General features: G+C 43.0%; 1 protein-coding gene across 2 annotated transcripts; it reads left to right on the top strand.

The window, feature by feature from the left end:
* The first annotated feature begins 12,129 nt into the window (after window positions 1-12,129).
* il17rel (interleukin 17 receptor E-like) lies at window positions 12,130-59,523 on the top strand. Of its 2 annotated transcripts, none has more exons than XM_029742845.1 (18): window positions 12,130-12,450; window positions 20,847-20,874; window positions 21,388-21,472; window positions 31,775-31,884; window positions 32,169-32,283; window positions 32,882-32,926; window positions 33,177-33,319; window positions 35,459-35,530; window positions 37,459-37,513; window positions 37,631-37,794; window positions 37,978-38,022; window positions 38,160-38,217; window positions 39,335-39,465; window positions 52,386-52,445; window positions 52,539-52,596; window positions 55,842-55,994; window positions 56,194-56,253; window positions 57,782-59,523. In XM_029742845.1, exons 4-18 carry the CDS (start codon window positions 31,816-31,818, stop codon window positions 57,910-57,912), a joined length of 1,359 nt encoding a protein of 452 aa, XP_029598705.1. In that variant the 5' UTR covers window positions 12,130-12,450; window positions 20,847-20,874; window positions 21,388-21,472; window positions 31,775-31,815; the 3' UTR covers window positions 57,913-59,523. The 2 variants fall into 2 exon arrangements, with proteins under 2 accessions (XP_029598705.1, XP_029598703.1); XM_029742843.1 differs by having other exon boundaries at window positions 21,388-21,534.
* The last annotated feature ends 66,217 nt before the right edge of the window (window positions 59,524-125,740 follow it).

Here is a 125,740-nt window from a genome sequence, read left to right as displayed (position 1 = left end):
GGAAAAATCGTTTTCAATGGTCATCCAACTTAGAAACTCTGGTATCTTTCTAGAGCTCCGACTTTCCGACCTGAAGATCACTAACGTCATGATTTTACCTCAGTTCCCAGTTGTCTTGAAAGCACCAATAGTGCTCACTAGATTAGTATCATAGGTGTAACAGTGCATGACAATTATTTTTACAATCTATAGTGAGGATGGCTGAGAAATCGCTGATTAAAACCCCATCCAAATATTGTTTAGAGTATGTCGATTTTGTGTATAAATCACACTTCTGACAAAACACAATTAAGTTTTTCCTCCAGGTTTTCCATTTTCTGCAATGTTGCAAACCAGCATATGGAACAACTCTCTGCAAAATGTGTCCTTCCTGGTCTGAAAACAGTGACGAACATAGAACCAACAGGCATGGGGGGGGGGGGGGTTCTTGAAATGTAACATCCAAACAAAATCTTGGCCCATATTTAAACTGTTTTTACAATACAAAATTCTCCAGACCTCCAAGGTCTGATTACCGAGTCAAAAAAAAGAAAGGGGAATGGAAAAACAGAAAACGGATCGTTTTCTTTTGTTTCTGAATTTGAAAAATGAAAATCGGATAGGACTTGTTTTCTCATTTATATTGTCGAAATTGGTTGAACATGGAATAATGAAAAACAAATAACAACAAAATGAATTCCATTTTTGAATTTTGTTTTTCGTTTTGTTCACACCTGGAAGTACACACCCCCTCATAGAATATTCACGGGGCTTAGGGGGGGTGTTTACAATCTGGGTTGGCAGCACAAAGAAAGGATTAGACTGTGTGAGTGTGACAGGAAGATAAAAATACTCATGTTAGCTAAGATGCAGAAATTAATATTAAGTTAGCATGCCAATATAACAATCTCAATCACAGCTGAACAAAGTTGGTGTCATGGATCCCTCTGGAACTTTCATTGTGCACACCTGGCCCCTATTCCCACTGATTAGTACGTTATATATGTGCCCTCTGTTCCCTCTGTCTTTGTTGGTTATTGTTCCCATGTCTGTTGGTGGTGTGAGTACCTATACGTCGGTGCAGCTGTTATGCTGCATGCTATATATATTGTGTATTCCGGGTATCGTCCTGTGGCATTCAACAAGGTTTGAATCGGTGCAGCTGTTATATATGTGCCCTCTGTTCCCTCTGTCTTTGTTGGTTATTGTTCCCATGTCTGTTGGTGGTGTGAGTACCTATACGTCGGTGCAGCTGTTATGCTGCATGCTATATATATTGTGTATTCCGGGTATCGTCCTGTGGCATTCAACAAGGTTTTCCCAAGCTCTTTTGTTTGGGTACAGCCCAGTGTTTTTGTATACGTGTTTGTTTTGGGTGTATTAACCTTTCTAGGGGAGGTGGGATGAAATTGTCCCACACTATTCAACAGCCAGTGAAAAATCTGAGCGCCAAATTTAAAACCACAAAATGTCATAATTCAAAGTTCTCAAACATAGGACTATTTTACACCATTTTATAGATTCACTTCTCCTAAATCGAACCACGTTGTCCGATTTCCAAAAGGCTTCACAGCGAAAGCAAAACATTAGATTATGTTAGGAGAGTACATAGACACAAAAAACCACACAGCCATTTCCAAGCAACTAGCATGCATCACAAATACCCAAAACACAGCTAAATGCAGCACTAACCTTTGATGATCTTCATCAGATGACACTCCTAGGACATTATGTTATACAATACATGCATGTTTTGTTCAATCAAGTTCATATTTATATAAAAAAAACAGCTTTTTACATTAGCATGTGATGTTCAGAACTAGCATACCCACCGAAAACTTCCAGTGAATATACTAAATTACTCATGATAAACGTTGACAAAATACATAACAATTATTTTAAGAATTATAGATACAGAACTTCTTTATGCAATCGCTATGTCTGATTTTAAAATAGCTTTTCGGCGAAAGCACATTTTGCAATATTCTGAGTACATAGCTCGGCCATCACGGCTAGCTATTTTGACATCCGCCAACTTCGGGGTCACCTAAACTCAGAATTACTATTAGAAAAATTGGATTACCTTTGCTGTTCTTCGTCAGAATGCACTCCCAGGACTTCTACTTCAACAACAAATGTTGTTTTGGTTCCAAATAATCCATAGTTATATCCAAATACCTCCGTTTTGTTCGTGCGTTCAGGTCACTATCCGAAGGGTAATGCGCGAGTGCATTTCGTGACAAAGAATTTCTAAATATTCCATTACTGTACTTAGAAGCATGTCAAATGCTGTTTAAAATAAATTTTTATGCTACTTTTCTCGTAAAATAGCAATAATATTCCAACCGGGCAACGTTGTATTCATTCAAAGACTGAAAGAAAAAAATGGAGAAGTCTCGTGAACGCGCATCTCCAGTCTCACTGTCCCCAGGCTGACCACTTACAAACTTTGCTCCTATACTTTGCCCAGAGACAGCAGACACCCCATTCCACTTTCTGGCGGCTTTAGAGAGCCAATGGAAGCCTTAGAAAGTGTCACGTTACAGCACAGATGCTGTAATGTTGATAGAGATGCAACAGATGGACAACAAATTGTCAGACAGGGCACTTCCTGTATGGAATCTTTTCAGGTTTTGGCCTGCCATATGAGTTCTGTTATACTCACAGACACCATTCAAACAGTTTAAGAAACTTTAGAGTGTTTTCTATCCAAATCTACTAATTATATGCATATTCTAGTTTCTGGGCAGAAGTAGTAACCAGATTAAATCGGGTACGTTTTTTATCCGGCCGTGAAAATACTGCCCCCTATACCACATTTTTTACATTTTACATTTTAGTCATTTAGCAGACGCTCTTATCCAGAGCGACTTACAGTAGTGAATGCATACATTTCATTTCATGCATTTAAAAAAAAAATATATATATATATATATGTTTTTTTTGTACTGGCCCACCGTGGGAATCGAACCCACAACTCTGGCGTTGCACACACCATGCTGGCGTTGCAAACACCATGCTCTACCAACTGAGCCACAGGTTAAAAACCCCTATTGTGTATTCCTGCGCCTGTCTCCAAAATCCTTTATACCAGTGTGACATAATAATCAACCATTGAGAGAGACAGTGGGAATGGCCCATACGACGACGCTGCGACTGGTCCGTCCGGTGCTGCAGCTTCAGCAGCAGCAACGGGTCCGTTCGAAGACGCTGCGTCAGCAGCTACAACTGGCCCGTCCGAATGCCACCACAACCGGTCCGTCCGACGCCGCCGCAACTTTGGCAGCGGTAACTGGCCCGTCCAAAGACGACGCAACTTCGGCAGCTGCATCAGGTCCTGATTGACCGGTGTCATTGCGCATCGGGGGTACTGTCACGGATCCCTCTGGAACATTCACTGCTCACACCTGGCCCCTATTCTCACTGATTAGCATGTTCCCTCTGTCTTTGTTGGTTGTTGTTCCCATGTCTGTTGGTGGTGTGAGTACCTATGCGTTGATGCAGCTGTTATGCTGCATGCTATATATATTGTGTGTTATGGGTATCGTCCCATGGCGTTCAACGAGGTTTACCCTCGCTATTTTGTTTGGGTAAAGCCCAGTGTTTTTGTATATGTGTTTGTTTTGGGTGTATTAAAAACCCCTATTGTGTATTCCTGCGTCTGTCTCCAAAATTCTTTATACCAGCGTGACAGTTGGCTTGCACTAGCTAGCAGGCTGCTAGCTAGCCCCACCTGGTTACTGACTATATACATGCTAGCTAGTAATAGCTAGTTGAAGTAAGTTAGTCCCTCAACCTGCTACAAGATGAAGCTGCCCGGCCAGAGCTACCTGCTGCAGAAAGGCCAGATTTCTCCATTACTTTCTGAAGCCAATTTAGCTAGATCTTCTGTCAGCTGACAGTGTTTATTGACTGAATAATAATGAACAGCAGATATTGTAAATGGTTACCTATCTGGCACTTTTCATAGCTAACTTAGCTATTGCTTACACATACAACAATATCCAATCAAGCAATAGTCAGAGCTGACGTGTGCATGTGTTTGTGTTTCCCACAGTTGTGTCTAGTTGGCTGGATGTCCTTTGGGTGGTGGACCATTCTTGATACACATGGGAAACTTAAGCATAAGAATCCTAGCAGCATTGCTGTTCTTGACACAAACAGGTGTCCCTGGCACCTACTACCATACCCCGTTCAAAGGCACTTAAATGTTTTTTCTTGCCCATTCACCCTCTGGATGGCACACATACATAACCCATGTCTCAAGGTTTAAAAATCGTTAACAATGAGAGTTTCTTCAACCAATCCCATCTACACCCATCTATCCACTCTTATGGGTGTTTTCTGTTAAGAGAATGTGTTTCTTGTTAAAAGGATAAATCGCACTTAAGGAAGTAAGCCAAGACACTATGTGTAATCCTGGGATTAAGTGTGCTTATTGGTATAATTCTATAATGGCCTATAGTTATCTGTACTTAATCCTATAATGGCCCGTAGTAATATTATAGTCCGATAATGGCATGTAGCAATCTTATAATTACTTATAGTAATCTGCCCTTATTACTTTCTGGAAATAATGTACAGACGCGCCACTATAATTGATCCTAGGAAATAGACGGGAGGGGAAACCCCGCCTAGAGGAAAGAACTTAGATTTGGAAACAATAGTGGAGTAAAGCCGAGGGGATATGGTTATTAGCATAAAGTGGAGGGACTATGAAACTTGTATAAGCATGAAACTGTATAAAAGGAGTGGACTGAGACTGAGTCCGGCAGTTGGTTTATGGGCCAGCTCGGCTTGATACTTTGTAATAAAGTCTATTTGAATTCACAAGTTCTGGTATCTGAGAAATATGATTGAGCGAATATTTCCACGACACTCTCTCCCCCCACACCCACATCCCTCCATCTGTCAACGGTCAGTAAAAATCACACTTGAACATTGAATTAAACTGATTTAATCAAAGGGCAGTTGAACAAGAGTGAGCAAAGTTTAGTATGAGGGGGATAAAGTAGTTGACTTGGCAGCCTGTCAGCATGGGATTGGTGCCAACAGAAAAACAACTTCCCCTAATGTATCCTGGAGAGAAAGAGGAGAGTGAGCTAATACCCCACGACATGAGAGAAATGGAGAGACACACTTTGAAAGCATCATGCTTAACAGGAAGTGTAAATTAGAGTCTTTCTTTGAAGGATGGGGAAGGAGAGGAGGGACTCAGGTGAAGTCCAAGAATACTAATATAATTAAAGTGGAAATTTCAGCCTTTTTAAACCTTGAATACACTACAAGTTTGCATTTCCTGCTGTGCAGGACATTTCCTGCAACAACAGGGTGATCCTACACCTGTATACATTCAGAGAAGTAGGCCAATTATCACAGCAATAGTCGTGTTCACAACTGAAGAGTATAGCCTACATCTGCCTTTAGTAGGAAAATATGTTGGTTTAGTATACCCATACCAATTAAAAGGGTTATTTTAACTTACTGTATTGGCTGATGTAACTACATGAAGTTCATGATGATCAGCTCAGATGCCATACTGTGCTTTTCTCCTGCGGGAACATTCAGAACACACACACTATAGCATGTGTCAAAGTCATACCATGGAGGGCCGAGTGTCTGCAAGTTCTCTCCTCCCTTGTACTTGATTGATGAATTAAGGTCACTAATTATTAAAGAACTCCCCTCACCTGGTTGTCTAGGTCTTAATTTAAAGGAAAGAAACTAAAACTGCAGACACTAGGCCCTCCACGGTATGAGTTGGACACCCCTGGTCTATAGCTTGATTGGATATTGTTGTATGTGTAAGCAATTGATAAGTTAGCTATGCAAACTTCCAGATATGTAACCATTTACAGTAACTGTGGTTCATTATTTCTCAGTCAATTAACACCATCAGCTGACAGAAGATCTAGCTAAGTATTCTACATAAAGTAATGGAGAAATCTTACCTTTCGGCAGCAGGTAGCTCTAGTCGGGCAGCTTCATCAAGTTGATATGATATGGATTTGACGTTTAAAATTAAGAAGCTAAGATTTAAAGTTGTCTTTTTCTACAGAAACAGATCGTGCCTTTCTCTAAGCAGTAGGAAGCAGATTATTCAGTGAACCTTTATCTGTTCTTGATTATTGTGATATTATTTATTAAAGTGCATCTGATGCTACTCTTAAACCTTTGGATGCCATCTACCATCGTGCCCTTTGTTTTGTTACAGGTGACACTTTTGATATTCATCACTGCATCTTGTATCGAAAGGTTGGCTGGACTTCGCTAAAGACCCGTAGAGCTCTATATTACTCCCTTTTTGTTTACAAGGCCCTACTTCATAAACTTCCATCTTCTCTAACTTTGCTGTTGAAGTATAGACACCTGAGTTGCCTAACCCGTTCACAGGATTGGTAGGAAACTCTTGAGTTTCCTATGGTCTCCACCGAGCTAGTCCGCTTTTAGTTTTAATCCACCGTATTGCTGGAACAAAATTCTAAATATATTTCATCTTGATATTCTGGCGCCCTTCGGGCAATTTAAAGTATTAATGGGGGACTTATTTGTGGAAGAATGTAACTGTTTTTCTGGGTGATTTGGGATGTTTTATTTGTGCTTCCCATGACTGTGTTTTTGTATTTTAATGTGTGTTTACTGTAGGTCACAGGAGGTTGGTGGCACCTTAATTGGAGAGAATGGGCTCGTGGTAACGCCTGGAGCGGAATTGGTGGAATGTTTTCAAATACTTCAAACACATGGTTCCATGTGTTTGATGTCATTCCATTATTATGAGCTGTCCTCCCCTCAGCAGCCTTCACTTTTGTACAACATTTACAACATTAACAATGTCTACACTGTATTTCTGATCAATTTGATGTTTTTTTAAATGGGCAAAAGAGGTGCTTTTCTTTCAAAAACAAGGACATTTCTAAGTGACCCCAAACTTTAGAACGGTAGTGTATATTTTGTACATTGATGGCAAACTGATATCTGCCACTTATTAATGCCAAAATAACATGCAAAATGGTGAGGCTTTTTTCCTAAACAGGTGGGGCTCAAAACAACGCCGTCCAACATACTGTACCTCTTACTGTACCTTTCTTGAAACACAATGTAATACACAGTCCTATCCAGTAGATGGAGTCATTACACAGAGAGATAAGACTTTGGGTCACTAGCTTTTCAATATGTTTACAAAATATTTGCTTTCAGGAAATACTTACATCACTACAAATAATTTTGTGTACCCTGGGGGATGATATTGCGCCAAGCACCATAACCAAACATGCTTAAATCTATCAAAAATATGTGCTACTTCCAGTAAGACAGAGAGACATCAGGGATTGTAACATACATGGCTCCGGGATTGTAACAAACATGGCTCTCTGGGGACATGCTGTTGGAGTCGATACAGCCACCGGGATTCTTTATTCGTCGCGCCGACAGGAATGAACCTCTCTCTGGGAAGAAGAAGGGCGGGGGTGTATGTTTCATGATGAATGGCTCATGGTGTAATTGTAACAACATAGAACTCAATTCCTTCTCAATTCCTTCTGTTCACCTGACCTAGAATTCCTTACAATCAAATGCTGACCGTATTATCTCCCAAGATAATTATTGTCGGTTATTGTCTTGCATACAAGGCCCTCCACTGCCCTCCGTTCGGCAAATCTGACCACTACTCCATTTTGCTTCTCCCCTCCTATAGGCAGAAACTCAAACACGATGTACCCGTGACAATGACCATTCAACGCTGGTCTGACCAACTGGAATCCATGCTTCAAGATTGTTTGATCATTCGGACTGGGACATGTTCAGGGTAGCCTCAGAGAATAATATAGATTTATATGCTGAGTCGGTGAGTGAGTTGATAAGGATGTGCATAGGAAATGTTGGACCCACTGTGACTATTAAAACCTACCCTAACCAGAAACCGTGGATAGATGGCAGCATTCGCGCAAAACTGAAAGTGCGAACCACCATGAGGTAGGAAACAACATCCCCACTTTGCCGATCCTCAACATTGGAGCCCCACAAGGGTGCATGCTCAGCCCCCTCCTGTACTAGCCGTTCACCTGTGACTGCGTGGCCATGCACGCTTCCAACTCGATCATCAAGTTTGCAGATGACACAACAGTAGTAGGCTTGATCACCATCAATGACGAGACAACCTATTGGGAGGAGGTGAGGGCACTCAGAGGTGGTGTCAGGAAAACAACCTCTCATTGTCAACAAAACAAAGGAGATGATCGTGGATTTCAGGAAACAGGAGAGGGAGCACCCCCCTATCCACATCGACGGGACAGCAGTGGAGAAGGTGGAAAGATTTAAATTCCTCGGCGTACACATCATGGACACACTGAAATGGTCCACCCACACAGACAGTGTGGTGAAGAATGCGCAACAGCGCCTCTTCAATCTCAGGAGGCTGTTCAACCTCAGGAGGCTGAAGATGTTTGTCACTTAATACCCTCACAAACTTTTACAGATGCACAATCGAGAGCATCCTGTCGGGCTGTATCACCGCCTGGTATGGCAACTGCACTGCCCACAACCGCAGGGCCCTCCAGAGAGTAGTGCGGTCTGCACAACACATCACCGGGGGCAAACTACCTGCCCTACAGGACAGCTACAGCACTCGATGTCACAGGAAGGCTAAAAATATCATCAAGGACAAAACCCACCTCAGCCACTGCCTGTTCACCCCGCTAGAATCCAGAAGGCGAGGTCAGTACAGGCGCATCAAAGCTGGGACAGAGGGACTGAATAATAGCTTCTATCTCAAGGCCATCAGACTGTTAAACAGCCATCACTAACACAGAGAGGCTGCTGCCTACTTACAGACTTGAAATCATTGCCCACTCCAACAAATTGATCACTTGTCACTTTATTGATGCCACTTTAATAATGATGTCAGAGGAAGGCACTAAAAATTGTCAAAAACTCTAGCCACCCTAGTCATAGACTGTTCTCTCTGCTACCACACGGCAAGCGGTACCGGAGTGCCAAGTCGAGGTCCAAAAGGCTTCTTAACAGCTTCTACCCACAAACCCTAAGACTCCTGAAGAGCTAATCAAAGGGCTACCCAGACCCTTCTTTTACGCTGCTGCTATTCTCTGTTTATAATCTATACATAGTCACTCTAACTCTACCTACATGTACAAATTAACTCAATTACCTCGACCTACCGGTGCCCCCACACATTGACACATTGACGCTTGTTATTTTACTGCTTCGGTTTAATTATTTGTTACTTTTATTTTCTTCTTATTTTTTACTTAACACTTATTTATTTTCTTTTTTTTTCGGAACATCTTAAAGCATTGTTGGTTAAGGGCTTGTAAGTGAGCATTTGACTGTAAGGTTGTATTCGGCGCAGGTGACAAATAAAATTTGATTTGATTTGTATTTTATACCATCTATTGCATCTTGCCTGTGCCTCTCTGTCATTGCTCATCCATATATTTATATGTACATATTCTTATTCCATCCCTTTACTTAGATTTGTGTGTATTAGGTAGTTGTTGTGGAATTGTTAGATTACTTGTTGATATTGCTGCACTGTCGGAACTAGAAGCACAAGCATTTCGCTACCCTCGCAATAACACCTGCTAACCATGTGTATGTGACCAATACAATTTTATTTGATTTTAAGGCTAGAGAAGAACATCAACTTCCAGTAATATATTGCTCCTGGGTACATGGGGATAGCGCATACAACTACACCTGTGTCACGTCCTGACCAGCAGAGGGAGTAGTGGTGTAGTATTTTGGTCAGGATGTGGCAGAAGAAGTCTGTATGGGTTGTCTAGTATGTCTGTTTCTGGGTTAGTCTTGTGACTCCGGATCAGGAACAGCTGGGGATCGTTGTTCCTGATTGGGAGTCATATATTTAGGAGTATGTTTGTCACTTGGGTGTGGGTGGTTGTGCTAACACTGCTAGTCTTTTGGTTGTAGTAAGCATGTTAGCCTGTCGTGAGTTTCGTGTTATTGGTTTCCTGTGTATACTTTGCTTTGATTTATTCTTCCTTACATTAAAAGATGAGTATCCTCATTCTGCCTGCAGTTTGGTCCATTCAACACGGCTTCAACAATTATGACAACATGTGAGGACATGTCAACATCTTATCTCTTACTCCAGCATCAGAAACATGGGATTTTCTTCAGAAGTTCAAAGAGGGTCCCTTCTTTCTTTTTCTCTTTCTCTTTCTGTTTTTTCCTTCTTTCTTCCATTTTTAGCTGTATGGCTGCACTAAAACTATGCTACAGATGTTTGAATATTGCCCGGGTGCATCTTCTGCAGGTACTTTGAGATGTTTTCATTTCTGTCAGCAGCTGCCATGGGGGCTTTATGGTTGAATAAAGAAAATGCATAATTCTCACCGTGGCTACAGGCACACATCGACATGTTGTTTATTGAGAAATGTTCCTTTTTTAAATGGTTTGATTGTGAATGCGTTATGAGAACATTTGTATGACTGCAATCACTGTCTGAGATAAATAAGGGAACATGTCTGTGTTTCCTTTTCCAGTTTATCTCATCAAAGCCTTCAATGACAATGAAACTTCAGGTGTAATGCCAGAGCCATTATATATCTCTGTATATGGTTCTGATTGGTGGTGGCATTTCAGTAATGGAAGATAATTGGTTTGCTCTTTACAAACTTCACAGTTTTTCAGTGGTCTTTCCTGTCAAGTTGCACACAGCAAACAATACAGTCCTGTGTACTAGGACCATCTTTTGCTCTCTTTTCTTTCATACATTTAAACATTTTATTTACCCCTTTTTCTCCCCAATTGGTAGTTACGGTCTTGTCCCATCGCTGCAACTCCCGTATGGACTCGGGAGATGAAGGTCGAGAGCCATGCATCCTCCAAAACACAACCCTGCCAAGCCACACTGCTTCTTGACACACTGCTCGCTTAACCCGGAAGTCAGCTGCACCAATGTGTCAGAGGAAACACTGCACCACTGGTGACCATGTCTGCATGCGCCCGGCCCACCACAGGAGTCGCTAGAGCACGATGGGACAAGGACATCCCAGCTGGCCAAACCCTCCCCTAACCCGGACGACGCTGGGCCAATTTTGCGCCGCTTCATGGATCTCCCGGTCTCGGACAGCTACGACACAGCCCAGGATCAAACCAGGTTCTGTAGTGACGCCTCAAGCACTGCAATGCAGTGTGTTAGACAGCTGCGCCACTCGGGAGGACCTTTTCATGCTCTTTTCTATAAATGTGGTCTATACTAAACCTACAGTAAAAACAGATGTCTCAGGATGTAACAGGCATTTTCCTCTATGATACAAACATTTGTTGTGAAATGGAAAAATGGCACTGCAGACATAATCTCTCGTGGACAGAATACGTAAACATAAATGGTACAAATGACGCAAAATTTTAGTTCTGGGTTAACTGAGATTACTGTGGACATAGCAACATTGATACAGTGCAGTGTAGGTACTGTATGTGTACTGTGTGGAATGTTTCCACACTCCTCAGATCACTTCCTTCACAAACATTACAAATTCCTCACGTGCAGATTATGTCACCTGTCTATTCATAATGGCAATGCACAAACATTACATTTCATGGACAAATTACAATCTATAGTTTTGTTGTATGATGAATTACTGTATGTTTGATTTTCTTACAATAGCAATACTGTAACATATTTTGGACTAAGTACACATAGCAGTACTAATACTAGGTACTGCATGTAGCCCATAAAATATTTGACTCTGAAGGCAATACTTTCTTTAGGACCACGAAGGCAATAATTCTGTTGACAGAAAAAAATACTCAAAGCTGCCCCACCTTGATACATTGCACAATATTGTCTTAAGCTCTCACCAATATACCTGGGCATTGCCTAGAGTGTCTTGAAATGTTTCCAAGAAATCAGATTTCAAACAATTAAGTGGTTGAGAGTACCAGTGCGAACGAGAGAGAGAGAGAGAGAGAGAGAGAGAGAGAGAGAGAGAGAGAGAGAGAGAGAGAGAGAGAGAGAGAGAGAGAGAGAGAGAGAGAGAGAGAGAGAGAGAGAGAGAGAGAGAGAGAGAGAGAGAGAGAGAGAGAGAGAGAGAGAGAGAGAGAGAACCTTGTGGGCAGGCTCTAGGTTTCCCTCTATTTAAAATGCAATCATCACCCTACTTGTCATCTGTGGGGCTTCTGTCTCTCTTGTCTGTGAACCATCTACTACACTACAACCATCACTTACTGGAACAGGCACAGTGACAGACAGGGTTAGCTACAGACCAGCCACCTGCCTCACACAGCTAGAGTACAAAACCAAACCAGCATACCTGAAAGAGGACATCTCCCAACCAAACTTTGAACAGACTTCAGAACTACAGTGAGGTCGCAGGACTAGGAGTGAAGAAGATGATTTCAACTATTATATTGATGGTGTCTCTCTATGGGCTCTCTCTGGCCCAAGGGGAAGGAATGGAGAGGATCCAAGAATGTAAAACCAGATGCTCCAAGGTAGGAAATCACTCTTCCTGTATCTTTCTGAGGAAACACTGTTTCTGTTTCAAACACTTCTCAAGTGTCTATGAGCAGCATAGCTGCTATCACTTTGAATACTACTGCTAATATTATTACTATTATTACTATTGCTTCTAAAAACTGACTATAGTTTAACTACAAACAGAGGATACTCTACTGTTAACAATAGTCAGAAGTTAGAGTAGTGTTTGTCATATCATGACCAATAGGTTGTAGTATCAGTGTATCATATTTACTCTCTTGCATATAATAGAACCTTGATATCACATTCCCCATATATTCTGAGCAACCATGGCAACCAAACAAAGTAAAGGATTATAATGATTCTGTAGAGTTGTTACACCATTAGAGTTTATCACTTCATTTAGCAGTGGCTCTGACTATACTCTGACTGAACTTTTACATTTAATACAGTGAAACACAGTGGCTGAGTGTAGAACATGAAGAGTTATCACTTAGGTGTGTTGACCATTTGAAACTTTAATATTGTGATGTAGTGTAAATATTACAAAACAACCCTATATCACCCACTGGATAGATTCTCAACTGGAGGTTGGAGACCCAAATTGGGTCGCGGGAGGCTTTGAAAGGGTAGCTGGGTTTAAAAAAAATCTTTATATAATATATTTATATGAAATAAATACTTAAGGGTAGCTGGGTTTAAAAAAAATCTTTATATAATATATTTATATGAAATAAATAATTTCCACTTTAAAATGTCAGACTTGTTTTGCCCAAACAAAAAATGTATCAACCGCTAAAAAAAATGTCCATGAATTATAATCCATCTAATAATTAAAATTTCCTGTTGCTGCAGGACTATTTTCCTGCTGTACTGTAGCAAACTGGGTCAAATTAAGATCTTACATCTGTATTAGCACCGCTAACAAATTTGGTTGATTTTGTGATCCCAACATTCATCATCAAGAATATGAGCTATAAAATAGTTATTTATGGTTGCTTGTCAATGTTATCTGGCTAACTCATTGATCCTGCTTTGAGTATACTCCTCTGTTAGCCTTGATACTTTCTGTCTATGTTTGCATCAGATGCTGATGGGAGGAGCTATAGGAGGACAGGCTCATTGCAATGGCTGGAATGGAATAAATGGAACACTATCAAACACATCAAACATATGGAAACCACATTTGACTCCGTTCCATTAATTCCATTCCATCCGATACAATGAGCCCATCCTCCTATATCAGACAAGTCCCGTGATGCTTGTGGGGGTTGTAGACCAAAACGAAGAACACCATCATGTTCATGAGAGTCTCATCATTCCATAGAGGGGTATTTCCATTCAGATGCTACACACGTTTTTGTGAGAATGACCGAGTTTCGGGATGTCTCATGGTCTGAAAAACACCACATAAGCACTGCCAACTTTCACAGCAGATGCTGGTCTCAGAAAATGTCGTATTATTATATTATGTAAATCTGTGCGACCTCCTTTAGTATGATATGTTACATTTCAAATGTTATGTATTAATTAGCAAATGTCCATCGACCATTTTGTATGATATGTTACGAATTACAATTTGCAAAATGTAAAATACTTTAGGAATTAGCAAAAAGTTCTATACGTTACTAATTTGCAAAACGTATGATATGTTACGAATTCTAGCTAGATGGCTAAAGTTAGCTAGTTGGCTCACGTTAGCTAGGCTAGGGTTGAGGGTTAGGGGTTAGAGTTTAGAAGTTAGGTTAAAGGGTTAGGGGAAGTGTTAGCTAACATGCTAAGTAAATTCAGCAAAAAAACAAACGTCTACACTTTAGCAGACGCTCTTATCCAGAGCAACTTACAGTAGTAAACGCATACATTTCATACATTTTTTTCTCCATACTGGTCCCCCGTGGGAATCGAACCCATAACCATGGTGTTGCAAACACCATGCTCTACCAACTGAGCCACACGAGACCAGTTGGTAGACATCCTCTCACTGTCAACTGTGTTTATTTTCAGCAAACTTAACATGTGTAAATATTTGTATGAGCATAAGACTCAACAACTGAGACATAAACTGAACAAGTTCCACAGACATGTGACTAACAGAAATTGAATAATGTGTCCCTGAAAAAAGGAGGGGTCAAAATCAAAAGTAACAGTCAGTATCTGGTGTGGCCACCAGCTGCATTAAGTACTGCAGTGCGTCTCCTCCTCATGGACTGCACCAGATTTGCCAGTTCTTGCTGTGAGATGTTACCCCACTCTTCCACCAAGGCACCTGCAAGTTCCCGGACATTTCTGTGGGGAATGGCCCTAGCCCTCACCCTCCGATCCAACAGGTCCCAGACGTGCTCAATGGGATTGAGATCCGGGCACTTCGCTGGCCATGGCAGAACACTGACATTCCTGTCTGCAAGTAATCACACACAGAACGAGCAGTATGGCTGGTGGCATTGTCATGCTGGAGGGTCATGTCAGGATGAGCCTGCAGGAAGGGTACCACATGAGGGAGGAGGATGTCTTAACCTGTAACGCACAGCGTTGAGATTGCCTGCAATGACAACACGCTCACTCAGATGCTGTGACACACCGCCCCAGACCATGACGGCCACTCCACCTCCAAATCAATCCCGCTCCAGAGTACAGGCCTCAGTGTAACGCTCATTCCTTCGACGATAAACGCGAATCCGAGACAAAACCTCGACTCGTCAGTGAAGAGCACTTTTTGCCAGTCCAGTCTTGTCCAGCGATGGTGGGTTTGTGCCCATAGGCATCGTTGTTGCCGGTGATGTCTGGTGAGGACCTGCCTTACAACAGGCCTACAAGCCCTCAGTCCAGCCTCTCTCAGCCTATTGCGGACAGTCTGAGCACTGATGGAGAGATTGTGCGTTACTGGTGTAACTCGGGCAGTTGTTGTTGCCATCCTGTACCTGTCCCACAGGTGTGATGTTCAGATGTACAGATCCTGTCCAGGTGTTGTTACACGTGGTCTGCCACTGCGAGGACAATCAGCTGTCCGTCCTGTCTCCCTGTAGTGCTGTCTTAGGCATCTCACAGTACGGACATTGCAATTTATTGCCCTGGCCACATCTGCAGTCCTCATGCCTCCTTCCATAATGCCTAAGGCACGTTCACGCAGATAAGCAGGGACCCAGGGCATCTTTCTTTTGGTGTTCTTCAGAGTCAGTAGAAAGGCCTCTTTAGTGTCTTAAGTTTTCATAACTGTGACCATAATTCCCTACCGTCTGTAAGCTGTTAGTGTCTTAACGACCATTTCACAGGTGCATGTTCATTAATTTTAATTCATTAATTAATGTTTATGGTTCATTGAACAAGCATGGGAAACAGTGTTTAAACCCTTTACAATGAAGATCTTTGAAGTTATTTTGATTTTTACAAATTATCTTTGAAAAACAGGGTCCTGAAAAAGGGACATTTCTTTTTTTGCTGAGTTTAGTTGCAAAGTTGCTAATGACCTAAAATGCAAAAGTTATCTGTGATCAGATTTGAACTCACAACCTTTGGGTTGCTAGACGTTCGCTGTTATACACACACACACCCATCCATCCTTCTCTTGTTTTTGCCTTAAGGAACCATCTGTCTTATTTAACCATACCAAATGTAACGTATCATACTAATTTGAGAGTCCCAGATTTCAGTTTACTATGTTACGTCTAGTTTATGAGACCAGGCTATCGGCAGGGGCTATAGATTGAGATGCAGTCCATGCAAAAAAACATATCTGTAGTTTAAACTGACCGATTTTGATGGGGATTTTTATTATTATGCTAATTGGATTTACATAAGTATTCAGACCCTTTGCTATGAGACTCAAAATTGAGCTCAGGTGCATCCTGTTTCCATTGATCATCCTTGAGACGTTTCTACAACTTGATTGGAGTACACCTGTGGCAAATTCAATTGATTGGACATGATTTGGAAAGGCACACACCTATCTATATAAGGTCCAACAGTTGACAGTCCATGCCAGAGCAAAAATCAAGCCATAAGGTCGAAGGAATTTTCTGTAGAGCTCCAACACAGGACTGTCTCGAGGCACAGATCTGGGGAAGGGTACCAAAACATTTCTGCAGCATTGAAGGTCCCCAACAACACAGTGGCCTCCATCATTCTTAAATGGAAGACGTTTAGAACCATCAAGACTCTTCCTAGAGCTGGCTGCCCGCCCAGCCAAACTGAGCAATCGGAGGAGAAGGGCTTCGGTCAGAGAGGTGACCAAAAACCTGATGGTCACTCTCACAGAGCTCCAGAGTTCCTCTGTGGAGATGGGAGAACCTTCCAGAGGGACAACCATTTCTGCAACACTCCACCAATCAGGCCTTTATGGTAGAATGGCCAGACGGAAGCCACTCCTCAGTAAAAAGGCATATGCCAGCCTGCTCAGAGTTTGCCAAAAGGCACCTAAAGTCTCTCTGGTCAGATCAAACCAAAATTGAACTCCTTGGCCTGAATGCCAAGCGTCACGTCTGGTGTAAACCTGGCACAATCCCTACGGTGATGCATAGTGGTGGCAGCATCATGCTGTGGGGATGTTTTTCAGCAACAGGGACTGAGAGACTAGTCATGATCGAGGGAAAGATGAACGGAGCAAAGTACAGCGAGATCCTTGATGAAAACTTGCTCCAGAGCACTCAGGACCTCAGACTGTGGGCGAAGGTTCACCTTCCAACAGGACAACGACCCTAAGCACACAGTGCCCTGGTGGAGTGGCTTAGGGACAAGTTTCTGAGTGTCCTTGAGTGGCCCCACCAGAGCACAAACTTGAACCCGATCGAACATCTCTGGAGAGACCTGAAAATAGCTGTGCAGCAACGCTCCCCATCCAGCCTGAAAGGAGCTTGAGATTATCTGCAGAGAAGAATGGGAGAAACTCCCCAAATACAGGTGTGTCAAGCTTGTAGAGTCATACCTAAGACTCGAGGCTGTAATCGCAGCCAAAGATGCTTCAAACGAAGTAGTGGGTAAAGGGTCTGAATACTTATGTAAATGTAAATTTATTTTTGCCCAAAAATCTAAACCTTTTTTTGCTTTGTCATTATGGAGTATTAGGTGTAGATTGATGAGGGTAAAAAAAACTATTTAATACATTTTTGAATAAGGATGTAACGTAACAAAATGTGGAAAAAGTCAAGGGTCTGAATACTTTCCGAATGCACTGTATGTGTCCCCCCCAAAAATGCACTGGGGTCTCACAGCGGTGCCGGTCTGTGTTCTCTTTTTAACGCAGCACGGCCCGCTGAAGGTGAACACGGACAACTTCCCATGTCTCCTCCGCACGCCTGAACCAGTAATCCACCGCAGGAGCCTCGGTCTGACTCTGATGCCAAGGCGCTAGCACCGGCTGGTATGCACTGGAAAGGAGAGAGGTTAGTGGAGGAGTGGCGAAGCGAGTTCTGTGCCATCTCGGCTAAGGGCACGAACGCCGCCCGTTCCCCCGGCCGGTCCTGGCAATAGGACCGCAGAAACCTGCCCACATCCTGGTTTACTCTCTCCACCTGCCCATTACTCTCGGGGTGAAACCCTGAAGTAAGGCTGATCGAGACCCCCAGACGTTCCACGAACGCCTTCCAGACCCTCGGCGTGAATTGTGGACCTCGATCAGACACTATATCCTCAGGCACCCCGTAGTGCCAGAAGACGTGCGTAAACAAGGCCTCAGCAGTCTGTAGGGCCTTAGGGACACCGGGCAGAGGGAGGAGACGACAGGACTTCGCGAACCGATCCACAAGGACCAGGATCGCGGTGTTAACCTGTGAGGGGGGAGATCAGTTAGAAAATCCACCGACAGGTGCAACCAAGGCCGTTGTGGAACGGGTAAGGGATGTCGCTTCCCTCTGGGCAGGTGCCTAGGAGCCTTACACTGGGCGCACACCGAGCAGGAGGAAGCATAAACCCTCACGTCCTTAGCCAAGGTAGGCCACCAGTACCTCCAGCTCAGACTGCGCACTGTCTGACCGATCCCAGGACGACCAGAGGAGGGTGATGTGTGGACCCAATAGATCAACCGGTCACGAACAGCAGAGGGGACGTACAGATGCCCAGCGGGACACTGGACGGGAGCGGGCTCTGCACGTAACGCCTGCTCAATGTCTGCGTCCAGCTCCCACACTACTGGCGCCACCAGGCAAGAGGCGGGGAGTATGGGAGTGGAATCCATGGGCCGCTCCTCTGCGTCATACAGCCGGGACAATTGCATAAAGGAGTTCTGTATCTATAATTCTTAAAATAATTGTTATGTTTTTTGTGAACGTTTATCCTGAGTACGAAAAAATAAAAATTTATGAAATGTATGCATTCACTACTGTAAGTCGCTCTGGATAAGAGCGTCTGCTAAATGACTAAAATGTAAATGTAAAAATGTAAATTCACCGGAAGTTTGCGGTGGGTATGCTAGTTCTGAACGTCACATGCTAATGTAAAAAGCTGGTTTTTGATATAAATATGAACTTGATTGAACAAAACATGCATGTATTGTATAACATAATGTCCTAGGAGTGTCATCTGATGAAGATCATCAAAGGTTAGTGCTGCATTTAGCTGTGTTTTTTTTTTTTTTGTGACATTATATGCTAGCTTGAAAAATGGGTGTCTGATTATTTCTGGCTGGGTACTCTGCTGACAATCTAATGTTTTGCTTTCGTTGAAAAGCCTTTTTGAAATCGGACAGTGTGGTTAGATTAACGAGAGTCTTGTCTTTAAAATGGTGTAAAATAGTCATATGTTTGAGAAATTGAAGTAATAGCATTTCTAAGGTATTTGAATATCGTGCCACATACCCTAGAGAGGATAAACAATTCCGAACAAGGACATGTGGGGGAACAGAAGCTTAAGTACACAACGTGTAATGATGAAATTGAAACCAGGTGTGTGGGAAGACAAGACAAACAAATGGAAAATTAAAGGTGGATCGGCGATGGCTAGAAGACCGGTGACGTCGACCACCGAACATGGAGAGGGACCGACTTCGGAGGAAGTCGTGACAATAACTGGCATCATCATTGCTTAAATGGCAAATGTGAGAAAGCACAGACATGCTACCTACATGTAAATAAACATTTCTGAGAGTATGGCAACCATGTTCTGGGTTCGTTTCTGTTAGAAGCAACACTACCACCTAGGCCATGTTTCGGCAACAAATTAGGAATGCTACAGCTAGAAATGCAATGATGAAAGCTGATGTGATTCCTAATCAGACACGTTTGTCCTACATGTGGTGTGGATTTCAAAAAGACAAGAGTTTTCTTTTAGATGCTCATCTATCTAGAATGAGAAACCCATTTTAATTCGATCAGATAGGTGTGTTGTAACTGTTGCCAAATAATGACATTAACATATATTGCTAAGAATGAGAGTAGGATGACTCCCCTGACTTCAAAGTATTTTTCTTTCCAGGCAGACCGCAATTTCTGATACCATGATGTATTCTGATCAACTGGCTTGTTCTTGTGTCAGGAAACTAAATACCACATTTATCAGATAATATACTGTACCTGGCCAATACAACAGATCAAAGATTTTTAACCAAATTCCAAGTTACTGCATTTTGCTTTTGTAGGGCAGAATAGAGAAAGCCCTTAAATTGTTGGAAATAAGTAAAAGATGAGAGAATAGTCAAATTAACTGATAACTGACAGGCAGGGTAACATAAAAAAGATCTGAATGGTGTGAACTGTTATGAGTTCAAATCTCAGGTGAGAACATGTTGAATAATAATGACTGTATAAATGAACATGCACAATGTAATCGTGTTTGTCAAATATGTAAGTGAAAAGCATTGTGTGTGTCAGTATCCATAACCTTGCCAACAGACAAAAAGAGCTGTGAATGGATCATTGGTTCACCAATCAGGGCCTTGATGGGCTTGGCAACAGCAACAATGTGTAATTACATTTTTGGGGGGGAGAACTTTTCTTTGGGACAATCAGGCGATGTCCTGACAACTGATACACAAATGTTCCTGCAATATTCTCCTAACCCTTAGAAAACTGGACGCAAATGTTCTTGAAACTTCCATGAAACGCGTCTAGAACATTGTTGTATATTCTGAGCATATTCTGAACATTGTAACCACATTCTAGATAAGTTCTGTTTGACATTGAGGGAATGTTCTAACACAAACATGCTAAAAAGTTTCTCAGAAGGTTTTTGCTTACATAATGCACCCCTAACTAATGGAAAACTGGACACTCAAACATTAGGGCAACATTACGGTAACGTTACAAAAACTTACTCTTTCCCTAGAATTGTTAGCTGGAATAGTGGCCAGCTGGGCTTTTTTGTTTGTACTGCACAGCTGGGGTTGTGAGTACTCTGTTAAGTGTATAATGTGTATAAGTAGTATAAAGTGTATATCAAGTGCATAAATAAACATCTTACAGTGTCTTTCATCTTCTCTCTGCAGGGCCTCCAATGCAAAAGTAAAACCCACTGTGAGTGCATTACAATATACCCATTACAAACAATGTTGTTATACTCTGTGTGTGTGCTTGATTGTGTTGACAATGACACTATGGTAAATCTCTGATGGTCCTGTGATCAGATATAAATTGATGTCTGAAATACATTTACAATACAAGGATCCAGTTCCAATGTTTGTGGTATGGGTGGTCTGAGTGATACAACTTTTGCAGGTTTGTTCATTGAAGCATGGACCCCCCATACAGTACAGTAGTCATAGTCCAAGTATACTAAAATTTGATTTGATATCTATCATCTGATAAAGTAGTAGTCAGGGCTTTGGCATGAAGTATGAGTAAAGTTGACTCCTTTCTTGTCATTACATTGCTGGCTATTGGATATTGCTGGTTGTTGTATATTTGTATACATTTGTCCTGAAAGGTTTGCTATTTTGAATGTGAGTAAGATTTCCAATGAATCTTTTATGGAAAAAAGATTGAACTTGAATACATCCACTGACTTTAACCTCCTGTTTCCCCATACAGATTCCTTTGCCCCGTGCAGGACCCAGAAAGCAGGCCTCAACACCAGTGTTGTCTTCCACAACGTCAGCCTGTCCACAGTGATGAGGTGTGAGGGGAAACAGAAGTGCTCTCTTCACTTTCGAGTTCACACTGCTCTTCAGCTCAGTGGTAGGTTGGGCTCTCTATTTTGAGATTTTATGTAGAATTATTTTCTGCCTTGTGAACATCAAGGATTTAAGGGAAGTCCAGAGAGGACATATTAAAAAAATTGGTCCATTGTTATGTCAAGATAATAACTAATTTATCTCATTATCACTATATACTCATTATCACTACATGTCAAGATCACGAGACAATCAAAAGTATCATTATCCATGAATTTGTTCAGGTGCACGACAACCACTTCATCAAGGAGCCCTATGGCTGCATTGATCGCAATGCGGGGCATGTAAGCCCTGAACAATGCCTGAGCCAGCACTGTCTCCCGGGCTGCATGCTGCCTCAAAGACCAGAGCCATTGCATGCAAAGAACCACACAGCTAACTTGGCTAGTCTTGTGAGTTAGCTAGGTAGTCTTGTTAGCTAGTAAGCTAGCTTGTTATCTATGCTGGTTGTTAGCTTGCATAACAGATATGTGTATTTTAAGGGACACCGTGTTTTGTGGATAATTTGCATTTACAGTGGGTGAGCTCCATTCCTGATAGGCTGATCAGATTACATTTTAGCCTTAGAGGCTGATAAATCAGGATGCTGCCTCATAGGCTGTTTCATAGGTAATGCTCCTTGCAGGCATATTAGCTGTCAAAGTAATTTATAGGCAGATGCACATCTAATCCAGGGGGTGAGCTCTATTCCTTGCAGGGTGATCAGATTCAATAGTAGCCTCAGAGGCTGATTTCAGAATGTTGCATTGAAGGCTATCTGCAGAGCCTTACATATGAAACAGCCTACAAGGCAGTATCCTGATTGGTAGGTTGACTGATTGACTGAATACCTAAACCAGGTTACAGTTTGAAGCTTTCTCTTGAGTGGGCAGACTGATGAAAGCCAGTCAACATGTAAATCGCCCAGAAAATATACCTCTCTGTTGATATCACATACATTATCAAGCATTACACAAGTTATCCAGATACTGACTGTTAGCACTTGGTGGTCTATAGCAGCTTCCCACCAGAATAGGCTTTAGGTGAGGCAGATGAACCTGTAGCCATATTACTTCAACAGTATTTAACATGAGATCCTCTCTAAGCTTGATAGGAATGTTGCTCTGAAGATAAACCGCCACAACTCCACCTTTGGCATTTCTGTCTTTTCTGTAGATCTCATAACCATGTATTGCTACCACTGTAACATTAAAGGTATTATCTTAGTGAGTTTCAGAGGGTGTCAGAATATGAAAATCATCTGTTGCTAGTAAATTATTGATTTCATGAACCTTGTTTGCATTTACATTTACATTTACGTCATTTAGCAGACGCTCTTATCCAGAGTGACTTACAAATTGGTGCATTCACCTTATGATATCCAGTGGAACAACCACTTTACAATAGTACATCTATATATATATTTTTTTTTTTGGGGGGGGGGTGGGTTAGAAGGATTCATTTATCCTTTCCCAGGTATTCCTTAAAGAGGTGGGGTTTCAGGTGTCTCCGGAAGGTGGTGATTGACTCCGCTGTCCTGGCGTCGTGAGGGAGCTTGTTCCACCATTGGGGTGCCAGAGCAGCGAACAGTTTTGACGGGGCTGAGCGGGAACTGTGCTTCCGCAGAGGTAGGGGGGCCAGCAGGCCAGAAGTGATGAACGCAGTGCCCTTGTTTGGATGTAGGGACTGATCAGAGCCTGAAGGTACGGAGGTGCCGTTCCCCTCACAGCTCCGTATGCAAGCACCATGGTCTTATAGCAGATGCGAGCTTCAACTGGAAGCCAGTGGAGTGTGCGGAGGAGCGGGGTGATGTGAGAGAACTCGGGAAGGTTGAACACCAGACGGGCTGCGGCGTTCTGGATGAGTTGTAGGGGTTTAATGGCACAGGCAGGGAGCCCCACCAACAGCGAGTTGCAGTAATCCAGACAGGAGATGACAAGTGCCTGGATTAGGACCTGTGCTGCTTCCTGTGTGAGGCAGGGTCGTACTCTACGAATGTTGTAGAGCATGTACCTACAGGATCGGGTCACCGCCTTGATGTTAGCGGAGAACGAACGGGTGTTGTCCAGGGTCACGCCAAGGCTCTTAGCACTCTGGGAGGAGGACACAATGGAGTTGTCAACCGTGATGGCGAGATCATGGAACGGGCAGTCCTTCCCCGGGAGGAAGAGCAGCTCCGTCTTGCCGAGGTTCAGCTTGAGGTGGTGATCCGTCATCCACACTGATATGTCTTCCAGACATGCAGAGATGCGATTCGCCACCTGGTTATCAGAAGGGGGAAAGGAGAAGATGAATTGTGTGTCGTCTGCGTAGCAATGATAGGGGAGACCATGTGAGGATATGACAGAGCCAAGTGACTTGGTGTATAGCGAGAATAGGAGAGGGCCTAGAACTGAGCCCTGGGGGACACCAGTGGTGAGAGCACGTGGTGCGGAGACGGATTCTCGCCATGCCACCTGGTAGGTGCGACCTGTCAGGTAGGACGCAATCCAAGAGTGAGCCGCGCCGGAGATGCCCAACTCGGAGAGGGTGGAGAGGAGGATCTGATGGTTCACAGTATCAAAGGCAGCAGATAGGTCTAGAAGGATGAGAGCAGAGGAGAGAGAGTTAGCTTTAGCAGTGTGGAGAGCCTCCGTGACACAGAGAAGAGCAGTCTCAATTGAATGACCAGTCTTGAAACCTGACTGATTTGGATCAAGAAGGTCATTCTGAGAGAGATAGCAAGAGAGGTGGCCAAGGACGGCACGCTCAAGAGTTTTGGAGAGAAAAGAAAGAAGGGATACCGGTCTGTAGTTGATGACATCGGAGGGATCGAGTGTAGGTTTTTTGAGAAGGGGTGCAACTCTCGCTCTCTTGAAGACGGAAGGGACGTAGCCAGCGGTCAAGGATGAGTTGATGAGCGAGGTGAGGTAAGGGAGAAGGTCTCCGGAAATGGTCTGGAGAAGAGAGGAGGGGATAGTGTCAAGCGGGCAGGTTGTTGGGCGTCCGGCTGTCACAAGTCGCAAGATTTCATCTGGAGAGAGGGGAGAAAGAGGTCAAAGCATAGGGTAGGGCAACATGAGCAGGACCAGCGGTGTCATTTGACTTAACAAACGAGGATCGAATGTCGTCAACCTTCTTTTCAAAATGGTTGACAAAGTCATCCGCAGAGAGGTGGGGGGAGGAGGATTCAGGAGGGAGGAGAAGGTGACAAAGAGCTTCCTAGGGTTAGAGGCAGATGCTTGGAATTTAGAGTGGTAGAAAGTGGCTTTAGCAGCAGAAACAGAGGAAGAAAATGTAGAGAGGAGGGAGTGAAAAGATGCCAGGTCCGCAGGGAGGCTAGTTTTCCTCCATTTCCGCTCGGCTGCCCGGAGCCCTGTTCTGTGAGCTCGCAATGAGTCATCAAGCCACGGAGCAGGGGGGAGGACTGAGCCGGCCGGGAGGATAGGGGACATAGAGAGTCAAAGGATGCAGAAAGGGAGGAGAGGAGGGTTGAGGAAGCAGAATCAGGAGATTGGTTGGAGAAGGATTGAGCAGAGGGAGGAGATGATGGGATGGAAGAGGAAAGAGTAGCAGGAGAGAGAGATAAGGTTGCGACGGCGCAATACCATCTGAGTAGGGGCAGAGTGAGTAGTGTTGGAGGAGAGCAAGAGGGAAAAGGATACAAGGTAGTGGTCGGAGACTTGGAGGGGAGTTGCAGTGAGATTAGTAGAAGAACAGCATCTACTAAAGATGAGGTCAAGCGTGTTGCCTGCCTTGTGAGTAGGGGGGACGGTGAGAGGGTGAGGTCAAAAGAGGAGAGGAGTGGAAAGAAGGAGGCAGAGAGAAATGAGTCAAAGGTAGACGTGGGGAGGTTAAAGTCACCCAGGACTGTGAGGGGTGAGCCATCCTCAGGAAAGGAACTTATCAAGGCGTCAAGCTCATTGATGAACTCTCCAAGGGAACCTGGAGGGCGATAAATGATAAGGATGTTAAGCTTGAATGGGCTAGTGACTGTGACAGCATGGAATTCAGAGGAGATAGACAGATGGGTCAGGGGAGAAAGAGAGAATGTCCACTTGGGAGAGATGAGGATTCCAGTGCCACCACCCCGCTGAGCAGATGCTCTCTGGGTATGCGAGAACACGTGGTCAGACGAGGAGAGAGCATTAGGAGTAGCAGTTTTTTCTGTGGTAATCCATGTTTCCGTCAGCGCCAAGAAGTCGAGGGACTGGAGGGTAGCATAGGCTGAGATGAACTCTGCCTTGTTGGCCGCAGACCGGCAGTTCCAGAGGCTGCCGGAGACCTGGAACTCCACGTGGGTCGTGCGCGCTGGGACCACCAGGTTAGAGTGGCAGCTGCCACGCGGTGTGAAGCGTTTATATGGCCTGTGCAGAGAGGAGAGAACAGGGATAGACAGACAGATAGTTGACAGGCTACAGGAGAGGCTACGCTAATGCAAAGGAGATTGGAATGAAAATTAACTAAACAACTGGGGAAGCGAGAGAGCAAGGCCTCCCTCACTAACCATTCACTGAAACACTCAAATATAACTTTCCCAACTTCCACTTTAGACATTATAATTAATGTAAACTACAGTGGTTCAATGCTTCCAGGAATAGGCTCAAACTTAGTTTTTTCAGCTAGGTAACTTGGTACAGTATTCTTCCGTGAAACCCACCCAGTGCACCGTATCCTAGGACGCCGTAGCTAACTAGCATGCTAGCATCCAATAACACACGGTTAGCACCAATACTTGCTTACAACAAACTACCAATGGATCATTCGTGTCCGTGTCTAGTTCCTTTCATAACGCAGAAGTAATTAAACGTTGGCTAGCTAACACAAAGTCAGTCCTGCTAGCTACACAAGTGCACTACACATCTCGAATGTTCAGAAAGTTAAGCTTACGTTGCAAAAATCTTATTGACTAAAAATGATACAGTACTGCTAGCTGGTAGAGTTGGCTAGCTAGCAGTGGCTGCGGTGTTGACTTTGTTTGAAAATGAAGCTGGGTAGCTAACCTCGATAGTTACTCTGTACTACGCCTTTATCTTTGATACAAAGACAACTATGTAGCTAGCTAACATTACACTAATCAAATGTTTCTTAACCTCTTCGCTATAGGGGGCAGTATTTTCATGGCCGGATGAAAAACGTACCCAAATTACTGGCCTACTTCTCGGGCCCAGTGTCAAATATTTGCATATTATTAGTAGAGTTGGATAGAAAACACTCTGAAGTTTCTAAAACTGTTTGAATGGTGTCTGTGAGTATAACAGAACTCTTATGGCAGGCAAAAACCTGAGAAAAAGTCAACCAGGAAGTGAATGATCTGAGAAATTTAGTTCTTCTTTCTAGTCCCTTTCGAAACTACAGTATCTGTGCTGTCACGTTGCACTTTCTAAGGCTTCCATTGGCTGTCTAAAGCCTTCAGAAAGTGGATTGAGCCTTCTCCTGTCTCTGGGCAGATAATAGGAGCTCAGTTTCTGAGTGGTCTGTCTGAGGACAAAGAGATTGGATATGCGGGTTCCCGCGAGCACGCTGTTTTTTCTTTTCCTCCTTGAATGAATACACTATTGTCTGGTTGGAATATTATCGCAATTTTACGTTAAAAATACCATAAAAATGTATTTTAAACAGTGTTTGACATGCTTCTAAGTACGGTAATGGAACATTTTGACTTTTTGTGTCTTGATTTGCACTTGCGCGTTACCCTTTGGATAGTGACCTGAACGCACGAACAAAATGGAGGTATTTGGACATAAATATGGATTATTTCGAAAAAAAACAACATTTTTTTGTGGAAGTAGCAGTCCTGGGAGTGCATTCTGATGAAGATCAGCAAAGGTAATACAATATTTCTAATACTAATTCTGAGTTTAGGTGACCCCGAGTTGGCGGGTGTCTGAATAGCTAGCCGTGATGGCTGAGCTATGTACTCAGAATATTAAAAAATGTGTTTTCTCCGTAAAGCTATTTTAAAATCTGACACAGCGGTTGCATAAAGGAGTAGTCTATCTATAATTCTTAAAATAATTGTTTTGTATTTTGTCAACGTTTATGATGAGTATTTTTCTAAATTCACCGGAAGTTTTTGGTGGGAAATACATTTTCTGAACATCAAGCGCCAATGTAAAATGCTGTTTTTGGATATAAATATGAACTTTATCGAACAAAACATACATGTATTGTGTAACATAATGTCCTAGGAGTGTCATCTGATGAAGATCGTCAAAGGTTAGTGCATAATTTTGCTGTGTTTTCGGTTTCTGTTTTCGTGCTTCTACACCTGCATTGCTTGCTGTTTGGGGTTTTAGGCTGGGTTTCTGTACAGCACTTTGAGATATCAGCTGATGTAAGAAGGGCTATATAAATAAATTTGATTTGATTTGATATACCCTTGCTTGGAAAATGGCTGTGTGATTATTTGTGTCTATGTACTCTCCTACCATAATCTAATGTTTTGCTTTCGCTGTAAAGCCTTTTTGAAATCGGACAATGTGGTTAGATTAACGAGAGTCTTATCTTTAAAATGGTGTAAAATAGTTGATTGTTTGAGAAAATTGAATTGTGGTATTTTAGTTGTTTTTGTATTTCGCGCCATGCGATCCCATTGGCTGTTGGCTAGGGGTCCCGCTGGCGGAACGGGGTTCCGCTAGCGGAATGCCTAGATGTTAGAAGTTTTAAGCTACATGTTCTAACATTGGCTATTTTTAGCACTTTTCTGGGATGCTTGATTGCTTTTATTGCTTACTGGGAAGCTTAGCAGAGGTAAACATGCTCATGTTATTTATGTCAGTGCTGCACACAGTGGACTTCCTACTTGGGCACACCACCTCAGTGCTAACAGTATCACTCTGGTTCATAGGCACAAGATTACTGCATACAATAGCTGTGGGATCAGCAGAGGCATTCAGGGCAGTAAGAGGGACGTCAATTAGGTTACTTACATTGTGTCTTCCAACACCGCTGGGATAATGTACATTTGCTGAAGCATTATGACAACTCAGCGGCACAATGGTAGGAATTAAATGAGCTGGGCTTGGATCATTGATAAGTAATTGTCTCAATGCAGCCTTAAAATGCTGTGGAAGGATTCGGGATCTGAATGATTTGGGTGGATCCCATCCTATTTACAACATGAGCTTTGTTTCCAGAAGGTATCAAAATTGTCAATAAATGTTACACCCACAGAGCTGCAGTAGTCTTGTAGTCAATTATGGAGGGTTAAAAGTCTGCTGAACTGTTCAATGCCACAATTTGGGGAGGGCAGAGGGACAGATATTATGGGGCGTTTGTTGGTGTCAAGTAGTGACCCAATCAGTTCTTTAAAATCCATCTTCAGCTGTTCTGAATTGCCCTTCATAATGTCAGTGAATCCCACATGAACTATGATATTCTACATTTCCTGATGATGACTTAAAATGTTTGGGATCAGCTTATTGATGTCCTGTACTGGTGCTCCTTGATAGCACACAGTTTTTTCTCCAGGGATTGAGACATTTCTCACCATTGAACTGCCCAATACAATGGCCGGAGAAGGGAATGGTGAAATACGCCCATTCCCACCCCTCACACAATTCGTTGAGTCTTTCATGGGCCCATGATAAGCAGGATAGCGTACCCCAAACTTGACGACAAAGCCACTGCTGGAGTCAGCGTAGTCGGAGTCACTGCCGTCACAGACAATCCCAGCAATGATTGCGCAGGTAGGTCAGGCACCAGTGCAGCGAAGCTATTCCTTATGTCAGTCTGCTCCGAACCTCTCGCAGTCACCCCCATCCTCTTAGCAGCATGCCACTGCTATCAGTTTCCATGACTTGTGACATGGGACCAGCGTTGATTGGAACATTCTACTTGCTACAGGATGGATTCTACTTCACTACAGGATGGAGGAGGAGAAGCAGATGGAGATGATTTCCTTGGCAGGCAAGTTCCAGGTAGCACAGGCCATTTGGATAGGGACAGATGGCAAGGCAGGGAAACATCCATCAGGCCTGAGCGGCGTCCAGTCATAGGAGTTGAGAAAAAGAAAGTTCCAATTTGCGCTTTCCCCATAAACTCGCGCAGAATTGAGATTTGTTTGCTAAGCATAGCCACCTCATTCCTGTAATCCTCCACTAGCAAACAATTGCCTCATTGGAACCCCGGATTGTCAATATTGTCCCGGACAAGAGCGTAATAAACTGGAAATGTTTGCTAGCTATTCCAGGCGAAGCGGGCTCCATTGCAACCTAGCTAGCTAGCTAGCTGCCTAGTTGGTAGCAGGTGTTGACACAGGTATCCGAGTTCAAAAGTTCAAAAGTTTTCGGCGTCGAGTTGGTCCCCCCCCCGACAACAGCCTGTTTCCGGTTATTGACAACAGCCATGCGAATACGACAACAGGTTGTTAACAAGTTCATTTTGCGTTATTGACACAGATATAAGGTGTGTTTGCTCTCGGAGCGTTCAGAGCGCACACTGGACGCTCTGGCCAGGGGTTGATCCGAGCATTCTGTTAATTTGGATCGGGGGGATTTATGCCCTTCAATCTAATTTGAGTGTTAGAACTTGTAACGCAGCTGCATGAATTTCTAACATGGCGACATGGGATTATTCGGATTACAGTTGGTGTGGTGATGTTGCATCCAACGGCAGTGTCCGCAAAGGTAACGCAACGATCTGCTTGTGGATTTGACAGCTCTAACGTAGTTACACCACCAAAATAACATTATGCGGATGTCAATGTGATTGACTCTGACCCTTAATCTCTGTTTGCTTATCAAATGACACCCTATTTTCCATGAAATAGTGCGCTATATGGGGAATAGGGTGTCATTTGAAGCTACCCTCTACAGTGAAACTTGGGTGTTTTCCTGGCAATTCTTTGATTTATAAGATTGGGGTGCTCACATGCACCGAATACAACAGGTGTAGACCTTACAGTGAAATGGTAACTTACGAGCCCTTAACCAACAATGCAGTTTAAAAAAATTAAATAAGAAATAAAAGTAACAAATAATTAAGGAGCAGCAGTAAAATAACAATCGTGAGGCTATATACAGGGGGTACCGGTAGTCTGGGAGGCCATTTGATTAGATGTTCAGGAGTCTTTTGGCTAGGGGGTAGAAGCTGTTTAGAAGCCTCTTGGACCTAGACTTGGCGCTCTGGTACCGCTTGTCATGTGGTAGCAGAGAGAACAGTCAATCAACCTTCGTTTTTAATGGAGTTTGTGAGTGTATAATTATGTACACTTTGGGGCCTGACACGCCCCATAATTCAAACCGCGATGTTTGTACATCCACTAATTAAAGTCAGCCAAAACGTAAAACCTCAATGTCAATGTTGAGTCAACATTCAAGTGTAAGTAAAAACAAATGTAAATAAGTTAGAAATTGTGCTACTAATGCACAAACACTTCTCGTAAAAGTAATCATGTTTTTGTTTGGTTAGCCTTTGGAAATAGTAGAAATAAAACATTTTCCTTCTTCAGAAGTTCCAGCTAGGCAGGCTAACGTTAGTCAGCTAATTCATTTTCTAGCTATCATACAGTAGGCGTATATTAATAATGATATATTTAATATAAGTAGACATGCAATCATTATTGACTGTAGCGCATAAAAAGCACCCACAAGCTACCGGTGGCTGGAAACACAATCGTCGCGGGACGAACGAGTGACGAATTTCCGGGCGAAGGTGGTCCATTTTAAAAATGATTCCTTCCTCCCTCGCCCTGCAAGTGTAAACTCGTCAGACGTCATGGCACGTCATCAGAAGTGTCCACTTAATTTGAGGGCTGAGGGGAAAGGGTGTGTCTGTTAAGTTTTTGGAATGCAACCTATGTTGTGAAAACAGCATACCACTGAAACCAGATAGACCACTATGAACGGAGCCACAGTATGTACTTCCATAGTCAGTTCTGTACAGGTGAGAGCGAGATGGGGGCCTGAGTGGGGAAACCCCTGCAATAATATCTTATCTGGCCCTTTGATTCAGGGTCACACTGCTTCCTGTAGCGCATGTGACACGCACGTACGCTCACACACACACACACAGGTTGAAGGCAGCCAATTCAGGAATTGATAAAATTTAAACATAAAACATTTCTGACATTTAAATAGTTTTGAAATAAATAGCTTCTACTTTTCAATTTATTGAGAAGCACTTTTTTTGATTATTGAATTGTCATTTTTGTTAACTTCCTAAATTGACTGCATTCTATTTGAATTGAGCCCAACCCTGACACACACACACTGTAATTATGGTACTTGTACTGACCCTGTATAGCTTGCATTCTAGTGATTTTTAATACTACTTTTCCTCAGAGCACATCCATGGTGTCTCCATATGCACTGTTACCGCAGGGATGATGTTGGAAATCTGTAGGCTCGTCAGCTTCCCCAGAGTAGCCAGAGAGAGACTGGAGGGACAGCAGGTACAGTAGCACACTACCACACCATGCACCCTACCATACTACAAACTACTACACTACACACTACTACAGAGAGACTGGAGGGACAACAGGTACAGTCAGATAAATATTTTTTTTGTGAACATTACACTTAGTTAATCAAAGACAAGCAAAAACATTTCTGTACATTATGTGTGCTTGTGGCAGCAAGAACACTTCTCTATTGATAGGAACAGATATGGACCTGGCTTAAGAACACTTGTAATGGCTGGTATGTTTATTTGTTTCTTTTCCTTCTCTCTCTCAAGTTGGAGGTTCAGAATGACTGCTCTGAGGTGTGGCCAGGTCAATACGTTCACGTCACTCTAAAGACAAATCCAAGCTACTGTGGAGTCACCTGGACAAGCACTTACCAAGTCCCAGGTGAGGATGAGGACCGTGATCAATGGTGCATAATAATAATACTAATAATGGATTGGATTTATATAGAGCCTTTCTACTAACTGAGGTACTCAAAGCGCTTTACATAATACGGGGGAAACTCACCTCTTCCAGCAACAATGTGTGGCACGCTCACTACACATCAGCTAGCATGGTGTAGAGGTGAGGATATAGGAATGAGGGAGATGATTAGGTGGCCATAATATCAACCGATTGATTGAAATCGCCCTTTCAGCATCTTGCACACACAGATTCCCAGTGGATCATGTTGGTTAAACCTAACTGTACTTGACTTTGATTATTTAAGAGCTATTGAGTTGAGTGAGTAAACTGACACTGCAGGTGTTCATAAGCAAAACTATTGAGTCAGCAAATGTCTAATGCTGAAACACTTAAATATCATAAAACCCTCATTTCCTAACCGAAAGTCACGCTACCCTGCTGAACAAAACAGCATAGACCAGCTTGATCAGCAGGGTAGTCATGCTCTTACTCAATGTGCATACCCAATGATCATATGTCGAAGCATTGTTTGTTTTACAGAGAACAAACCTTAACTTGGTCTTAAACTATATTTCAGAATGTAGCAGCAGAGATCTTCGGAGTAACATTCCAGAATGCATCAGTAAGTTTGATAGATTGTATTTCTCTATTGTTCTATAGTTCACAACAATTAAATCACTCTAGATATCCCTTAGCATGGGTTACAATGACAGACTATTTCTGCGTTCAACAAGGCTACATTTTTGCCTTGCATAACCCGACAACAATATACTCATTCTGTATTTCCTTGTGTACAAATCGGCCTAAAGATATTGGCAGTGCATCCATTTCCCTTGACTGTCTGATTACTGACTGACTGTGTCCTATGACAGCTGGGAGGCTAGCGTACACTGTGGACTCAGACAGAAAGGAGCTGGCTGTGTCTGTCTCAGATATGTTGGAGGATAAAGACTATCACCTGAGACTGTGTCACAGAAAAGCCTACACCTGTAGAGACACAGGGGCCAACACACTGGTAAGATTACAGGAGATGGAGACCTTAAAGAGTAAATGTTAATTTTCAAATTGTGAGACCCTGGTTAGCCTGGAATCCATAATGTATATTTCACTATTGTTTCACTCAGTGAAATGAAAGCAGTGTGTGGATTCCAGGCTAGGCACTGATAATGTTGAGGCACTCCCCTCACTTTCCTAGCATAATAACACCTCCCAGAGACAAGTGTGTTTACAACTACTGCTTGCCAGTAAGTGTTGTAAAATGGTGAGAGTCAATACTATACTTTGTGCATACCCTGATAGTAACACAGGGAAGAGGAAGGTCATAGAAATGCCTCAACCAGATGGTATGAGACAGGCATCATAAATCAGTTGTGCTATACTCGATCAGACCCTGGATTCAAATGCCATTTGAAATTATTTCAAGTACTTTATCTGGTCTAGATTGAGCTTGCCTAGCACAATGGAACCAATGTACAGTTGAAATCAGAAGTTTACATACACCTTAGCCAAATACATTTAAACTCAGTTTTTCACAATTCATGACATTTAATCCTAGTAAAAATTCCCTGTCTTAGGTCAGTTAGGATCACCACCTTATTTTAAGAATGTGAAAATGTCAGAATAATAGCAGAGAGAATGATTTATTTCAGCTTTTATTTCTTTCATCACATTTCCAGTGGGTCAGAAGTTACACACTCAATTGGTATTTGGTAGCGTTGCCTTTAAATTGTTTAACTTGGGTCAAACGTTTCGGGTAGCCTTCCACAAGCTTCCCACAATAAGTTGGGTGAATTTTGGCCCATTCCTCCTGACAGAGATGGTGTAACTGAGTCAGGTTTTTAGGCCTCCTTGCTCGCACACGCTTTTTCAGTTCTGCCCACACATTTTCTATTGGATTGAGGTCAGGGCTTTGTGATGGTCACTCCAATACCTTGACTTTGTTGTCTTTAAGCCATTTTGCCACAACTTTGGAAGTATGCTTGGGGTCATTGTCCATTTGGAAGACCCATTTGCGACCAAGATTTATCATCCTGACTAATGTCTTGAGATGTTGCTTCAATATATCCACATAATTTTCATTCCTCATGATGCCATCTATTTTGTGAAGTGCACCAGTCCCTCCTGCAGCAAAGCACCCCCACAACATGATGCTGCCACCCCCGTGCTTCACGGTTGGGATGGTGTTCTTTGGCTTGCAAGCCTACCCATTTTCCCTCCTTGGTAATTATGACCAAACAGTTCTATTTTTGTTTCATCAGACCAGAGGACATTTCTCCAAAAATTACAATATTTGTCCCCATGTGCAGTTGCAAACCGTAGTCTGGCTTTTTTATGGTGGTTTTGGAGCAGTGGCTTCTTACTTGCTGAGAGGCCTTTCAGGTTATGTCGATATAGGACTCGTTTTACTGTGGATATAGATCCTTTTGTACCTGTTTCCTCCAGCATCTTCACAAGGTCCTTTGCTGTTGTTCTGGGATTGATTTGCACTTTCCGCACCAAAGTATGTTCATCGATTGGAGACAGAACGCGTCTCCTTCCTGAGCGGTATGGCGGCTGTGTGGTCCCATGGTGTTTATACTTGCATACTATTGCTTCTACAGATGAACGTGGTACCTTCAGGCGTTCTGAAATTGCCCCTAAGGATGAACAAGACTTGTGGAGGTCTACATGTTTTTTTCTGAGGTCTTGGCTGATTTCTTTTGATTTTCCCATGATGTCAAGCAATGAGGCACTGAGTTTGAAGGTAGGCCTTGAAATATATCCACAGGTACACCTCCAATTGACTCAAATGATGTCAATTAGCCTATCAGAAGCTTCTAAAGCCATGACATAATTTTCTGCAATTTTCCAAGCTGTTTAAAGGCACAGTCAACTTAGTGTATGTAAACTTCTGACCCACTTGTGATACAGTGAATTATAAGTGAAATAATCTGTCTGTAAACAATTGTTTGAAAAATGACCTGTGTTATGCACAAAGTAGATGTCCTAACCGACTTGCCAAAACTATAGTTTGTTAACAATAAAGTGTATGTAAACTTCCGACTTCATTTGTAATAGTGGCAAATTTGCAAACCAGGCCCATCTGGCACTCCAGGTAGACTAGTATGTCAAATAATGTTTGAACCCAGGTCTGACCCTTGTTCCCTCTCCGCAGATCAAAAAGGAGGATGTGCTGAAGAATACTACTCTGCAGTATTCTACACCTTTGCCCTGTCTCTGTATCGAGGTAAAGATTCTTAACTGATCATTATCTAGTTAGGTCAATCTTTATCTACCATTTTATCTTCTTGTTGGATAATTTTGTTTGACCTTTATGTAATCAAATGTCTATGACGATCTGGACTGTCTTGTGGAAATTGTGATGTTACAGTGCATTCGAAAGACCCCTGAACTTTTTTCACATTTTGTTACGTTACAGCCTTATTCTAAAATTGATTACATGGATGTTTTCCCTCATCCATCTAGACACAGTACCCCATAATGACAAAGCAAAAAAAGGTTTTTAGAAATTGTTGCAAATTTATTTTAAAAACTACAAAAATATTACATTTAAACAAGTATTCAGACCCTTTAATCAGTACTTTGTTGAATAACCTTTGGCAGCGATTACAGCCTCGAGTGTTCTTGGGCATGATGCTACAAGCTTGGCACACCTGTATTTGGGGAGTTTCTCCCATTCTTCTCTGCAGACAATCTCAAGCTCTGTCAGGTTGGATGGGGAGCGTTGCTTAACAGCTATTTTCAGGTCTCTCAAGAGATGTTAGATCAGCTTCAAGTCCGGGCTCTGGCTGGGCCACTCAAGGACATTCAGAGACTTGTCCCAAAGCCTCTCCTGCATTGCCTTGGCTTTGTGCTTAGGGTCTTTGTCCTGTTGGAAGGTGAACCTTTGCCCCCATCTGAGGTCCTGAGCGCTCTGGAGCAAGTTTTCATCAAGGATCTTGCTCTGCTCATCTTTCCCTCGATCCTGACTAGTCTCAAAGTCCTTTTTTGCTGAAAAACATCCCCACAGCATGATGCTGCAACCACCATGCTTCACCGTAGGGATGGTGAAGACGTGACCCTTGGCATTCAGGCCAAAGAGTTCAATCTTGGTTTCATCAGACCAGAGAATCTTATTTCTCATGGTGATGAGAGTCTTTTGGTGCCTTTTGGAAAACTCCAAGTGGGCCCTTCATGTGTTTTTTCTTCAGGCCACTCTACCATAAAGGCCTGATTGGTGGAGTGCTGCAGAGATTGTTGTCCTTCTGGAAGTTTTTCCCATCTCCACAGAGGCTCTGTCAGAGTGACCATCAGGTTCTTGGTCACCTCCCTGACCAAGGCCCTTCTCCCCCGATTGCTCAATTTAGCTGGGCAGCCAGCTCCAGGAAGAGTCTTGGTGGTTCCAAACATCTTCCATTTAAGAATGATGGAGGCCACTGTGTTCTCGGGTACCTTCAATGCTGCAGAATTTTTTTTATACCTTTCCCCAGATCTGTGCCTCAATACAATCCTGTCTCGGAGCTCTACAGACAACTCCTTCAACCTCATGGCTTGGTTTTTGCTCTGACATGGACTGTCAACTGTGGGACCCTATATAGACAGGTGTGTGCCTTTCCAAATCATGTCAAATCAATTGAATTTACCACAGGTGGACTCCAATCAAGTTGTAGAAAAACCTCAAGGATGATTTTTTAAATTAAACCTTTGTTTAACTAGACAAGTCAGTTAAGAACCAATTCTTATTTACATTGACAGCCAAACCCACACAACACTGGGCCAATTGTGCGCCGCCCTTTGGGACTCCCAATCACGGCCGGATGTGATGCAGCCTGGATTCGAACCAGGGACTGCTGTAACGCCTCTTGCACTGAGATGCAGTGCCTTAGAGCGCTGCACCACTCAGGAGCATGATCAATGGAAACAGGATGCGCCTGAGCTCAATTTCGAGTCTCATAGCAAAGGTTCTGAATACTTATAGAAATAAGTTTATATTTTTTATACATTTGCAAACATTTCTAAAAACCTGTTTTCGCTTTGTCATTATGGAGTATTGTGTGTAGATTGAGGATGTTTTATTTAATCCATTTTATAATAAGGCTGTAACGTAACAAAAAGTTGGAAAAAGTCAAGGGGTCTGAATACTTTCTGAATGCACTGTATATATTTATCCCACAGGGCTGGTCTGCCACCTCGGATGCACCCAGAGTTCAAGTCTTTCCCTTCAGAGACCGTGAGTGTCCTTCAACTTCTGTTACACTGCATGTTTTATTAATTGGTTGGTTGGTTGATTGTGAAATTTGCAAGATTGTCAGTGCATTGCTTTTGACCGCGTCTCTTTTCTCCAAAGATCTGGAGGAGTTGTGGTCCGGCATTAACTTTGACCCGGTGGAGGAGTTGTTGTCATGGGAACCGGTGTGTCCTGTTTCTGCGGTGATCTCACTGTGCCAGAAACCAGGGAACAATGAGTGTGACGATCTGGCTGGTTCATCACAGACCCTCAACAGGGAAAAGGTTAGGTGCCTCTATCAATCAGCCTCACATCTGTACCTCTGAACTCCTTCACAGTTAAAAGGCTGTTTCAAAGACAAAAGACTGATATGACATAGAAACAGTCAGGCACCAAGGCTATATAACCAGATGACTCTTTTACAAGAACTAATATAGATTCAAGCCCTCATTTAACGTTCCTTTCAGATAACATTCTCCACAGTGGATCCACACCCACAGCTTTGCATAAAGGTAAAACACCAACTTTGCCTGCGGTGTCTTCAACGACTGAATGCACTTACTATCTGAACTTTCCGGTACATATCCCCTTTGAGTGTGCAGAACAAATTCATCTAACAAATGCATGCTCCTGGCTGTTTTATGTACAGTTTACCACAGATTCTGGATCCTGGATCCGGTGTCCCTTTGCAGATGGGAATTTCCAAGGTAATAGCTCTCTGTAAATAGTGTGCATATATTTATCATAAGTGATTCGTCTGAAGTTGTGAATGACGGACTTTTAAGTGGAAAAGGGTACCACAGTTTGTACATCAGCCAAACCCATAAACCCAAGGATAAGAAACCACCCACACTCTAGTATTACACTAATGCAATATTATGGCACACCTGGATTCAAATAGCATTTTTTAAAACTTGACACAATGGACCAACGGAATAGTACCAGAAGTGCAAACCCCATCCATTTGGCACTCCAGGCATGCTGAATCAAACTCTCAAACGTTTTTGAACGAAAACAAATACTATTTGAACCCAGGTCCGTTATCTAGTATTACCAATATAGAGTCGTTTTAACACAATAATTTTTTCCCATAGGGATTTTAGAAACTTAAAATAAGAGCTGCGTTTCATATAGGCTTACCCTGGTGTGATGTTTTGATAACCGTGTAAATCTCTCTAGGACAAGGTGACTTTTTTCAGCATATTTGCCTGTATTGACCATTTACCCCCCCCCCCCCAAAATGAAATGCTCATTTGCTATCATAATGAACTACAATTGCCATGATAATCTGGATGAGACTGCCGAATTGAGGCAAAGGTAAGAATCTCTCGATTAACTATTTAATGTTAGCTAAATGTAGTAATGAATAAATAGGGTACATTTATTTAAATGGACAATTCTGTGAACGGTCTTGTGCAAGTTTTAAATTGACACAATACCTGTTAGCAAAGGTATCGACCAGAGATGACATGCAGGAGCTTGCAGGGATTTGTAGTTTTGAATGATGTCTACTTTGACGCTAATTACCATTTTCAGGTCTGAGAAAATCGAGCCGAAAATATTGATAAAAGTCACCTTGTCCGATAGAGATTTACATGGTTATCAATACGCCATGCCAGGGTAAGCCTACATAAAACACAGGCCTTATTTTAAGTGTTTCTAAAATCCCCTGTGGGGGAAAATGAATGGTGGAAAAACTATTGAAAGTTTCCCTGTTTGACCGCTAGGTTTTATGGGTATTATGACACCTCCACTATGGGGCTCTATACTGCAGGTGATCATACAGTAAGTAATGTTGAATGATGCTATTGCCTTACTCTCCAGCTTGGGACCTGGGTGTCGACCAGCAGCGGCTGGTTTTAACGTCACGGGTCAGAGCACCCCTCTCTCTTCATGTGTGTGTGAAGACGGGGACCTCTGGATGCCACCCAGAACACACACTCCCTGTACAAGTGGTAAATACATGTCTATCTGCACCTAATTCTTATCATAGGCAACAGTACTAATTATTATTTTTTTAAATAAGGGTGTTTGCTTACTATGAAGTCTGCTGTATCAAGGAGCTGTGTTGACTGTACGACTTACTTCCCCAATAACCAACCAAAAATCATCACTCAACATAAAAAGGGAACTAACAAATGAGTCACTGACAACCAAAACTAAACCAGGTGGGGCTTTAAAATAGGTTCTGAAAGGCATCAATGGGCGTGCCTACTGAGTGCTGGCCAAGCTCGAGTAGGGTCTTAAAACCTGTTAGGGCTAGGGGGCAGTTTTTGCACGGCCGGATAAAAAACGTACCCGATTTAATCTGGTTACTACTCCTACCCAGTAACTAGAATATGCATATAATTAGTAGATGTGGATAGAAAACACTCTAAAGTTTCTAAAACTGTTTGAATGGTGTCTGTGAGTATAACATAACTCATATGGCAGGCCAAAACCTGAGAAGATTCCATGCAGGAAGTGGAAATCTGATTTGTGGAATCACCTTCAACACTTTGCCTATGAAACACACCGTGAGTTTAGCACTTCCTAAGGCTTCCACTAGATGTCAACAGTCTTTACAAAGTGGTTTGAGTCTTCTCCGGTAAAAACTGACCGAATGAGAGGCCTGGAAAGTTGGTCATAGGGGGATGGCCATTACTACTATGACGCGGGCGCCCGTGGGTACCCTTTCGTTCCGAAACGTTTAGTAAGACAATGCAATCGTCCGCCTTGAATATTATTGAAGCTCTGATTGAAAAAGGCCCTAAAGATTTATGTTATACAACGTTTGACATGTTTGAACGAACGTAAATATATATTTTTTGCACATTCATGATGACAAGTCCCGCGCGCTTCAGTACATTATGAGTAGCCTTCGGAACGCGCTAACAAGAAGGAGCTATTGGGACATAAATTATTAACTTTTTCGAACAAAACTACATTTGTTGTGGACCTGGGATTCCTGGAAGTGCCTTCTGATGAAGATAATCAAAGGTAAGGGAATATTTACAATAGTATATTTGATTTTAGATGGTTCCAAGATGGCGCTAACCTGTATCGCCTTTTCTGAGCATAGCACCTCGTTTATTGCAAAGTGTGATTTCCCAGTAAAGTTATTTCTAAATTTGGCAATGCGGTTGCATTCACGAGATGTTAACCTATAACTTTTTTTATGACAATATTATATTTGACCAATGTTTTCGAATAGTAATTTTGTAAATTGTAGCTCTGATTCACCGGAAGCATTTGAGGGAAAATGTTTTCTGAACGTCGCGCGCCGATGTAAAATGCTGTTTTTATATATAAATATGAACTTTATCGAACAAAAAATGCATGTATTGTGTAACATGATGTCCTAGGAGTGTCATCTGATGAAGATTGTCAAAGGTTAGTGCTGCATTTAGCTGTGTTTTGGGTATTTGTGATGCATGCTAGTCGCTTTGAAAATGGCAGTGTGATTATTTTGGGCTGGGTACTCTCCTAACATAATCTAATGTTTTGCTTTTGCTGTAAAGCCTTTTTGAAATCGGACAACGTGGTTCGATTCAGGAGAGGTGTATCTATAAAATGGTGTAAAATAGTCATATGTTTGAGAAATTGAAGTTATAGCATTTATGAGCTATTTGTATTTCGCGCGACAGCGATTCCACTGGCTGTTGACTAGGGTGGGGTTCCCAGACAGGTTAACACCCACCATGGATGCCCATTAGAGTTGCCTGATACAGTCAAACTAAAAGAAAAGAACCCCCACCAACTTAAGTTGAGAGGGAGGGGTAGGAAAGAGAAGGAGAGAGACCGGGGGAGTGGGAGGGATAAGGGAGAGGGTGAGGGTTTAGGAAAGAGGAGGGAGGCAGGGAAGTTTCTCTACCATTAACCTTCTTCTGAACACCTCCAAAACAAAGGTCATGTGGTTTGGTAAGAAGAATGCCCCTCTTCCCACAGGTGTTATTACTACCTCTGAGGGTTTAGAGCTTGAGGTAATCACCGCATACAAGTACTTGGGAGTATGGCTAGACGGCACACTGTCCTTCTCTCAGCACATATCAAAGCTGCAGGCTAAAGTTAAATCTAGACTTGGTTTCCTCTATCGTAATAGCTCCTCTTTCACCCCAGCTGCCAAACTAACCCTGATTCAGATGACTATCCTACTCATGCTAGGTTATGGAGACATCATTTATAGATCGGAAGAAAGGGTGCTCTCGAGTGGCTAGATGTTCTTTACCATTCGGCCATCCGATTTGCCACCAATGCTCCTTATAGGACACATCACTGCACTCTATACTCCTCTGTAAACTGGTAATCTCTGTACACCCATCGCAAGACCCACTGGTTGATGCTTATTTATAAAACCCTCTTAGGCCTCCCTCCCCCCTATCTGAGATATCTACTGCAGCCCTCATCCTCCACATACAACACCCATTCTGCCAGTCACATTCTATTAAAGGTCCCCAAAGCACACACATCCCTGGGTCGCTCCTCTTTTCTGTTCGCTGCAGCTAGCGACTGGAATGAGCTGCAACAAACACTCAAAATTGACAGTTTTTTATTTCAATCTCTTCATTCAAAGACTCAATCATGGACACTCTTACTGACAGTTGTGGCTGCTTTGTATGATGTATTGTTGTCTCTAGCTTCTTGACCTTTGCTGTTGACTTTTCCCAATAATGTTTGTACCATGTTTTTGTGCTGCTACCATGTTGTATTGCTACCCTGTTGTTGTTACCATGCTGTGTTGTAATGTGTTGCTGCCTTATGTTGTTGTCTTATGTCTCTCTTTATGTAGGGTTGTGTCTTTCTTGTTGTCATGTGTGTTTTGTCCTATATTTATGTTGTATTTATTTTTTATATATTTTTTATCCCAGGCCCCATCCCCGCAGGAGGCCATTTGCCTTTTGGTAGGCAGTCGTTGTAAATAAGAATTTGTTCTTAACTGCCTTGTTAAATAAAAGGTTAAATAAAATAAAAGTTAGAGAGTGAAAGTAAACATGGAGCAAATCAAACAGGTAGATACAAAATAAAAGTCTTTCTAGTCATTATCACGTCCTGACCATAGAAAGCTGTTATTTTCCATGGTAGAGTAGGTCAAGGCAAGACAGGGGGGTTTTCTAGTTTAGTTTTTCTATGTTGTTATGTTCTAGTTTTGTATTTCTATGTTGGGTTTTGTTTGGGATGATCTCCAATTAGAGGCAGCTGGTCATCATTGTCTCTAATTGGAGATCATACTTAAGTAGGTGTTTTTTCCACCTGGGTTTGTGGGAGATTGGTTTTGAGTTAGTGTATGTTTCTACTCTGCGTCACGGTTTGTTGTTTTTGTTCATTCAGTTTATTGTGTATGTATTGCATAGTTTCACAGTGAAAATAAAATGTGGAATGACACACACTCTGCACTTTGGTCCGCTCCTTCCTACGACAGCCGTGACAGAATCTCCCACCACCAAAGGACCAAGCAGCGTGCCCAGGAGAAACAGGAATAGACCTGGGAGGAAATTCTGGACGGGAAAGGAGCCTGGAGTCCGACTGGGGAGTATCGCTGTCCGAAAGAGGAGATTGAGGCAGCGAAAGTGGAGCGGCGATATTACGAGGCACTATACCAACCACGAGGCAAGTGCGAGAGGCAGCCCCAAAATACATTTTGGAGGGGGCACATGGGGAGATTGGCAGAGTCAGGGTGGCGAACTGAGCCAACTCCCCGTGCTTACTGTGGGGAGCAAGTGACGAAGCAAGCACTGTGTTATGTGGTGATGCGCACTGTGTCGCCAGTGCGTATTCACAGCCCGGTGTGATCTGTGCCCGCGCCCCGCATTTGTCGAGCTAGGTTGAGCATTCAGCCAGGAAGGGTGGTGCCAGCTCAGCACTACTGGTCTCCAGTTCGCCTTCTCGGTCCAGGATATCTTGCGCCGGCTCTGCGCACTGTGTCGCCAGTGCGTATTCACAGCCCAGTGCGTCCTGTGCCAGCGCCCCGCGTTTGCCGGGCGAAAGTAAGTTAGCATCCAGCCAGGATAGGTTGTGCCAGCTCTACGCTCGACACCTCCAGTGCGCCTCCACGGCCCAGTATATCCTGTACCTGCCCCACGTACCCGGCCTCCAGTGAGTCTATCCAGCCTGGTACGCCCTGTGCCTGCTCCTCGCACTCGCCCTGAGATGCGTGTCACCAGTCTGGCGCCACCTGTGTCAGCCCCACGCATCAGGCCTCCAGTGCGCCTGCCCAGTCCTGGGTGTCCTGTTCCTGCTTCCCGCACTCACCCTGAGGTGCGTGTTACTAGTCTGGCGCCACCTGTGCCAGCCCCACGCATCAGGCCTCCAGTGCGTATTCCCAGTCCAGAGCTTCCGGCGACAGTTCCCAGTCCGGAGCTTCCGGCGACAGTTCCCAGTCCGGAGCTTCCGGTTACAGTTCCCAGTCCGGAGCTTCCGGCGACAGTTCCCAGTCCGCAGCCTCCGGCGACGGCCCGCAGTCCGGAACCTCCTGAGACGGCCCGCAGTCCGGAACCTCCTGAGACGGCCCGCAGTCCGGAGTCTCCAGCGGCGGTCCGCAGTCCGGAGTCTCCAGCGGCGGTCCGGAGTCTCCAGCGGCGGTCCGGAGTCTCCAGCGGCGGTCTGCAGTTCAGAACCTCCAGCGGCGGTCCGCAGTCCAGAACCTCCAGTGGCGGTCCGCAGTCCAGAACCTCCAGCGGCGGTCGGCAGTCCATAACCTCTGGTGATGATCCACGGTCCGGTGACACAAAAGCGGGGGGATCAGCGGGCGGAGCGGGGGTTACGCCCCGAACCGGAGCCGCCTCCTCTGCTGGAGGATCCGCGGGATAAGAAGGTTCTACATACTGCACCGCCATAGACATTTGTCTCCCTCCCTAACCCTCCCTTTGTTTTTTAGTTTTTTTTGTTTAGGTGCGTTCGGAGTCCGCACCTTTGGGGGGGGGGGGGTACTGTCACATCCTGACCATAGAAAGCTGTTATTTTCTATGGTAGAGTAGGTCAGGGCGTGACAGGGGTTTTTCTAATTTAGTTTTTCTATGTTGTTATGTTCTAGTTTTGTATTTCTATGTTGGGTTTTGTTTGGGATGATCTCCAATTAGAGGCAGCTGGTCATCGTTGTCTCTAATTGGAGATCATACTTAAGTAGGTGTTTTTTCCACCTGGGTTTGTGGGAGATTGGTTTTGAGTTAGTGTATGTTTCTACTTTGCGTCACGGTTTGCTGTTTTTGTTCGTTCAGTTTATTGTGTACGTATTGCATAGTTTCACAGTAAAAATAAAATGTGGAACGACACACACGCTGCACTTTGGTCCGCTCCTTCCTACGACAGCCGTGACAGTCATAAACTTTTGAGAGTTAAACTGCAGCCTAGCTCTTCCAACATCTCTCATGCCAACTGGAGCATTGGCTCTGCAGCTCTTAAATATCACCTGTGCCAGCACAGGTGAAACTTAACGAGGCGACAGGTGCAACACATCCTGACCACCGAGGACGACTCCAATCAGCGTGCATGATCAACTTAAAGGGGAACTACACCCGCTGATTTGGCCCTGTTTTTTGGCTTGCTCCTCAAGAAATACTGGCGGCCATGACAGGCCATGCAAAAGTAATTTGCTCCTTACCACCACCAAGACACACCCATCTGTCAGAACCTTGCCCACAGCTGTTTCCCCCCACTCAATCACAACAAAGAAACCTCCTGCAGGTTGAGTTCAATAACTACAGGCAGATGTACAGTATGGTGAGATTCTGGAGGAAACTTGAATAGGTCAGTAGCCTACAGAACAATATGAGAAGAATGAAATTGCTGAATTTGTGTAGATATTCTAAACTACATGTTTTGACAACATTCAGGTCCATGTAGAATAAACAACCCTTTCCATAATACAATAGAAGCAGTGTTCTGCTAATGTAACAATGTGCACCTTTCATGTCATTCCCAGCTGGTACAGATACTGTGCCTATCAGCATTTTGTCTGGTGGTAATGGGGCTACCTTGGCAAACATGTCAGAGTGGTCATATCTTCCTGTGTGGTGTACCATATACACCAGGAGTTCACTGATCCTGGTGGAGAATACAAAGGGTTTCTGCCTCCCCATATTGACTGATACATTCAAATCAATAATAAAAAAAGACAATACAGGTAAAAGTTGTCTTGTAAAATGTTCATGCCGAGTGCCAGTTCTCTCTCCATTCAGATACATCAGTATCAAGCCCGTTTGTCAGTCTGGACTTCATCTTAAATGTCTCCATAGTCACTCTTCTATTACCAATGGCAGTGAGGATAGGTAATATCTGACACACAAACAGGTACAATGTTGAAGTTTGAATAGGTCAAGTGACTGAGGCTGCCATCTGGCAAAAGCATATCCAGTTCATCTGTAGAAATAGGCAGAGTTGAGGCAGAGTTGACACATGGAATGAAAAGGGTGTTGCTATTACAAGACATTTGTGCTGTACTGTATTATCAGTAATCACCTCATGGTGGATGTTTTGAGTGTCAGGTTTCTCTGAATCTCAAGCATCTGTCAACACATACACACAGTCACTGTTCTGATAAGACCTATCTCTAACTATGGCAGTTAGAGATAGGTCATATCTGACAAAAACATATACTATGTTGAAGTCAGACTAAACCTACCAAATTCTGATTTCCCGATCGATGACCGTTGGTGAGCAGGCAAGAGGTGAGGTCTTTGCCAGAGCCCCACTGATGGGCATAGCAACGTAGATCAGCTCCTGACCCTTCATCAAAGATACTGGTCGGTCACACACACACACACAAACACACACACATGGTGGGTTATGATTAGCCTGGTGAAACCAACCTGATCGCTCCATTCCACCTTTCTATTACACTTCAGATACAATAAAAAGCTAAATTGAATGCTGGACACAGGCTAGGTTATGCCCTGGACATTATATGGACATTCTAAGAAGTAGAAAATAAGCAACAAATAATGTCAGTTTACATAAATTATGTTTCACAATAGGTTATCAAATGTATCAAAGTAATGAAGTGGGTCATTTTGTAAAAATAATGAGCCTGTGAAAACTGGGCGTCTCTCGAACAACTGCAGCAGTCAATCGTATGAGGTGGTGTTGACTGGGAGGGCCTGTGACAGTGTGATGTAATAGACAGCCAAGTGGTCAATTGCATTTAGTTCTAAAGAAAGGACAAAGGTTTTTGCTATTGCACTTGAAAATCAAAATTAGTTTTATTCTGAGGTCTGGAACGCCGTTTGGATCTTTCCGCGTCAAAAAAGTTACACATCAAATAAGCTTGTTGACCAATCAGGACCTGAATATGACTGCATGTCACATAATTTAACACGTTCATAATGTTTTTACATAGTTATTACACATTGATTACACTATCACTCGTATTTCATATGTCACAACGATTCACCGATACGTATGCCATGATGCTGGTAAAGTTTTGTCTCGCGCAGCTTCCGAAGGAGCAAGGACACACTTCCCCAAGCTCTGGACAGTGCTGGTCATAAAAAAGCTAGCTAGCTGAAGGATGCAAACAATGTTATTTCCCAAAAACATAGCAAAACGACAATCTGTTTCAGTAGCTATAGTTAGCTAACTAACTACCTAGCTAGGTGTCATCATCTAAATTACTTGTAATTTATAAGACATTTCTTATTTCATTATTGGGGGTCGGACCCACCTATGTGAAGCTAGCCACAATAAGGAATAGCCACTAAAATGGAATTTTCAGTTTGCGTGTCATTGACAGTGATGCAAATGAATACAAATAGTGGAATTATGCCATAATTGAATAGATCATGCAAAATGAGGTTGGAATGTTGTTATATAAATTCAACAAAAGACAATAATTGTTAATTTGAGAAAAATCTGTTGAAATCACACTGAACGTATTAGATTTTAGAATTGCATTGGGGTCATACTTATTTCACTGTACAGCCTTCACTATGGATTGTGGATCAATGAGATATCAGTCTACTCAGGGACACCCAGGGAACATTATTGTCGTAGCTCTTATTGCGGGACTCTAAAACCACTGAATTGAGCCACATTTATTGTACCAGTCAACATACTATGTATTGAATACTATTCCAGAGGAAAAATAATACAAGGTGGATGTTTTGGAGTCTGATAACTCTGAAGACGACGTTGGGAAAAAAGATAGCTAGTTATTTTTATGAACTAAAGTTCAACAACAAGTGGCTACCTAGCTAATACTTACTCACATGGATTCCTAAATCATTGCTAAGAATATTGAAAATGACTGCAGTTTCTACTGGTCATTGTTTTCAGGCTGGTTGCATTGGTTCTTGTTAGGTACCAAGCTAAAGATTGCTAGCTACCGCAGAAGTTGCTAATAACATCTGTATCAAAGATATTTGCAAACATTTTTGATCCTGCTCAATTGATCCTGATCTTATTTCAAATGCTCACACAGACTTTTTCCCATTCGGTCGAACAAATAATGCCTTATTACCAATGCGGTATTGTAAACACATTTTTCGTGGTCGGTTGTGCTTGTTTCCAGACTTTTCTTTTTTGTACAGCTTTGACAGTGCTACTGATCATGGTGGTGGAGCTTGGCTTGCACGGAAAAATTCAGCACACACAACATTCTATAATAGAATTGTGTTATTTGACCTGACAAATTAAAAGCTTATTTGACACGTCAGATAGTGTTATTTGACGTGTATAATTTTTTTGACACGCAAAGACCCAAACTGCGTTCCATAGAAAAGCTGTGAAAATAGCAAGTGAACAGTAAATGGGACACTGCTGGACATCTTATGATACATTTGCTCTTTCTGGTAGGTCCCAGCATCCGTTCATAACCAGGGGATCAGTCTGGCACCCAACTGTGCACATTGTCTAACAGAAAAACAGTGTCAACAATTGTCATCATGCCTCAATTATAAAACATACTGTAGCTCGAGAAATAACGTAATCTTGTTAGGCAGCTAATTCTATGCTTTACAGATGTAAAAGTACAGACTGCATTTGAGGAACAATGGGAGAGTAATTCTGAAAGTTGATAAACTTGTAAATTCAAATGGTGACTTGCATAGTAACAATATTATAAATTGTGTAAATATAAATAAGATATACAGTATGTACAAGAACAATAACAATATCAGTGATAGAGGAGGTAGTTATATGCATACAATCAGGGGTAAAGTGACTGAGCTGCAGGATAAATAAAACAAATAGTTGGAGCAATAAATGGCATTTGTGTTAGGAGAGAATCATTTGATTAGAGGCACCGCAGATAGTGCTGATGACTGGTCTGTCCAAACCATGCATGAACAAGGGAATCTATATTCGGAGAGCCTGTTTCTGTCCTGCCCTTGACTTTGGTGCAGGGCATGTGACGTCCATAGCCTCTTCGTCGCAAAACTCCCTGATCATCTCAAAAACATACATTTGTCTAGCTGTGTCCAGTCCAGGTGGTGGTTGTACAGGCAGACCATCTATGGGAGGAAGGATGTAAGCGTTGCGCAGCAGCTGAAACCTGGCCCCGATAGTCCGAACGCTCCTTGGCGACAACACCAGGCTCAAGAGCATCGAAGCTGTAAAACAGGAAATCAAAAAATGAAGACATTACAACCCGGCACTACATCAATTCACCTCCCAAGTTTAGATAAGAACAATAACCCCATACAATGCAATGAAAATGATATTCACCTGAAGTGCTGGTACTGCTTGAACTGTGGCCACGGCCTGAAGTACAGAGTCAGGTGTTGTTGCCAGTCATCCTCAAGTCCAACCAGCTGTGGGATGTTGACCCCGATCACAGTGCTGTCCTTCACAACACCAGCAATCTCAGACAAAGTGTTCACTCTGGTCTTTCTGAAGCGCTGCTCGATGAGGCCGAAGCACCAGTCGGGGGCAAACTCGGTGTTGCCTGCGATCAGGAAGTGAAGGTCCAGACTGTGGGGGAGCTTGTGCATGGTCCGCCAGGCACAATACCAGAGCACAACCTTGTTCTTGTTTTGGCCACTGCAGTTATCACAATTCAGGTCCACATGTGTTTCCCCAACTCCGTAGTTGGTGAAGAAATGGTGCATGTAGTTGATGACTGCGCTGCTGCCTTTGTTGGATGACATGCCTTCATCAATCAAGTAGTTGACTTGTTGTGGTATTCCTTCACAGCAGACACCAAACAAGCCACACTTACGAGGAGTTAAAAAGTAGATGGGACCTGGCTGCATAGGGTCAGAAGGATAGTGTACCTGCAAACAACAAAGTAACATTAAGATGAGTTAATGAAAGGAAAATGTAACGTAAAACGTAATTTTTTTAATGCATCATTATCAGGTAAGTTTCACTTACCTACAAATGTGCAGAGTAGCAGCAATGCATACAGAAACATAATCTTGGAAACTGGAAGTTAAAATGATAACACACAGCCCGACTACACATACCTCTGGAAAATACAGAAATAATGTGAGATCAATAAAAGTAGTGCCAATCATGTTGGAGGTCAATTAAATAATCAAAATGTGTTGTTTATGCTTCACATACCAAGTGTTGCCATCGATTCCTAAACAATGAAACATCATCCCAGTCCATTGAGTATTAGCAATACAAACCGATTGTCATAGCTAGCTAAAGTTAACCAAATTGTGGGAGATTGGTTGAGAGTTAGTGTATGTTTCTACTCTGCGTCACGGTTTGCTGTTTTTGTTCGTTCAGTTTATTGTGTATGTATTGCATAGTTTCACAGTGAAAATAAAATGTGGAACGACACACGCTGCACTTTGGTCCGCTCCTTCCTACGACAGCCGTGACATCTGTCCAGTTAGCATAAATACCACCACATTGTCCAAATATGCCTCAGCATTTTCCAGACCATGTAGCCCGATGTGCATGAGCCTTTTAAATGTGGCTCCGGCATTTCGTAACCCGAAAAGAAGATGAAGGTAGGAAAACAAACCATCAGGAGTGAGAAAAGTAGACAGCTCTTTTGCACGCTCAGTTAGAGGGAACTGCCATTATCCCTTCAGCAGATCGAACTTGCTAACGTACTTAGTAGCACCAACACGGTCCACACAATCATCAACCCTGGGAAAAGGGTACAAGTCTGACTTAGTAACAGCAATGAGTTTGAGAAAATTGGAACAAAAGCGTGGAGACCCATCCAGCTGATGTACCAATATGCAGGGTGAACTCCACGGACTGTTGCCATGTTGTACAATGCTGTGCTCAAGCATGAATTCTACCTCACTACAGAGTTTCTCTCTCTTTTCAGGATTGATTCGAGTCCCCAACGTGTCATGCTCTAGTACATTTGACTGAGTTGGCACATCTGAAACTAAACCCTGATATTCTAAAAGCAGTACAACAATTTCATCTTTCAAATCAAAATGTATTGGTCACATACACATGTTTAGCAGATGTTATTGCAGGTATAGTGCAATGGGCTCACTTCGCTACACATCCGGAGACAAGTGTGCCAAAAAAACCCCAGGTTTTCCAGAATCTCTGCTTTACTCAACCGTCCCACAGGCACAGGGTGTATTAGGCTTTCCTCGTGCTCTCAAGGAAATACTGGGCTTTCTTCATGCTCTTGAGGAAGACTATAGTCCACGTTGACTACAGGTTTTCACCGACTTCTCCGCCCGATCACAGTGGGAGAAGTATGGTTTCAACATGTTGACATGACACAGTAAGTTTTTTCCCCCTATGCTCGGGTGTGGCGATGAAGTAATCCAGGTATTTTAAAAAATATATCTTTATAGGGGTAAGGGCCTGAAAAGTGAGCTTACAACAGTGACCCCAGATTCTTGAACAACCTCCCGTGCTACAAATAGCACTAGAGGGACCCTTTCATCCCAGTCTTTCTCGAACTCAAAGCCGTAAACTCTCAACATAGACTTCAAAGTCTGATGAAATCTCTCGAGCATCTTGAGACTCTGGGCGGTAGGCACAAAAGGGGCAATGGGTAACACCCAACTGCTGTAGTACTTGCTGGAAGACCTTTGACATGAAATTAGAACCTTGGCCCGATTGGACTACACGCAGAAGTCCAAACGCTGACAAGAACACCCTCCAAAATGAAGGATGGGCTACCCAAGTGTCTCGCAGTATCTTCACAGGCTGTTTACCAGCATCACCTTTGTTTCAGACATGAACCTATCTGAAACAAAGGGTTCATACACATCTAATCCAAGACTTAACGGGCATGAGTGCTCCCACAAAAATAAAGCTTTTTCTGTGTAATTTTTCTGTTTCAATTTAGGACACAGGGACAGTGGCTGTGTCCGAATACCCATACCAGCGTACTAATACTTAAACTGCATACTCTTTACTCATCGTTGCATTCTATTTAGCATGTATCGTTTAGTAAAAAGTATGTAGTATGCCACAGCCGCAATACAGTAGCGGCTCCTGATTGGCTGAGTAGATGGGGTGGGGCCGATTTTTTCCAAATTCAACAGACATGCATCGCATTAACCAGCCTGATAATAGCTCATTTCCAATTTGATGAATGTGTACGAATACATTGGTGTAATCATTCTAATCTGGTCCCTGCAGCGTAGGCTCAAACCGGTGTGATTAAAACACTTCATTAGAAAGTCTAGTTATGATTGTCAGCGTTTGAATAGGCCACACTTTTTTCACAGTAACATTTAGCACAAACAGTCTTTATAATGTTATGTCCTCAATGTGACCTTTCGGTTACTGGCCCAATGTTCTTAACCGCTAGTCTAATACTGTGAAGAACTGACAAACACAATACTAGGTAGTACATGAAAGATACTATAGAGAGAGGGAGGGGACACACCTGAACAGAAGTACAACAGAAGCCGTAAGAGAATCTGTTTCTTCTTCTAAAGCTAACTGACATGTTTTTGTATTCTGTTTCCTTTTACAGGAGAGTGTTTTGAAGTATACTAAAATGTTTTATGTCTTCCTTTTGCAGGAGAAATCTGCTCATCTCAACCTGACTGTGGATGTATGCCTACCAAACACCTGTGTCCAGGTAAGATGAATACGGTTCATGTAAATGTTTGTACATGTATAGATTTCACAGGGATTTGATATTGATTGATAGATGCATATTCTATTCCGACAGGTGAAGAGGCTTAACGTAAAGTATGCTGTCACCATCCTTCATTGCCATATACGATGCTGTGAGTGTTGTGACTTTTTGACCTATTGTACAGGGGTTTATTAAGAAGATGTGAGCTCATTCAAAACTCTCTTCAGTTCAGCCTTGTGTGACCATTCAGCTTTGAGTGACCGACTGGGTTCTTACAGGGTCTCCGACAAGACCGTGTTAGCCCACAAAACCGTGTTAGCCCAATGAGCTAAACCCAAGGTATTGGCAACTAACACAAGTCTTCAGGAAATCTAGCAAGCCCCAGGCAAGGTTACTCATCACGCTTGTGTGGTTCACCTTACCTCTTTCATTACATTAACTCATTCAGAATTCTCAAGGAGGCAGGCATTCTCTTATTCAGCTGCACTCCACCTTCTTTAAACTGGAATCCTGGCATGCACACCTTGCCTTGGCCCCTATCTGATACAAACAACGTTGACTTCACAGCCTAAGTATCTTTTGTTTGAGGCTGTGTGTGTGTGTGTGTGTTGAACGAGACTGAACACGCCAAATGTACAGTGCCTTCAGAAAGTATTCATACCCTTTGACTTATTCCCCATTTTGTTGTTACAGCTGGAATTCAAAATGGATTACAAAAAAAATTCTCACTAATCTACACACACAATACCCCATCATGGGAAGTGAAAACCTGTTTTTAGACATTTTTTAAAAGTTATTGAAAATGAAATACATAAAAATATAATTTACACAAGAATCCACACCCCTGAGCCAATACATGTTAGAATCACCTTTGGCAGTGATTAGAGCTGTGAGGGTTTCTGGGTATTTCACGCCCTGACCATAGAGAGCCCTTGGTTCTCTATGGTATAGTAGGTCAGGGCGTGACTGGGGGGTGTTCTATGTTGTTTATTTCTATGTTGGTGTGCTTGGTATGGTTCCCAATCAGAGGCAGCTGTTTAGCGTTGTCTCTGATTGGGGATCATATTTAGGCAGCCATTTCCCCACTGTGTTTTGTGGGATCTTGTTTTTGTGTAGGTGCCTGTTTGCATTTCACTGTCTTCACGGTTCGTTTGATTCATTTATTTTTTTTGTATTTTGCTGAAGTTTCACGTTATAATAAAGCTGTGGAACGCAACTCACGCTGCGCCTTGGTCCACTCATTACGACGATCGTGACAGAAGATCCCACCACAACAGGACCAAGCAGCGTGCCCAGGAGGAGATGGCATCCTGGACTTACGAGGAGATCGAGGAGAGAATATCCTGGACTTGGGAGGAAATCTTGGCAAGACACGAAAGCCTGCCGTGGAAGCAGACGCAAGGAGAGAAGGGAGGACACGGTCAACGGTCCGGAACCTCCGGCAACGGTCCGGAACCTCCGGCGATGGTCAACGGTCCAGAGCTCCCAAACACGGCGTCCAGTCCAGCTCCATGGCAGGAGCCCTCCTCGGCGCCGATGCCCAGTCCAGACACGGCGTCCAGTCCCGCTCCATGACAGGAGTCTTCCTTTGCACCGATGTCCAGGCCAGGGCCGGTGTCCAGTCCCGCTCCATGGCAGGAGCCTTCCTCGGCATCAAGATCCAGTCCAGGCACAGTGTTCAGCCTGGGTCCATGGCTGGATGAGCGGTTTCTTTGGCCCGCACCAGAGCCACCACCAAAGATGGTGGATCCGCGAGCTGAGCGGGTTCTTCGTTCCACACCAGAGCCGCCCCCGATGCTGGCGGATGAGTGGGTACTTCGTTCCGCACCAGAGCCGACACTAATCACCCCTCCTACCCTCTCTATTTGGTTTCAGGTTTTGCGGCCGGAGTCCGCACCTTTGGGGGGGGGGGTACTGTCACGCCCTGACCATAGAGAGCCCTTGGTTCTCTATGGTATAGTAGGTCAGGGCGTGACTGGGGGTGTTCTATGTTGGTGTGCTTGGTATGGTTCCCAATCAGAGGCAGCTGTTTAGCGTTGTCTCTGATTGGGGATCATATTTAGGCAGCTATTTCCACACTGTGCTTTGTGGGATCTTGTTTTTGTATAGGTGCCTGTTTGCATTTCACTGTCTTCACGTTTCGTTTGATTCATTTATTTATTGTTTTTGTATTTCGCTGAAGTTTCACGTTATAATAAAGATGTGGAACGCTACTCACGCTGCGCCTTGGTCCAATCATTACGACGATCGTGACATGGTAAGTCTCTAAGAGTTTTGAACACCTGGATTGTACATTATCTGCAGACTGAACCAAGTTTTTATCTAGGATGTTGTCTGCGGTTAGCTCTATTCCATTTCTTTTTAGCGTCAAAATCTCCCTAGTCCATGCTGATGACAAGCATACGCGTAACATGAAAGAGCCACCACCATGCTTGAAAATATGAAGAGTGGTACTCAGTAATGTGTGGATTGGATTTGCTCCTAACATAATTATTTGTATTCAGGGCATAAAGTTTATTTCTTTACCACATTTTTTGCAGTTTAACTTCAGTGTTATTGCAAACAGGATGCATGTTTTGGATTATTTGTATGCTGTACAAGCTTCCTTATTTTCACTGCCATTTCAGTTTGTATTGTGGCGTAACTACAACATCCTCAGTTTTCTCCTATCACAGCCATTAAACTGTTTTAAAGTCACCATTGGCCTCATGGTGAAATCCCTGAGTGGTTTCCTTCCTCTCTGTCCAAAGTGTAATGAATAACTTCACCATGTTCATGTTTAACACTATGCAAGTTATTATCTGACTTGTTAAGCACATTTTTGCTTGCCATAACAAAGGTGTTGAATACTTATTGACTCAAAACATTTCACCTTTTAATTAGTAATTCATTTGTAAAAAAGTTGAAAAACATAATTCCACTGACATTATGGGGTATTATTGTGTGTAGGCCAGTGACACACATCTAAATGTAATCAATTTTAAATTCAGGCTGTAACAACAAAATGTGGAAAAAGTCAAAGGGTGTGAATACTTTCTGAAGGCACTGTAGCTAAATGCTTCCACTCTATTTAACTGGCTTTATGGCAAGGGTTCAGAAAACACTGCTAACATGATGGAATTCCTCATACCAACAAATTATTTATTTTCAACACATTCACGAACCACTTCAGGTTTCAAACGGAAAATAGGTTGTATTAGGAAATATTACACAGAAAGCTATAAAGATACGAACATCCTATGGCTTTGAAAAGGTGCTTGAAGTCAAAGTGTATGACCACTGTTTATATAAAACACACTGAAGTATACATTGAAGAGTCCTCCTTTTCTTTTGTCTGAAATCCACCATGGAAAGAGCTTTGATTCTGACTGCTGCTTCTCTCTTTGCTTTTCAAAGTGGACCAAGCTGATGCCCGTGCCCCTGCCATGGTTAGGCAAATCCCGGCCTTGCAAGGCTACTTGGAGCTGACCTGGGTAGTAGTGCCAGCTGTGGCCTGTCTCACTGCTGCTGTCATAGTGGCAGCTCTAGTCGTCAAAGCCCTACTAACTGGTATGTATCCACCTCTCCCTAACTGAGTGAATGATAACTACCCCTTTCACAGTCATCTAAAGCTGAGATGCTCTGCGCTGGCCTGGTTAGGCAGCATCAATCGTAGTTGCTGAAAATAATACATTCGAGCTAGCACAGTACACTAATGTCCCAGGTTTAAATGGGGTGCTGACTGATTGTGTCCTCTGTCTGTCTACAGTTCACCAAAGGAGGCACAGAAAGGGACGGGATGGGGTATGTACATTGAAACAACAAACAGGTAAGACCATTCTACCATGCATCCACTAACCATAGCACCAACTTTTTTTAGACTTTACTGTAGTATTCACTGCAGTATTTACTGTAGTATTTACTGTTAACTATTGTATAAATACTGTAGTAAAAAAAATGGTATTATATACTATAGTAATGTAGTGTTTTTGCAGACTGTACTATACTGTAATATTTACTGTAGTGGGGAGAACGCCTCAATCTGGTCCAATTAATTTTTTCCCCCCGCCTTCTAATAATTTGGCCAAGTAAAAAAACATTGACCGAGCATTTCACAATCTGACATAATGGTAGCCTACCATTTGAGATTTACATTGTAGATTATATTTTTTTTTCCTGGTTCTAGGCCAATTTAGAAGCGTTTTGAATGAAAAGCCATTTGGAAGCCAAATGTGCAAGCTCACAGAAATGAATTTGTAATGCCCATTACTACTAAAATAACACATTTTCCACAACCTGTAGGTAGGATTGAGGTCAGATCCAATACTTCAGAGCTTCTACTATATTCTATAACCTGTAGGTATGATTGAGGTCAGATCCGATACCTCAGAGCTTCTACTACATTTTATAACCTGTAGGGAACATGGGGTGTATACTTGGCATGTAGGTTTCTCACTCATGGGTGGCACAAATTGCGATATGGGGAGGGGAATGGGTTTATGCAAATGAAATAGTATTCTTCAGTATACTACAACATTCTACTATACGTGATTTAGGGATACTACAATGTGTAGTATAGTATTTTACAGTATACTACAGTTTACTATAGAATTAAATAGTATGTACTTTAGGATTCTATAGTAAACTAGTATTTTTTTTCATGTATGAACCATTACCTTAGCCTCAAACAAAACCATTACCCTAGCCCTAGTTTCATGTCCACAACCTGGTGCAACCGTAACCTTAATCTTAGCTTTTACCCTAACCCAATATAGACTCATAAAGAATTATATACCGAGTATACAAAACATTAAGACACCTTCTCTTTCCATGACATAGACTGACTAGGTGAATCCAGGTGAAAGCTATGATCCCTTATTTTTGTCACTTGTTAAATCCACTTAAATCAGTGTAGATTGAAAGGAGGAGACTAAAAAAAGATGTTTAAATCTTGAGACAATTGAAACATGGATTGTGTATGTGTACCATTCAGAGGGGGTATGGGCAAGAAAACATTTTAAGTGCCTTTGAACAGGGTATGTATTTATAGTAGGTGCCCAGGCGCACCGGTTTGTGTCAAGAACTGCAATGCTGCTAGATTATTCACGCCCAACAGTTTCCTGTGTGTATCAGCAATGGCCCACCACCCAAAGGACATCCAGACAACTTGACACAACTGTGGGGAGCATTGGAGTCAACATGGGCCAGCATCCCTGTGGAACACTTTTGACACGTTGTAGAGTCCATGCCCTGGCGAAGTGAGGATGTGGGGTTCAACTCAATATTAGGAAGGTGTTCCTAATGTTTGGTATACTCAGTGTATATCGCCATGGTTAATAATAGTGCATGCTTTTCAGAATCTCATGCTGTTGCTGTTGACCGTGCCACCCCGGGACTCCAAGACCAGACTACTCTCCATAAAGAGATACCCATACCTTACACCCTTCAGTTTGAAAACTGCGAAAGGGCTAACTTACTGCAGTTTTAATTTTGTCTTAGATTTAGTCTTAAATTAGATTTTAGTCTAGTTACATTTTTGTCATTTAATCTTTCGTTAATCTTTGTTATTTTCAGTCGACGAAAACCCGGAACAATTTCAGTCTAGTTTTAGTCACATTTTAGTCTGTGCATTTTTTTTTAGATTTAAATAATTCATATTTACATCTTACTTGCATCATGTGCACACTTAGCTCTCAATAGCCCTTCTCTGTAGGATATTCAGCGGTTAGAATCGGTCACGACTGGCTCCATGTGAACTACAATCCTGGCGCTGTTTTAACGTTTAGAAATGTCAATAATCATCAGATGCAAAATGGTTTTTGAAGCATCTTTCATATCTGAGAGAATGAATCTTTGAAATAAAAAAGATACACTTACTTACCCAGATTTGCACAGATCCATAAGCTGTGTCTCCAGTTGGCAAACTACACTTCCGCTACACTTCCTCCCCGGTTATGCTTACACACAGGTGTTCGGAGCATGCTAGATAGCTAATGAGCACAGGTGTTTGCCTAAGTCTTCTGTAAAACAAGTGCTGTAACTTTGAGATATGGCCGTGTGGGAGCACCAATCTTAACCCTATAAAGGTGTGTAGTAATTTCATTAAAAAAAAAAAAAATCTCACTGATATGAAAGATTCCTCATGTTTCTAAAACCTTACCGCAAGCGATGCGTGTTAACGTTCAGAGCGAGCGGTCGGGTCCCCAGGAAAAAGATACTATCATGAATAGGCGCTAAAGGTAGTTAGCGTTTTTGAATGGAATAGTGCACACTCAGATAGCCTTGTCCAACTAGGCCTACTATCGCTTTGTAGGCTATACCTTAGCTGGAAACATTAAAACCAATGCCAGCCATAATTTAAGGATATAAAGCCTACAAGTTAAGCAATTTAGATGAGATTTTCTCCACATCATAACCATCAGAGTAGGTTAAACAGTGCTTTCCTTGAAAATAGGAGAATATGAGCTTTCCCACAATGCCAGAATTGTTACTATACTCCTAATATTCAGCAAAAATCATTTGTTTTCCCAATTGGAAAAAGCAACTGCAACTCGCTATTGCCAACACAGATGAATAAAAGCGAACATGGCACAATAGAGCTTCTGATGTGATCAGAGCAAAAATGACCTAAATGAAAGCAAGATTTCAAATACATTATTGTTTCTAATTGAGGTTAGTTTGTTCCAATTTAAGTATCCTGTCAGCGCATCAGCTCAAAAGAGAGACTGAGATGAGTAATTCAAGTGACTGGGAGCTGTGTTTGTGGGAGAGCCAGATCAATACAACCAGCCCATGCAACAGAAAGATGTTATCGGCTAATGAGAGGATTGCATTATATATTCTGCACCGGGATGCATGCTTATAATTGGACAAAACAGATTAAAAGGAGTTTCATGTGAAATTGAATGTCCATTTGTCTCACGTGGAATTTTCGTCAACTAAAATGAAAAGTAATTGGTAATAGTTATAGTTTTTTCCAGAGCATTTCATATCATTAGTTTCATCAGGAAAAATAGGTTGTTGACTACGGAGTGTTCAAAAATGCAATGCTTAAATGCTAAATAGGAATGTGAAAATGATAAATGAATTTTTATTTTCATATCAGTGTCCATAATTCATACCACAATTGAATTACAAAGTTAAAATGAAAATAGAAAATGATTAAATGAAAATTGGAAATGGTAAACAGAAATTCTAAATAATATCGCTAAATTGAAAAAGATAAATTGTAAACAGAAAACCGTAAATGAAAATTGCATTGTGTCTGTTTTCATTTTCCAACTACTCAGTTAAACGTTTTCTCTTTTAAATTAGAATTTTCATTGTGAATGCAAATTTCTTCTTGGAGGCATGAGCCAGGAGAGCAACACCACACCCCCATACAGTAGTACATCCAAGCCATACCAGGCTCTCTGTACATTGACTTTAGACTAGTGTAACCAACACACAGCGTGTGAACTGACACAGGTCTCCAGCGCACCAGAAAAGCATAGACCTGCTAAGGTGAAGCCTAGGCATTAACTCAGGGAGCGAATGCAACTCTTCAGGTCTCAGTCAAGGTTAGACCTACTCATCATGCTATCAGGCTAAAAGGCAATACAAATGCAATTCCATAATTTTTTACCATCTTCATTCATTTTTATATAAAAACTAACGAGGGAAAGAATCACAGAGTGTTTACGGTGTTTACGGAACCATCTCAGTTACAATTCACCATCCTTTGACCTCCTCAGAGAACCTTCTGAGCGATGGCACAAATATGACTGACAGGGTTCGAACAAGGGTGTTTTGCACATCAGAAGAGCGCATTGAGTATGATGGCGCCGACAGAGATGGTCGCCTTGCTTCAGGTCCGTAGTTTTTTTAATGTATTATTTCTTACATTGTTAGCCCAGAAAATCTCAAGTGTTATTACATACAGCCTGGAAGAACTATTGGATATAAAAGCAACGTCAACTTACCAACATACCGACCAGGAATATGACTTTCCCAAAGGAATATGACTATCCCAGAAGCCGATCCAAAACAATGCGTTCACCGCAGGAGAGGCTGACACAGCGGCCTGCTGGTCAGACTTAGAAGGCAAGCACACCATACATCGCTTCCGAGCATATTACTCGCCAATGTCCAGTTTCTAGACAACAAGGTGGACGAAATTAGGGCACGAGTTGCCTTCCAGAGAGGCATGAGAGATTGTAACATTCTCTGTTTCACGGAAACATGGCTCACCCAGGATATGTTGTCAGTCGGTACAGCCACCCGGTTTCTTCACGCATCGCGCTGACAGAACCAAACAACTCTCTGGTAAGAAGAAGGGCGGGGTGTATGCCTTAAGATTAACGACTCATGGTGTGATCATAACAACATACAGGAACTTAAGACCTTTTGTTCACCTGACCTAGAATTCCTTACAATCAAATGCCGACTGCGTTATCTACCAAGAGAAATCTCTTCGATTGTAGTCACAGCCGTGTATATCCCCCCCAAGCAGATACCTCGAGGGCCCTGAAAGAACTTCACTGGACTCTATGTAAACTGGAAACCATACATCCTGAGGCTGCACTTATTGTAGCTGGGGATTTTAACAAAGCTAATCTGAGAACAAGGCTTCCTAAAATCTATTAGCATATCGAATGCGCGACACTGGCTGGTAGCATTCTCGACCATTGCTACTCTAACTTCCGCAATGCATACAACGCCCTCCCTTTGGCAAACCTGTCCATGACTCCAATTTGTTGCTCCCAGCCTATAGACAGAAACTACAACAGGAAACGCCCGTGCTCAGGTCTATCCAACGCTTGTCTGAACAATTGGAGTCCACGCTTCAAGATTGCTTCGATCACGTGGACTGGGATATGTTCCAGGTAGCCTCAGACAACAACATTGATGTATACGCTGACTCTGTGAGCAAGTTTATTAACAAGTGCATCGGTGATGTTGTACCCACTGTGACTATGAAAACCTTCCATAACCAGAAACCGTGGATTGATGGCAGCGTTTGCGCTAAACTGAAAGCTTTTAATCAGGGCAAGGCGACTGGAAACATGACTGAATACAAATGGTCTAACTATTTCCTCCGCAAGGCAATCAAACAAGCAATGCGTCAGTATAGAGACAAAGTAGAGTCGCAATTCAACGGCTCAAACACGAGATGTATGTGGCAGGGTCAACAGTCAATCACGGATTACAAAAAGAAAACCCTGTGAGCCTGTGGGCTCTCCTTCACCTTGGCTAACTTGAGGTAAACATTTAAGCGTGATAGACCTCGCAAGGCTGCCGGCCCAGATGGCATCCCTAGCCGCGTCCTCAGAGCATGCCGTAAACATGGTGTGTTTATGGACATATTCAATCAATCCCTATCCCAGTCTGCTGTTCCCACATTCTTCAAGATGGCCAACATTGTTCCTGTTCACAAGAAAGCTAAGGTAACTGAACTAAATGACTGAACTAAACGACTATCTCCCCATAGCACTCCCTTCTGTCATCACGAAGTGCTTTGAGAGACTAGTCAAGGATCATATCACCTCCACCCTACCTGATAACCTAGACCCACTCCAATTTGCTTACCGCCCCAATAGGTCCACAGACGACGAAATCTCCAACACACTGCACACTGCCCTATCCCATCTGGACAAGAGGAATACCTATGTAAAAATGCTATTCATTGACTACAGCTCAGCATTAAACATCATAGTACCCTTCAAACTCGTCATTAAGCTCGAGACCCTGGGTCTCGACCCCGCCCTGTGCAACTGGGTCCTGGACTTTGACTGGCCGCCCACAGGTGGTGAGGGTAGGAAACAACATCACCACCAAGGGTGCGTTCTCAGCCCTCTCCTGTACTCCCTGTTCACCCATGACTGCATGGCCATGCATACCTCCAACTCAATCATCAGCAGACGACACTACAGTGCTAGGCTTGATTACCAACAATGACGAGACAGCCTACAGGGAGGAGGTGAGGGCCCTCAGAGTGTGGTGTCAGGAAAGTAACCTCTCACTCAACGTCAACAAAAGAAAGGAGATGATTGTGGACTTCAGGAAACAGCAGAGGGAGCATCACCCCATCCACATCGACAGGATAGTAGTGGAGAAGGTGGAAAGTTAAGTTCCTCGGCGTACACATCATGGACAAACTGAAATGGTCCACCCACACAGACAGCATGGTGAATAAGACGCAACAACGCCTCTTCAACCTCAGGAGGCTGAAGAAATTTGGCTTGTCACCTAAAACACTCTCAAACTTTTACAGATGCACAATCAAGAGCATCCTGTTGGGCTGTATCACCGCCTGGTACGGAAACTGCTCCGCCCACATCCGCAAGGCTCTCCAGAGGGTCTGCACAACGCATCACCGAGGACAAATTACCTTCCCTCCAGGACACCTTCAGCACCCGATATCACAGGAAGGCCAAAAAGATCCTCAAGGACAACAACCACAAGAGCCACTGCCGGTTCACCCCACTATCATCCAGAAGGCGAGGTCAGTACAGGTGCATCAAAGCTGGGACCGAGAGACTGAAAAACAGCTTCTATTTCAAGGCCATCAGACTGTTAAACAGCCATCACTAACATAGATTGGCTGCTGCTAACATACAGACTCAAATCTCTTGCCACTTTAATACATTTAATAATGGATTTAATAATGGTATCACTAGTCACTTTACAAATAGTCACTTTAAAAATGTCTACATATCCAACATTACTCATTTCGTATGTATATACTGTATTCTATACCATCTACTGCATCTTGCCTATGCCGCACGGCCATTGCTCATCCATATATTTATATGTACATATTCTTATTCATCCCTTTACATTAGTGTGTGTAAGGTAGTCGTTGTGAATTTGTTAGATTACTTTTTAGATATTACTGCACTGTCGGAACTAGAAGCACAAGCATTTCGCTACGCTCGCATTAACATCTGCTAACCATGTGTATGTGACCAATAAAATTTGATTTGATTAGTCCACTAAACCAAAGTCTGGTTCCCCAAGCTACATTGCCTAAGCTTTGGCTTAGCAGGCTAAAATGTTATTTTTGTTTACAAGACACCAGGTTTGAACCCCATCGTTAACAGAGTGCATGACATGTCAAAAATGTACAACTGCAGGTGGTGTTGTGTTTCTCTCCTGGTTCAAACCTCCAAGGAGCAATTTGCATACAGATTGAACATGAACAAAGAAAAGACAATAGTACATGCTAAATGGGCAGTTGTAAAATGAAAAAAAGACACTTTCCACATTGCATTGACCATTTTCTGTTAATCATTTTAGAATTTCTGTTTATCGTTTCCAATTTTCAATAAACCATTTTCATTTTAACATTGCAATTTTATTGTGACATGAATCATGTGCACCTATATGAAAATATAAATGCATATATCATTTTTGCATATCACTTGAGCATTTAAGCATTGCATTTTCGAATTGACAGAATTCACCGCCTGAACATTGATTGCACTTAGGCCTAAGCCTAAATAGATAGACTTGTTACAAGAAGCCAATAAAAAGTTATAAAGCTAAAATAAGTTCTCGGTTTATTGTGGTGGGACTGCCTACAGGAGTTGACTACGATTGATATTTCAGACGCTTTTGTGTTGTGTGTAAAGTATGTTTTAATATATTTAACTTTATAAGGAAAAATGTTACTGTATGTGATGTATGTGATGGTTGTAATACATGTTTTGTAATATTTTGCATTTATATTCTACATAAACTCATATTGCTGCCATTTCTGTGTTTCTGTGCATTTGAAGAACTGTAATAAAAGCCCTCCAGCACTAGTTATTTTATGTTGTCCTGAGCAAACCTGCGTCAGTGTTAAATGAAGAAAACCAATACATTATCTTTCTTGCATAATAATTTATTGGACTTTTAACCTACACAATAGAGTCTACCCTGTAGAAATAAAAAGTCTCAAAACACCATGATTGTGTAAAGAAATCATGAAAAGTAGTGCACCTAAGCTGAGATCTGGTGTTTGTTGTGTTTGAATGTAAAACCCAATGCAAGTGTTTTTATACACAGAATGTGAAACACCCAAATTGGTTCTTCAACCTGAATATTGGTGTTTTTAAGAGAGCGTAGTGATAAAACTTTGAGGTTTCAGTGCATGTAAAAAGCAGCATCAAAACACATACATTGTTTGTCATACAATTAATGGTTTAGAAATACAAATTGTTTATAGCTTATATATTGATTGATAAAGGTGTCAACGGTATTGAGGAGACCAAAACGCAACGGGTATAGTGATCATCTTCTTTATTTACTTACTAAAGTGAACACTTAAACGAAAACAATAAACGACAACCAACAGTTCTGTAAGGTAACCCAACTATACAGAAAGCAACCACCCACAAAACACAAGTGAAACGAACACAACTGAATATGTTCTCCAATTAGAGACAACAACAACCAGCTGCCTCTAATTCGAGGTCATTGCCAAAAACCAACATAGAACTAGAATAAACATAGAAATATAAAACATAGAACAAAACCCCCAAAACAAACACCCCCTGCCAAGCCCTGACCATACTACAATGACAAATAACCCCTTTTACTGGTCAGGACGTGACAGTACCCCCCCAAAGGTGCAGACCCCGAATGCACCTCAAAACAAAACCCACTAAAACAACCCCAAACCTAAAGGGAGGGAAGGGAGGGTGGCCACCGTCAACGACGGTTCCTGTGCTACACCCCCCCTTCCCAATCCTCCCACCACGGAGGTGGCTCTGGCCGTAGCTCCCGTTCAGCAGACTCTGGGCTGCGCGGCATTGCTGGAGGCCCCGGGCTGAGAGGCGTCGCTGGGGAGCGTCGCTGGAGGCCCCTGGCTGAGGAGCGTCGCTGGAGGCTCCGGGCTGTAGGCAGTCGCTGTAGGCTCCGGACTGTAGGCCGTCTCTGTAGGCTCCGGACTGTAGGCCGTCTCTGTAGGCTCCGGACTGTAGGCCGTCTCTGTAGGCTCCGGAATGTAGGCCGTCTCTGTAGGCTCCGGACTGTAGGCCGTCTCTGTAGGCTCCGGACTGTAGGCCGTCTCAGTAGGTTCTGGACGGGGAACTGTCGCCGGAAGCTCTGGACGGGGAACAGTCGCCGGAAGCTCTGGACGGGGAACTTTCGCCGGAAGCTCTGGACGGGGAACTGCCTCCGGAGGCTCTGGACGGGGAACTGTCACCGGAGGCTCTGGATGGGGAACTGTCGCCGGAAGCTCTGGGCAGGGAACTGTCGCCGGAAGCTCTGGACTCGGAATGCGCACTGGATGCCTGATGCGTGGGGCTGGCATAGGAGGTGCCAGACTGGTGACGCACCTCAGGGCGAGTGCGGGGAGCAGGAACAGGACGTACTGGGCTGGACAGGCGCACTGGAGGTCTGGAGTTTATAGCTGGCACACCCTGTCCTGGCTGAATGGTGACTGTAGCCCGGCACGGGCGGAGCGCTGGCACAGGGCGAACTGGGCTGTGCTGGAGAGTGAGGGCTGCCGTGCGTAGAGCAGGCGCATGGTAAGCTGGACCGTGGAGACGCACTGGCGGCCAGATGCGCTTAGCAGGCACACTCCTTCCTGGCTGAGTGCCAACTCTAGCACGGCAACGCTGCGGAGCCCGTACCGACCGCACCGGACTGTGCGTGCGGATGGGTGAGATAGTGCGCATCACCCCGAAATTCATTGCTCGCCCCTCTGCACGCCTGCTCAGTCGTGCCCTCTCTGCCAGTACCTCCTTCCGGAATCTTGCGTCAAGCTCGGCGCTCGACTCCCTTCTCGGCTCCGGTTTGCTCCACGGCTCCCTCCGAATAGCCCGGGAAGTTAGGTCAGGGTTCCCCCCTGACCTAGCAACACTCCCCTTATGCCCTCCCCCCCATTTTTTTTGTGGCTGCCTCTCCACCTCCTGAATAGGAGGATACAATGCCTCGTACCTTTGTCGTTCCCTCTTCGACTCCTCCAGCTCCGCCTTCGGGCGCTAGTACTCCCCAGCCTGGCTCCATGGACCCTTGCCCTCGAGGATCTCCTACCACGTCCATGACTCGAGATACTTCTCCCGTTGCTCCTTCTTCTACTGCTTGGTCCCTGTTTGGTGGGTGGTTCTGTCATAACGGTCGTATTGAGTAGACCAAAACGCAGCGGGTATAGTGATCATCTTCTTTATTTACTTACTAAAGTGAACACTTAAACGAAAACAATAAACGACAACCAACAGTTCTGTAAGGTAACCCATCTATACAGAAAGCAACCACCCACAAAATACAAGTGAAACGAACACAACTGAATATGGCCTCCAATTAGAGACAACAACAACCAACTGCCTCTAATTGGAGGTCATTGCCAAAAACCAACATAGAACTAGAATAAACATAGAAATATAAAACATATAACAAAACCCCAAAAACATCAAAACACCCAAAACAAACACCCCCTGCCACTCCCTGACCATACTACAATGACAAATAACCCCTTTTACTGGTCAGGACGTGATTTTTTTTTGGTGGAATTTCACCTTTATTTTTTAGTGCTTTATTTTGACAGTTTAGAAAGGAGGGGTAACATGGTACATCTCATTGAAATTGTACCCACTCAACCACACAGTAAGAAATTATTCTGGGGTGAATTGAAATTGACTCAAAAAAGAACCAACAAAATATGTACATTTCAATTCAACCCAGAATAATTTCTTAATGAACATACATTTAATAAACTTAAACTTAATAAATGACCTAATAGAAATGAATGCAAGACGTGCAGAGCCCGTAGTCTGGCGGTATCGCACCTGACTTAGGCAGGTCACAACTCTCCCCACAGAAGATTTCCCCGCTCCAACCCTTTAATCTGTTTCTACCATCCATCTGTAATCCCTGTTTGAAGAAAGGAAAGTATATTTCTATATTAGTATTAAGCATGTTGTGCCATGAGGTAAAATGGATCATGAGGAATGAATATCGAAACTGTTAGAAAAATGTACGCTCAATGTGGACAGCAACAGTTCCCACATTGTTGATTGGCAGTGGAAGAGTATAATCTTCAGTTAATGCAGATGCATCGCCAGCTACTGCTGGTAAATTGAAAACTGTGCTTGGCAATGCCTGCCAAAATGGAATATAAAGGCAAATAATCAAATATATAAAATAATGTTAAACATTAACACGCTTCAGAAAAAAAGGATCTAATTATGCACTAGACAAGATTCAAAACATCATAATGGTGCTTAGTCCCTGGCAAGGTGTTGCACAACACTTGATTTAGTGGTGTTACAATGTTTCAAAACCTCTCAGGATGATGTGTTTCAAAACTCCAGCAAAGTTCAAGTTTTGTCTCCTTCAAGTTGGTGGCAGCCCAGTTGCAGCTAGTTTTGGTGTTACAAAGCACTTAAGTTTAACAGTGTAGTTGACACGTGTGGGGAAATGTTTACACTAAGGTAAGTGTTAGGATTGAGGCTAGGGCTAGGGTTGAGCCACCATGTGGGCATGAAGTAGAATGATGAAGCATTTGATTCCAGTACAGTAAATGAGCTTCCTGGTCAGATTGAACACAATTCTGTGTTGTCTTTGTGTACTCAGCATTGGGATTTCCTTGAGTTGAGCTGTGTTGGAGTTCCTTTACCACAGTTTAAACATAGGTAAACCTACACAAAGAGGAGGAGGATGGAATTCCAGTCCTCTGAATGGTCTTTCTACACCTACAAACATGACTTTGCAAAATCCAAGAGTACTTCTCAATAGTCCAACATGACTTCATATCATCTCCTTTCCTTCAGTGAAGGAACAGGTGACAGCAGATGCCCAGTCAGCATCGAACTTGTTGCCTTGACCTGTGATTTCAGATCTGTGTAGATGGAGAAGAGATGACGAAGGAAGCTGATTTAGACTATCAAGATATACCCACCTGTCAAAGACAGACAAACATACCACACATCCTCTCCACCCCCACATTGCTCATCCTCTCCCACTGTTGACCACAGCGTCAGACAGAGTTCTATTGTATAAATGGAGCCAGGTCATGGGAGTCTTATCGCATTTTCTCTGAATAAAGGAAGTTATTTGATTCAGAATTACTGTACCTCATTTGTTTTTACATCTTCCCTGAGAGTAGCATAGGTAAATGAATGATACACGCAAGCCATGGTCCACCTAACCAGGATACCAGGAAGAGAGCAGTGTTCCGTCTGAGTTACTTGTGACGTGCAGTGTTGTCTGACATGCACATTGGCAGAAACCAACCCTGTGAACTACTTCCTGAAAGCAGTGAATTGATTATATTTCTAGGTTGTGGGATGGATTATTTCCTTGTTTGTGGGATGAAGTGCGTGTAGTTAATTGTGATATGCAAATAACTGTCTGGTAAGGTAGATACAAAAAACTACATTATTTCTTGAATCAACATGCAAACACAAATAATCACCATAGTAATTAGTTGTTGTTGACAAAATTAACACTGACTTACTGACTGCCCTCACTTTGGCAAAACCGATTAAAAGGAGTTTCATGTGAAATTGAATGTCCATTTGTCTCACGTGGAATTTTCGTCAACTAAAATGAAAAGTAATTGGTAATACAGTGGGGGGGAAAAGTATTTGATCCCCTGCTGATTTTGTACTTTTGCCCACTGACAAAGAAAGGATCAGTCTATAATTTTAATGGTAGGTTTATTTGAACAGTGAGAGACAGAATAACAACAAAAAAATCAAGAAAAAGGCATGTCAGAAATGTTATAAATTGATTTGCATTTTAATGAGGGAAATAAGTATTTGACCCCCTCTCAATCAGAAAGATTTCTGGATCCCAGGTGTCTTTTATACAGGTAACGAGCTGAGATTAGGAGCACACTCTTAAAGGGAGTGCTCCTAACCACAGCTTGTTACCTGTAAAAAAGACACCTGTCCACAGAAGCAATCAATCAATCAGATTCCAAACTCTCCACCATGGCCAAGACCAAAGAGCTCTCCAAGGATGTCAGGGACAAGATTGTAGACCTACACAAGGCTGGAATGGGCTACAAGACTATCGTCAAGCAGCTTGGTGAGAAGGTGACAACATTTGGTGCGATTATTCGCAAATGGAAGAAACACAAAAGAACTGTCAATATCCCTCGGCCTGGGGCTCCATGCAAGATCTCACCTCGTGGAGTTGCAATGATCATGAGAACGGTGAGGAATCAGCCCAGAACTACACGGGAGGATCTTGTCAATGATCTCAAGGCAGCTGGGACCATAGTCACCAAGAAAACAATTGGTAACACACCACGCTGTGAAGGACTGAAATCCTGCAGTGCCCGCAAGGTCCCCCTGCTCAAGAATACATATACATGCCCGTCTTGAAGTTTGCCAATGAACATCTGAATGACAGAGGACAACTGGGGAAAGTGTTGTGGTCAGATGAGACCAAAATGGAGCTCTTTGACATCAACTCAACTCGCCGTGTTTGGAGGAGGAGGAATGCTGCCTATGACCCCAAGAACACCATCTCCATCGTCAAACATGGAGGTTGAAACATTATGCTTTGGGGGTGTTTTTCTGCTAAGGGGACAGGACAACTTCACCGCATCAAAGGGACGATGGACGGGGCCATGTACCGTCAAATTTGGGTGAAAACCTATTTCCCTCAGCCAGGGCATTGAAAATGGGTCGTGGATGGGTATTCGAGCATGACAATGACCCAAAACACATGGCCAAGGCAACAAAGGAGTGGCTCAAGAAGAAGCACATTAAGGTCCTGGAGTGGCCTAGCCAGTCTCCAGACCTTAATCCCATAGAAAATCTGTGGAGGGAGCTGAAGGTTCGAGTTGCCAAACGTCAGCCTCGAAACCTTAATGACGTGGAGAACATCTGCAAAGAGGAGTGGGACAAAATCCCTCCTGAGATGTGTGCAAACCTGGTGGCCAACTACAAGAATCGTCTGACCTCTGTGATTGCCAACAACGGTTTTGCCACCAACTACTAAGTCATGTTTTGCAGAGGGGTCAAATACTTATTTCCCAAATTAAAATGCAAATCATTTTATAACATTTTTGACAGGCGTTTTTCTGGATTTTTTTGTTGTTATTCTGTCTCTCACTGTTCAAATAAACCTACTATTAAAATTATAGACTGATCACTTCTTTGTCAGTGGGCAAACGTACAAAATCAGCAGGGGATCAAATACTTCCCCCCCCACTGTAGTTATAGTTTTTACAGAGCATTTAATCGCATTAGTTTCATCAGGAAAAATAGGTTGTTGACTACGGAGTGTTCAAAAATGCAATGCTTAAATGCTAAATACGAATGTGAAATGACAAATGAATTTCATTTTCATATCAGTGTCCATAATTCATACCACAATTGAATTACAAAGTTAAAATGAAAATAGAAAATGATTAAATGAAAATTGGAAATGGTAAACAGAAATTCTAAATAAAATCGCTATATGGAAAACGATAAATGGTAAACAGAAAAATGTAAATTAAAATTGCATAGTGTCTGTTTTCATTTCCCAACTTCTCAGTTAAATGTTTTCTCTTTTAAATTTGAATTTTCATTGTGTATGCAAATTTCTTCTTGGAGGCATGAGCCAGGACACCACACCCCCATACAGCAGTACATCCAAGCCATACCAGGCTCTCTGTACATTGACTTTAGACTAGTGTAACCAACACACAGCGTGCGAACTGACCCAGGTCTCCTGCGCACCAGAAAAGCATAGACCTGCTAAGGAGAAGCCTAGGCATTGACTCAGGAAGCGAATGCAACTCTTCAGGTCTCAGTCAAGGTTAGACCTACTCATCATGCATGTGTGTTTACGGAACTATCTCAGTTACAATTCACCATCCTTTGACCTCCTCAGAGAACCTTCTGAGCGATGGCACAAATATGACTGACAGGGTTCGAACAAGGGTGTTTTGCACATCAGAAGAGCGCATTGAGTATGATGGCGCCGACAGAGATGGTCGCCTTGCTTCAGGTCCGTAGTTTTTTTAATGTATTATTTCTTACATTGTTAGCCCAGACAATCTCAAGTGTTATTACATACAGCCTGGAAGAACTATTGGATATAAAAGCGACGTCAACTTACCAACATACCGACCAGGAATACGACTTTCCCAAAGCGGATCCTTTGTTCTTATCCCAGAAGCCGATCCAAAACAATGCGGTCACCGCAGGAGAGGTTGACACAGTGGCCTACTGGTCAGACTTAGAAAGCAAGCACACCATACACCGCTTCCAAGCATATTACTCGCCAATGTCCAGTTTCTAGACAACAAGGTGGACGAAATTAGGGCACGAGTTGCCTTCCAGAGAGGCATGAGAGATTGTAACATTCTCTGTTTCACGGAAACATGGCTCACCCGGGATATGTTGTCAGTCGGTACAGCCACCCGGTTTCTTCACGCATCGTGCTGACAGAACCAAACAACTCTCTGGTAAGAAGAAGGGCGGGGTGTATGCCTTAAGATTAACGACTCATGGTGTGATCATAACAACATACAGGAACTTAAGTCCTTTTGTTCACCTGACCTAGAATTCCTTACAATCAAATGCCGACTGCATTGTCTACCAAGAGAATTCTCTTCGATTGTAGTCACAGCCGTGTATATCCCCCCCAAGCAGATACCTCGAGGGCCCTGAAAGAACTTCACTGGACTCTATGTAAACTGGAAACCATACATCCTGAGGATGCACTTATTGTAGCTGGGGATTTTAACAAAGCTAATCTGAGAACAAGGCTTCCTAAAATCTATTAGCATATCGAATGCGCGACACTGGCTGGTAGCATTCTCGACCATTGCTACTCTAACTTCCGCGATGCATACAAAGCCCTCCCTTTGGCAAACCTGTCCATGACTCCAATTTCTTGCTCCCAGCCTATAGACAGAAACTACAACAGGAAACGCCCGTGCAGGTTTATTCAACAGGTTTATTCAACGCTTGTCTGACCAATTGGAGTCCACGCTTCAAGATTGCTTCGATCACGTGGACTGGGATATGTTCCAGGTAGCCTCAGACAATAACATTGATGTATACTCTGACTCTGTGAGCAAGTTTATTAACAAGTGCATCGGTGATGTTGTACCCACTGTGACTATTAAAACCTTCCATAACCAGAAACCGTGGACTGATGGCAGCGTTTGCGCTAAACTGAAAGCGTGAACAACCGCTTTTAATCAGGGCAAGGCGACTGGAAACATGACTGAATACACATGGTGTAGCAATTACCTCCGCAAGTCAATCAAACAAGCAATGCATCAGTATAGAGACAAAGTAGAGTCGCAATTCAACGGCTCAAACACGAGATGTATGGGGCAGGGTCAACAGTCAATCACGGATTACAAAAAGAAAACCAGCCCCTTCGCAGACATCACCATCTTGCTCCCAGACAAATTAAACAACTTCTTTGCTCGCTTTGAGGACAACACAGTGCCACTGGCATGGCCCGCTACCAAAGCCTGTGGGCTCTCCTTCACCTTGGCCAACTTGAGGTAAACATTTAAGCGTGATAGACCTCGCAAGGCTGCCGGCCCAGATGGCATCCCTAGCCGCGTCCTCAGAGCATGCCGTTAACATGGTGTATTTATGGACATATTCAATCAATCCCTATCCCAGTCTGCTGTTCCCACATGCTTCAAGATGGCCACCATTGTTCCTGTTCACAAGAAAGCTAAGGTAACTGAACTAAATGACTGAAGTAAATGACTATCGCCCCGTAGCACTCTCTTCTGTCATCACGAAGTGCTTTGAGAGACTAGTCAAGGATCATATCACCTCCACTCTACCTGATACCCTAGACCCACTCCAATTTGCTTACCGCCCCAATAGGTCCACAGACGACGCAATCTCCAACACACTGCACACTGCCCTATCCCATCTGGACAAGTAGAATACCTATGTAAAAATGCTATTCATTGACTACAGCTCAGCATTTAACATCATAGTACCCTTCAAACTCGTCATTAAGCTCGAGACCCTGGGTCTTGACCCCGCCCTGTGCAACTGGATCCTGGACTTTGACCGGCCGCCAACAGGTGGTGAGGGTAGGAAACAACATCACCACCCCGCTGATCCTCAACACTGGGGCCCCACAAGGGTGCGTTCTCAGCCCTCTCCTGTACTCCCTGTTCACCCATGACTGCATGGCCATGCACACCTCCAACTCAATCATCAGCAGACGACACTACAGTGGTAGGCTTGATTACCAACAACGACGAGATGGCCTACAGGGAGGAGGTGAGGGCCCTCGGAGTGTGGTGTCAGGAAAGTAACCTCTCACTCAACGTCAACAAAACAAAGAAGATGATCGTGGACTTCAGGAAACAGCAGAGGGAGCATCACCCCATCCACGGGATAGTAGTGGAGAAGGTGGAAAGTTAAGTTCCTCGGCGTACACATCATGGACAAACTGAAATGGTCCACACACACCGACAGCATGGTGAACAAGACGCAACAGCGCCTCTTCAACCTCAGGAGGCTGAAGAAATATGGCTTGTCACCTAAAACACTCTCAAACTTTTACAGATGCACAATCAATAGCATTCTGTTGGGCTGTATCATCGCCTGGTACGGAAACTGCTCCGCCCACAACCGCAAGGCTCTCCAGAGGGTCTGCACAACGCATCACCGGGGACAAACTACCTTCCCTCCAGGACACCTACAGCACCCGATATCACAGGAAGGCCAAAAAGATCCTCAAGGACAACATCCACAAGAGCCACTGCCCGGTTCACCCCACTATCATCCAGAAGGCGAGGTCAGTACAGGTGCATCAAAGCTGGGACCGAGAGATTGAAAAACAGCTTCTATTTCAAGGCCATCAGACTGTTAAGCAGCCATCACCAACAGAGGGGCTGCTGCCAACATACAGACTCAAATCTCTTGCCGCTTTAATACATTTAATAATGGATTTAATAATGGTATCACTAGTCACTTTACAAATAATAAATTTAAAAATGTCTACATATCCTACATTACTCATTTCGTATGTATATACTGTATTCTATACCATTCACTTCATCTTGCCTATGCCGCACTGCCATTGCTCATCCATATATTTATATGTACATATTCTTATTCATCCCTTTACATTAGTGTGTATAAGGTAGTCGTTGTGAATTTGTTAGATTACTTGTTAGATATTGCTGCACTGTCGGAACTAGAAGCACAAGCATTTCGTTACGCTCGCATTAACATCTGCTAACCATGTGTATGTGACCAATAAAATTTGATTTGATTTGATTAGTCCACTAAACCAAAGTCTGGTTCCCCAAGCTATATTGTCTAAGCTTTGGCTTAGCAGGCTAAAATGTTATTTTTGTTTACAAGACACCAGGTTTGAACCCCATCGTTAACAGAGCGCATTACATGTCAAAAATGTACAACTGCAGGTGGTGTTGTGTTTCTCTCCTGGTTCAAACCTCCAAGGAGCAATTTGCATACAGATTGAAAATGATAAAAGAAAAGACAATAGTACATGCTAAATGGGCAGTTGTAAAATGAAAAAAGACACTTTCCACATTGCATTGACCATTTTCTGTTAATCATTTTAGAATCTCTGTTTACCGTTTCCAATTTTCAATAAACCATTTTCATTTTAACATTGCAATTTTATTGTGACATGAATCATGTGCACCTATATGAAAATATAAATGCATTTATCATTTTTGCATATCACTTGAGCATTTAAGCATTGCATTTTCGAATTGACAGAATTCACCGCCTGAACATTGATTGCACTTAGGCCTAAGCCTAAATAGATAGACTTGTTACAAGAAGCCAATAAAAGTTAGAAAGCTAAAATAAGTTCTCGGTTTATTGTGGTGGGACTGCCTACAGGAGTTGACTACGATTGATATTTCAGACGCTTTTGTGTTGTGTGTAAAGTATGTTTTAATATATTTAACTTTATAAGGAAAAATGTTACTGTATGTGATGTATGTGATGGTTGTAATACATGTTTTGTAATATTTTGCATTTATATTCTACATAAACTCATATTGCTGCCATTTCTGTGTTTCTGTGCATTTGAAGAACTGTAATAAAAGCCCTCCAGCACTAGTTATTTTATGTTGTCCTGAGCAAACCTGCGTCAGTGTTAAATGAAGAAAACCAATACATTATCTTTCTTGCATAATAATTTATTGGACTTTTAACCTACACAATAGAGTCTACCCTGTAGAAATAAAAAGTCTCAAAACACCATGATTGTGTAAAGAAATCATGAAAAGTAGTGCACCTAAGCTGAGATCTGGTGTTTGTTGTGTTTGAATGTAAAACCCAATGCAAGTGTTTTTATACACAGAATGTGAAACACCCAAATTGGTTCTTCAACCTGAATATTGGTGTTTTTAAGAGAGCGTAGTGATAAAACTTTGAGGTTTCAGTGCATGTAAAAAGCAGCATCAAAACACATTTTACATTTTAGTCATTTAGCAGACGCTCTTATCCAGAGCGACTTACATTGTTTGTCATACAATTAATGGTTTAGAAATACAAATTGTTTATAGCCTAGATATTGATTGATAAGGGCCTATTGAGATTTTTTGTGTGGAATTCCACCTTTATTTTTTAGTGCTTTATTTTGACAGTTTAGAAAGGAGGGGTAAGATGGTACATTTTGTTGAAATTGTACCCACTTAACCACACAGTAAGAAATTATTCTGGGGTGAATTGAAATTGACTCAAAAAATAACCAACAAAATATGTACATTTCTATTCAACCCAGAATAATTTCTTAATGAACATACATTTAATAAACTTAAACTTAATAAATGACCTAATAGAAATGAATGCAAGTCATGCAGAACCCGTAGTCTAGCGGTATCGCACCTGACTTAGGCAGGTCACAACTCTCCCCACAGAAGGTTTCCCTGCTCCAACCCTTTAATCTGTTTCTACCATCCATCTGTAATCCCTCTGTCATTTCATAACAGTCTCAGTAAAGTGTCAAAATAACCCAAAAATATATATTTTTTTAAAGTACGCAAGTGGTTTCAATGATTTGTTAATTTCAATTTACCAAAATAATGTAAATCCACCTTAAAGCTGCAATATATAACTTTTTGGGTGACCTGACCAAATTCACATAGACATGTGTGATATAGATATGTCATTATCATTGAAAGTAAGTTTAAGAAGCGATAGATTTGTTCCAAAAAGGGGTATTTCTATGCTTCCTGTTCTTAAGTTTAGCTTTTGTCTTTTACTTTCGGTTTTGCACACCAGCTGAAAAAACAATATTTTTGGTTATGGTGAATGATTCTCTTCACAACACTTGCTTGTTTTGTCACATAACTGAAATTAGGAGAGCTGTTAGAATTTTAGCAAACCAGGAAATGGCAGAGCGATTTCTGCGTAGTGCATCTTTAATATGTTGCTCAAAATGTAAGCATCTTTCATGAGGATAGCCAAAACTAGAAACAATAGAGTGATTGAACTCATTGGAAGTCTTTGGTTTTAATCACCTTGAATTCACTATCTTGCCACGTGACTCTGTTTTTAGAGGATTGTGGGTAATTCCAAATGTTTTGACTTCATGATTCTTTCACACAATGTTCTATGCATGTTTGAAGAAAGGAAAGTATATTTCTATATTAGTATTAAGCTTGTTGTGCCATGAAGATAAATGGATCATGAGGAATGAATGTCGAAACCGTGAGAAAAATGTACGCTCAATGTGGACAGCAACAGTCCCCACATTGTTGATTGGCAGTGGAAGAGTATAATCTAATATGGATAGGGGGCAGTATTTTCATGGCTGGATGAAAAAACGTAACCGATTTAAACTGGTTACTACTCTTGCCCAGAAATGAGAATATGTATATTATTAGTAGATGTGGATAGAAAAGACTCTGAAGTTTCTAAAACTGTTTGAATGGTGTCTGTGAGTATAACAGAACTCATATGACAGGCAAAAACCTGAAAATATTCAACCAGGAAGTGTAGGATTGGAGAAATGTAGTTCTTCCTTCTAGTCCCTTTCGAAACTACAGTATCTGTGCTGTTACGTTGCACTTCTAAGGCTCCATTGGCTCTCTAAAGCCTTCAGAAAGTGGATTGAGCCTTCTGTCTCTGGGCAGAGTATAGGAGTTACTGAGTGGTCTGCCTGAGGACAAAGAGATTGGATATGCGCGTTCCCGCGAGCACCCTGTTTTTTCTTTTCCTCCTTGAATGAATACACTATTGTCCGGTTGGAATATTATCACAATTTTACATTAAAAATACCATAAAAATTGATTTTAAACACTATTTGACATGCTTCTAAGTACGGTAATGGAACATTTTTACTTTTTGAGTCTCGAATTGCGCTCGCTACCCTTTGGATAGTGACCTGAATGCACAAACAAAACAGAGGTATTTGGACATAACTATGGATGATTTTGAACAAAAACAACATTTCTTGTGGAAGTAGCAGTCCTGGGAGTGCATTCTGACGAAGATCATTTGTATTTTGTCAACGTTTATGATGAGTATTTTTATAAATTCACCGGAAGTTTTTGGGGAATACATTTTCTGAACGTCACGCGCCAATGTTAAAAGCTGTTTTTGGATAAAAATATTAACTTTATTTAATAAAACATACATGTATTGTATAACATAATGTCCTAGGAGTGTCATCTGATGAAGATCATGAAAGGTTAGTGCTTCATTTAGCTGTGTTTTGGGTTTTATTGACATATATGCTTGCTTGGAAAATGGCTGTGTGGTTATTTTGGTCTATGTACTCTGTAACATAATCTAATGTTTTGCTTTCGCTGTAACGCCTTTTTGAAATCGGACAACGTGGTTGGATTCAGGAGAGGTTTATCTTTCAAATGGTGCAAAATAGTTGTATGTTTGAAAAATTGAAATTTTTGGATTTTTTTAGGTTTTTGTTTTTCGCGCCATGCGGTCCCATTGGCTGTTGGCTAGGGGTTCCGCTGGCCGAACGGGGTCCCGCTAGCGGAATGCCTAGATGTAAGAGGATAATCTTCAGTTAATGCAGATCCATCGCCAGCTACTGCTGGTAGATTGAAAACTGTGCTTGGCAATGCCTGCCAAAATGGAATATAAAGGCAAATAATCAAATATATAAAATAATGTTAAACTTTAACACGCTTCAGAAAAACAGGATCTAATTATGCACTAGACAAGATTCAAAACATCATAATGGTGTTTAGAAGCTTTAAAGAGTGGAAACAACACCAAAATAGGAGGTATCTAATGCTGCACTGAACAGGACTCGAAACACCAAAATAGGGTTTTCAACCTTTTCTGTTAGTGCTCCCAGTCCCTGGCAAGGTGTTGCACAACACTTGATTTAGTGGTGTTACAATGTTTCACAACATCTCAGGATGATGTATTTCAAAACCCCAGCAAAGTTTTCTCTCCTTCAAGTTGGTGGCAGCCCAGTTGCAGCTAGTTTTGGTGTTACAAAGCACTTAAGTTTAACAGTGTAGTTGACACGTGTGGGGAAATGTTTACACTAAGGTAAGTGTTAGGATTGAGGCTAGGGCTAGGGTTGAGCCACCATGTGGGCATGAAGTAGAATGATGAAGCATTTGATTCCAGTATAGTAAATGAGCTTCCTGGTCAGATTGAACACAATTCTGTGTTGTCTTTGTGTACTCAGCATTGGGATTTCCTTGAGTTGAGCTGTGTTGGAGTTCCTTTACCACAGTTTAAACATAGGTAAACCTACACAAAGAGGACGAGGTTGGAATTCCAGTCCTCTGAATGGTCTTTCTACACCTACAAACATGACTTTGCTAAATTCAAGAGTACTTGTCAATAGTCCAACATGACTTCATATCATCTCCTTTCCTTCAGTGAAGGAACAGGTGACAGCAGATGCCCAGTCAGCATCCAACTTGTTGCCTTCACCTGTGATTTCAGATCTGTGTAGATGGAGAAGAGATGACGAAGGAAGCTGATTTAGACTATCGAGATATACCCAACTGTCAAAGACAGACAAACATACCACACATCCTCTCCACCCCCACATTGCTCCTCCTCTCCCACTGTTGACCACAGCGTCAGACAGAGTTCTATTGTATAAATGGAGCCAGGTCATGGGAGTCTTATCGCATTTTCTCTGAAAAAAGGAAGTTATTTGATTCAGAATTACTGTACCTCATTTGTTTCTACATCTTCCCTGAGATTAGCATAGGCAAATGAATGATACACGCAAACCATGGTCCACCTAACCAGGATACCAGGAAGAGAGCAGTGTTCCGTCTGCGTTACTGGTGACGTGCAGTGTTGTCTGACATGCACATTTGCAGAAATCAACCCAGTGAACTACTTCCTGAAAGCAGTGAATTGATTCTATTTCTAGGTTGTTGGATGGATTATTTCCTTGTTTGTGGGATGAAGTGCGTGTAGTTAATTGTGATATGCAAATAACTGTCTGGTAAGGGAGATACAAAAAAACTACATTATTTCTTGAATCAACATGCAAACACAACCAATCACCCTAGTAATTAGTTGTTGTTGACAAAATGAACACTGACTTACTGACAGAATTCACAGCCTGAACATTGCACTTAGGCCTAAGCCTAAATAGATAGACTTGTTACAAGAAGACAATAAAACGTTATAAAGCTAAAATAAGTTCTCGGTTTATTGTGGTGGGACTGCCTACAGGAGTTGACTATGACTGATATTTCAGACGCTTGTGTGTGCAGTATATAATATGTTTTAATATATTTAACTTTAAAAGGAAAAATGTTACTGTATGTGATGTATGTGATGGTTGTAATACATGTTTTGTAATATTTAGCATTTATATTCTACATAAACTCGTATTGCTGCCATTTCTGTGTTTCTGTGCATTTGAAGAACTGTAATAACAGCCCTCCAGCACTAGTTATTTTATGCTGTCCTGAGCAAACCTGCGTCAGTGTTTATGTGTATATCATGTATACAGTGTGTATATTATTTCCTTGTTTGTGGGATGTAGTGCGTGTAGTTAATTGTGATATGCAAATAACTGTCTGGTAAGGTAGATACAAAAAAAACCATTAGATCACTTCAGCACGTAAGCGATGATCAGGAATTAAGTAGGACATTCAAATACACCTGATTTGTTTTCACCTACATGCCCCCTATAATAGGCCATAGATTGTCATTGTCTGAGGGTTAATTAAAGGTTAAATAAATAACATGGTAAAACATGACTACTCATGTGATTGGGAAATTCATTTTGACAGAATGCAATATCAGAGTGACTTATCAATGATAACAGAGTTTACATTTAAGTTACTGAATGAATGATTGCCTGATGATTAAAACAGTATCAGAGATATGACAAACTACTACAGTAGGCCTAGCATGCTATCGGTGGAAGAATAGGAACAACTATTCATTCATTGCAAAGGAGGAGGAACCATACTAAATGTCAGCTTATGTTTGCTACCTGTTTTTTCAGGAACAGGAAGGGTCAAATGTAAAATAGGGAGAGAGGGAGAGAGAGAGAGAGACAGAGAGAGAGAGAGAGATTACTGTGAGACTTTAAAAGTCTATGAACGTACACTCAGAACCAAAAAAGCACAGTACAACAGCAAGCAGCTGACACTAATTGAGGGGTCCATAAACACAAACAACTTCTGGCAAAATTGGAAAAAAAAAAAAAAAATCTAAACAAGAGGAATTAGCGATACAAAATGGTGACATATGGACAACCTATTTTAAAACACTCTACAACACCGTTCAAGTTGACACAAACGCAGAACAACGCCAAATTCATGAGAAGTTGAATGGATTAGAAAAAGCTATAAAGGACAATGAAAATCCTTTGGACTCCCCAATTACTGACCGGGAGCTCTATAAGAAACTTCAGGCTTTCAAATTTATAAAAGCATTCGGACCTGATGGCATCCTAAATGAGATGCTCAAACTCACTAGTGCAAAATTTCAATTGGCTATATTAAAACTATTTAATTTGATCCTGAGTGTAAGTTATTTCCTGAAATCTGGAATCAAGGACTCATAACCCCAATCTTTAAGAACGGAGACAAATTTGTCCCTAACAATTACAGAGGCATTTGTGTGAACAGTAACCTGGGGAAGGTTTTCTGTAGTATCATAAATGTAAGAGTTCTAAACTTCCTTAATAAGCACAATGTCTTGAGTAAAAGCGAAATTGGATTTATACCAAAACATTGCACAACTGATCATATTTACACCCTACACACCCTGATAGATAAACATGTCCACCAAAATAATACCAAAATATACACTTGCTTTATCGACTTCCAAAAAGCATTTGATTCTATTTGGCATACAGGACTGTTCTACAAAGTTATTGAAAGTGGTGTAGGGGGTAAAACATGTGACATAATTAAATCAATGTATACTGGCAATACGTGCAGCATTAAAAGTGTTAAGAAAAGAACAGAATTCTTTAACCAGGAATGGGGCCTTTGTCAGGGTTGCAATCTGAGCCCTGCACTATTGAATATTTACATCAACGAATTGGCCACTATTCTAGAAAAATCCTCAGCCCCTGGTGTTAGTCTCCACAATTCAGAAGTTAAATGCATACTCTTCGCAGATGACCTATGCCTGCTGTCACCCACAGCACATGGCCTACAACAGAGCCTGGACCTCCTAGAGCAGTACTGCCAGGCCTGGGCTCCGGCAGTAAACCCCCAAAATACTAAAATAATGATTTTCCAGGGAAGATCCAGATCTCAGGGAATTAGGCCAAAGTTCTCAATTGGTACAAAATATATAGAGTACTGCACACACTACAATTACTTAGGTTTAAAAATAAGCTCAACTGGACACCTGAGGCAGTGAATGAACTGAGAGAGTAAGCACGCAGGGCATTCTACGCCATTAAAAAGCAAATTCAAATTGAAATACCTATTAAAATTTGGCCTAAACTAATTGAATATGTCATTGAACCAATTGCACTTTATGACAGCGAGGTGTGGGGTCCACTTGCAAAACAAGATTTCATCAAATGGGACAAACACCCCATTGAAACCCTGCATGCAGAGTTCTGTAAGATTCTCTTACATGTCCAGAGGAAAACTACAAACAATGCATGCACGGCAGAATTAGGCCAATATCCACAAATAATAAAAACTCAAAAAAGAGCAATTAAGTTTTGGAAAATACAGTGACCTCCTCTCATATCATTACCAAGCCCTGCAATGTCAAGAGCTGAGCAAAGAAAAGAGTCCCCTCATCCAGCTGGTCCTGGGGCTGAGTTCATAAACCTGTTCTACTAACACACTGAAGCCTCAGGACCAGAACATCCAATCAATCAGAATAAACCCAATTACAACACAGTCAAACAAAACTACATTGCTTATTGGGAAACACAAGCACAAACACAAAGTAAAATGCAGTGCTATCTGGCCCTAAATCGACAGTACACCGTGGCTAACTATTTGACCATGGTTACTGATCAAAACTTTAGAAAAACCTTGACAAAGTACAGGCTCAGTGAGCACAGCCTTGCCATTGAGAAGGGTAGACAGGAAAACCTGTCTCCCTGTAGAGGAAAGGCTGTGCAACCACTGCACAACAGCAGAACCTGAGCAGGAGCTGCATTTCCTGACAAAATGTGAGAAATATAGAACAATTAGAGTGTCATTTCCCCAAATTTGAAACACTTATTAAAGGTTTCAAAGACCTCTCTGATGAGAGTAAGCTACCCGTCCTGTTGGGGGAGGACGCAGAGAGCTGTGGGTTGGCGGCGCACTACATTTCTGCCTGCCATAAATTGAGGGATAGTGTCTGACAGACCAATCAACCTGCACATGTCCTCTACTGTATGCTTATTGTTCAATGTATGGTTATTTTGACCCTTGGTTATTGTTGTCCCGTTGACATTTTGATTCTCATTTTTTTTCATATTGTAAATATCCAAAATAAGCTTTGGCAATATGTACATTGTTTCGTCATGCCAATAAAGCAAATTGAATTGAATTGAATTGAGAGAGGAGAGAGGAAGAGAGAGATTCTTTAGTGTCTAGAATATTATGCTGGTGCTTCATGTCAGTGAAATGTGAAACACAGTAGTGAAAGGTTTCAGCAATGAAACTTGCAAACAGTTGACATGTTTCCGACACCATTAAAAAGTGGTGGTTACATTGGATAGAGGATAGAATACTACACTTGAGTGAAGTCATAATAGAGATTTTGACTATTTATTAATAAATGGTGCAATCTATAGGCTGTTATGAGAATAGTTAGAATTTTCTTACAACTGCAAAGATCTACCACAAGGTGGCAGTGTTGATTACTCTTGACAGAGAGAAAACAGTACACAAATGCCATGCCTTCTGTTTTTTGTGTAAAAAATACTCTTCAAGCCATTTATGTTGGTATAGCACATGTCAATGGTTAATCGAATGGAAACATACAGGCTGGAACAAATAATATGTAATGGAAAAGTAATCAACGACAGGAAGGCACTTAAGACTATTGACATGTAGTCGTTGAATCATCTTTGTGGGTTCAGTCAGATGACAAGAAGACACACTTTACATATTGAAATATTGTTCGGATTGAGGCTGGTCAGTGGGCAGAGTTCAGGGTTTAGTGTTTTGTGTTTAGGGGCTGTGGGCTCTCAGTTGGCCATGATGTCCTAAGCCCCAAAGAAACTCTACATATTGAAATGAACACTATGTTTGGGATATGGTCAATGGTCTATGGTTTAGTGTTTAGGGTTCAGGTCCTGTGGCCCAACACTCCGGGCCCTGAGTTCAGCCACTGATGTCCTAAGCCCTGAGCACCACACAATAGAGTTTAGAATCACAAGCCCATCCACTCCAGTCCAGAGACAACAGAACAGGGATGAGCTAATCTGTGTTTTTCAGCATTCCAGGCATTCTGACCCCTGTCATGTTGTTGCAGCCTGAAAATTCTGGAATCTGTTCTGATGCTAACCGATAGCGCTAACAGGAGAGCTGTACGCAAAAACAATCAAACCAACAAGGAGATAGGATAGATAGGTGATAGCATAGCGGGTTGTCACTCATGCTGCTGCGTGGGGACATTGATGTCACACAGCAGGAATTTAGCAGATGAGGAAATTAGGGCAGGGGTGAAGGGTTGAGGAGAGGGTGATTAGGGCTGAAGGGGTGAGAGGTGACAGGGGTGAGGTGCTGGAGGAAGAGAGTTGACAAGCTTATTGAGAATGGAGGAAGTGTGAGGGTTGAGAAGGGGTGAGGCAGTGGGGGTGAAGGTGTGTGTGTGTGTGGGGGGGGAGGGGTGTTGACAGCGATGGGAATGTTCCACATAGTGTGAGAAAGCTTTGTCTTAATGTCTTAGTGTGAGGCACTAAGTCAATAAACCACAACACAACATGCAAATTGAGTGAGTTACATTTACATTTACATTTAAGTCATTTAGCAGACGCTCTTATCCAGACCGACTTACAAATTGGTGCATTCACCTTATGATATCCAGTGGAACAACCACTTTACAATAGTGCATCTAAATCTTTTAAGGGGGGGGGTAAGAAGGATTACTTTATCCTATCCCAGGTATTCCTTAAAGAGGTGGGGTTTCAGGTGTCTCCGGAAGGTGGTGATTGACTCCGCTGTCCTGGCGTCGTGAGGGAGCTTGTTCCACCATTGGGGTGCCAGAGCAGCGAACAGTTTTGACTGGGCTGAGCGGGAACTGTGCTTCCTCAGAGGTAGGGAGGCGAGTAGGCCAGAGGTGGATGAACGCAGTGCCCTTGTTTGGGTGAAGGGCCTGATCAGAGCCTGAAGGTACGGAGGTGCCGTTCCCCTCACAGCTCCGTAGGCAAGCACCATGGTCTTGTAGCGGATGCGAGCTTCAACTGGAAGGCAGTGGAGAGAGCGGAGGAGCGGGGTGACGTGAGAGAACTTGGGAAGGTTGAACACCAGACGGGCTGCGGCGTTCTGGATGAGTTGTAGGGGTTTAATGGCACAGGCAGGGAGCCCAGCCAACAGCGAGTTGCAGTAATCCAGACGGGAGATGACAAGTGCCTGGATTAGGACCTGCGCCGCTTCCTGTGTGAGGCAGGGTCGTACTCTGCGAATGTTGTAGAGCATGAACCTACAGGATCGGGTCACCGCCTTGATGTTAGTGGAGAACGACAGGGTGTTGTCCAGGGTCATGCCAAGGTTCTTAGCACTCTGGGAGGAGGACACAAGGGAGTTGTCAACCGTGATGGTGAGATCATGGAACGGGCAGTCCTTCCCCGGGAGGAAGAGCAGCTCCGTCTTGCCGAGGTTCAGCTTGAGGTGGTGATCCGTCATCCACACTGATATGTCTGCCAGACATGCAGAAATGCGATTCGCCACCTGGTTATCAGAAGGGGGAAAGGAGAAGATTAATTGTGTGTCGTCTGCATAGCAATGATAGGAGAGACCATGTGAGGATATGACAGAGCCAAGTGACTTGGTGTATAGTGAGAATAGGAGAGGGCCTAGAACAGAGCCCTGGGGGACACCAGTGGTGAGAGCACGTGGTGCGGAGACAGATTCTCGCCACACCACCTGGTAGGAGCGACCTGTCAGGTAGGACGCAATCCAAGCGTGGGCCGCGCCGGAGATGCCCAGCTCGGAGAGGGTGGAGAGGAGGATCTGATGGTTCACAGTATCAAAGGCAGCAGATAGGTCTAGATGGATGAGAGCAGAGGAGAGAGAGTTAGCTTTAGCAGTGCGGAGAGCCTCCGTGACACAGAGAAGAGCAGTCTCAGTTGAATGCCCAGTCTTGAAACCTGACTGATTAGGATCAAGAAGGTCATTCTGAGAGAGATAGCAGGAGAGCTGGCCAAGGACGGCACGTTCAAGAGTTTTGGAGAGAAAAGAAAGAAGGGATACTGGTCTGTAGTTGTTGACATGGGAGGGATCGAGTGTAGGTTTTTTCAGAAGGGGTGCAACTCTCGCTCTCTTGAAGACGGAAGGGACGTAGCCAGCGGTCAAGGATGAGTTGATGAGCGAGGTGAGGTAGGGGAGAAGGTCTCCGGAAATGGTCTGGAGAAGAGAGGAGGGGATAGGGTCAAGTGGGCAGGTTGTTGGGCGGCCGGCCGTCACAAGACGCGAGATTTCATCTGGAGAGAGAGGAGAGAAAGAGGTCAAAGCACAGGGTAGGGCAGTGTGAGCAAAACCAGCGGTGTCGTTTGACTTAGCAAACGAGGATCGGATGTCGTCAACCTTCTTTTCAAAATGGTTGACGAAGTCATCCGCAGAGAGGGAGGAGGGGGGGAGGGGGGGAGGATTCAGGAGGGAGGAGAAGGTAGCAAAGAGCTTCCTAGGGTTAGAGGCAGATGCTTGGAATTTAGAGTGGTAGAAAGTGGCTTTAGCAGCAGAGACAGAAGAGGAAAATGTAGAGAGGAGGGAGTGAAAGGATGCCAGGTCTGCAGGGAGGCGAGTTTTCCTCCATTTCCGCTCGGCTGCCCGGAGCCCTGTTCTGTGAGCTCGCAGTGAGTCGTCGAGTCACGGAGCAGGAGGGGAGGACCGAGCCGGCCTGGAGGATAGGGGACAGAGAAAATCAAAGGATGCAGAAAGGGAGGAGAGGAGGGTTGAGGAGGCAGAATCAGGAGATAGGTTGGAGAAGGTTTGAGCAGAGGGAAGAGATGATAGGATGGAAGAGGAGAGAGTAGCGGGAGAGAGAGAGCGAAGGTTGGGACAACGCAATACCATCCGAGTAGGGGCAGAGTGAGAAGTGTTGGATGAGAGCGAGAGGGAAAAGGATACAAGGTAGTGGTCGGAGATTTGGAGGGGAGTTGCAATGAGATTAGTGGAAGAACAGCATCTAGTAAAGATGAGGTCAAGCGTATTGTCTGCCTTGTGAGTAGGGGGGGAAGGTGAGAGGGTGAGGTCAAAAGAGGAGAGGAGTGGAAAGAAGGAGGCAGAGAGGAATGAGTCAAAGGTAGACGTGGGGAGGTTAAAGTCACCCAGAACTGTGAGAGGTGAGCCATCCTCAGGAAAGAAACTTATCAAGGCGTCAAGCTCATTGATGAACTCTCCAAGGGAACCTGGAGGGCGATATATGATAAGGATGTTAAGCTTGAAAGGGCTGGTAACTGTGACAGCATGGAATTCAAATGAGGAGATAGACAGATGGGTCAGGGGAGAAAGAGAGAATGTCCACTTGGGAGAGATGAGGATTCCAGTGCCACCACCCCGCTGGCTCGATGCTCTAGGGGTATGCGAGAACACGTGGGCAGACGAGGAGAGAGCAGTAGGAGTAGCAGTGTTATCTGTGGTAATCCATGTTTCCGTCAGCGCCAGGAAGTCTAGGTACTGGAGGGTAGCATAGGCTGAGATGAACTCAGCCTTGTTGGCCGCAGACCGGCAGTTCCAGAGGCTGCCGGAGACCTGGAACTCCACGTGGGTCGTGCACGCTGGGACCACCAGGTTAGAGTGGCAGCGGCCACGCGGTGTGAAGCGTTTGTATGGCCTGTGCAGAGGGGAGAGAACAGGGATAGACAGACACATAGTTAACAAGCTACAGAAGAGGCTACGCTAATGCAAAGGAGATTGGAATGATAAGTGGACTACACGTCTTGAATGTTCAGAAAGTTAAGCTTACGTTGCGAAAATCTTATTGACTAAAATGACGAAAATGATACAGTACTGCTGGCTGGTGGAGTAGGCTAGCTAGCAGTGGCTGCGTTGTTGACTTTGTTTGAACATGTAGCTGGCTAGGTAACCTCGATAGTTACAGTACTACACCTTGTCATGATACAAAAGCAACTTTGTAGCTAGCTAACATAACAGTAATCAATACGTTCCTTTGTAATGTATTTAGTTTCTACAATGCTGCTCGTCGGCAATAGTTGGCTAGGTTTGGAAAAATGGCGTCGCGGGGGACGGAAATAGCTGGCTAGCTAACCTCGATAATTACTAAACTACACAATTATCAAGCTATGACAAAGACAACTATGTAGCTAGCTAGCTAACACTGCACTAGTCAAATCGTTCCGTTGTAATGTATTAGTATCTACAGCGCTGCTAGTCGGTAACGGTTGGCTAGCTAGCAGTGGGTTTGATGACTAGGTGTGTTGACTAAGTCTGGAGTCTGGACAAGGCGTCGCGTCGCGGCTGGCTAGCTAACCTCGATAATTACTCTAAACTACACAATTATCTTAGATACAAAGACAGCAAAGACAACTATGTAGCTAGCTAACTAACACTAACACTACACTAATCAAGTCGTTCCGTTGTAATGTAATAGTTTCTACAGTGCTGCTAGTTGGCTAGCTAGTAGTGTTGACTAGCTAGCTAGCAGTGTTGACTACGTTAGGAGGACGAAAAATAGCTAGCCTCGATAATTACTCTAATTACTCTAAACTACACAATTATCTTTGATACAAAGACGGCTATGTAGCTAGCTAAGAAAAATTGCTCAGATCAAACAAACCAAACCGTTGTAATGTAATGAAGTGTAATATTACCTGTGGAGCGAAGCGAAGTGCGACTGCTCGAAGTGCGACTGCTCGCTCCAGTGAGTTGGCCCATAGGTAAATCCTATTACTGTATATCTGGACAAATGGAGCTAAGTCATCCCCATGGAAACAGTGCAGCCAGATCAGTGTGTGTGTGTGTGTGCGCATGCGTGTGTGCATGCGTCATCAGTGGATAGCATAAAAGAGATACGCTACAGATGTATTCAGGCACAGTGCCAGGATTTTTTTTCTCTCCTGGGGCTAAGGGGGGGCTTGAACAATACGTGGGTGTGCTAAGAAAATAGTTGATTTTTATGACTTGACTTGTTTTTTCAATAAAAGCAGATATGGCACACAGCACATTCTATATAAATGTAGTTTTTAATTGAATTTGGCCAAAGAATATTAAACAAAATAGCTATAATCCTAATACAAGTGACCACAAGGCAATGACAAAAACGTCTTTCACGTTGCAAAGGTGAATTTTATCAGTCGGCAGGATGTGACGTGATGGTGGTTGCAGATGGTCTCAAACCATCCCAAACTATTATAAGTAAAGTAATGAAATGGTAGTTTTAAAGTTAGTGGTACGCTGTTCAGCTAAAATATAACCCCACCTGTGATTTAAACCTCCAGATTTGAGGTGTACAGTTCTTCCTGCTGCACCACAAAGTCACAAGATCTATGACATTCCTATACACATTTATTACATCTCTGAACTCAGCAAAAGTGTGCCATCTGCACTGTTATTTTAGTTATCAATTAATCAGACTATTTTCTCACCATAGATTTAATTGACTTATTAGCAATTTTGGGGTTTTCTGTATAATTGTCTGATGTTGATGGGGCATTTTATTGTGTTTTAGTGTTCCTGAATCACTATGATGAAAATCAGCTTTTTTGTTGTTGTTTATTTAAGCAAAGCTGAGATTCAGTCCAAAGTGTAGGAATAGAGGCGAAATCAGCTATTAAGATCGGTGTGGAGGCATAGCAGAAAGATTGGAATGCTGTTAACCAGGAGGTTATGTGTTCAAATCCTAGGTGAGGATATACAATTACTGTATAAATAAACATACATCATGTGTGTCAAATATGTAAGTTGAAAACACAATGTAAAATATATATATATATATATATATATATATAAGCTTGTTGAGAGCAGGGTTTAAACCAACGGTCGATTTAATGTTGTATGCCACCTAGCATTATGGAGAAATCTGCACTTAACAGCTAAGTTTATAAGGTTCTTAGACTTTTTTTTACGATGTACAATAAACGTACATGTTGTAAGGATCTCATTTATCTTTCCTCCATAAAAACACATGGATGTGTGTGAAACGGAAAAACAAAAACGTTGGATTTTGTCATATATGTTAAAACTAGCCTTTTGAATCATGCAATACTGGCACTCCACACTTGAGACAGACCAAGTGAAGGGAAACAAAGTCATCCTTGAATTTGGAGGTTTAAAATATCTCTGGTGGCCTAGTTGACCTATTTTAAGTAATGTCATTTGTTACAGGAAATAATCACTACCACCTGGTTAGGTTAGGATAGGGCTAAATGTGCCAGGTTATGTAATGGGAACAGCTAACGTGTACCATTTTATCACGTGCATGAGGGGAGCAGTTGGGAAAGTAGCAGGGGGACAGCGAGGGGAAGCGGAGGTTGCCAGTTGTCATTGTGCGTTCACAAGGCTAACGTGACAACAAACACAGCTCAGGGATCAGGAGTGTGTGGCATGTGCCGGGGTTACACAAAGGTCAGGGGTCACTGTGGCCACAATGCTGAGCTCCGCTGAGGTCAGCTGCCTAGAGGGGGCCACGCTCTTTCATGGCCTTTTATTGATCGGCATGCGTGTAACCTGGAATTTATTAGTCAATCCCTGAAGATCTGACTGACTGACTGACTAACTCAGTGGGCTGACTGAGGGGATAAATAAGATGATAATTAAAAACCAAACCCTGGGCCAACATAAGAAGATTAGCTTTTCTCTAGCAGAAGGTAGATAGGCTTTGACTGAGGAGGTTATAGTGTGTGCGTATATGTTTAAATGTGTGTATTTGAATGTGTGTGAGCACAACTATGCATGTGTGTGTACCTTATGGTAAGAAAGAGGATAAGAGGGAGTATAATGTTTCCTGTTTCCGGTCACAACTTGCAGACTTGTTTACGCTGTTGTGCGTTTTTGTTGCCGTTTTTACTTTGCTACCTGACGGTCTTTACTTTTTCATTACCGTATATTTTTACTTTTTCCCTCACTCAACTTTTTTCTCATTCAACTCTCCTACCCCGGAGGTTTTATCTGGACATGGTTCGTCAGGACTTCAAACAGCCGAAGCTAAGTAACATTAACATGATGCCTTCTAATTGCAGTCGTTGTACTCATAATATACAGGAGAACGATCGCCTTACGGCGAGGATAGCTGTGCTGCAAGCCCAGCTTCAGACGCAATCGTTAGGCAAGGGTCATTTCAGTGTAGGAAAGGATGAAACAGCGTCTGTGCCACCAGTAAGTACAGATAGTAACGTTAGTATAAACCCCCTCGCACGGTCCCCGCAGCCGGACATCTTTCTCATGGCTTCTGGAGGGAAACGCTGTAGGAATGCTCAACCGGTGTCGCTTATTCAGCCGACAGAAACTTTCAACCGGTTCTCCCCGTTAAGCGAGTCGGAGTCGGAGGCCGAGACTTCTCTGGTCTCTGCTCCTCCCGTTGTGGGGTCTGAGACGCCGACGGCTCCCACCATTAGCTCTGACAAATTGAAAACCCTAGTCATTGGCGACTCCATTACCCGCAGTATTAGACTTAAAACTAATCATCCAGCGATCATACACTGTTTACCAGGGGGCAGGGCTACCGACGTTAAGGCTAATCTAAAGACGGTGCTGGCTAAAGCTAAAACTGGCGAGTGTAGAGAGTATAGAGATATTGTTATCCACGTCGGCACCAACGATGTTAGGATGAAACAGTCAGAGGTCACCAAGCGCAATATAGCTTCAGCGTGTAAATCAGCTAGAAAGATGTGTCGGCATCGAGTAATTGTCTCTGGCCCCCTCCCAGTTAGGGGGAGTGATGAGCTCTACAGCAGAGTCTCACAACTCAATCGCTGGATGAAAACTGTTTTCTGCCCCTCCCAAAAGATAGAATTTGTAGATAACTGGCCCTCTTTCTGGGATTCACCCACAAACAGGACCAAGCCTGGCCTGCTGAGGAGTGACGGACTCCATCCTAGCTGGAGGGGTGCTCTCATCTTATCTACGAACATAGACAGGGCTCTAACTCCTCTAGCTCCACAATGAAATAGGGTGCAGGCCAGGCAACAGGCTGTTAGCCAGCCTGCCAGCTTAGTGGAGTCTGCCACTAGCACAGTTAGCGTAGTCAGCTCAGCTTTCCCCATTGAGACCGTGTCTGTGCCTCGATCTTGGTTGGGCAAAATTAAAAATGGCGGTGTTCGCTTCAGTAATCTTACTAGTATAAAGACCTCCTCCATTCCTGCCATTATTGAAAGAGATTGTGATACTTCACATCTCAAAATTGGGTTACTTAATGTTAGATCCCTCACTTCCAAGGCAGTTATAGTCAATGAACTAATCACTGATCATAATCTTGATGTGATTGGCCTGACTGAAACATGGCTTAAGCCTGATGAATTTACTGTGTTAAATGAGGCCTCACCCCCTGGTTACACTAGTGACCAAACCCCCCGTGCATCCGGCAAAGGCGGAGGTGTTGCTAACATTTACGATAGCAAATTTCAATTTACAAAAAAAAAAACAATGACGTTTTCGTCTTTTGAGCTTCTAGTCATGAAATCTATGCAGCCTACTCAATCACTTTTTATAGCTACTGTTTACAGGCCTCCTGGGCCATATGCAGTGTTCCTTACTGAGTTCCCTGAATTCCTATCGGATCTTGTAGTCATAGCAGATAATATTCTAATTTTTGGTGACTTTAACATTCACATGGAAAAGTCCACAGACCCACTCCAAAAGGCTTTCGGAGCCATCATCGACTCAGTGGGTTTTGTCCAACATGTCTCTGGACCTACTCACTGCCACAGTCATACTCTGGACCTAGTTTTGTCCCATGGAATAAATGTTGTGGATCTTAATGTTTTTCCTCATAATCCTGGATTATCGGACCACCATTTTATTGCGTTTACAATTGCAACAAATAATCTGCTCAGACCCCAACCAAGGAAGATTAAAAGTCGTGCTATAAATTCTCAGACAACCCAAAGATTCCTTGATGCCCTTCCAGACTCCCTCTGCCTACCCAAGGACGTCAGAGGACAAGAATCAGTTAACCACCTAACCGAGGAACTCAATTCAACCTTGCGCAATACCCTAGATGCAGTTGCACCCCTAAAAATTAAAAACATCTGTCATAAGAAACTAGCTCCCTGGTATACAGAAAATACACGAGCTCTGAAGCAAGCTTCCAGAAAATTGGAACGGAAATGGCGCCACACTAAACTGGAAGTCTTCCGACTAGCTTGGAAAGACAGTACCGTGCAGTATCGAAGAGCCCTCACTGCTGCACGATCATCCTATTTTTCCAACTTAATTGAGGAAAATAAGAACAATCCGAAATTTCTTTTTGACACTGTCGCAAAGCTAACTAAAAAGCAGCATTCGCAAATGGAGGATGGCTTTCACTTCAGCAGTAATAAATTTATGAACTTTTTTGAGGAAAAGATCATGATCATTAGAAAGCAAATTACGGACTCATCTTTAAATCTGGGTATTCCTCCAGGGCTTCATTGTCCAGAGTCTGCACAACTCTGCCAGGACCCTGGCTCAAGGGAGATACTAAAGTGTTTTAGTACTATATCTCTTGACACAATGATGAAAATAATCATGGCCTCCAAACCCTCAAGCTGCATACTGGACCCTATTCCAACTAAACTACTGAAAGAGCTGCTTCCTGTGCTTGGCCCTCCTATGTTGAACATAATAAACGGCTCTCTATCCACCGGATGTGTACCAAGCTCACTAAAAATGGCAGTAATAAAGCCTCTCTTGAAAAAGCCGAATCTTGACCCAGAAATTATAAAAAACTATCGGCCTATATCGAATCTTCCATTCCTCTCAAAAATTTTAGAAAAAGTTGTTGCGCAGCAACTCACTGCCTTCCTGAAGACAAACAATGTATACGAAACGCTTCAGTCTGGTTTTAGACCCCATCATAGCACTGAGACTGCACTTGTGAAGGTGGTAAATGACCTTTTAATGACGTCAGACCGAGGCTCTGCATCTGTCCTCGTGCTCCTAGATCTTAGTGCCGCTTTTGATACCATCGATCACCACATTCTTTTGGAGAGATTGGAAACCCAAATTGGTCTACATGGACAAGTTCTGGCCTGGTTTAGATCTTATCTGTCGGAAAGATATCAGTTTGTCTCTGTGAATGGTTCGTCCTCTGACAAATCAATTGTAAATTTCGGTGTTCCTCAAGGTTCCGTTCTAGGACCACTATTGTTTTCGCTATATATTTTACCTCTTGGGGATGTCATTCGAAAACATAATGTTAAATTTCACTGCTATGCGGACGACACACAGCTGTACATTTCAATGAAACATGGTGAAGCCCCAAAATTGCCCTCGCTAGAAGCCTGTGTTTCAGACATAAGGAAGTGGATGGCTGCAAATTTTCTACTTTTAAACTCGGACAAAACAGAGATGCTTGTCCTAGGTCCCAAGAAACAAAGAGATCTTCTGTTGAATCTGACAATTAATCTGGATGGTTGTACAGTCGTCTCAAATAAAACTGTGAAGGACCTCGGCGTTACTCTGGACCCTGATCTCTCTTTTGAAGAACATATCAAGACTGCTTCAAGGACAGCTTTTTTCCATCTACGTAACATTGCAAAAATCAGAAACTTTCTGTCCAAAAATGACGCAGAAAAATTAATCCATGCTTTTGTTACTTCTAGGCTCGACTACTGCAATGCTCTACTTTCCGGCTACCCGGATAAAGCACTAAACAAACTTCAGTTAGTGCTAAATACGGCTGCTAGAATCCTGACTAGAACCAAAAAATTTGATCATATTACTCCAGTGCTAGCTTCCCTACACTGGCTTCCTGTTAAGGCAAGGGCTGATTTCAAGGTTTTACTGCTAACCTACAAAGCATTACATGGGCTTGCTCCTTCCTATCTTTCCGATTTGGTCCTGCCGTACATACCTACACGTACGCTACGGTCACAAGACGCAGGCCTCCTAATTGTCCCTAGAATTTCTAAGCAAACGGCTGGAGGTAGGGCTTTCTCCTATAGAGCTCCATTTTTATGGAATGGTCTGCCTACCCATGTGAGAGACGCAGACTCAGTCTCAACCTTTAAGTCTTTACTGAAGACTTATCTCTTCAGTAGGTCCTATGATTAAGTATAGTCTGGCCCAGGAGTGTGAAGGTGAACGGAAAGGCTGGAGCAACGAACCGCCCTTGCTGTCTCTGCCTTGTCGGTTCCCCTCTTCCCACTGGGATTCTCTGCCTCTAACCCTTTTACAGGGGCTGAGTCACTGACTTACTGGTGTTCTTCCATGCCGTCCATGGGAGGGGTGCGTCACTTGAGTAGGTTGAGCCACTGACGTGGTCTTCCTGTCTGGGTTGGCGCCCCCCCCCTTGGGTTGTGCCGTGGCAGACATCTTTGTGGGCTATACTCGGCCTTGTCTTCGGACGGTAAGTTGGTGGTTGTAGATATCCCTCTAGTGGTGTGGGGGCTGTGCTTTGGCAAAGTGGGTGGGGTTATATCCTGCCTGTTTGGCCCTGTCCGGGGGTATCATCGGATGGGGCCACAGTGTCTTCTGATCCCTCCTGTCTCAGCCTCCAGTATTTATGCTGCAGTAGTTTATGTGTCGGGGGGCTAGGGTCAGTCTGTTACATCTGGAGTATTCTCTTGTCTTATCCAGTGTCCTGTGTGAATGTAAATATGCTCTCTCTAATTCTCTCTTTCTTTCTCTCTTTCTCTCGGAGGACCTGAGCCCTAGGACTACCTGGCATGATGACTCCTTGCTGTCCCCAGTCCACCTGGCCATGCTGCTGCTCCAGTTTCAACTGTTCTGCCTGCGGCTACGGAACCCTGACCTGTTCACCGGACGTGCTTGTTGCACCCTCGACAATTACTATGATTATTATTATTTGACCATGCTGGTCATTTACGAACATTTTAACATCTTGACCATGTTCTGTTATAATATCCACCCGGCACAGCCAGAAGAGGACTGGCCACCCCTCATAGCCTGGTTCCTCTCTAGGTTTCTTCCTAGGTTTTTGGCCTTTCTCAGGAGTTTTTCCTAGGGAGTTTTTCCCAGCCACCGTGCTTCTTTCACATGCATTGCTTGCTGTTTGGGGTTTTAGGCTGGGTTTCTGTACAGCACTTTGAGATTTCAGCTGATGTACGAAGGGCTATATAAATAAATTTGATTTGATTTAATATGAGGTGATTATGCTGCTGAGGGAGGCTGACAGCGGGCAGAGTAAGACGAGCTGGCTAAAATTAAGCCTTCGGCTGGGGCCTAGCTGGGGTTGTAGTGGGTACCAGAGCCAGCTCTCTGCCAGCCAACACTCCATAAGCCCCATAGTTATCATCAGGGCTGGGCTCTGGTCAAAAGTAGTGTACAATACAGGGAAGAGGGTGCAATTTGGGATGCAACCCAGACCTTGTGCCAGCTCTCTATAAGCCCTATGGTTATCATCAGACCCAGGGTGATAATGACTGCTTGGTGCTTTGGTGGTGGGCTTGGCATAGCTTCACACAGCTCTGTGAGCCCTCCTAGCGCAGGCAGCACAATGGCATTCCATGCCAGGACACACTGCTAGGCTACTGCATCAACACACACAAAGGGGTGGAGAGAGAGAGAAAGAGAGGGGAGAAGGAGAGGGGGAAGGAGAGGAGAAAGAGAGAAAGAGGAGAAGAGAAGATAAGAGGAGAAAAAGAAGAGAAGAAACAAGTTGACCCATTTGGAAGCTGGGTGTGATTATGAATAGGTGGACTTAGAGGAAATATTCCAGTATATGGAGACACATATGGCTCAGATATTTCTTTACAGCCGTATATACTTTTAGAAAAAAGGGATCAAAAAGGGTTATTCAGCTGTCCCCATTGGAGAACCCTTTTTGGTTCCAGGTACAACCCATTTGGGTTCCATGTAGAACCCTCTGTGGAAAAGGTTCTACATGAAACCAAAAGGCTTCTTTCTACCTGGAATCAAAAAGCGTTCTCCAAAGGGTTCTTCGATGGGGACAGCCAAAGAACCCTTTTAGGTTCCATTTAGCACCTTTTTTTACAAACATCATTGACTATTTTCATCGTAATGGTATTTATGATGTAGTATTTCTCATAGGGTCTGTCCCAAATGGCACCCTATTCTCTATAAAGTACAAACGGGTCCTGGTCAAAAGTAGTGCACTATATAGGGAATAGGGTGCCATTTGAGATGCTGCCATACGATAGTAAGAGTACCAGCAGCAGGAGGAGTAGGATGAAGAGGAACCTTGGCAGCAGATACAGTACTGAGGATGGAGAACAGAACAGCAGTAGCAGCACAGTCTTATAGTAGCTGAACTCAACTCAACTTGGTGAAAAACCGGCTGCCAAGAATCATCTGAAGGCATGATTCTGCATATAGTAATGCTTTCTCCAATATCCGCATACACCTGCCTTATATGGGCCTTCTTCTCGTGCGATATTCATGTAATTGCTTTGAGGATCACAATGTATAAAAAGTACTAAAATAAAGTTGTCATTATTATTATCCTAATTGATTATCACTTAAACTAGCTAATTCAATTAATAAAAGTATCATAAGAAAATATGAACATCATTTGGGCATCAAAACAGCTGTGATAGTGGTTGATTGTAAAACCCTTTTGCCTCCTCCTTTTGATTGTCATCCCCACATTCTCCTGTCATCTTTGGGACATTGTTGTGGCCCTTGGACTTTACGAGGAGCACGACCCCGGGGACACCTCTGGGCGTTGAACATTTCAGTAGTAGTCCCTCTGGGGAAATATTTTCAAATGATCCTACAACTCCAATGGGGCCTGGCCATTAATGTCTGCTTGCTGATGGATTGCTGGTAATTGCTGTGGAAACTGGGGCTTGAACCATCATGGGGTGGAGGAAAAGGAGGAAGAAGAGGAGGAGGAGGGGGTTTTGTTTGGGTTTATAGTAATATACAATACTCACCTTCAGCTGTTGTGCCGCTGTACCTGTTATGTGGCTTTACTATAGTAGAGCTTTGTTCCAATATTCATACTATTGCATCCTCTCCTCTCCTCTCCTCTCCTCTCCTCTCCTCTCCTGTCACTAGTAGAGTATATAGGAGGATATGGAGGGCTGCGTCTTGTCATCATCAGGGTGGCAGAAGTAGGGTGATGAGGGGTTGAGGTGGGGTTGAGGGTGGGTTAAAGGGAAGGGGGGGCAGTGAGTGAAGTATAAGAAGTGCTACAGGGTGAGGAGGGTGGGGGAGGTTTGAGTGACAGGTGACACCTTGCACCTGTCTCTGGTGGGCTAATGGAGCTGTGAGCACCACTGGAGACAAGGAGGGGGAAGGGAGCTGCTCTTTAGCCCCATTGAGGGGGGATGATGGAGTGCCCCTCTGTGACTGTAATGCCTGTTGCTAATATGCCATTATGTGTGTGTGTACTGTATGTGTGCCTCCCCCTCCCTTGCCTTTTCTGCCACTAATTGCCCCTGCTCAACATCTCTAAGTTGCCAGGAGGGGAAAAGGTGGGGGAGGATTGGAGAGGGGGAGGCTGCCTGGCCTGCCATCTGTTCCGACTCCTGACCCCCTCCCCCCTCACCTCACCATCTTCTCAGGGTCCATTGGGGATTTTCCCTTCACTTCATTCTTTCCCTCCTTTTCTTTCTTTCGCGGTAAAAAGGATCCCATGTGCCACGGCCTGCCGCCTCCCTTCTAGGAGCCCACCCCTCATTATATTCACCTCCCAACTGATGCATGCCACATGCCACATGCACTTGACACACACACACAAAGGCATGCACACCCTTACTTACACCCCCCCCACACACATACTTAATACACTGAACACTAGTAAGAAGTGTCTGCTTCTTCTTTGTGTGTCTGTGCATTGTTCTTCTATCTGAAATGAGACAGACAGCCTCTCCCACTCTAGCCTGTATGATTGACAGATGGATTGATTTTGACCACAGTGACACAGAGCATGTCCAGTAGGACGACAGGGTCACACCCATTTACTCCCAAAATCATCTGTCCCCATCACTCAACCCTTTTCAGACCTCTGTCAGTCAAAAGTGAGTCATTTCAAATGTAGGCCTATCTTACACACATGTGGGCTACATTTACACATTTGATAAACCACATCAAGTGACAAAAAAAGTTAAGCATTTTACTACAAAGAAGGTAGTTATCATTCTTTACAACCCAAACAGAGATTGGACAACGCCCCCTCCTCTCGTTACTATGCATCTCTAGTCTACAGGGTCGTGTCGCGTCACACTGCACTAGCTGTCATGGTTCATGTGACACCCACACACATCCCTCAGAGCAATAATGGATGAATCATAATGCATTAGATTCATATGGCGCTGTTCACTAGGTCTTAGAGCCCCTTGTACATGGTACAGGGGCGTAACCCACTCCATTCATTCTCCAATAATTATCCTCTCCTTCCTGAGTAGCTTCTTCAGGGGGACTGAGATATGAGGAAACAAGAAATTGATTTCTTATGCATCAAAGCTGATTGATAATAAATCCTTTGTTCATTGGTAGCCAAACCACTCTCGCTGTTCTACTTCTCTCTCCCCCCTTCTTTTCCCCCTCCTAATTTCCTCTTGTCCTCCTTTCTCTGCTTCCCCTCTGCTCTCTGTGGTCCCCCAGTGCAGTCTGTCATGTAGAGATTATGATTAAGATAATAGGGCTAATTTAATCCATATTGCCTGGCCTCTCTCTCTCTCTCTAGGAACACAGAAGCATGTGTTAGTGTTTATATTTTCCATCCAGCACGTGGGACTGACACAGTAGTAACACTGGGGCTCCACTTCCCAGGGGCGTCTGTTGGGTATGGCAGGGTATTGCAGTTACCATACCCTAGCTCAAGACCCACAATTTAAAGTAGACAAAAAAAAGTAGACTAGATTAAAATGCAACGTCAAAAATACAACGACAATAACAATTGTAGGCTATAACAAATGTAAATTGTCATGCAGTGACAGAATGAGATAATGCAAATCTCAGGCCAGATGCGCTGCGCCGGCGCACTTCTCCCTGGCTGCCGGCTAACTCTCGACTGGCAACGCTGCGGAGCCCTTATTGACCGCACTGGACTGTGCACACGTATGGGCGACACAGTGCGTATCTCCGCATAACAAGGTGCTTGCTTGATCCGTCGCTCCCCATAATAAGCACGGGGAGTTGGCTCAGGTCTCCATCCTGACTCTGCCCAACTCCCCGTGTGCCCCCCCCCCATTTTTTGGGGGGGGATGCCTCATCTAGCGCCCTTAGTTTCCTCTCCCAGAAACGTCGTTCTGCCTCCCACGTCCATCCTTCTCGTCGGTGCTCCAATCCCCGCTGCTTGGTCCTTGTTTGGTGCTCCAATCCTCGTTGCTTGGTCCTTGTTTGGTGGGTGGTTCTGTCAAGGGCGTCGTAAGGATTGGACCAAGGCGCAGCGGGTAAAGTGCTCATCTTCTTAATTTATTAAAGAAAACACTTAAAATAAACAAACAACGAAAACAGTTCCATAAGGCTCACAGGCTATACAGAAAATAACCACCTACAAAACACAAGTGAAAACAAACCCAACTAAATATGGCCTCCAATTAGAGACAACGACAACCAGCTGCCTCTATTTGGAGGTCATTGCCAAAAACCAACATAGAAATAGAAAACTAGATGTACACATAGAAATAGAAAATATAGAACATAAACCAAAAACACCGAAACACACAAAACAAACACCCCCTGCCACGCCCTGACCCAACTACAATGACAAATAACCCCTTTTACTGGTCAGGACGTGACATGGTAACACATAAATAATGAAGCAGGTTAATAGGTTAAACATTTCGCTTTCAATTCCAATGCTTTTTTTCAAGATACAACAGGTAAGTATATTATTTTGTATACATATTGCATATTTCCCCTCACCTAATGAACAACCACAATACCAGTCTGGTGTTAAGCTTTCTGTGCTGTGTTGACATATCCTGAAAATGACATCTGCTGCATTAGATTGAAGGGTCATATCTCAGTTATTGTTTTCTTTACTTTCAGAGTGCGAGCTGATCAAGGGGTCGAAAATGTAGATATTGCCAGATGTTCACTATCCGAGGAACAGGCCGTGGAAGCTTTATTGCTGGCAAAAGTGTCCATAACCAGAGGTAATTAAACTGTTCTGTGTTCTTTTTCTCTCTTCCTCTCTGTCTGTCTTGTACATGGAACCTGTCTCACATGCACAGTTTGGAGGAAGAAGGAAACTTTGACCTGTCGTATTTTAACCACGTCTTCTGTGTGGGATATGTGCTCCTACCTCGTCTGCGGGCAGATCTGCAGCATTTCACAGAGAGTTGGAATAATCACCCTTTAACTATAGAGGCGAGCCTGACACCTCACCAGCTGTGGCATATCGGAATGCTCGAAACACCTGTGCACATTTTTGTTTTTGCCTTAGCACTACACAGCTGATTCAAATGATCAAGTCATCATCAAGTTTCAAGTGGTATTTATGTCTAATAATGACATTATCTTCTATTGTTTGTCCTCATGTGTCTGTTATTTAGCATAAATTACTCTGTAGCCACTTAGTGTGGACACCAGGTGAGACCACACACAATAACAGTCTCTCTCCTTCACTTCATCCCTCTCCCCCTTCTCCCTAAATCCTCTAGGTTATATCAGCTGTGTTGGTGAACCCCTCCCGCATCTGAACAGGCTGACACAGAGGGCACAGCATGATCATAAGTGAGAGGTCACTTGGTTGGGTCAGCAGTAAGTATTATTAAAGAGATGCTTTACATTGAAATGCAGATAGAGATGTAGTAGTCCCAGAGTTAATGATCCAAGGTCAGTTTTGCATTTCACCTCCTGATGATTATGATGACTGACCGTGTTAGAATAAAACAAACAAGGCTTAATCATGCTCTCTCTCTCTATTCATCTGTCTCTCGTCTGAAGGTATGTTTTGATGTAAGAGAGGAAGCCAGTCCCGTCATCGCCACCTCACCCATTCTTAAGATAACCTTCGGGCCAACTGTGGGCCCATGCTGGTTAGGAGACACCGCTAGAGACACTGTAATTGTGATGAACTGAGAGAATATTAGGGTAGCTCTGTAATTAATTAATCATATGCTGTCTGCCTCTGTTCTTACCTCTTTCCCTTTCTGTCTTCTACACCTCTGTCCCCACATCATCTTTCTTCCTTGTTTTATAATGCACACCATATGTGCATTGAAGTACAGATTGAACTTGTATTTATAATATAATATTACAATTATCATAATTATAATGCATGTATTATGTATTTATAACACCTGGATAATGAACTTCTTTCAATAAAGCGTTTCACATTCTCCACTGGTTGAAATATTATCTTTTGTCCTCAGCTTAATGCAGATGAAGGGAGTTAGATATGCATAGTTTTTTATTCTGTATATATGAATTAAAATCAGCCTTTACTTAAATCATGTTTCTAGTCTATTGCATAGTTACAATGTGTAATCATTGATGTCCCAGGAGCAAGAGTGGGAAACACTGTTGAAGTGTATAATTCTAATACATACATGCAGACACAGCATCATTCAAAGAATCCAGTTTGATACACCTGGTATTGGATATGACTGAAAAATAATGTCTCACAGAGATTCATACATGGACCCCACCTTTATTTGCCAAGGAAGAGTACATGACCAGTGAATATATTCAAGATACAGGCTACAATGTGGGGATCTCATGCGTGGTAATAACCACAGTACATGTATATAGGACTTGCATCTTTGGCACAATACAGTTATTATATTCTACTCAATCCATAGGTTTCATTAATGCAATTCAGACTTGAAGTTGATACAACAACTATGATAGCTGAGGTTCATTAGTTCAGAACCTAACGAATATTAGTTCAGAACCTAACATTTTAGAGTCCATACACAGATCGGCTACATACTGTAGCTAGCTACACATCCATAGGCATAGTTATTTTTATCCTCCACTACACAAAAAGCAAGTAAATAGTTAGCAAGCTATGTTACTTCAGCTGCATTGCACAGCAAGGCAAGCTTACACAATTGTAACGTGAACTAACTCACTTTTGTACATCACGCTGGTCCATACAATTGACCTTCTTTTAGCGCCCAAAAACATAATACTTCCAGATCAACTGTAATATCAATACAATTGTAAAGCACAATTTCTCCCCTTTCCAACAAAATCAATGACGAGATGACATGATGCCCATCTCTGCACGATTCAAGAAGGCAATCAGCTCCGTCGGGTATTTTTAAAAATGGCGGGTGGGGAAGAGAAACCTATTGCGTGATAGTGAGAAGGAGAGATGTGTGGGGAAACTGCTTTTTTCACTCGATCTGTCCAACTTATCACCTCTAAAATGTAAATAAAACACTATAAAGTGTTTATATAATGTGTCATTACATACCTATTAGGTTTGTGTCGAATTTGAATCGGGTTTTTAGGGCGGTGCTAAAGTGATCTTCAGAAGTAAACAGCGGCTTTTGAGAGTCATGGTAGCTTGCAGTGATGACACTGGTATCCACAGCATCACGGCTACATTGCTCCAGACCACCACAAGTGGGAGGTAGAGCACTCATTATGCATTTGTGTCCCAAGATTTTTATATGACCAATCATATCGAGTGGTTCCAATGATGATTTTGACGTCATTGGACTGAATTTGACAGCCCTGTCCCTTTCTTGTTTTTAAATGGAGAGAGAGGTTGTAAGACAGAATTTGTTGCTTTATGCGTGCTGTACGTTACACCATGACATGTCACAATTTAAAGTACAGCGTCGGAGGGGTCAGTTTTTTCAACTTTTCTCCAATACTATAGAGCCATTACCATGTCAATCAATACTTGAATAGAAACATGTTCACACCCCAGATTTTGATGTCAACACACTCGCTACAGTCCCATTAATGTCTCGGTTGCGCAAATTTGTACCGAATGAGGTTAGTCACCGTTACATTCAATTTGCAATAAATGCTTTAACTAGCTAGATTCTTTACATCCACTGTTTCCCAAGACGACAGTCTGGTTTGCTGGTTCTCAGGAGTCCCTAAAACATTAAACATGAATTACAATGTCATACTCATGTCATTACACCAGCTAGCTAGATGGCTAATGTTAGCTTGTCAGCTAACTTGCTAAATAGCGATTTTTGTAAATTAACTTTATGACAAAAAAAATATGCACAATCGTTCGTCTCTACATTAACTAACACATTCCTCTCAATTGTACATTTTTTTGCTTGACTCGTTATGACAGTATAATTACTTACATTTGCATCCCCCGTAATGTTTTGTCAGCCATCTTTACTGAAGAACGTCACGAGGGACTGGTGGCTGACGTCAAATTCGTCATTGGAACCACTCAATATGATTGGTCATATAAAACCTTGGGACCCAAATGCATAATGAGTGCTCTAAGTCTCCCTTGTGGTGGTCTGGCGCAATGAAGCTGTGATGCTGGGTACCTCTAAGTCCCGTGGTGTAAGCTCACAATTTTTAAAGGAGGAACCACTGTAACCTGTAGCAGGGGGTCGGCAACCTTTTTCATGTGGATTGCCAATTTACAATTTAACCTACCGTTTCTAAAAATCTGAGTGACATTCATGATTTTCATATAGGCATTGTAGACTATCTAACTGTGCCCAAAACATTTCTAACTGCCCACAAACCAAAAAATTATATAGCTGGCTACTAGACAGAGGTGCTGTCCATTCAGCAAACAACACAGAGCTCCACTATTCCTACCTGTAGGCCAGGGTTTCCCAAACTCGGTCATTGGGCCATCCCTAGGTGCAAGTTTTGATTTTTGCCCGCACTATACAGCTGATTCAAATAACCAACTCATCATCAAGCTTTGATTATTTGAATCAGCTGTGTAGTGCTAGGGCAAAAACCAAAAGGTGCACCCAGGGTGGTCCCAGGACCGAGTTTGGTAAACAACACCCTTTTAAAAGGGATGTGTAGATTTTCCTTTCGTACTTTGTGATTTTTGTCATTTTTTGGTCTTGTTTGTTTGTCTTCTTGCATCCTTATCGATTGTAGGCCCAAGTAAGTCCTTTGATATGAGCTTTGCTTTTTATTTCAATGCATGTGTAGAATTTATCTCGCATTTCATGTTGCAATGTATCATCTGTTCCACAAGTCAATGAGTAAATTTATGATGACGTTGCGTTGTGGTTGACACTGTACACACAGTTCCACAGACCTTTAAACCTAATATTGTGGTGATAATTAATGCCAGGGGTCATTTGTTGTTAAAAAATGCTAATTGGAGAACAGCAGAAAGATAGTTTTTTAATTGTGTACAAATGCAATAAATGAGCTTCAGGGCAACCGGAGTCCCTGTGTTTATAGACCCGTATTTGGATTGAGCAGCCAATGTCTACCTGTAGGCCAGTAAACACTGCTTCTGTGCTCTGTGGGCCCGTGTGAGAGGCAGTGTGTGTATGTGTGAGTGTGTGAGTGTGATATGGACACCAAGGAACTTGAAACTCTCGACCCGCTCCACTATACCCCCGTTGATGTTAATGGGGGCCTGCACTATGCGATTGAGGGCGGTGCTATTGCCATACCAAGCAGTGATGCAGCCAGTCAAGAAGCTCTCAATGGTACAGCTGTTTAACTTTTTGAGGATTTGAGGGTCCATGACAAACTTTTTCAAATGCAAACCTTGCCCCCTACTAAGCCACTCCTCCAATATAATTTCCCAGTGTGCCTTACCTTTTTGAGTGAATTGAAGAATTACCACCCATGACTGTATTTGTTAGTGAAAAAGACATGGTTGTTGATAGCATTTGAGTTCAGTCCTGTGGCCATCACTAAGTGAGTTCCTAGGCAAAGGGGAAACCTAGTCAGTTGCATAACTGAATGTATTCAACTGAAATGTGTCTTTTGCATTTATCCTAACCCCTCTGAATCAAAATGTTAAAGGAAAGTTATCATAATGTTCCCCAATGCTGGAAGGGGGGCCTGAGTAAAAAAAAAGTAAACCCCTGGTTTATGGGACACTTCAAGTAAGGTGGCAAAATTCCAGCAACTTTCCCAAAATTCCCAGAGATCCTGGTTGAAGGATATCAGATTTCCTGCTTATACCCTACCATTTATAGGAAGTTTCAAACGAGGATTTCTGAAAAGCATGGAACATTTGGAAAAGTTAACTGAATTTCACAACCCTACCTGCAAGTCACATTAGACTGGTTTGAAAAGTGAAGTGTAATTCCTATCAGAATCCAGCCAGTGTTATATTTTATTAACCCGCAACCTGCATTCAGAATGACTGTCAGGGTTGTGAAGAGATTACTTCAGCCATTTAAACAAGAACAACCATTTCAGTAGCAGGTGCAAAAAAATCTAACTAACTGATAGGATTAGTTTAGATAGGTCACGTTATGCCAGAGATCCCCTGTTTTGGTTAGAGATGATCAAGAAGGCCAAGAAATAGTCAGAGAGAGCGCTTCCTGTTTGGAATATTCTCAGGTTTTGGCCTGCCAAATTAGTTCTGTTATACTCACAGACACCATTCAAACAGTTTTAGAAACGTTAGGGTGTTTTCTATCCAAATCAAACAATTATATGCATATTCTAGTTACTGGGCAGGAGTAGTAACCAGATTAAATCGGGTACGTTTTTTATCCGGCCGTGCAAATACTGCCCCCTATCCCCAACAGGTTAATATGTAATGAAACTACATGTACACATGAAGACACTTGAAAGGGTGAAATAAGAAAGTCATTGTTTGTTGAACTGATCGACTCTGATATCCAACTAATGGCGATTATGGATTGAATAACCGATCACTGTTTGTATTATTCTTTCATGATTTATGATAAATAGTTACGAGCCTAAATTATTCACCGATGATTCCTATTGACTTATTAATGAACTGGATTGTTGAATTCCCTAAATGTTAATAATGAATGATTGTTATGATTAGATCTTTGATGGATTTGATTGGCTACATGTTATTCTGTTTCCTTTGTTATGCAGCACAGACTACTCAGTAAATATAACACTATGGTTAAAGGAATTCCTGCCTCAGTCTCATCCATTCCTCTGTCACCTGACCCGTGACCACCTGTTCACCCTCACTGTCAGTCATCCTACCTGTCCAGCTACCCACACAGATTCCACTAATCTTTCAAGGTGTGCCCAAACTTTTGACTGGTACTTGCTTAGTAGATTTTTATTATGATTTTATGTAATGGACATACACCAAATATTCTAAATTGGTGAAGTGAAATAAAAAAAATTACTTAAACCTGGAAAGTGGTGCGTGCATATGTATTCACCCTTTTGCTATGAAGCCCCTAAATAAGATCTGGTGCAACCAAATACCATCTGAAGTCAAATAATTAGTTAAATTAAGTCCACTTGTGTGCAATCTAAGTGTCACATGATCTGTCACATGATTGCAGTGTATATATACACCTGTTCTGAAAGGACCCAGAGTCTGCAACATCACTGATCAAGGGGCACCACCAAAGATAACCCTGAGGGACCTGCAAAGCTCCACAGGACAACTTTAAGCCGTACACTCCACAGAGCTGGGCTTTACGGAAGAGTGGCCAGAAAAGCTGTTGCTTAAAGAAAAAAAGACTCCCCAAACACATGGAAGAGGGTACTTTGGTCAGATGAGACAAATTGAGCTTTTTGGACATCAAAGAAAACCCCATGTCTGGCGGAAACCCAACACCTCTCATCACCCCGAGAACACCATCACAGTGAAGCGTGGTGGCAGCATCATGCTATGGGGATGTTTTTCATCGGCAGGGACTGGGAAACTAGTCAGAATTGAAGGAATGATGGATGGCACTAAATACAGGGAAATTCAGAGATTTGAGACTGGGATGGAGGTTTACCTTCCAGCAGGACAATGACCCTAAGCATACTGCTAAAGCAACACTCGATTGGTTTAAGGGGAAACATTTAAATGTCTTGGAATGTCCTAGTCAAAGCCCAGACCTCAAACCAATTGAGAATCTGTGGTATGACTTAAAGATTGCTGTACACCAGCAGAACCCATCCAACTTGAAGGAGCTGGAGCAGGTTTGCCTTGAAGATTGGGCAAAAATGCCAGTGGCTAGATGTGCCAAGCTTATAGAGACATACCCCAAGAGACTTGCAGCTGTAATTGCTGCAAAGGGTGGCTCTACAAAGTATTGCTTTTGTGGGGATGAATAGTTATGCATGCTCAAGTTCAGTTTTTTTGTTTGTTTCACAATAAATATTTAGCATCTTAAAAAATTATTTTTAATTCCAGGTTGTAAGGCAACAAAATAGGAAAAATGTCAAGGGGGTGAATACTTTCGCAAGCCACTGTAATTAATTTGATTAATATTATGGGGTTTCTATTCCATGAAAAACCCTCTGGGTTTCTGTTAGGATTGATTGGAAAATATGGCGCTGTACAACGTGATGGTCGGCAGTACAGTACTGGGCTATTTAGCTAAAGAATCCCTGTGTCTTGTGGACGGGAGGCCGGGGTTAAAATCCCCGATGGGGAGGAAGGAGTAGGCTTGTCTCAGTGTCCCTATGCTTGTCTCAGAGCAGTGCGAAACGGTGCTAAAATAGTTGTAGGCTTTTGCTTCTAACTTCAATATGCTCCTTAATTAAATAAATAAGACCTACACCATTTTTAACAGATATCTACAAATATTTTTTTAAATGATGTGAATCTCTGCCAGTAATTACATTTAGGGGATTGGAGGATTCTATTAATATCTAAGGGGTATTTTCTGGTAGATATTCTCAGATATCCAAACGGGCTTTTATATATTTCTAATTTAATTAATTGATCGTTATTGCTTTGTTTAAAAAGTAACAATATTTTTTGGAGATTTCGTTTTCATTTAATCTAGAGCGAGCAAGGAAAAAGGCAAATCTTGAACATGGGGTGAGACATTCTCAGTAATTTGTAAATAAAGCCAGTTTGTTATTTTGAATTATTTATTTCTGGAGAAACCTAACTTGATTATTAAGCATGTTGACTCTGCCTGTCAGAGGTGGAGTTCCAGAGCTCACAGGTGTGTCTGGCATGGATTGTGACCCCATCTCTTTCCTCGCCCTTTTCAATGCGTGATTGATTCAATGATTCCAATGATTCGTCAGACAAACAAAGAACTATACATCCTGCAGGCCCAGGCATGGATCAAAGCTGGCGAAACATTCAATAACGTCAACTTCACAGATGAATCAACAGTGGCCCTTGAGCAATTTGCTCAAAATTGCTACAGAAAAAAGGAAGAAGATCAAGAAGATTAACAAAAGCATAAAGATGTTGATGAAGAAATGCTGTTTTCAGTTAGAAATGTAACATTTTAGAGTAGTTAAGCATCACTGCAAGTTGAGGGATTTTCACTACAGTAGCCTGGCTATAAAAAGTCTATTGTCTTGCTAATAGTAAACATTTGCATGATGGGCTCATTGGCGAAAATCTGATATCAACTTTGGAGGGGACAATTACATTAAATTTTCTCAAGAGCAATTCCTGAGGGGGACACCAAAAATAGTGCTGTAACACATAGCCTACATTGTAATATGGTAAATGTATATTGAGGAACCAAAGAAATAAGGTGTTTGCCGTACTCCCAACTACCGGTACCCAAAACTACACAACTAATCACAACAGCAATACCATTGCCTTTAACAAATCTTAGTTCAGTCACCAGTTTAAGTTGAGAGTGGGGGTATCCATGGCATTTTCCAATTATGTTCCTATTTTACAAGTCAAAAAAATTGAGAACCTTTCATAATGTTGCCAATTAAAGACTCAACAAACTTAGCTGAGACTCCCTGTCTCTGCCAGTCTGTCCCTGCATATCTGTCCCCAACTCTGCTGTCTGTGTGCCATCTGTTGCCTGCTCTGCCTAATGACATCATTGTGAAACATTTCCATTAGAATTTCATTTCTTTCTTATGAACATTTTATCAACTAGTCTTTGAGATATTAGGCTACTAGGGTTCTTACTATGCGTTTTGGTGTATTGAAAAATACTCTGATGTCCGTCTTTTATTTTTCTGCCATTTTTCTACCTGGCTGGCTGGCTGGCTACACACACAGTGTGTAGGTTATTTACAGTAGGAGATGGGCTTCTATCATCTTATCTTTTATCATTCTATCTGGACTTCGATCTAAAAGGTAGCTAGCAAATGTGAAACGGATTAAAATGACAAGAGTTGACAGCTGTATGAGTTCACCATTTACACAACATATGCTGCAACCTTTTGTAATTTTAATAGTTTAATTCATATTGGCTGGCTTCCAACAATAGCTGAATTTGCAAAACTAGCGAGCACCAATTCAGTTTCAGTGGTGTTTGCTATAATCTTTGCTACCCGGGTTAAATAAAGGTGAAATAAAATAAATAAATAAAAGTTCACTTGCGACAATTTAGCTTTTGCAACGAGACCATTAAATATATTTAAGACAATGGTAGAAGAGAGTGTAGATCTGTTCAGTTTGGATTTCAGTTTATCGCTAACCTTATCACAGGGACTTTGAAGCACTAACTTACATCATCTGCATGCTGATTCCATCTTTGACGACGCCACATAAATGGAATAGGTACTAGCTAGCTTAATAGTTAATATTTGCGCGCTAGCTCTGCATATTCAGCTAGTGTGTGTGCGCGATTGACTGGATTAACCTCACGTCAGTTACGTAGCAAGCTAAGGAACTGGCAGTGGATCAAACCATTGTGAGGCAAAGGGTGGGGGGGTGGCAATCTTTTGAAACTTAAAAACGCGCTATTAAGTGTCTATAATCAGCACAATTGCTTTCATTGCATATTATTAGTATTATTTAAATTACATAGTTATGTTTCAGTGATATATTGGGGGGGACAAATCATGTAGCGGAACCCCTAGCCAACAGCCAATGGGATCGCATGGCGCGAATTACAAATCCTCAAATGCAATAATTTATATTTTTCAAACATACGACTATTTTACACCATTTTAAAGATAAGACTCTCGTTAATCTAACCACATTGTCCGATTTCAAAAAGGCTTTACAGCGAATGCAAAACATTAGATTGTTAGGAGAGAACATAGCCACAAATAATCACACAGCCATTTTCCAAACAAGCATATGTCACATAAACCCAAAACACAGCTAAATGAAGCACTAACCTTTGATCTTCATCAGATGACACTCCTAGGACATTATGTAATACAATACATGTATGGTTTGTTCAATCAAGTTCATATTTATATCCAAAAACAGCTTTTTACATTGGCATGTGATGTTCAGAACATGCATTCCCACCCAAAACTTCCGGTCAATTTACTAAATTACTCATGATAAACGTTGACAAAATACATAACAATTATTTTAAGAATTATAGATACAGAACTCCTTTATGCAATCGCTATTTCAGATTTTAAAATAGCTTTTCGGCGAAAGCACATTTTGCAATATTCTGAGTACATAGCTCAGCCATCACGGCTAGCTATTTTGACACCCGCCAAGTTCGGTGCTCACTAAACTCAGAATTACTATTAGAAAAATTGTATTACCTTTGCTGATCTTCGTCAGAATGCACTCCCAGGACTGCTACTTCCACAAGAAATATTGTTTTTGTTCCAAATAATCCATAGTAATGTCCAAATACCTCAGTTTTGTTCGTGCGTTCAGGTCACTATCCAAAGGGTAACACGCGAGCGCATTTTGAGACAAAAAAAATCGAAATGTTCCTTTACCGTACTTAGAAGCATGTCAAACGCTGTTTAAAATCAATTTTTATGGTATTTTTCTTGTAAAATAACGATAATATTCCAACCGGACAATAGTGTATTCATTCAAAGAGGAAAATAAAAAACAGCATGGTCGCGGGACCGCGCATATCCAATCTCTTAGTTACCAGGCAGACCACTAACAAACTGAGCTACCATACTCTGCCCAGAGACAGGAGACGCCTCAATCCGCTTTCTGAAGGCTTTAGAGAGCGAATGGAAGCCTTAGAAAGTGCTACGTAACAGCACAGATACTGTAGTTTCGAAAGGGACTAGAAAGAACTGCAAATTCGCAGACAGGCCACTTCCTGCTTGGAATCTTCTCAGGTTTTTGCCTGCCATATGAGTTCTGTTGTACTCACAGACACCATTCAAACAGTTTTAGAAACTTCAGTGTTTTCTATCCAAATCTGCTAATACTATGCATAATCTCATTTCTGGGCAAGAGTAGTAACCAGTTTAAATCGGGTACGTTTTTTTCACCCGGCCGTGAAAATACTGCCCCATCCCAAACAGGTTAACTAACATGTTCCTCTCAATTGTATATATTTTTTCTTGACTCGTTATGACGTTATAACTACTTACATTTGCTTCCCCCGTAATGTTTTGTCAGCCATCTTTGCTGAAGAAAGTCACCAGGGACGGGTGGCTCGCGTCAAATTCATCATTGGAACCACTCGATATGATTGGTCATATAAAAACTTTGGGACCCAAAGAGCACTCATTATGCATATCTCCCCCTTGTGGTGGTCTGGAGCAATGAAACTGTGACGCTGGGTACCTCTAAGTCCCGCGGTGTAAGCTCGCAACTTTTAAAAGAGGAACCACTGTATACCTCAAATGGCAACCTACTCACTATATAGTGCACTACTTTTGACATGTGCCCATATAGTCAAAAGCAGTGCTCTATGTAGGTAATAGGGTGCCATTTGGGATGTAGACGTACTTTTACATTTACATTTAAGTAATTTAGCAGACGCTCTTATCCAGAGCGACTTACAAATCGGTGCATTCACCTTATGATATCCAGTGGAACAACCACTTTACAATAGTGCATCTAAATCTTTTGGGGGGGGGTGTTAGAAGGATTACTTTATCCTATCCCAGGTATTCCTTAAAGAGGTGGGGTTTCAGGTGTCTCCGTAAGGTGGTGATTGACTCCGCTGTCCTGGCGTCGTGAGGGAGCTTGTTCCACCATTGGGGTGCCAGAGCAGCGAACAGTTTTGACTGGGCTGAGCGGGAACTGCGCTTCCTCAGAGGTAGGGAGGCGAGCAGGCCAGAGGTGGATGAACGCAGTGCCTCGAAAGAGTATATATAGTGTATGTGGACAACCTTCAAATTAGTGGATTCAGCTATTTCAGCCACACCCGTTGCTGACAGGTGCAGAAAATTGAGCACGCAGCCATGCAATCTCCATAGACAAACATTGGCAGTAGAATGGCCTTACTGCTCAGTGACCTTGTTTGTGACCTGCATGTTTGTGTCAATGGTTTGCACTGGGTAATGGTGTGTGAATGTGTTAGATAGGATTTAGGTACAAATGTATTTCCACATCTGTTTGTGATGGAGGATGTACAGTATATGTGAGGGGTTATTTTTTGTATGAAATTATTTTTTATATCAAAAGAGAAAAGGAAAATACAAAATAGATATTTTGAGAAGATGTTCAATAAATTCTGAGCGAAGCTGACAATGCCAAAAACTATGACATATGTATATACATGATGAAAATGAGCCATATAGATATTAAATAAAAGTGACAGGAGCTACAAAATACATACAAAACTGCAACCAAAAAGTCAGTGAATTACCGTAAAATCTCTAGCTAAGCCGCACAGCACAAAACTCTTACAACCTCACAAAACCATCAAATAGTAAAACCACTAACTGACCATTAGTAGTGTATTTTACTTACACGTTACGATAAAGTGAATATGTTATTACATAATACCGACTGGTAAAACAAGAGAAATTATGAGACTGGAAATAAGGTGTCTGGTTGGTAGACAGCTTCGCTCAGAATAAGGAAGTAGCGCCAAGGTCAAAGTACATCACCAATCAGAGATCCCAAATGTCAATCTCCCCCTCATGGTGACACTTGGTATAAATGACTTCCAATGCAATATCTGGAGGACATATGCTCTTAAAGAATATTTAGTGAGAGAAAATGAAAAACAAAATTAACACAAAACTGTGACCATACAAGAGTGTGCAAAGCTGTCATCAAGGCACTTTTTTTGGTTACTACATGATTCCATATATTATTTCATAGTTTAGATGTCTTCACGATTATTCTACAATGTAGAAATAGTAAAAATAAAGAAAAACCCTTGTTGTGTGTCCAAACTTTTGACTGGTACTGTAAATATTCAGACCCTTCGCTATAAGACTCGAAATTAAGCTCAGTTGCATCCTATTTCCATTGATCGTCCTTGAAATATATCCACAACTTGATGGGAGAACACCTGTGGTAAATTCAATTCATTGGACATGATTGGGAAAAGCACACACCTGTCTATATTAGGTGCCACAGTTAATGCATGTCAGAGTAAAAACCAAGCCATGAGTTGTGAGTTGCCGAGACAGGATTGTGTCAAGGCACAGACCTGGGAGAAGGGTACAAAAACATTTCTTCAGCATTGAAGGTCCCCAAAAACACAGCGGCCTCCATCATTCTTAAATGGAAGAAGTTTGTAACCACCAAGACTCTTCCTAGAGCTGGCCGTCCAGCCAAACTGAGCAATTGGGGGAGAAGGGTCTTGGTCTGTGAGGTGAGGTGACCAAGAACCAGATGGTCACTCTGACAGAGCTCCAGAAGTTACTCTGTGGAGATGGGAGAACCTTCCAAAAGGACAACCATCTCTGCAGCACTCCACCAATCAGGCCTTTATGGTAGAGTGGCCAGACGGAAGCCACTCCTCAGTAAAAGGCACATGACAGCCCACTTGGAGTATGCCAAAAGGCACCTAAAGGACTCTCAAACCATGAGAAACAAGATTCTCTGGTCTGATGAAACCAAGATTGAACTCTTTGGCCTGAATGCCAAGCGTCACGTCTGGAGGAAACCTGGCACCATCCCTACGTTGAGCATGGTGGTGGCAGCATCATGCTGTGGGGATGTTTTTCAGTGGCAGGGACTGGGAGAGTAGTCAGGATTGAGGGAAAGATGAACGAAGCAAAATACAGAGAGATCCTTGATGAAAACCTGCTTCAGAGCACTCACCTTCCAACAGGACAACAACCCTAAGCATACAGCCAAGACAATGCAGGAGTGTCCTTGAGTGGAACAGCCAGAGCCCGGACTTGAACCCGATCTTACACCTCTGGAGAGACCTGACAATAGCTGTGCAGCGACGCTCCCATCCAACCTGACAGAGCATGAGGATCTGCAGAGAGGAATGGGGCAAACTACCCAATACACGTGTGCCAAGCTTGTAGCGTTATACCCAAGGCTGTAATCTCTGCCAAAGCTGCTTCAACAAAGTACTCAGTAAAACGCTTATGGATTTTTTTTATTTAAAAAAAATACATTTTAAAACTTTCTGAACCTGTTTTCGATTTGTCATTATTGGGTATTGTGTGTAGATTGACGAGGGAGAAAAAAACAACTTAATCAATTTTAGAGTAAGGCTGTACTGTAACAAAATGTGGAGGGTTCTGAAAACTTTCAGAATGCACTGCTTGTATAGACAGATGGGTTGCTGGTTAGCAGAGGAGATGGATACATACACAAATAAAACAGCAGTTTTACAGCACATGACTGACAGATGGATGTTTTGAAGAGATGTTTACATTCAACAGGTGGTGTCATGGCTCTCAATCAAACCTTGTTAGCAAGCGCACATTTAGTAAACCTAACCATGTAAACACTCCCCAATTAACACATTCATGAAGCCACTACCCAAAATACATTTAAGTAATTTGGCAGATGCTTTATACCAAAGCAATTTACAGTAGTGAATACATTTTTTTTTACTGGTCCCCCATGGGAATCAAACCAACAACCCAGGCATTGCAAGCGCCATGCTCTACCAACTGAGCCACACACAGGACCAACACCTGTAACTGTCAATGAAGGCAGACATTCATGGCCCTGAGGTTAAATTAAGGTTATGGGTTCTGAGGGGAAAGGAAGGAGAAGAAAGGGTTTACTTGGACTTTAGCCTCACAGAAGATTGACCCCAAATAACCGGCTATAACAACAATATTGCATCTGGGTGGTGAGAGACCATATTGGGGTTTCATATATTTGAAATTGCATAGGAGGGGATGGCTGCCGTTTATGGGCTCTTAACTTTTATTTGGGATCAGTGTCCCTTCCACGGGACGGTTGAGCTAACGTAGGCTAATGCGATTAGCATGAGGTTGTAAGTAACAAGAGAATTTCCCAGGACATAGACAAATCTGATATTGGCAGAAAGCTTAAATTCTTGTTAATCTAACTGCACTATTCAATTTACAATGGCTATTACAGTGAAAGAATACCATGCTATTGTTTGAGGAGAGTGCACAATTTTGAACATGAAAAGTTATTAATAAACAAATTAGGCACATTTGGGCAGTCTTAATAAAACATTTTGAACAGAAATGCAATGGTTCATTTGATCAGTCTAAAAGTGTTTCCTTTCAAATGGTACCAAGAATATGCATATCCTTGCTTCAGGGCCTGAGTTACAGGCAGTTAGATTTGGGTATGTCATTTTAGGTGAAAATTGAAAAAAGGGGCAGATCCTTAAGAGGTTTAAACTAACCATGATATATATATATTTTTTCTCTCGCATTGTTTAACTTATTTTGTACATAATGTTGCTGCTACCGTCTCTTATGACTGAAAACATCAGAACAGCGATTACTCACCTTGAACTGGATGAAGAATTTTTCTTTAATGAGTCTGACGAGAGGGATTTACTCCAGACACCTGAACGGGCCCTCATCCCTGTCATTTGCAGGAGAAAGAGACGGAGGTTTCGAGGAAGGTGATCGGGGAGCCTTGTGAGGATCCGGCGATGAGTGGCTAATCTGCCTTTGCCATCGGTACTATTGGCCAACGTACAATTGCTGTAATATAAAGTGGACAAACTACAAGCACTTATATCCTACAAATGGGACATTAAACTGTAATAACTTTTGTTTCACCAAGTCATGGCTGAACGATGACATGAATAACATACAGCTGGCGGGTTATACACTGCATCGGCAGGATAGAACAGTCGCTTCTGGTAAGACAAGGGGTGGCGGTCTATGTATATTTTTAAACAACAAATGGTGCACGATATCTAAGGAAGTCTTGGGGTTTTGCTCGCCTGAGGTAGAGTATCTTGATGTTTATTTATAAAAGCCTCAGGCCTCACTGCCCCTTATCTGAGATATCTACTGCAGCCCTCATCCTCCACATAAAACGCCAATTCTGCCAGTCATATTCTGTTAAATGTCCCCAAAGCACACATATCCTTGGGTCGCTCGTCTTTTCAGTTCGCTGCAGCTAGCAACTGGAACGAGCTGCAACAAACACTCAAGCTGGACAGTTTAATCTCGATCCCTTCATTCAGACTCAGTCATGGACACTCTTACTGACAGTTGTGGCTGCTTTGCGTGATGTATTGTTGTCTCTAACTTCTTGCCCTTTGTGCTGTTATCTGGGCCCAATAATGTTTGTACCATGTTATGTGCTGCTACCATGTTGTATTGCTACCATGTTGTTTTCATGTTGTGTTGCTACCATGCTGTGTTGTAATGTGTTGCTGCCTTGCTATGTTGTCTTAGGTCTCTCTTTACGTAGTGTTGTTTCTCTTGTGATGTGTGTTTTGTCCTATATTTATGTTATTTATTTTTTATCCCAGCCCACGTCCCTGCAGGAGGTCTTTTGCCTTTTGGTAGGCCGTCATTGTAAATAATAATTTGTTCTTAACTGACTTGCCTACCTGGAGAGTTCATCAATATTCTTCATAGTTGTCTATTTACCACCAGAAACTGATGCTGGCACTAAGATCGTATTCAATAAGCTGTATACGGCCATAAGCCATAAGCAAACAGGAAAATTCAGAGGCAGCGGAAACTTATATCCGTTTTACCCAATTTCTACCAGTATGTTAAATGTGCAACCAGAGAGAAAAAAAAACTCTTCACCACCTTTACTCCACACACAGAGATGTGTACAAAGCTCTCCCTCTCCCTCCATTTGGCAAATCTAACCATAATTCTATCCTCTTAATTCCTGCTGACAAGCAAAAATTAAAGCAGGAAGCACCAGTGACTCGGTCAATAAAAATGTGGTCAGATGAAGCAGATGATAAGCTACAGGACAGTTTTGCTAGCACAGACTGGAATATGTTCTGGGATTATTCCGATGGCAGGAGTACACCACATCAGTCACTGGCTTCATCAATAAGTGCATCGATTACGTCTTCCCCACAGTGACTGTACGTACATACCCCAACCAGAAGCCATTGATTACAGGCAACATCCACACTGAGCTAAAGGGTAGAGCTGCCACTTTCAAGGAGAGGGAATATAACACGGAAGCGTATAAGAAATCCCGCTATGCCCTCAGATGAACCATCCAACAGGCAAAGCATCAATACAGGACTAAGATTGAATCGTACTACACTGGCTTTGATACTCGTCGGATGTGGCAGGACTTGCAAACTGTTACAGACCACAAAGGGAAGCCCAGCCGAGAGCTGCCCAGTGACACTAGCCTACCAGACGAGCTAAATTACTTCTATGCTCGCTTCGAGGCAAGTAACACTGAAACATGCATGAGAGCATCAGCTGTTCCGGACGACTGCGTGATCACACTCTCCGCAGCCGATGTGAGTAAAGACCTTTAAACAGGTCAACATTCACAAGGCCGCGGGGCCAGACGGACTACCAAGACGTGTACTCCGGGCATGCTCTGACCAACTGGCAAGTGTCTTCAATGACATTTTCAACCTCTCCCTATCTGAGTCTATAATACCAACATGCTTCAAATGTCTGTAGCCATGAAGTGCTTTGAAAGGCTGGTCATGGCTCACAACACCATTATCCCAGAAACCCTAGACCCACTCCAATTTGCATACCGCCCCAACAGATCCACAGATGATGCAATCTCTATTGCACTCCACACTGCCCTTTCACACCTGGACAAAAGGAACACCTATGTGAGAATGCTATTCATTGACTACAGCTCAGCGTTCAACACCATAGTGCCCTCAAAGCTCATCACTAAGCTAAGGACCCTGGGACTAAACACCTCCCTCTGCAACTGGATCTTGGACTTCCTGATGGGCCGCCCCCAGGTGGTAAGGCTAGGTAACAACACATCCGCCACACTGATCCTCAACACGGGGACCCCTCAGTGGTGTGTGCTCAGTCCCATCCTGTACTCCCTGTTCACTCATGACTGCACGGCCAGGCACGACTCTAATACCATCATTAAGTTTGCCAATGACACAACAGTAGTAGGCCTGATCACCGACAACGATGAGACAGTCTATAGGGAGGTCAGAGACCTGACTGTGTGGCACAAGGACAACAACCTCTCCCTCAACGTGATCAAGACAAAGGAGATGATTGTGGACTACAGGAAAAGGAGGACCGAGCATGCCCCCATTCTCATCGACGGGGCTGTAGTGGAGTAGGTTGAGAGCTTCATGTTCCTTGGCGTCCACATCACCAACAAACTAACATGGTCCAAGCACACCAGTGCTTGGACCATGACAGTCATGAAGAGAGCATAACAAAACCTATTCCCCCTCAGGAGACTGAAAAGATTTGGCATGGGTACTCATGTACCCATGCCAAATGTACTTACTCCCTCAATGTACTTACTCCCTCAATGCACTTACTCCCTCAATTACCTAGACTAACCGGTCCCCCCGCACATTGACTCTGTACCAGTACCCCCTGTATATAGCCTCGCTATTGTTATTTTACTGCTGCTCTTTCATTTTTTTATTTATTTTTTCTTAAAACCGCATTGTTGGTTATCGGCTTCTCAGTGATCATTTCACTGTAAGGTCTACACTTGTTGTATTTGCCACATGTGACAAATAAAATGTGATTTTATTTTATATAGACTACAGCCATTTGGTTTGGTCAATATGAAGTGTAATGGCAAATATGGTTAAACACAATAGATTTTCTCAATTAATTCTGGAAAGGTATGATGCGAGGAGGCAGAATCATTAGATCATTTATTTTGGTACTGTTGTCACGATCATTGGAATAAATGTCGGACCAAGGCGCAGCGAATGTTGAGTTCCACATTATTTATTAGAAAGTGAAACTAAGCAAAGACAAAACGTGACTACAGCGATGCTACGTGCGCTAACTCAAAACAAGATCCCACAAAACACAGTGGGGAAATGGCTGCCTAAATATGATCCCCAATCAGAGACAACGATAAACAGCTGCCTCTGATTGGGAACCATAACAGGCCAATATAGAAATAAATAAACTAGAATGCCCACCCTAGTCACACCCTGACCTAACCAAATAGAGAATAAAAAGGATCTCTAAGGTCAGGGCGTGACAACTGTCCATATGTAGCTCGTCCAGGAATGGCTGAAGAATTGCAACATTTACCTAGAGCTAATGCTGAAGATAGCAATACTGGGTGATTTGAAAAGTCATAGTAAATCGATCAATAATATCATAATTATTTTAGCAAAAAAGTTTATCTTTAATTTACAATCTGTAGAAACTATGAGAATAGAAAGGTTCAGTAATTTTGTGAAGCATCACAGCACAGTTGAAAAATATATGGGAAATAGCCTTCCCTGTAGCTCAGTTGGTAGAGCATGGTGTTTGCAACACCAGGGTTGTGGGTTCGATTCCCACGGGGGGCCAGCACAGGAAAAAAAAATGTATGATATGTATGAAATTGTATGAAATGTATGCATTCACTACTGTAAGTCGCTCTGGATAAGAGCGTCTGCTAAATGACTAAAATGTAAAATGTAAAAAATGAAATAGAAATCCAAAATGGATGGTGTTAAGAGATAGATGGGAGTTGTTGAATGGAGCTGAAGGGTGAGACTAATAACAAGATAACAAATATAAAACATATGGGGTCTGTAAAATGTAGGTTAGGTTCAGAACTTTTGTGAAATAGCACAGTTACAAATATACGGCAAACTGGATGGACATAAGAAATAGGGGAAGGCCAGAAAGGCCTTTTTGTATATATTTATGTTTGTCACCAACTGAACATAAATAATCAGTTTGAGCTATTCGACCAGGAGGTCAAGACAGAGCTGTCGAAACAAACGTTGGTTATTATATTATTGCTTCTGAGCTCATAAAGTGTGCGGCTCTTCTTTTCCTTTTCAACGCCCTGAACCCAGGTAAGGTTGCTGTCTCCTGGGGGCACATGCATACAACATGGCCTCAATAATCTGACTTCTCACATAAATGCACACATTACATCAGGTTACAGACCATTTAGCTAGACCTAGGAGTCCTAGACTTTGCGAGTATACCAAAATCAGTGTGCTAGCTAGATGGTTTCTTAACACAAGTGCTGTAGTCTACCTTATAGCTTTGGTAGATGACACTCTGGATTACTGGTTGTATGTTATCTATTTATTCCTGGATTATTATTATTATTCCAACCAAACCCAAGTGTAGCAGCAAGTCTGGCAACAACCCAATGACCACACGGCTGCAGTCTCCACACGTCCATCAAATGGAGTAACAAGAGCAGTAGCAGAGGGCAGGAGAGTTGCTTTTATCTAAATGTCCTTTTCAGTCATTATTAACTTCTCTGCTATCTCGCTGGGGATTAATGATATTACTCACCAACTCAAGATCCTTAGTCTACCCCCGGTCTCTCCCTTTTCCTCAGATACACATGGTTCTCCAAGACATCAGGGAATATAATACACTTTTCACATAATAGGATCTACGGTATGTTGCTGTTAAAAATAATTTGGCAGTCTATTTGAATAAGTCCATTGAATACACACCATCACAAAGAAATCCATTATTGGTTTGTTTAGGCAGGTCCTAAGAAATATTATAAAACTAATAAAATGTACTTTCAAAAGAATGTAATAGCATATTGAGTTTAATTATGTTACTGGTCTGTGCAGCCTATAGGCTAGTGCCACGACAGTGAGACCCCTCTCCACGGGGGAGGCAGATGAGTGTGGTGGGATTGGGGGTCCTTGTTATCAGACCCAGAGCCCCTCTCCCCAGAACCAGCCCAATTGGGCTGGGCATGGTACACTGAGTAGGGCTCCAGGCGAGAGGAGACAGAGGGGTCATTGGGAGGGTATGGGGGCTGGTCTTTAGAGGAAGAGGAGGGGTAGGAAGAAGACAGAGGAGGTCCCCATACCCTGCTGTCCAGGTTGTGGCTGCTGCTCCGCCTCCGACTGCTGCGGTTGTGGGAGTGCTGGTCTCTGTAGCCCAGGTGATCCCATTTGTAGCCCCTCTACCCTCTCTCTCGCTCTGATTGGTGTGAAGGGTGGGAATACTTGAAGGAAGAGTTCACCTCCTGGCAAGATTACCTTCTAGAGACAATCCCACCGGCACCATACCACCCTCCTTTCTTGGCCCAAGCAAGTCTCTTCTTCATATTGATGTCCTTTAGTAGTGGTTTATTTGCAGCAATTTGACCATGAAGGCCTGATTCACACAGTCTCCTCTGAACAGGTGATGTTGAGATGTGTCTGAACTCTGTGAAGGACTTATTTGGGCTGCAATTGCTGAGGCTGGAAACTCTAATTATCCTCTGCAGCAGAGGTAACTCTGGGTCTTCAATTCCTGTGGCGGACCTCATGAGAGCCAGTTTCATCATGGCACTTGATGTTTTTTTTCTTCTACAACTTTGGATCGGTTGTGTCATGACTTCCGCCGAAGTCGGTCCCTCTCCTTGCTCGGGCGGCGTTCGGCGAACGAAAGTCACCGGCCTTCTAGCCATTGCCGACCCACTTTTCATTTTTCCTTTTGTTTTATCTTTGTTTTACACATCTGGTTTCAATTCCCCAATTACATTATTTAACCCTCTGTTTTCCCCATGGTTTTTGTGCATGTTTGTTCGTTGTTTAGTGGTCAGTGTTTCTGTGAGATGGTGTGTTTCACAGCGTGTAATATATTGTTGGTTTATTTTCGGGCCAACGCCGTCTGGGGAGGAGTAGACGCAGCGTTGGTCCGCTATGAGGATTTCACCCGCCGCTTCCGGGCAGTCTTCGATCATCCACCTGAGGGGAGAGTGGCGGGGGAATGCTTGTTCCATCTCAGACAGGGGATGAGGAGCGCACAGAACTTCACTCTGGACTTCAGGACCCTGGCTGCCAGCGCGGGATGGAATGAGAGGGCCCTGATCGACCATTACCGGTGCAGTCTGCGTGAGGACTTTCGTCAGGAGCTGGCTTGCAGGGACACCACCCTTAACCTCGACCAGCTGGTGGATTTATACATCCGGCTGGATAACCTGTTGGCCTCCCGCGGACGTCGAGGCTTGTCCATTCCATCCCCCAGCACCTCCGATCCTACATCTATGGAGCTCGGAGGTGCTGCTATGAGGGTGACCGGAGGGGGGGGCACTTCCTGTACCACATGTGGCCGCAGAGGGCACACTGCTGGTCGGTGCTGGGGAGGTTCCCCAGGGAGTCGAGGCAGCAGGCAGGGCACTGGTGGATCATATCAGGTGAGTGGGCATCGGACTCACCCAGAGCTCCTTGTTGCGCACGTGTGTGTGTATAGAATTTCCTGAGATTTCCCCACATTCCCAGCATAAGGCGCTACTAGATTCAGACGCAGCTGGGAACTTTATTGACTGTTCATTTGCACTTAGATTAGGGATTTTTTATTGTTCCTGTTGATGTGCCCTTCCCTGTACATGCCATAGATAGTCGTCCCTTAGGGTCAGGGCTGATTAGGGATACCACTCCCCCACTATGTATGATAACGCAGGAGGGTCATGAGGAGAGAATTAGTCTCTTCCTGATTGATTCTCCTGCATTTCCCGTGGTGTTGGGCCTTCCCTGGTTGGCCAATCATGACCCCTACTTTTTCGTGGCAACAGAGGGCTCTCAAGGGATGGTCACGTAAGTGCTTAGGGAGGTGTGTAGGTGTTTCCATCGGAGCTACTACAGTGGAGAGTCCAGACCAGGTCTCCACCGTGCACATCCCCTCTGAATATGCCGATTTGGCTCTCACCTTCTGTAAGAAGAGGGTGACTAAATTACCACCTCATCGACGGGGGGATTGTGTGATAAATCTCATGGCACTTCCCAGGAGTCACGTGTATCCTCTGTCACAGGAGGAGACGGCGGCTATGGAAACATGTCTCCGAATCTCTGGGGCAGGGATACATTCGGCCTTCCACTTCACCTGCCTCCTCAAGTTTGTTTTGTGAAGAAGATGGAGGGTGGTTTACGCCCGTGTATTGCCTATCGAGGGATCAATCATATCACTGTGAGGTACAGTTACCCGCTGCCTCTCATAGCCAGTGCGATCGAGTCAATACATGGGGAGCGCTTCTTCACAAAATTGGATCTCAGGAGTGCGTACAATCTGGTGTGTATCCGGGAGGGGGATGAGGGGAAGACGGCATTTAGTACCAACTCTGGGCACTATGAATACCTCGTCATGCCGTACGGGCTGATGAATGCTCCATCAGTCTTCCAATCTTTTGTAGATGAGATTTTCCGGGACCTGCTCGGGCAGGGTGTAATGGTGTATATCGACAGCATTCTGATATACTCCACTACATGCGCCGAGCATGTGTCCCTGGTGCACAGGGTGCTTGGTCGACTGTTGGAGCATGACCTGTATGTCAAGGGTGAGAAATGTCTGTTCTTCCAACAGTCTGTCTCCTTCCTAGGGTACCGCATTTCCACTTCAGGGGTGGAGATGGAGAGTGACCGCATTTCAGCCATGCGTAATTGGCCGACTCCCACCACGGTAAAGGAGGTGCAGCAGTTTCTAGGGTTTGTCAACTAATACCGGAGGTTTATCCGGGGTTTTGGTCAGGTAGCGGCTCCCACTACCTCACTGCTGAAGGGGGGACCGCTGTGGTGGTCGGCTGAGGCGGACAGGGCTTTTGGTCACCTGAAGGCTCTGTTTACCTCGGCTCCTGTGCTGGCTCATCCAGATCCCTCTTTGGCGTTCATAGTGGAAGTGGACGTGTCCGAGGCTGGGATAGGTGCTGTGCTGTCTCAGCACTCGGGTACACCACCCAAACTCCGCCCTGCGCTTTCTTTTCGAAGAAGCTCAGCTCGGCGGAGCGTAACTATGATGTGGGGGACCGGGAGTTATTGACTGTCGTAAAGGCTCTGAAAGCGTGGAGGCATTGGCTTGAGGGGGCTAAACACCCTTTCCTCATCTGGATTGACCACCGCAATCTGAAGTACATCTGGGCAGCGAGGAGACAGAACCCTCGCCAGGCAAGGTGGGCCATGTTTTTCACCTGTTTTGTTTTCACCCTATCCTACAGCCCAGTTTCCCAGAACATGAAGGCAGATGCACTGTCCCGGCTGTATGACACAGAGGAGCGGTCCGCAGATCCCACTCCCATACTTCTGGGCTTCTTGCCTGGTGTCACCGGTGGTATGGGAGGTGGACGCAGACATCGAGCGGGTGTTACGTACAGAGCCCACTCCAACCCAGTGTCCAGTTGGGCGTCTGTACGTTCCGTCTGATGTCCGCGATCGTGTGATCTGTTGGGCTCACACGTCACCATCCTCTGGTCATCCTGGCATCGGTCGGACAGTGCGCTGTCTTAGTGGGAAGTCCTGTTGCTCCACTTTACCTAAGGACGAGAGTGTTTATGTTTCCTCCCTGCTCGGTGTGCGCTCAGTGAAACGCACCTAGACACCTGCCCAGAGGGATATTACAACCCCTACCCATTCCACAGCGGCTGTTGTCACACCTCTCGGTGGATTTCGTGATGGATCTTCCTCCGTCACAGAGAAACACCACGATCCTGGTCATTGTGGATGGGTTTCCTAAGTCCTGCCATCTCCTTCCTTTGCCTGGTCTCCCTATGGCTCTACAGACTGTGGAGGCCCTGTTCATCCACGTCTTCTGGCACTACGGGGTGCCTGAGGATATAGTTTCTGAT

Source organism: Salmo trutta, chromosome 40 (genome assembly GCF_901001165.1).
Source record: "Salmo trutta chromosome 40, fSalTru1.1, whole genome shotgun sequence".
In the NCBI taxonomy this organism is placed as follows: domain Eukaryota; kingdom Metazoa; phylum Chordata; class Actinopteri; order Salmoniformes; family Salmonidae; genus Salmo; species Salmo trutta.
Note: the sequence above shows the minus strand (reverse complement) of the source record. Positions and strands in the feature narration are given on the sequence as shown.

Bases quoted from the DNA above. Each gene is read 5' to 3' on its own strand.
- il17rel (XM_029742843.1), top strand. From the start codon at position 12,349: ATGATTTCAACTATTATATTGATGGTGTCTCTCTATGGGCTCTCTCTG. The intron at 33,320-35,458 runs GTAAGATTACAG...CCCTCTCCGCAG, and splicing joins ACACAGGGGCCAACACACTG to ATCAAAAAGGAGGATGTGCT. The intron at 37,795-37,977 runs GTTAGGTGCCTC...CGTTCCTTTCAG, and splicing joins AGACCCTCAACAGGGAAAAG to ATAACATTCTCCACAGTGGA.